Consider the following 126816-nt stretch of genomic DNA (forward strand, 5'->3'; position numbering starts at 1 on the left):
ATTCCTTTAAAAATTAGGAACAATACTACCATATGACCCAGCAATCCCATTCCTAGGCATATACCCTGAGGAAACTAAAGCTGAAAAAGACACATGTATCCCAATGTTCATTGCAGCATTGCAGACTCTGATGCTGGGAAAGATTGAAGGAGGAGAAGAGGCGACAGAGGATGAGATGGTTGGATGGCGTCGCCAACTCGATGGGCATGAGTTTGATCAAGTTCTGGGAGCTGATGATCGATAAGGAAGCCTGGTATGCTGCAATCCATGGGGTCACAAAGAGTTGGGCACAACTGAGCAACTGAACTAAACTGAACTGGATAATAGCCACAAGTCTGCTTACCATCATTACAATACTGTTGACTCCCAATTTTACCCACCCTACAAGCCATTTTCCTTCTGGTAGACCTTAAACTGTTCTTATTTATGTTTGTTTTTGATGGTTTGTTCAGATTTCACATATGAATGAAATCATACAGTATTTTTCTTTTTTGGTCTAAAGCAATTCAGTTAGAATAACACCTTCAAGATTCATCCTTGTTACAAATGGAAGGATTTTATACTTCTTTATGGCTCAGTAGAATTCTACTAGCATATGTAACCCACATTCTTTATTTTTTATCTATGCATCATTAAAAACCTAGATCATTTCATATCTTGGCTTTTGTAAATAATGCTGCAATGACATATATCTTTTCAGGTAAGTGTTTTACTTGTCCTTTGGATAACACCCAGTAGTGAAATAGATGGGTCATGTGATTGTCCTGTTCTTATTTTAGTTTTTTGAGGAAATTTCAGTTTTCTGGAATAGATGCACTATTTATAGACCAATCAGCAGTGTATTAGGGTTCACTTTTCTCCATGTACTCTCCAATATTAGTTCATTCTTACCTTTTTGATAATAGTCTTTATAACAAATAACTGTGAAGTGATAAGTTATTGCGGTTTTGATTTGCATTTCTCTTATTGAACCTCTTTTCACAGGCCTGTTGGACTTCTGTATATCTTTGGAAAACTGTCCGTTCAGATTCTCGACTTATTCTTTAACCAAGTTCTTTCATTCTTGTTGTTGTGAGTTGTATCAGTTCACTTGAATTCAGTCATTCAGTCCTATCGACTCTTTGCGATCCCATGGACTGTAACACACCAGGCCTCCAAGTCCATTGCCAACTCTCTGAGTATACTCAAATTCATGTCCATTGAGTCAATGATGTCATCCAACCATCTCATCTTCTATTGTCTTCTTCTTCTCCAGCCTTCAATCTTTCAGGCATCAGGGTCTTTTCAAATAAGTCAGCTCTTCACATCAGGTGGCCAAAGTATTGGAGTTTTAGCTTCAGCATCAGTCCTTCCAAAGAATATTCAGGACTGATCTCCTTTAGGATGGATGGGTTAGATCTCCTTGCTGCCCAAGGGACTCTCAAGAATCTTCTCCAACACCGCAATTCAAAAGCATCAATTCTTTGGCACTCAGCTTTCTTTATGGTCCAAATTTCACATACATACATGACTACTGGAAAAAAATAGCTTTGACTAGATGGACCTTTGTTGGCAAAGTAACATCTTTGCCTTTTAATATTCTGTCTATGTTGGTCATAACTTTTATTCCAAGGAGCAAGCATCTGCAGTGATTTTGGAGCCCCCAAAAATAAAGTCTCTCACTGTTTCCACTTTTTCCCCGTCTATTTTCCATGAAGTGATGGGACCAGATGCCATGAACTTAGTTTTCTGAATGTTGAGTTTTAAGCCAACTTTTTCCCTCTCCTCTTTCACTTTCACAGTTCACGTACTGCTGAAGCCTGGCTTGGAGAATTTTGAGCATTATTAGCGTGTGTTGCTACTGCTGCTAAGTCACTTCAGTTGTGTCCAACTCTGTGTGACCCCATAGACGCAGCCCACTAGGCTCCCCCATCCCTGGGATTCTCCATGCAAGAACAATGGTGTGGGTTGCCATTTCCTTCTCCAATGCATGAAAGTGAAAAGTTAAAGGGAAGTCGCTCAGTCACATCTGACTCTTTGCGACCCCATGGACAGCAGCCCACCAGTCTCCTCCATCCATGGGATTTTCCAGGCAAGGGTACTGGAGTGGGGTGCCATTGCCTTCTATTAGCATGTGAGATGAGTGCAATTGTGAGATAGTTGAGCATTCTTTGCAATTGTCTTTCTTTGGGGTTGGAATGAAAACTGACCTTTTCCAGTCCTGTGGCCACTAATGACTTTTCCAAATTTGCTGGCATATTGAGTGTAGCACTTTCACAGCATCATCTTCCAGGATTTGAATTAGCTCAACTGGAATTCCCTCACCTCCACTAGGTTTGTTCATAGTGATGTTTTCTAAGGCCCACTTGACTTCACATTCTAGGATGTCTGCCTCTAGGTGAGTGATTACACCATTGTGATTTTCTTGGTCATGAAGATCTTTTTGTACAGTTCTTCTGTGTATTCTTGCCACCTCTTTTTAATATCTTCTGCTTCTGTTAGGTCCATAACATTTCTGTCCTTTATCGAGCCCATCTTTGCATGAAATGTTCCCTTTTATCTCTAATTTTCTACAAGAGATCTCTAGTCTTTCCCATTCTATTGTTTTCCTCTATTTCTTTGCATTGATCGCTGAGGAGGGCTTTCTTATTTCTCCTTTCTATTCTTTGGAACTCTGCATTCAAATGAGTATATCTTTCCTTTTCTCCTTTGATTTTCCCTTTTCTTTTCACAGCTATTTGTAAGGCCATTTTGCTTTTTTGCATTTCTTTTTCTTGGAGATGGTCTGGATTCCTGTTTCTGGTACAACGTCATGAACCACCGTCCATAGTTCATCAGGCACTCTGTCTATCAGATCTAGTCCCTTAAATCTATTTCTTACTTCCACTGTATAGTCATAAGGGATTTGATTTAGGTCATACCTGAATGGCCCGGTGGTTTTCCTCACTTTCTTCAAGTCTTATTTTGACAATAAGGACTTTGTGATCTGAGTCACAGTGACCTCCCAGTCTTGTTTTTGCTAACTGTATAGAGCTTCTCCATCTTTGGCTGCAAAGAATATAATCAATCTGATTTCAGTGTTGACCATCTGGTAATGTCCATGTGTAGAGTCTTCTCTTGTGTTGTTGAAAGACGGTGTTTGCTATGACCAGGTGGTTTTAGAAAACGCAGAGGAAACAGAGATCAAATTGCCAACAACTCCTGGATCATTAAAAAAGCAAGAGAGTTCCAGGAAAAAAAAAAAAAAAGAAACATCTATTTCTGTTTTATTGACTATGCCAAAGCCTTTGACTGTGTGGAAAAATAAACTGTGGGAAACTCTGAAAGAGATGGTAATACTAGACCACCTGACCTGCCTCTTGAGAAACATTTATTCAGGTCATGAAGCAACAGTTAGAACTGGACTTGGAACAACAGACTGGTTCTAAATAGTTAAAGGAGTATGTCAAGGCTGTATATTGTCACCCTGCTTGTTTAACTTATACGCGAATACATCATGAGAAACGCTGGGCTGGATGAAGCACAAGCTGGAATCAAGTTTGTTGGGAGAATATCAATAACTTCAGATATGCAAGTGACACCACCCTTATGACAGAAAGTGAAGAAGTAACAGCCTTTTGATGAAAGTAAAAGAGGAGAGTGAAAAAGTTACCTTGAAACTCAACATCCAGACAACTAAGATCATGGCATCCAGTCGCCTCACTTCATGACAAACAGGTGGGGAAACAGTGTCAGACTTTATTTTGGGGGGCTCCCAAATCACTGCAGATGGTGACTGCAGCCATGAAATTAAAAGAAGCTTACTCCTTGGAAGGAAAGTTATGACCAAACTTGACAGCATATTCAAAAGCAGAGACATTACTGTGTCAACAAAGGTCCATCTAGTCAAGGCTATGTTTTTTCCAGTAGTCATGATGGATGTGAAAGCTGGACTATAAAGAAAGATGAGTGCAGAAGAATTGATGCTTTTGAACTGTGGTGTTGGAGAAGACGCTTGAGAGTCCCTTGGACTGCAAGAAGATCCAACCAGTCCATCCTAAAGGAGATCGGTCCTGGGTGTTCATTGGTAGGACTGATGTTGAAGCTGAAACTCCAATACTTTGGCCACCTGATGCAAAGACCTGACTCATTTGAAAAGAACCTGAGTCTAGGAAAGAATGAGGGCAGGAGGAAAATGGGATGACAGAAGAAGAGACAGTTGGATGGCATCACCTGCTCAATGGACATGGCTTTGGGAGGACTCTGGGATGCACAGGGAGGCCTGGTGTGCTGCATTTCATGGAGTCGCAAAGATTTGGACACGACTGAGTGACTGAACTGAACTGAACTTTCATCAAGAGGCTCTTTAGTTCTTCTTTACTTTCTGCCATTAGGGTAATGTCATCTGCATATCTGAGGTTATTGATATTTCTCTCAGCAATCTTGATTCCAGCTTGTGCTTCCTCCGGCTCAGCATTTCTCATGATGTACTCTGCCCCCTGTCCAAGGTAAGGAACAGCAGCTATGCTTTGCTGGAGCAGCCGTGAAGAATACCCCACACCCAAGGTAAGAGAAACCCAAGTAAGATGTTAGGTGTTGCAAGAGGGTATCAGAGGGCAGACACACTGAAACCATACTCACAGAAAACTAGTTAATCTAATCACACTAGGACCACAGCCTTGTCTAACTCAATGAACCCAAGCCACGCCTGCGGGGCAACCCAAGACAGGCAGGTCATGGTGGAGAGGTCTGACAGAATGTGGTCCACTGGAGAAGGGAATGCCAAACCACTTCAGTATTCTTGCCTTGAGAACCCCATGAACAGTATGAAAAGGCATAATGATAGGATACTGAAAGAGGAACTCCCCAGGTCAGTAGGTGCCCAATATGCTACTGGAGATTAGTGGAGAAATAACTCCAGAAAGAATGAAGGGATGGAGCCAAAGCAAAAACAATACCCAGTTGTGGATGTGACTGGTGATAGAAACAAGGTCCAATGCTGTAAAGAGCAATATTGCATAGGAACCTGGAATTTCAGGTCCATGAATCAAGGCAAATTGGAAGTGATCAAACAAGAGATGGCAAGAGTGAATGTTGACATTCTAGGAATCAGCGAACTAAAATGGACTGGATGGGTGAATTTAACTCAGATGACCATTATACCTACTACTGCAGGCAAGACTTCCTAGATGAAATGGAGTAGCCATCGTGGTCAACAAAAGAATCTGAAATGCAGTACTTGGATGCAGTCTCAAAAATGACAAAATGATCTCTGTTTGTCTCCAAGGCAAACCATTCAATATCACAGGCATCCAAGTCTATGCCCCAACCGGTATCGCTAAGGAGCTGAAGTTGAATGGTTTTATGAAGACCTACAGGACCTTCCAGAACTAAAACCCAAAAAAGATGTCCTTTTCACGATAGGGGACTGGAATGCAAAAGTAGGAAGTCAAGAAACACCTGGAATGATAAGCAAAATTGGCCTTGGAATGCAGAATGAAGCAGGGCAAAGACTAATAGAGTTTTGCCAAGAAAATGCACTGGGCGTAGCAAACACCCTCTTCTAACAACGCAAGAGAAGACTCTACACATGGACATCACCAGATGGTCAACACCGGAATCAGATTGATTATATTCTTTGCAGCCAAAGATGGAGAACCTCTATACAGTCAACAAAAATAAGACCAGGAGCCGACAGTGGCTCAGAACATGAACTCCTTAATGCCAAATTCAGACTCAAATTGAAGAAAGTAGGGAAAACCACTAGACCATTCAGGTATGACCTAAATCAAATCCCTTATGATTATACAGTGGAAGTGAGAAATAGATTTAAGGGCCTAGATCTGATAGATAGAGTGCCTGATGATCTATGGAACGAGGTTCTTGACATTGTACAGGAGACAGGGATCAAGATCATCCCCATGGAAAAGACATGCAAAAGAGCAAAATGGCTCTGTGGGGAGGCCTTACAAATAGCTGTGAAAAGAAGAGAGGGGAAAAGCAAAGGAGAAAAGGAAAGATATAAGCATCTGAATGCAGAGTTCCAGAGATTAGCAAGAAGAGATAAGAAAGCTTCTTCAGCTATCAATGCAAAGAAATAGAGGAAAAGAAGAGAATGGGAAAGACTAGATACCAAGGGAACATTTCATGCAAAGATGGGCTCAATAAAGGACAGAAATGATCTGGACCTAACAGAAGCAGAAGATATTAAGAAGAGGAGGCAAGAATACATGGAAGAACTGTACAAAAAAGATCTTCATGACCTAGATAATCATGATGGTGTGATCACTAACCTAGAGCCAGACATCCTGGAATGTGAAGTCAAGTGGGCCTTGGAAAGCATCACTACCAACAAAGCTAGTGGAGGTGATGGAATTCCAGTTGAGCTCTTTGAAATCCTGAAAGATGATGCTGTGAAAGTGATGCACTCAATATGCCAGCAAATTTGGAAAAGTCATTAGTGGCCACAGGACTGGAAAAGGTCCGTTTTCATTCCAATACCAAAGAAAGGCAATGCAAAAGAATGCTCAAACTACTGCACAATATTGCATTCATCTCACATGCTAGTAAAGTAATGCTCAAAATTTTTTTGAGCTTCAGCAATATGTGAACCGTGAACTTCCAGATGCTCAAACTGGTTTTAGAAGAGGCAGAGGAATCAGAGATCAAATTGCGAACATCCACTGAATCATGGAAAAAGCAAGAGAGTTCCAGAAAAACATCTATTTCTGCTTTATTGACTATGCCAAAGCCTTTGACTGTGTGGATCACAAGAAACTGTAGAAAATTCTGAAAGAGATGGGAATACCAGACCACCTAACCTGCCTCTTGAGAAATCTGTATGCAGGTCAGGAAGCAACAGTTCGAAATGGACATGGAACAACAGACTGGTTCCAAATAGGAAAAGGAGTATGTCAAGGCTGTATACTGTCACCCTGCTTATTTAACTCATATGCAGAGAACATCATGAGAAACGCTGGACTAGAAGAAATACAAGCTGGAATCAAGATTGTCGGGAGAAATATCAATAACCTCAGATATGCAGATGACACCACGCTTATGGCAGAAAGTGAAGAGGAACTAAAAAGCCTCCTGATGAAAGTGAAAGTGGAGACCGAAAAAGTTGGCCTAAAGCTTAACATTCAGAAAACGAAGATCATGGCATCCGGTCCCATCACTTCATGGCAAATAGATGAGGAAACAGTGGAAACAGTGTCAGACTTTATTGTTTTGGGCTCCAAAATCACTGCAGATGGTGACTGCAGCCATGAAATTAATAGACGCTTACTCCTTGGAAGAAAAGTTATGACCAACCTAGATAGTATATTCAAAAGCAGAAACATTACTTTGCCGACTAACGTCCATCTAGTCAAGGCTATGGTTTTTCCTGTGATTATGTATGGATGTGAGAGTTGGCCTGTGAAGAAGGCTGAGCGCCGAAGAATTGATGCTTTTGAACAGTGGTGTTGGAGAAGACTCTTGAGAGTCCCTTGGACTGCAAGGAGATCCAACCAGTCCATTCTGAAGGAGATCAGCCCTGGGATTTCTTTGGAAGGACTGATGCTAAAGCTGAAACTCCAGTACTTTGGCCACCTCATGCGAAGAGTTGACTCATTGGAAAAGACTCTGATGGTGGGAGGGATTGGGGGCAGGAGGAGAAGGCGTCCACAGTAGATGAGATGGCTGGATGGCATCACTGACTCGATGGACATGAGTCTGGGTGGACTCCGGGAGTTGGTGATGGACAGGGAGGCCTGGCGTGCTGCGATTCATGGGGTCGCAAAGAGTCTGACCCGACTGAGTGACTGAATTGAACTGAACTGAGCTCTGCATATAAATTAAATAAGCAGAGTCACAATATACAGCCTTGAAATACTCCTCTCCCTATTTGAAACCAGTCTGTTGTTCCATATCCAGTTCTAACTGTTGCTTCCTGACCTGCATATAGATTTCTCAAGAGGCAGGTCAGGTGGTCTGATGTTCCCATTTCTTGAAGAATTTTCCACAGTTTGCTGTGACCCACATAGTCAAAAGCTTTGATGTAGTCAATAAAGCAGAAGTAGATGTTTTTGTTTGGTTAGTTTTCTGTGACTGTAGTTTTTATTCTATCTGCCTTCTGATAGATAAGGATAAAAGTCTTGTGGAAGATTCTGGTGGGTGGAACTGGCCCTGGGGGAATCTGGGTCTTGCTCTGATATACTGGGCCATGCTCAGTAAATCTTTAGTCCAATTTTCTGTTGATGGGTTGGGCTGTGTTCTCTCCCTGTAGTTTGGCCTGAGGTGAAACTATGGTAGGAGTAATGATGACCTCCTTCACAAAGGTTTATGCTAGCATGCTTGGGGCTGCCAGGACTCTTTTGTTCAGTGCCTCTGACCCAGGGGGAGGACGTTGTCAACCCATGTCTTTGCTGGAGACTCACAGGCACGCCTGACTCAGTCTCTTCTGGCTCACTGCTGCTTTCTCCTGAGTCCTGGTGCACACAACATTTTGTCTGTGCCTTCCAAAATTCTGTTTCCACAGTCCTGTGAAAGTGCTGCAGTCAAATCTACTGGTCTTCAAAGTCAAATATCTTGGGAGTTCTCAGTCCCTTTGCTGGATCTTCAGGTTGGGAAATCTGTTGTGGGCCCTAGAACTTTGTAACAGTGTGAAAACTACTTTTACATAATTTTTCTATAGCTTGTGGGTCATCTACTCAGTGGCTCTATGATGGGGTTAATGGCGACCTCCTCAAAGAGGATACATGCCACAGGCTGCCCCTCCCAGGTCTGCTGCAGCCAGAGCCCCTGTCCCCACAGCAGAACACTGCTGATCTGTGCCTCCACAGTAGACACCCATTTACACAAAGGCAGGTCTGGCTCAGTCTCTCGTGGCGTCTCTGGGACCTAGCATGCACAAGGTTTTGTTTGAGCCCTTTAAGCATCTCTGGTGGGTATGGGTTTGATTCTAAACATGATTTTGCCCCTCCTACAATCTTGTTAGGGCTTCTCCTTAGACCTTGGACATGGGTTATCTTTTTTTGGTGAGGTCAAACATTCTCCTCTCAATGGTTGTTCAGAAGTGAGTTACAATTTTGGAGTTCTCACAGGAGAAGATGAGCACACGTCCTTCTATTCACTATCTTGAGAATCCTCCTATATGGGACTCTGCACCCCTCCACACTAACTGATTCAGTCACATCTTTAAAGGATCCTCCCCAGTCTGTGAATCACCTGGAGTCTGGATTCTAGGTGAATCTCTTCTTGAAAGCAATGAGGTAGTGGAGGGTCCCAAGTGTCTTGTCATAGTCATGTGGTAGTAGTTCATGGTAGAATGCAGACCCTCTACACAGCAGCAGCCACCCTTGACACTGGTATTACAGAGGAAAAGAGACTTAGCACCAGCTTAAAAATGGTCTCCTAAAAGGAGTGCTGTGTAATAAGACTTAGTCTAAGATACATGCATGTGTGTGTGTGTTCAGTTCAGTTCAGTTCAGTTGCTCAGTCGTATCCGACTCTTTGCGACCCTATGAATTGCAGCACGCCAGGCCTCCCTGTCCATCACCATCTCCCGGAGTTCACTCAGACTCATGTCCATCGAGTCCGTGATGCCATCCAGTCATCTCATCTTGGTCGTCCCCTTCTCTTCCTGCTCCCAATCCCGCCCAGCATCAGAGTCTTTTCCAATGAGTCAACTCTTTGCATGAGGTGGCCAAAGTACTGGAGCTTCAGCTTTACCATCATTCCTTCCAAAGAAATCCCAGGGTTGATGTCCTCCAGAATGGACTGGTTGGATCTCCTTGCAGTCCAAGGGACTCTCAAGAGTCTTCTCCAACACCACAGTTCAAAAGCATCAATTCTTCGGTGCTCAGCCTTCTTCACAGTCCGACTCTCACATCCATACATGACCACAGGAAAAACCATAGCCTTGACTAGATGGACGTTAGTCGGCAAAGTAATGTTTCTGCTTTTGAATATACTATCTAGGTTGGTCATAACTTTTCTTCCAAAGAGTAAGCGTCTTTTAATTTCATGGCTGCAGTCACCACCTGCAGTTATTTTGGAGCCCCAAAAAATAAAGTCTGACACTGTTTCTACTGTTTCCCCATCTATTTGCCATGAAGTGATGGGAACAGATGCAATGATCTTCGTTTTCTGAATGCTGAGCTTTAAGCCAACTTTTTCACTCTCCATTTTCACTTTCATCAAGAGGCTTTTAGTTCCTCTTCACTTTCTGCCATAAGGGTGGTGTCATCTGTATATCTGAGGTTATTGATATTTCTCCGGCAATCTTGATTCCAACCTCTGTTTCTTCCAGTCCAGCGTTTCTCATGATGTACTCTGCATATAAGTTAAATAAGCAGGGTGACAGTATACAGCCTTGACATACTCCTTTTCCTATTTGGAACCAGTCTGTTGTTCCATGTCCAGTTTTAACTGTTGCTTCCTGACCTGCATACAGATTTCTCAAGAGGCAGGTTAGGTGGTCTGGTATTCCCATCTCTTTCAGAATTTTCCACAGTTTCTTGTGATCCACACAGTCAAAGGCTTTGGCATAGTCAATAAAGCAGAAATAGATATTTTTCTGGAACTGTTAATCACTCAGTTGTGTCCGACTCTTTGTGACCCCATGGACTGTAGCACACCAGCCTCCTCTGTCCATAGAGTTCTCCTGGTGCACATACTGAAGTGGGTTTTCATTCCCTTCTGCAGGGGATCTTCCCTACCCTGGGACTGAACCAGTGTCTCCTCCGTTTCAGGCAGATTATTTACCATCTGAGCCACTAGGGAAGCTCACAAGTATATCTGCATCTATAATCATTGTCCTATATATTCCATTTATGCTTTCACAAACATCTTTCCTTATAAGTGGTAGTTACTATGTTCTCAAAAAATGTAAAACTCTATGTAGGTTTTCATTGTAGAAACGATGAATAGGAAGGCTACAATCTCTGAAATTAAGGATAATACACTGAGAAGGCAATGGCACCCCACTCCAGTACTCTTGCCTGGAAAATACCATGGATGCAGGAGCCAGGTAGGCTGCAGTCCATGGGGTCGCTAAGAGTCACATACAACTGAGAGACTTCACTTTCACTTTCCACTTTCATGCATTGGAGAAGGAAATGGCAACCCACTCCAGTGTTCTTGCCTGGAGAATCCCAGGGACAGGGGCGCCTGGTGGGCTGCCGTCTATGGGGTCACACAGAGTCGGACACGACTGAAGTGACAGCAGCAGACTGAATGTAAGTATAGTGTAGAATAGAGAACGACAGCATATCACAAACATGGAGGGAGGTAAATTTTATTCTTTTGCTTTGACTGAGAACAGACCAGAGGTCAAAGCTGATATCTGAAATTTATAATTTCATCAGAGTGGTTAATGGATAGGCAAAGTTGACTTCAGATAGATCAGTTTTTCAAAAAGGCAAACAATTGTTTTAGGCTTTGGGAAACTAGATCACTGTTTTACACATATACTAGATACCAGGAAGCATAAGAATGTAAACAGTTCTTTTGTACTCACATTTTAGGTAGGAGATTTTTTTTTTTTTTTTTGCCATGCTGCATGGCAAGCAGGATCTTAGTTCCCTGACCAGGGATTGAACTTGTGTTCCCTGTAGTGGGAGCCTGGAGTCTTAAGCACTGGACCACCAAAGAATCCAAGTGGGATAATTGTTTTATTAATAAATTAAGAAAATCACATTCCAATAGGCTTCAGAGGATATGAAACCTTGGTTAAATGTAAAAAGATTTGTAGAAATTATCATGACAGGGAAGTGATGTCACCTAGCATTCAAAAGTGGGGTCATGAAATAAATCAGACCTGGTTTGAGTCTTGGCTTTTTCTCACTGGTTACATGATATTGGGAAAATAGTTTAAATGGAACTCTCTAAAATAAGGAAACTCTCTATTTCATAGTGATGATTTAAAAGTTAAATGAGATAATGCATATGCATTACTTATTACAGTTCTGGCACATATTGAGATATCAGTAGATAGTATTATACTTAGCAAAATAGAGAAACTGAGAGTGCCTAAGAGGAAATGTCATATTTAAACACTCAAAAGTGTGAAACAAATTAAATTTTGGTAGATAAAGAAGTGTGCAGGAAAATGAAGCTAGAGAGGAGTATATGGAGCCAGAAAATGAGTGACCTTTGGTTTTTAGAAAATGAAAACTTCAGTGTTAAAGACACTTATATGGGACAATTATTTGGAGGAGTACATCAAATAAAGTTTTTTCTTTAATCGCTGTTGTTAAATTGAATGCAAGGATGGCCAATTCAGGGATTCTAATAAGCAAGATGACTTAAGTGGACTTGGATGTGCCTGAACATGTCAGTATTTGGACATGCATTGTTTGAATTCACGTTTTACTTTGCTTTGAATTGTTAAAAACCCCACATGAGACAAATGTGGAGAGAAGAAAGGTAGAGAGAAGTGGCACATTCATTGGCTGAGTCTTTGTTTATATGGATGCAGGTAAGACAACAATGAGACTATCAATTTTGGCAACACAAAAATTAGAATGATTACAGAGATTAGCCTTGCTGCTATGAAAGAATAGTGTGCAAACTTGCAAAGTGTTTCATATCCTTTTTTAGCAGAAATCTTACAGGCTGAGTGGAATGGTATATTCAAACCACTTAAAGAAAAACTGCCAACCAAAAATAGTCTGCCTAGAAAAGTTATTAATATCATTCAGTAGTGAAGGAGAGGCCTCAGAAGCTCAAGATGGCAGACTAGAAGGACATGTGCTCACCACTTCTTATGAGAATATCAGAATCACATCTAACTCCTGAACAACCATTGAAAAAAATAAAAAAACAGAAGCTACCAAAAAATTACCCTACATCCAAAGTCAAAGAAGCCACAACAAGATGGTAGAAGAAGCACAATCATGATGAAATCAAATTCTATACCTGCTGGGTGGGTGACAAGCTGGAAAACAATTATACCACAGAAGTTCTCCCACTGAAATGAAAGTTCTGAGCACCCCCATCAGGATTCCCAGCCTGGGGGGTTGGCAACAGAAGGAGGAGCCTCCAGAGAATCTGGCTTTGAAGATCACCAAGGTTTGATCATAGATATTTCACAGGATTGGGGAAAACAGACACACCGTTCTTTGAGTTCATGCACTAGGTCCCTTGGATAAAAAGCAGTAACCTCATAAGAGACAGGGCAAGATTTACCTGGTATTATTGCTGTCTTCTGCAGAGTTAGGGGATGCCTGAGGCTCACTATGGTAGTAAGGAAACTGGCATCAGCAATTCTGGGGAGTACTCACTGGTGTCAGCCTTCCTGGTGGCTACAAATAGCCCCATCAAACAGCCTTTAGGCTCCACTGCTGAGAAGCCTCAGGCCAAATAACCAATGTGGCAGGAACACAGCTCTACTTCTCAGCAGACAATTGGTTTAAAGTCTTAATGAACAGACCAATCACAAGAAATAAAATTGAAAGTGAGATTTAACAACTCTCAACAAATAAAATCCAGGACTGATGGCTTCACAGGTGAATTCTATCAAACATTTACAGAGGCATTAATACCTATCCTTCTAAAATTATTCCAAAAAATTGCAAAGGGAGGACTACTCCCAAGCTCATTCTATGAGGCCACCATCACCCTGATACCAAACCCAGACAAAGATACCACACTCACACACATAAATTACAGGCCAATATTACTAATGAACAAAGATACAAAAATCCTCAAGAAAATACTAGCAATTCGAATTCAACTAAATATGAAAAATATCACACACCATGATCAAGTGGGATTTATTCTGGGGATACAAGGATTCTTTAGAATCCACAAGTCAATCAATATGGCACATCACATCAAGAAATTAAAGAACTGTATGATCATCTCAATAGATGTAGAAAAAGCTTGACAAAATTCAATACACATTTATGATAAAAAAAAATAAAAAACTCTCCAGAAGGTGGACATACAAGGAAGTACCTCAACACAATAAAGGCCACATATGACAAACTTAGAGCTAACACCAGATTCAGTGGTGAAAAGCATTTCCTCTAAGGTCAGGAATGAGACAAGGATGCCCATTTTCACCATTTGACCATTATTCAACATAGTTTTGGAAGTCCTAGTCACAGCAATCAAAGAAGAAAAAGAAATAAAAGGAATCCAAACTGGAAAGGAAGGAGTAAAATTGTTTGCCAATGACACAATACAATACATAGAAAATCCTATAGAAGTTACCAGAAAACTACTAAAGCTCATCAATGAATTTAGTAAGTGGCAGGAAACAAAATTAATACACAGAAAAGTGCTGCATTTCTATACATGAAAATGAAACATCAGAAAGAGAAATTAAAGAAACAATCCCATTTACCACTGCATCAAAAGAATAAAATACCTAGAAATAAACATACCTAAGGAGGCAAAATTCTCATACTCCAAAAACTGTAAGATGTTGATGAAAGAAACTGAAGACACTACAAACAGAAAAATATACCATATTCCTGGATTGGAAGAGTCAATATTGTGAAAATAACTGTACTACCCAAAGTAATCTACAGATTAGATGCAATCTCTATCAATGACCAATGACATATTTTCTTAGAACTAGAACAAAAGAATCTTAAATTGTGTATGGAGGCAGAAAGTCCTCAAATAGCCAAAGCAACTTTAAGAAAGAAAAATGGAGGTGGAAAAATCAGACTCCCTGACTTCAGACTGTACTACAAAGCTACCGTCATCAAAACACTATGGGACTGGCACAAAAACAGAAATATAGATCAACAAAACAAGAGAGAAAGTCCAGAAATGAACCCACCTACCTATGGTCAATTAATCTATGGTAAAAGAAGAAAGACTATACAATGGATAAAAGACAGTCTCTTCAGTAAATGGTGCTAAGAAAGCTTGACATCTACATGCATGTATGTGCATATATATATATATATATATATATATATATATATATATATATACACACACACACACACTCTTTAACAACACATACAAAAACAAACTCAAAATGTGTTAAAGACTGAAATGTAAGACCAGATACTCTAAAACTCTTGGAGAAAAACAGAAGGCAGAACACTCTCTGACATAAATTGCAGCAATATCTTTTTGATCTATCTCCCAGAGTAATGAAAATAAACAAATGGTATCTAATTGAATTCGATCTTTTGAATAGCAAAAGTATCTATAAACAAAACAGAAAGACAACCCACAGAATGGGAGAAAATATTTGCAAATGATAAAACTGACAAGGGATTAGTCTCCAAAATTTACAAACAGTTCATGTCTCAGTGACAAAAAGGTAACCAACCTAGTTAAAAAGTGGGCAGAAGACCTAAAAAGACATTTCCCCAAAGAAGACATATAGACAGACAATAAACACATGAAAATATACTCAATGTCACTAATTATTAGAAAAGTGCAAATCAAAACTACAGTGAGGTATCACCCCACACTGATCAGAATGGACATAATCAAAAAAATATAAAAACAGTAAATTCTGGAGAGGGTGTGGAGAAAAGGGAACTCTCTCACCCTTGGTGAGAATGTACATTGATACAGCCACTATGGAGAACAGCATGGATGTTCCTTAAAAGGCTAAACACAGAACTACCATATGACCCAGGAATCTCACTCCTGGGCATATATTCAGAGAAAACCATAATTCAAAAAGATAGATGCACCTCAGTGTTCATTGCAGCACTATTTACAATAGCTAGGACATGGAAGCAACATAAATGTCCACTGACAGATGAATGGATCCAGAAATTTTGGTGCATATATACAATGGAATGTTACTCAGCCATAAAAATAATGGAAAAAATGTCATTTGAAGAAACATGGATGGATCTGGAGATTATCATACTAAGTGAAGTAAGTCAGTCAGAGAGAGATAAATATCATATGATACCACATATGTGGAATCTAAAACAATGATACAAATGAACTTATCTACAAACCAGAAACAGATTCATAGCTTTAAAGAATGAACTTATGGTTACCAGAGTAGAAGTCGGGGAGGGATAGACTGGGAGTTTGGAATTGACATGTATACATTGCTCTATTTAATAGAAATAACCAACAAGGAACTACTGTAAAAAATAATAAATTTTTTTTAAAACACACTGAAAAATGAAGTAGAAACAAAGACATTTCAGACAAACAAAAGCTAAATAAATTTATCAACACTAAAGGTCCATCTAGTCAAGGCTATGGTTTTTCCAGCGGTCATCTATGGATGTGAGAGTTGGACTGTGAAGAAAGCTGAGCACCGAAGAATTGATGCTTTTGAACTGTGGTGTTGGGGAAGACTCTTGAGAGTCCCTTGGACTGCAAGGAGATCCAACCAGTCCATTTGGAAGGAGATCAGCCCTGGGAATTCCTTGAAGGGAATGATGCTGACGCTGAAACTCCAGTACTTTGTCCACCTGATGCGAAGAGTTGACTCATTGGAAAAGACTCTGATGCTGGGAGGGATCAGGGGCAGGAGGAGAAGGGGACGGCAGAGGATGAGATGGCTGGATGGCATCACTGACTCGATGGACATTAGTCTGAGTGAACTCCGGGAGTTGGTGATGGACAGGGAGGCCTGGCATGCTGCGATTCATGTGGTCGCAAAGAGTTGGACAAGACTGAGTGACTGAACTGAACTGAACTGAGACCTGCCTTACAAGAAAGATTGAAAGAAGTTCTTCAAGTTGTTAAAGGATGCTAATTAGTAACATGAAAACATAAAACACACTAGAAAAAGTAAATATATAGTCAAAAGCAGAATACTCAAATACTGTAATATGGTGGTGTTTTAATTGTAATATGGTGTCTCATAGTATAAATGTTAAAAGACAGAGTAATAAAAATAACTATAGCTACTATTAACATAATCTATTAACAAATATACAACATTAAAAGAAGTAAATAGATGAATGAATAAGGAAGATGTGGTATATGTGTATATAAATATACATATATAATGATTGAATATTAACCATAAAAATGAATAAAGTCTACCATTTGCAGAAACATAAAAGGAACTATAGGCATTATGCTAGGTGAAATAAATCAGACATAGGAAGATAAACAAAAGTCTCACTTATAGATGAAATCTAAAAAATTTAAACTCATAGAAACAGAGAAGTGGTTGGTGATTGTCAGGGGTTGAGGTGGTGGGAGAAATAGGAAAATATTGACCAAAGGGTACAAACTTCCACACATAAAATGAATGAGTTCTAGTAAAATGAAAGAGTTCTAGGGTTCTAAAACAAAACATTGTGATAACAGTTAAAATAATGAAAGTTGTTAAGGAAGTAGAGCTTAAATATTCTCATCACAAGAAAATAATAAACAATTATGTGACATGATAGAGGCATTATTTAAGGATATGGTGATAATTGTTTTGCAACATATACATATATAAAATTAACATATTGTACACCATCAGTTCAGCTCAGTTCAGTCACTCAATCGTGTCTGACTCTCTGTGACCCCATGGACCACAGCACGCCAGGCCTCCCTGTCCATCACCAACTCTTGGAGTTTACCCAAACTCATGTCCATTGAGTCGGTGATGCCATCCAACTATCTCATCCTGTATTGTCCCCTTCTCCTGCCCTCAATCCTTCCCAGCATCAGGGTCTATTCAATTGATTCAGTTCTTTGCATCAGGTGGCCAAATTATTGGAGTTTCAGCATCAACATCAGTCCTTCCAATGAACACTTAGGACTGATCTCTTTTAGGATGGACTGGTTGAATCTCCTTGCAGTCCAAGGGACCCTCAAGAGTCTTCTCTAGCACCACAGTTCAAAAGCATCAATTCTTTGGTGCTCAGCTTTCTTTATAGTCCAAATCTCACATCCATCCATGACTACTGGAAAAATCATAGCTTTGACTAGATGGACCTTTGTTGGCAAAGTGATATCTCTGCTTTTTAATATGCTGTCTAGGTTGGTTATAGCTTTCCTTTCAATGAGCAAAAGTGTCTTTTAATTTCATGGCTGCAGTCACCATCTGCAGTGATTTTGGAGTCAAAAAATAAAGTTTGTCACTGTTTCCACTGTTTCCCCATCTATTTTCCATGAAGTGATGGGACCATATGCCATGATTTTAGTTTTCCGAATTTTGAGTTTTAAGCCAACTTCTTCACTCTACTCTTTCACTTTCATCAAGAGGCTCTTTAGTTCTTCATTTTTTGCCATAAGAGTGGTGTCATCTGCATATCTGAGATTATTGATATTTCTCTGGCAATTCTGATTCCAGCTTGCGCTTCATCCAGCCCAGCATTCTGCATGATGTACTCTGCATATAAGTTAAATCAGCAGGTGACAATATATAGCTTTGACGTACTCCTTTCCCGGTTTGGAACCAATCTGCTTTTCCATGTCTGGTTCTAACTCTTGTTCCTTGACCTGCATATAGGCTTTTCATGAGATAGGTAAGGTGGCATGGTATTCCTATCTCTTTAAAAAATTTCCAGTTTATTGTGATCCACAGAGTCAAAGGTTTCAGCATAGTCAATGAAGCAGAAGTAGATATTTTTTTCTGAAATATCCTTGCTCTGGTGGCTCAGGTGGTTAAGCATCTGTCTACAATGTGGGGGACCAGGGTTCAATCCCTGGGTCAGGAAGGTCCCTGGAGAAGGAAATGGCAATCCACTCCAGTACTCTTGCCTGGAAAATCCGATGGACAGAGGAGCCTGGTAGGCTACAGTCCATGAGGTGGGGTTGCAAAGAGTCGGACACGACTGAGCGATCTTCTTTTCTATGATCTCTGGTTCCTCTGCCTCTTCTAAATCCAGCTTGTACATCTGGAAGTTCTTGGTTAATGTACCATTGAAGCCATGAAGGATTTTGAGCATAATTTTGCTATCGTGTGAAATGAGTAAATTATATGGTAGTTTGAACACTTTATGGCATTGCCTTTATATGGGATTGGAATGTAAGCAACTTTTTCAGTCCTGTGACCACTGCTAAGTTTTCCGAATTGTTGGCATATTGAGTGCAACACTTTAACAGCAATATCTCTTAGCTATTTTAAATAGCTCAGCTAGAATTTCATCACCTCTACTAGCTTTGCTTGTCATAATGCTTCCTAAGGCCCAATTGACTTCTCCCTCCACAAAATCTGGCTCTAGGATATCCAGGTCATTAAGATCTTTTTTTTTTTTTTTTTTTTTTTTTTTTTTACAGCTCTGTGTGTTGTAGCCCCTTCTTCTTAATCTCTTCTGCTTCTGTTAGCTCCTTTTGTTAGGTCAAGTTGATAATAACTTGGTGAAAAAATCAATCAACTTGATCAACTCAGACTCACACAATAACAGGTTTTGTCCTGGCCCTTCAGCATAAAGAGTAAAGAGGTTTTTGTTTTTGTTTAATATTTATTTATTTGGCTGTGACAAGTCTTAATTGTGGCATGCAAGATCTTTGTTAACTCTTAGTTGAAGCATGGTAGATCTAGTTCCCTGACCAGGGATTGAACCCAGGTATCCTGCATTGCGAGCATGGGAGCATGGAGCCTTAGCCACTAGGCCACCAGGGATGTACCATGGTAAAGAGTTTTTATTTACTATACTGAACATAGTTTCCCCTTCCATTTTCTTCTCTGAAACTACAGATGTTACATATATGCCTCTGTCCCAGGGTCTAATATGGAATTTCAAGGACTTTCATGTTATTTCTTGGTGCAATTACTCTTCTCTTTGCTCTGACACATTTTAGGATATTTCTGGTATCTGCTAGATATAGGGCATTGACCTGGTGGGGACTCTTCACTCAGGAATTTGAGTTATCTTATGTAATAGTACTTGAGATGATAGGAGGCCAAACAGGTTTTCCAGGCCTTTTTTCCCAGTATTAAGAGTTCTCTCATTTCCCCTGTAGCTCATTTCCCAATCAGCTCATCTCACTATAACAGTCAAGTCTTGCACATTCTAGAAAAATGTTGATCCTCTAGAAGGGTTGAGAGCTTACTAAATTATGTTGTATCTCTCTGTTGGCCACTAAGAGTCAGGGGAATGGCACGTTTTTCCTTCCCATTTCTTTGGCTCATCTTTTAAAATTACAACTGTATGATACGGATTTAAGAACATAGTTGTGACTTATTTTTATCTGGAGAAATAATTTGTACATTTTCTGTTGCCAAAACTAAGCTTCTGTTCACCAGTATTGAATAGAAATGCAGAGACAGAGTTTTGGGTGAAATAGAAGAGATAGCTTTTATTGTTTTATCAGCAAAGGGGGCCACAGTGGGCTAAAGTGTGACTATAAGAACATAACCACACTATAAGAACAGTCTTAAAGTGTGCAAGGAGTAGGGCATGATGAGCTTGTAGACAATTCTCTGATAGGTTGGCATCAAGATGAAGTTTCAAGCATCATCAACATTCTGATTTCAATCAGTTTAGGGTCTGTGTTCTTACCGTCAGCAACTTCTATGTGGTGGGAGTCTGCTTTCTGTAAAAAACAACTTAGGAATGTGTGTCAGGCCTTTATATTGTTGAAGGAACTGTGAGTTTGATGATTCTGCTGTGTGGTGGATTTATAACCTGAATTGCTACCAATTTTCCAGCCCAACAGCTAGCTTTTTTGTTTGTTTGTTTCTACATCTTCACATTTCTTGATCTCATCAAACTCTTGAGTCAGCCTTGCTTCAAAAGGCAAGGAGATGGACTTCCCAGGTGGTGCAATGGATAAGAATCCAGCTGCCAATGCAGGGGATGCAGGTTCAACCCCTGATCCAGGAAGAGTCCACGTGCCATGGAGCAACTAATTCCATGTACCACAACTGGTGAAGCCCACATGTATAGAGCCTGTGCATCTCAACAAGGGAAAACACTGCAATGAGAAGCCCATGCACCACAACTAGAAAGCAGCACCCACTTGCTGCAACTACAGAAAACCTGAGCACATCAACGAAGACCTATCATAGCCAAAAATAAATAAATAAATAAAACTTTGAAAAGAAGAAAAAGGCAAGGACATTGGAGCTTGTATATAATTTCATTTCTGCTAGAGAAACAATCAAGGAATTTCCAGTAGCAGGAAAAGAAAATGTCTGATTCATGGTCAGTCCTCTCATGTGCCCTCTGCCTCCTGGTCCCTGGATTGGGACCCTCTGGTGCCCCTAAATTCCCTCTCTACCCTTTACATTTAGACAATGCAAAATGTCCACAGAAGCAGAACTGAAGTCTGTAACAGAAAAGCATGAAAGCCTGCTGGCTCTTTGGTGTTCATGCCAAATCCTCCTTGATCTCCCCTGATTTACTCCTGCATATCTATTTATTTATTTATTTCTAAATCTAGACTTCAACTTTCTCCTCCACCAACCTAGCTTGAATTAATCCAATCTGCTTTATTTACCCTTCAGAGGACCCCAAATCATTGACTAAGTGCACCAGATCTTTGGGATCCTTTTTCATCTCATGTCCTGATTCTTCTCACAGATCAGATAGTGGGCTCCCACAATACTATCTGCTGATTTATTTCACTTATTTAACATATCAGGATTATTTTCCAAATTACTTCTATTGTATGACATGGGGGAAATGTAGAAAGAGTATTTATTAAGTCTTCAATCCTTCTAGAAGCTCACTGCTCTTCCAGAATTTGAAGGATTCATATGAATCCATATCATCATATGTAGTGACGATATGGGCCCAGTAATCACTTACGATTCTGTGAATAATTCTGAAATGCAAGTGTAATCATGAAATTAAATCACGAAAGTAGTGGATACTTATCATCAGTTCAGTTCAGTCGCTCAGTCGTGTCCGACTCTTTGCGACTCATGAATCACAGCACACCAGGCCTCCCTGTCCATCACCAACTCCCAGAGTTCACTCAGACTCACGTCCATTGAGTCCGTGATGCCATCCAGCCATTCCATCCTCTGTTGTCTCCTTCTCTTCCCCCGCCCCATCCCTCCCAACATCAGAGTCTTTTCCAATGAGTCAACTCTTCGCATGAGGTGTCCAAAGTACTGGAGTTTCAGCTTTAGCATCATTCCTTCCAAAGAAATCTCAGGGCTGATCTCCTTCAGAATGGACTGGTTGGATCTCCTTGCAGTCCAAGGGACTCTCAAGAGTATTCTCCAACACCACAGTTCAAAAGTATCAATCCTTGTCATAGGCAAGAGGATAACTAGGGCAAAATTCATTTCCGAATACTTCAGGAAGAAATTATATGTAAATCATGATTTTATGCTTTTAGTATGTCAACTATTAATAACTATGTAAATATATCACATACTACTGAAACTATAGGCAACATTACAGTTGATTTTTCTCCATCCAGGAAGTGCAATCAAGTATTGGTAGTGATAGATGCTTCTAACCAAGATCTGCCACTGCCGCTGTGTGAACAGGAAAGAAGTGGCTGGTGACTTTCCTTTCCCACTTGAGATAAGAGCCTTGACTAAGGGGCTTTAGTATCTACTGACCCACATTTTGGCTTGCCAATTGCCGCAGTGGTAAAAGAATCCACCTGTCAATTCAGGAGAGACTCAAGGGACGTCTGTTTTGATTTCTGGGTCAGGAAGATCCCCTGGAGTAGGAAACGGCAACTCACTCCAGGATTCTTGCCTGGGAAATCCCATGGACAGGGGAGCTTGGTGGGCTAAGGTCTGTGGGGTCGCAAAGAGTTGGACACAACTGAGCGACTAAGGAGGCACGCATGACCCATGTTTAAATCTGCTGGATATGAAAGTTCTAATGTTGTAACACTTTTCAGACATTTGTAAAATAGATTAACAAACAAACATTAATTTCTCTCTAATGTTTGATTATGACTAAGATGTTTACCAAAAGAAAACTGTTTGGTTTCTCTAAGGAAACAGAAAGCTAAGAACATTGATGGGAGTAGTCTCAGTTCTGCTTCACAATTTTTGTCTCTGCATATATCCCACATATTGTTTCATAACTGCTTTGTGTCTGGGTATATCCCACATAAGTGCTTTTCTTCCATATTTCCTTAGTATTTCTGAATATCATAAAATCTTGCACTTCAGCTTCTGAGAGCTTTCATGATTTATCTTCTTACTTAAACAAAACTAATACCGAGAGCTGCATTTCTGAAGAATTCAAGATTTGGGCCAGTGTAGAAGAATTTTCAGTGAGGTGAGTTCTGTCAGAATTTTAGCAGAAAAGATCTGGGTTCCTTGTACAGTAATTAAAATATGCCAAAATCTCAAATGATAATGATTTTGTCAAACTTTCTTTGTAATTCTTTCAATTTCTAATATAAATATTATATGTGTATGTGTACCTATATAGTGAAAGAGAGAGAGATCTACTACATAATACTATGTATAATATGAATGGGGGGTGGTCCTAAGATGACAGAGGAATAAGACAGGAAGACCACTTTCTCCCCCACAAATTCATCAAAAGAACATTTGAACGCTCAGTAAATTCCACAAAACAACTTCTGAATGCTGGCAGACGACATCAGGCACCCAGAAAAGCAGCCCATTGTCTTCAAAAGCAGGTAGGAAAAAATATAAAAGATAAAAAGAGAGACAAAAGAGGTAGGGATGGAGCTCCATCCCGGGAAGAGAGTCTTTAAAGAGAGAGGTTTCCAAACACCAGGAAACACTCTCAGTGACAAGTCTGGTGAGGCTTGGAACCAAACTGGGAGGAAAAATAAATAAATTAAACTCCACAGATTATGTGCCCAAAGGTAACTCCCCCATCAGAGAAGTGGCACAGGTGCCTGCATCTGCCACTAGCAAGTGGGGGCTGGGCAGGGAGGCACAGGCTGCATTGCTTAGAGTAAGGACCAGGCCTGAATGCCCTGAGGGCAATCTGAGGAACTAACTTGGGATAGCAAACCAGGCTGTGGGATAGCTACCATGTGCAAAGCCTTAACCTAAGATACCACCAGGCTCGCTCACAGAACAAAGGACTGAGTAGAGCTAGCTGGCTGCAGGATGACCCATCCCCCTCTGATGACAGGCTAGTGAGGGGAGCCAGAGCCAAAAAGGGGCAATCACGGCCCCAGAGAGGCATTATCTACCAAACTGCAAGCAGGTTTCATCGCTAACCAAGACTTCTTGGGATTCTGGACAGTCAACATCCACCTGAGAAGGTGCGCCAGTTGTACACCCAGAAACCCGAGTGAGAGGGAAGGGGGAGGCAATAAGTTGCAGCTACCCCGCTTGCCAAACACCTGGTCACCTGAGCTGCTTGGACCTGGGAAGGCACAAAACTCAGGCCCAACCAAGTCTGTGCCTCTGGGGACTACCCGAGTACCTGAACCTAAGCGGCATAGACCTGGGAGGTGCTCGCACCCCAGGGCTGGCCTTGGACGGTTCCCAGCAGAGCAACCTAGAGCCTAAGCAGTGTAGACAGGGAAAGCATACACGCTGTGAGTAGGGGCAAACCCAGTGTGGCTGGGACACTGTGAGCACACACCAGTGTTATTTGTTTGCGGCATCCCTCCCTCCCCACAGCACAACTAAACAAGTGAGCTTAAAAAAGTGTCCACCACCACCCCCTTGCATGAGGGCAGAAGTTAGACACTGAAGAGACCAGCAAACAGAAGAAGCTAAAACAGAGGGAACCTCCTTGGAAGTGACAGGTGCAGTAGATTAAAACACTGCAGTTAGTACCGACTACATAAGAATAGGCCTATATCTTGCGAAATATAAGCTGGATCAAGGAACTCTCCAAAAATGAACTGACCCCACACTGCCCAAAACAACACCAGAGAAAGTCCTAGATATATTTTTACTATTTTTACTATCATTCTTTATTTATTTTAAGTCCTCTATTACTCCTTTAATTTTCATTTTTATAACCTACTATCACTTTGCAAAAAAAAAAAGAGAGAGAGAGAGAGAGAGAGAGCCTATTTTTTTAAAGCAAACTTCATATATATATGTTTTATAATTTTGCGACTTTTTTTCTTTAATATTGAATTTGTGAAAATCCAACCTCTACTCTAAATTTTTAATCTTTGCTTTTTTGTATTTGTTATCAAATTTGTACCTTTAAGAACTCAATATTTAGTACCCATTTTTACTTGGGAGTGAGATTACTGGTTTGACTGATCTCGCCCCCTTTGGACTCTCCTTTTACTCCACCAGGTCGCCTCTATCTCTTCCCTCCCCCTTCTCTTCTCTACCCAGCTCTGTGAATCTCTTTGTGTGTTCCAGACAGTGGAGAACACTTAGGGAACTGATTACTGGCTGGATCTGTCTCTCTCCTATTGATTCCCCCTGTTATCCTCTTGGCCACCTCTGTCTCCTTCCTCCCTCTTCTCTTCTCTGTACAACTGTGAACATCTCTGAGCATCCCAGACTGTGGAGTTCACATAAAGAAGTGATTAATGGCTAGCTTTCTCTCTCCTCTTTTGATTCCACCTCATCTCATCCTGGTCACCTCCATCTCCCTCCTCCCTCTTCTCTTCTTCATGTAACTTTGTGAACCTCTCTGGGTGTCCCTCACTGTGGAGAAACTTTCATCTTTAACTTATATATTTTATCAATGGTGCTGTATAGATGGAGAATACTTGAGGCTACTATAAAAATAAGACTGAAAACCAGAAGCCGGAGGCTTAAGTCCAAATTGGGAGAACACCAGAGAACTCCTGACTCCAGGGAACATTAATTGACAGGAGCTTATCAAATGCCTCCTTCAGTTCAGTTCAGTCACTCAGTTGTGTCCGATTCTTTGCGACCCCATGAATCGCAGCATGCCAGGCCTCCCTGTTCATCACCATCTCCCGGAGTTCACTCAGACTCACGTCCATCGAGTCTGTGATGCCATCTAGCCATCTCATCCTCGGTCGTCCCCTTCTCCTCCTGCCCCAAATCCGTCCCAGCATCAGAGTCTTTTCCAATGAGTCAACACTTCGCATCAGGTGGACATAGTACTGGAGTCTAAGCTTCAGAATCATTCCTTCCAAAGAAATCCCAGGGCCGATCTCCTTCAGAATGGACTGGTTGGATCTCCTTGCGGTCCAAGGGACTCTCAAGAGTCTTCTCCAACACCACAGTTCAAAAGCATCAATTCTTCAGTGCTGAGCCTTCTTCACAGTCTAACTCTCACATCCATACATGATCACAGGAAAAACCATAGTCTTGACTAGACAGACGTTAGTCAGCAAAGTAATGTCTCTGCTTTTGAATATACTATCTAAGTTGTTCATAACTTTTCTTCCAAGGAGTAAGCATCTTTTAATTTCATGGCTGCAGTCACCATCTGCAGTGATTTTGGAGCCCCAAAAAATAAAGTCTGACACTGTTTCCACTGTTTCACCATCTATTTGCCATGAAGTGATGGGACCAGATGCCATGATCTTAGTTTTCTGAATGTTGAGCTTTAAGCCAACTTCTTCACTCTCCTGTTTCACTTTCATCAAGAGGCTTTTAGTTCCTCTTCACTTTCTGCCATAAGGGTGGTGTCATCTGCATATCTGAGGTTATTGATATTTCTCTGGCAATCTTGATTCCAGCTTGTGTTTCTTCCAGTCCAGCGTTTCTCATGATGTACTCTGCATAGAAGTTAAATAAGCAGGGAGGCAATATATAGCCTTGACATACTCCTTTTCCTATTTGGAACCAGTCTGTTGTTCCATGTCCAGTTCTAACTGCTGCTTCCTGACCAGCATACAGGTTTCTCAAGAGGCAGGTCAGGTGGTCTGGTATTCCCATCTCTTTCAGAATTTTCCAAGGTTTATTGTGATACATACAGTCAAAGGCTTTGGCATAGCCAATAAAGCAGAAATAGATGTTTTCTGGAACTCTCTTGTTTTTCCATGATCAAGCGGATGTTGGCAATTTGATCTCTGGTTCCTCTGCCTTTTCTAGAACCAGCTTGAACATCAGGAAGTTCACAGTTCATGTACTGCTGAAGCCTGGCTTGGAGAATTTTGAGCATACTTTACTAGCATGTGGGATGAGTGCAATGTGCGGTAGTTTGAGCATTCTTTTGCATTGCCTTTCTTTGGAATTGGGATGAAAATGCCACCTTACCTACACTGAAACCAAGCACCACTCAAGAGCCAACAAGTTCCAGAGCAGGACATACCAGGCAAATTCTCCAGCAACACAGAAACATAGCCCTGAGCTTCAACATACAGGTTGCACAAAGTCACTCCAACCCACTGACATCTCATAACTCATTGCTGGACACTATATTGCACTCCAGAGAGAAGAAATCCAGGTCCACCCACCAGAACAACAACACAAGCTTCCCTAACCAGGAAACCTTGATGAGCCACCTGTACAACCCCACCCGAGGAAACTCCACATTAAAGAGAATTCCACAAACTGCCAGAATACAGAAAGGCCACCCCAAACAGAGCAATATAAACAAGATGAAGAGACAGAGGAATACCCAGCAGGTAAAGGAACAGGATAAATACCCAACAAACCAAACAAAAGAGGAAGAGATATAGAATCTACCCGGTAAAGAATTCTGAATAATGATAGTGAAAATTATCCAAAATCTTGAAAACAAAATGGAATCACAGATAAATAGCCTGGAGACAAGGATTGAGAAGACGCTTGAAAAGTTTAACAAAGACCTAGAAGAAATGAAAAAGAGTCAATATATAATGAATAATGCATTAAATGATATCAAAAACACTGGAGGGAACAAATAGTAGAATAATGAAGGCAGAATATAGGATTAGTGAGGTAGAAGATAGAATGGTGGAAATAAATGAATCAGAGAGGAAACAAGAAAAACGAATTAAAAGAAATGAGGACAATCTCCGAGACCCCTGGGACAATGTTAGATGCCCCAACATTCAAATCATAGGAGTCCCAGAAGAAGAAGACAAAAAGAAAGACCATGAGAAAATACTTGGGGAGATAATAGTTGAAAACTTCCCTAAAATGGGGAAGGAAATAATCACCCAAGTCCAAGAAAACCAGAGAGTCCCAAATAGGATAAACATAAGGCAAAACCCCCCAAGACACATATTAATCAAATTTTAAAAGATCAAACACACAGAACAAATATTAAAAGCAGCAAGGGAAAAACAACAAGTAACTCACAAGGGGATTCCATAAGGATAATAGCTGATCTTCCAATAGAAACTCTTCAAGACAGGAGGGAGTGGCAAGACATACTTAAAGTGATGAAAGAAAATAACCTACAGCCCAGATGACTGTACCCAGCAAAGGTCTCATTCAAATATGAAGGAGAAATCAAAGCTTTACAGACAAGCAAAAGCTGAGAGAATTCAGCACCACCTAACCAGCTCTCCAACAAATGCTAAAGGATACTCTCTAGACAGGAAACTCAAAAAGGGTGTATAAACTCGAACCCAAAACAATAAAGTAAGTGGCAATGGGATCATACTTATCAATAATCACCTTAAATGTAAATGGGTTGAATGCCCCAACCAAAAGACAAAGACTGGCTGAATGGATACAAAAACAAGACCCCTATATATGTTGTCTACAAGAGACCCACCTCAAAACAGGGGACACAGACTGAAAGTGAAGGGCTGGAAAAAGATATTCCACACTAATAGAGACCAAAAGAAAGCAGGAGTAGCAATACTCATATCAGATAAAATAGACTTTAAAACAAAGGCTGTGAGAAGACACAAAGAAGGCCACTACATAATGATCAAAGGATCAATCCAAGAAGAAGACATAACAATTATAAATATATATATGCACCCAACATAGGAGGACTGCAATATGTAAGACAAATGCTAACAAGTATGAAAGGGGAAATTAACAATAATACAATAATAGTGGGAGACTTTAACCCACTCATACCTATGGATAGATCAAGTAAACAGAAAATTAACAAGGAAACACAAATTTTAAATGATACAATAGACCAGTTAGACAAAATTGATATCTATAAGACATTTCACCCCAAAACAATGAATTTTACCTTTTTCTCAAGGCACACGGAACCTTCTCCAAGATAGATCACATCCTGGGTGACAAATCTAGCCTTGGTAAATTCAAAAAAATTGAAATAATTTCAAGCATCTTTTCTGACCACAATGCAGTAAGATTATATCTCAATTACAGGAGAAGAACTATTAAAAATTGCAACATATGGAGGCTGAAAAACACACTGCTGAATAACCATCAAATCACAGAAGAAATAAAAAAGAAATTAAAATATGCATAGAAATGAATGAAAATGAAAATATAACAACCCAAAACCTATGGGATACTGTAATAGCAGTGCTAAGGGGAAAGTTCCTAGCAATACAGGCGTACATCAAGAAACAAGAAAAAAGTCAAATAAATAACCTAATTCTACAACTAAAGCAACTAGAAAAGGAAGAAATGAAGAATCCCAGGGTTAGCAGAAGGAAAGAAATCTTTAAAATTAGGGCAAAAATAAATGCAAAAGAAACAAAAGAGACCATAGCAAAAATCAACAAAACGAAAAGCTGGTTCTTTGAAAGGATAAATAAAATTGACAAAACATTAGCCACACTCATCAAGAAACAAAGGGAGAAAAATCAAATCAATAAAATTAGAAATGAAGTTGGAGAGATCATAACAGACAACGCAGAAATGCAAAGGATCATAAAAGACTACTATCAGCAATTATATGCCAAAAGAATGGACAACTTGGAAGAAATGGACAAATTCTTAGAAAAGTACAACTTTCCAAAACTGAACCAGGTCGAAATAGAAAATCTTAACAGTCCCATCACAAGCACGGAAATTGTAACTGTAATCAGATCTTCCAGCAAACAAAAGCCCAGGTCCAGATGGCTTCACAGCTGAATTTTACCAAAAATTTAGAGAAGCGCTAACATCTATCCTACTCAAACTCTTTCAGAAAATTGCAGAGGAAGGGAAACTTCTAAACTCATCCTATGAGGCCACCATCACCCTAATACCAAAATCTGACAGTTCAGTTCAGTTGCTCACTCGTGTCCGACTCTTTGCGACCCCATGAGTCACAGCACACCAGGTCTCCCTGTCCATCACCAACTCCTGGAGTTCACTCAGACTCATGTCCATTGAGTCCATGATGCCATCCAGATATCTCATCCTATGTTGTCCCCTTCTCCTCCTGCCCCCAAACCCTCCCAACATCAGAGTGTTTTCCAATGAGCCAACTCTTCGCGTCAGGTGGACATAGTACTGGAGTCTAAGCTTCAGCATCATTCCTTCCAAAGAAATCCCAGGGCCGATCTCCTTCAGAATGGACTGGTTGAATCTCCTTGCAGTCCAAGGGACTCTCAAGATTCTTCTCCAACACCACAGTTCAAAAGCATCAATTCTTCAGTGCTGAGCCTTCTTCACAGTCTAACTCTCACATCCATACATGACCACAGGAAAAACCATAGCCTTGACTAGATGGACTTTAGTCAGCAAAGTAATGACTCTGCTTTTGAATATACTATCTAGGTTGTTCATAACTTTTCTTCCAAGGAGTAAGCGTCTTTTAATTTCATGGCTGCAGTCACCATTTGCAGTGATTTTGGACCTCAAAAAAATGAAGTCTGACACAGTTTCCACTGTTTCCCCATCTATTTCCCATGAAGTGATGGGACCAGATGCCATGATCTTCATTTTCTGAATGTTGAGCTTTAAGCCAACTTTTTCACTCTCCTGTTTCACTTTCATCAAGAGGCTTTTAGTTCCTCTTCACTTTCTGCCAGAAGGGTGGTGTCATCTGCATGTCTGAGGTTATTGATATTTCTCCCAGCAATCTTGATTCCAGTTTGTGTTTCTTCCAGTCCAGCATTTCTCATTATGTACTCTGCATAGAAGTTAAATAAGCAGAGTGAAAACATACAGCCTTGACATACTCCTTTTCCTATTTGGAACCAGCCAGTCTGTTTTTCCATGCCACAAAGAAAGAAAACTACAGGCCAATATCACTGATGAACACACATGCAAACATCCTCAACAAAATTCTGGCAATCAGAATCCAACAATACACTTAAAAGATCGTACACCATGACCAAGTGGGCTTTATCCCAGGGATGCAAGGATTCTTCAGTATCCACAAATCAATCAATGTAATACAGCACATTAACAAATTGAAAAATAAAAGCCATATGACTATCTCAGTAGATGCAGAGAAAGCTTTTGACAAAATTCAACATCCATTTATGATAAAAACTCTCCAGAAAGAAGGAATAGAAGGAACATACCTCAGCTTAATAAAAGCTCTATGTGACAAACCCACAGCAAACATTATCTTCAATGGTGAAAAATGGAAAGCATTTCCCCTAAAGTCAGGAACAAGACAAGGGTACCCACTTTCACCACTACTATTCAACATAATTTTGGAAGTTTTGACCACAGCAATCAGAGCAGAAAAAGAAATAAAAGGAATAGAAATTGGAAAACAAGAAGCAAAACTCTCATTGTTTGCAAATGACATGATCCTCTACAGAGAAAACCCTAAAGACTCCACGAGAAAATTTCTAAAGCTAATCAGTGAATATAGTAAAACTGCAGGATATAAAATCAACACACAGAAATCCCTTGCATTCCTATACACTAATAATGAGAAAATAAAAAGAGAAATTAAGGAAACAATTCCATTCACCATGGCAACGAATAGAATAAAATACTTAGGAATATATCTACCAAAAGAAACAAAAGACCTATATATGTAAAATTATAAAACACTGGTGAAAGAAATCAAAGAGGACACTAATAGATGGAGAAATATACCATGTGCATGGATAAGAAGAATCAATATAGTGAAAATGAGTATACTACCCAAAGCAATCTACAGATTCAATGCAATCCCTATCAAGATACCAACAGTATTTTTCACAGAGCTAGAACAAATAATTTCACATTTGTATCAGTTCAGTTCAGTTCAGTCGCTCAGTCATGTCCGACTCTTTATGACCCCATGAATCGCAGCACGCCAGGCCTCCCTGTCCATCACCATCTCCTGGAGTTCACTCAGACTCATGTCCATCGAGTCCGTGATGCCATCCTGCCATCTCATCCTTGGTGGTCCCTTTCTCCTCCTGCCCCCAATCCCTCCCAGCATCAGAGTCTTTTCCAATGAGCCAACTCTTCGCATCAGGTGGACAAAGTACTGGAGTTTCAACTTTAGCATCATTCCTTCCAAAGAAATCCCAGGGCTGATCTCCTTCAGAATAGACTGCTTGGATCTCCTTGCAGTCCAAGGGACTCTCAAGAGTCTTCTCCAACACCACAGTTCAAAAGCATCAATTCTTCGGCGCTGAGCCTTCTTCACAACCCAACTCTTACATCCATACATGACCACAGGAAAAACCATAGCCTTGACTAGACAGACCTTAGTTGGCAAAGTACTGTCTCTGCTTTTGAATATACTATCTAAATTGGTCATAACTTTTCTTGCAAGGAGTAAGCGTCTTTTAATTTCATGGCTGCAGTCACCATCTGTAGTGATTTTGGAGCCCCCCAAAATAAAGTCTGACACTGTTTCCACTGTTTCCCCTGTTTCCCCATCTGTTACCCATGAAATGATTGGACTAGATGCCATGATCTTTATTCTCTGAATGTTGAACTTTAAGCCAACTTTTCGCTCTCCTCTTTCACTTTCATCAAGAGGCTTTTAGCTCCTCTTCACTTTCGGCCATAAGGGTGGGGTCATCTGCATATCTGAGGTTATTGACATTTCTCACAGCAATCTTGATTCCAGCTTGTGTTTCTTCCAGTCCAGCGTTTTTCATGAGGTACTCTGCATAGAAGTTAAACAAGCAGGGTGACAATATATAGCCTTGACGTACTCCTTTTCCTATTTGGAACCAGTCTGTTGTTCCATGTCCAGTTCTAACTGTTGCTTCTTGACCTGCATACAGGTTTCTCAAGAGGCAGGTTAGGTGGTCTGGTATTCCCATCTCTTTCAGAATTTTCCACAGTTTATTGTGATCCATATAGTCAAAGGCTTTGGCATAGTCAATAAAGCAGAAAATAATGTTTTTCTGGAACTCTCTTGCTTTTTCCATGATCCAGCGGATGTGGCAATTTAATCTCTGGTTCCTCTGCCTTTCCTAAAACCAGCCTGAACATCAGGAAGTTCACGGTTCACGTATTGCTGTAGCCTAGCTTGGAGAATTTTGAGCATTGCTTTACTAGCATGTGAGATGAGTGCAGTTGTGTGGTAGTTTGAGCATTCTTTGGCATTGCCTTTCTTTGGGATTGAAATGAAACCTGACCTTTACCAGTCCTGTGGCCACTGCTGAGTTTTCCAAATTTGCTGACATATTGAGTGCAGCACTTTCACAGCAACATCTTTTAGGATCTGAAATGGCTCAACTGGAATTCCATCACCTCCCCTAGCTTTCTAGTGATGCTTTCTAAGGCCCACTTGACTTCACATTCCAAGATGTCTGGCTCTAGATTAGTGATAACATCATCATGATTATCTGGGTCGTGAAGATCTTTTTTTTACAGTTCTTCTGTGTATCTTACCACCTCTTCTTAATATCTTCTGCTTCTATTAGGTCCAGACCATTTCTGTCCTTTATCAAGCCCATCTTTGCATGAAATGTTCCTTTGGTATCTCTAATTTTCTTAAAGAGATCTCTAGTCTTTCCCATTCTGTTCTTTTCCTCTATTTCTTTGCATTGATTGCTGAAGAAGGCTTTCTTATCTCTTCTTGCTATTCTTTGGAACTCTGCATTCAGATGCTTATATCTTTCATTTTTTCCTTTGTTTTTCGCCTCTCTTCTTTTCACAGCTATTTGTAAGGCCTTCTCAGACAGCCATTTTTCTTTTTGCATTTCTTTTCCATGGGGATGGTCTTGATCCTTGTCTCCTGTACAATGTCACAATCCTCATTTCATAGTTCATCAGGCACTGTATCTATCAGCTCTAGGCCCTTAAATCTATGTCTCACTTCCACTGTATAATCATAAGGGATTTGATTTAGGTCATACCTGAATGGTCTAGTGGTTTTCCCTACTTTCTTCAATTTGAGTCTGAATTTGGTAATAAGGAGTTCATGATCTGAGCCACTAAGCACAGGCGGCTGCGAGCTGGTGCACTAAGCATGGCCGAGAGGATCTACCCCACAATTTGTATGGAAATACAAAAACCTTCGGATAGCCAAAGCAATTTTGAGAAAGAAGAATGAAACTGGAGGAATCAATCTGCCTGACTTTGGGCTCTACTACAAAGCCACAGTCATTAAGACAGTATGGTACAGCACAAAGACAGAAATATTGATCTGTGGAAAAAAATAGAAAGCCCAGAGATAAATCCATTTGGAGCACGGGCGGCTGTGACTGGTGTACTAAGCACAGCCGAGAGGAGTTACCCCACGTCCGAGGTCAGGGGCAGTGGCCAAGAGTGCCAGCCTGCGATGGCACAGGAATGGCCAAGAGGAGCTACCCAGCATCCAAGGTCAGGGGCAGCAGCCGGGAGTAGCAACCGCATGCCCAAGGAGTGGTCGCTGCACTGGAACAGGAGGGCCTAGAGGAGCCATCCCAAGTTGAAAGTCAGGAAGGGTGGTGGTGAGGAGATACCCTTTGTAGAAGGTAAGGAGCAGCAGCTGTGCTTTGCTGGAGCAGCAGTGAAGAAATACCCCATGCCCAAGATAAGAGAAACCCAAGTAAGATGGTAGGTCTTGCAAGAGGGCATCAAAGGGCAGACACACTGTAACCATACTCACAGGAAACTAGTCAATCTAATCACATTAGGACCACAGCCTTGTCTAACTCAATGAAACTAAGCCATGCCCATGGGGCAACCCAAGATGGGCAGGTCATGGTGGAGAGTCTGACAGAATGTGGTCCACTGGAGAAGGGAATGGCAAACCACTTCAGCATTCTTGCCTTGAGAACCCCATGAACAGTATGGAAAGGCAAAATGATAGGATACAGAAAGAGGAACTCCCCAGGTCAGTAGGTGCCCAACATGCTACAGGAGATCAGTGGAGAAATTACTCCAGAAAGAATGAAGGGATGGAGCTGTGGATGTGACTGGTGACAGAAATAAGGTCCGATGCTGTAATGAGGAATATTGCATAGGAACCTGAAATGTCAGGTCCATGAATCAAAGCAAATTGGAAGTGGTCAAACGAGATGGCAAGAGTGAACGTCAACTTTCTAGGAAACAGCAAATTAAAATGGACTGGAATGGGTGAATTTAACTCAGATGACCATTATATCTACTACTGTGGGCAGGAATCCCTCAGAAGAAATGGAATAGCCATCATGGTCAACAAAAGAGTCTGAAGTGCAGTACTTGGATGCAATATCAAAAACAACGAAATGATCTCTGTTTCCAAGGCAAACTATTCAATATCACAGTAATCCAAGTCTATGCTCCAACCAGTAATGCTGAAGAAGCTGAAGTTGAATGGTTCTATGAAGACCTACAAGACCTTTTAGAACTAACACCCAAAAAAGATGCCTTTTTCATTATAGGGGACTGGACTGCAAAAGTAGGAAGTCAAGAAACATGTGGAATAATAGGCAAATTTGGCCTTGGAATGTGGAATGAAGTAGGGCAAAGACTAGAAGAGTTTTGCTAAGAAAATGCACTGGTCATAGCAAACACCTTCTTCCAACGATACAAGAGAAGACTCTACACATGGACATCACCAGATGGTCAACACCGAAATCAGATTGATTACATTCTTTGCAGTCAAAGATGGAGATGCTCTATACAGTCAACAAAAACAAGACAAGGAGCTGACTGTGGCTCAGATCATGAATTCCATATTACCAAATTCAGACTGAAATTGAAAAAAGTGGGGAAAACTGCTAGATCATTCAGGTATGACCTAAATCAAATCCCTTATAATTATACAGTGGAAGTGAGAAATAGATTTAAGGGCCTAGAGCTGATAGATAGAGTGCCTGATGAACTATGGAATGAGGTTCATGACATTGCACAGGAGACAGGGATCAAGACCATCCCTATGGAAGAGAAATGCAAAAACTCAAAATAACTATCTGGGGAGGCCTTACAAATAGCTGTGAAAAGAAGAGAGGCGAAAAACAAAGGAGAAAATGAAAGATATAAGCATTTGAATGCAGAGTTCCAGAGAATTGCAAGAAGAGATAAGAAAGCCTTCCCCAGTGATCAATGCAAAGAAACAGAGGAAAAGAACAGAATGGGAAAGACTAGAGATCTCTTCAAGAAATTAGAGATACCAAGGGAATATTTCATGCAAAGATGGGCTCAATAAAGGACAGAAATGGTATGGACCTAACAGAAGCAGAAGATATTAAGAAGAGGTGGCAAGAATACACAGAAGAACTGTACAAAAAAGATCTTCATGACTCGGATAATCACAATGGTGTGATCACTAATCTAGAGCCAGACATCTTGGAATGTGAAGTCAAGTGGGCCTTAGAAAGCATCACTATGAACAAAGCCAGTGGAGGTGATGGAATTCAAGTTGAGCTATTTCAAATCCTGAAAGGTGTTGCTGTGAAAGTGCTGCACTCAATATGTCAGCAAATTTGGAAAATTCAGCAGTGGCCAAAGGACTGGAAAAGGTCAGGTTTCATTCCAATCCCAAAGAAAGGCAATGCCAAAGAATGCTCAAGCTACCACACAACTGCATTCATCTCACATGCTAGTAAAGTAATGCTCACAATTCTCCAAGCCAGGCTTCAGCAATACATGAGCCGTGGACTTCCTGATGTTCAGGCTGGTTTTAGAGAAGGAAGAGGAACCAGAGATCAAACTGTCAACATCTGCTGGATCATGGAAAAAGCAAGAAAGTTCCAGAAAAACATCTATTTCTGCTTTATTGACTATGCCAAAGCCTTTGACTGTGTGGATCACAATAAACCTTGGAAAATTCTGAAAGAGATGGGAATATCAGACCACCTGACCTGCCTCTTGAGAAATCTGTATGCAGGGCAGTAAGCAACAGTTAGAACTGGGAATGGAACAACAGACTGGTTTCAAATAAGAAAAAGAGTACGTCAAGGCTGTATATTTATTGTCACCCTGCTTATTTAACTTGTATGCAGAGTACATCATGAGAAACGCTGGACTGGAAGAAACACAAGCTGGAATCAAGATTGCCAGAGAAATATCAATAACCTCAGATATGCAGATGACACCACCCTTATGGCAGAGAGTGAAGAGGAGCTAAAAAGCCTCTTGATGAAAGTGAAAGTGGAGAGTGAAAAAGTTGGCTTAAAGCTCAAAATTCAGAAAATGAAGATCATTGCATCTGGTCCCATCACTTCATGGGAAATAGATGGGTAAACAGAGGAAACAGTGTCAGACTTTATTTTTTTGGGCTCCAAAATCACTACAGATGGTGACTGCAGCCATGAAATTAAAAGATGCTTACTCCTTGGAAGAAAAGTTATGACCAACCTAAATAGCATATTCAAAAGCAGAGACAGTACTTTGCCGACTATGGTCCGTCTAGTCAAGGCTATGGTTTTTCCTGTGGTCATGTATGAATGTGAGAGTTGGACTATGAAGATGGCTGAGGGCCAAAGAATTGATACTTTTGAACTATGGTGTTGGAGAAGACTCTTGAAAGTCCCTTGGACTACAAGAAGATCTAACCAATCCTTTCTGAAGATCAGCCCTGGGATTTCTTTGGAAGGAATGATGCTGAAGCTGAAACTCCAGTACTTCGGCCACCTCATGAGAAGAGTTGACCCACTGGAAAAGACTCTGATGCTGGGAGGGATTGGGGGCAGGAGAAGAAGGGGATGACAGAGGATGAGATGGCTGGATGGCATCACTGACTTAATGGATGTGAGTCTGATTGAATTCCGGGCGATGGTGATGGACAGGGAGGCCTGGCGTGCTGCAATTCATGAGATCTCAAAGAGTCAGATACGACTGAGCAACTGAACTGAACTGATGGACACCTTATCTTTGACAAAGGAGGGAAGAATATACAATGGAGAAAAGACAATCTCTTTAACAAGTGGTGCTAGGAACGCTGGTCAAACACTTGTAAAAGAATGAAACTAGAACACTTTTCTAACACCATACACAAAAATAAACTAGAAATGGGTTAAAGATCTAAATCTAAGACCTAAACTATAAAACTATAAAACTCCTAGTTTTAGGCAAAACACTCTCTGACATAAATCACAGCAGGATCCTTTATGACCCAACTCCCAGAATATTGGAAATAAAAGCAAAATAAACAAATGGGACCTCTTAAAATTAGAAGCTTCTACACAACAAAGGAAACTATAAGCAAGGTGAAAAAACAGCTTTTAGAATGGGAGAAAATAACAGCAAATGAAGCAACTGACAAACAACTAATCTCAAAAATATACAAGCAACTCTTGCAGCTCAATTCCAGAAAAATAAATGACCCAATCAAAAAATGGGCCAAAGAACTAAATAGACATTTCTCCAAAGAAGACATACAGATGGCTAACAAATACATGAAAAGATATTCAACATCACTCATTATCAGAGAAATGCAAATCAAAACCACAATGAGGTACCTTTTCATGCAAGTCAGAATGGCTGCTATCCAAAAGTCTACAAGCAATAAATGCTGGAGAGGGTGTGGAAAAAAAGGGAACCCTCTTACACTGTTGGTGGGAATGCAAACTAGTACAGCCACTATGGAGAACAGTGTGGAGATTCCTTAAAACCTGGAAAGAGAACTGCCTTATGATGCAGTAATCCCAGTGCTGGGCATACACACTGAGGAAACCAGAATTGAAAGGGACACGTGTACCCCAATGTTTATCGCAGCACTGTTTATAATAGCCAGTACATGGAAGCAATCAAGATGTCCATCAGCAGATGAATGGATAAGAAAGCTGTGGTACATATACACAATGGAGTATTACTCAGCCATTAAAAAGAATACATTTGAACCCGTTCTAATGAGGTGGATGAAATTGGAGCCTATTATACAGAGTGAATTAAGCCAGAAAGAAAAACACCAATACAGTATACTAACACATATATATGGAATTTAGAAAGATGGTAATGATAACCCTGTATTCGAGACAGCAAAAGAGACACAGATGTATAAAACAGTCTTTTGGACTCTGTGGGAGAGGGAGAGGGTGGGACGATTTGGGGGAATGGCACTGAATCATGTAGCATATCATATAAGAAATGAATTGCCAGTCTAGGTTCGATGCAGGATACTGGATGCTTGGGGCTGGTGCACTGGGATGACCCGGAGGGATGGTACGGGGAGTGAGGAGGGAAGGGTTTCAGGGTGGGGAACATGCGTATGCCCATGGCGGATTCATGTTGATGTGTGGCAGAACCAATACAATATTGTAAAGTAAAAAAAAAAAAAAAAAGTAAAATAAATAAATAAGACCAGTGCTCTTCCTATTACGACACAGAGGTGATTGGAGTAGTATGTGTTTGTGTGAATCAACCATCTCTTTTTTAACGCAATTATCCGTGACAGTTCTTATCTCCCAGCCATCTGTTTTGGGAATGGGTTGGAACTCCTTTGATTTTTCAAAGATATCGAATTGCATATAAATAGAACCTACTACAATGTGATGAAAATATGTTCTGGTTCTTTTAATACTGAAAACAATTAACAGAAATTAAACTGCTTTCAGAAAATAAAAAACACAGTCAAAGAAGCTACAGAAACTTACAGGAATAAGGTGTCTCAGGAGCAGGGTCAGTCTCTGTACTCTTCAGTAAACAGCACATACACAGCCATGGGCTGTCCTCCACCTCCCCAGACTTCATCATCAACTCCATCCTCTACTCACCTACCTGAGAGACACATTTCCTGTTTCTCTTTTCTGAGTTTTTTTTCACATCGGTAACAGGTGCATTTCACAGTGAATATTGTTAGTTTTACATAACTATTGTTATTGATCTACTTGCTTTGGCAAGGGCGTTTCCTTTGTTCTGATGAATAGATCACATTGATGAGAAGCCATACCCTGCAAAAGTCCACAGTCATCTATAGGTGATCATCATGTGTAATATCCCAGGTCAGACCATTCTAAGAATTTCTGGTCTGTAGAGGTAGATAGCTTGACTCCATCTTTCATGAACATATGACAGCACCCCACTATGCCTACCGCTTTGCCAATTACAGATTGGGCAGCTTTTCCATTCTGAAAGTATTCTGCTGTAACTCAGTAATATCAGATCTCTGTGGAGAAAGGAGGTTAGAAGTGAGCAAACCTGTCCTCTGTTTTTCTGTTAACATCCAAGACACAGAAATACTGTGAATATACCAAAGGGGACATGATTCTAATCAGATATCCTTTATTTGAGCCAATTTAGAATAGGGAATTCTGAGTCACTACATGTCATGCTCACTACTTGTGACAGACTTTATTTCTTGGAAAGAGGTAATATTTAGAATCTTCAAAATGACCCCAGGTACTCTAGTGATACATGAATTTTGTTGTTTTTTTTTTTTTATGTTTGTAGCTTCTGGTAGGCACCGTTCTCTATTTTCAATGCTATCTTAGTTCTTTTTCATTCTTTTTATTTTGGTTAGTCATTTATGTGAGAGAAGCACATATTTGGATTTATTATTATATTTTAATCTATGTCTCAAATCTTTCATGACAATATTTGCTTCCTCCACAGCTCTGTTGCTCTCGCTGAGGATCATGCTTTAATTCAGCAAGAAGCTATTCTGAATAGCTTAAAATTGGACATTCTAGCTTTCATTCCTGTTGTCTGCCACCTTACACATGTGCTACCTAAGTTTTACCAGTTCATGTCCATTTCCTTTCTGTTAAGCACTTCCTCTCTATCCTGACTCCAGCTTTAAATATCTATGAAGGTTGTGCGATCCAGGGTTGCAACTGAGGTTTCAATCAGAGAAAGTGACTTTATATACCTGCTCAAACTTGTAAGTTTATTTTTCTGTTTTTGTTCAACACAGAACCAGAAAACACAGGTCCAGCGTAAGATAACTACCAGGAGAGATGTTCTTCAAAAGGGTCCAAAGACAGTGATGGCACTAAAAGCAGCAGAGCCATTTGAATATGAGTCTCCAGAAGAGGAGAAAAGCACAATATTTCATGCCACTGTGGTTACTGCACGTCAGTTTTTCCAACTGAAGGTTTTTAACAACCTTAAAAAGAAATTCACAAAGCAGAAAGTCATTATCAAATCTGATTACCGTGAATACAAAGAAATCCTGGAGATAAACAAAGCATCATCTGTGTCTGAAGTTGGTCTTGATCAAAAGTTTGAAGTTCCAAACAGCATCATCAAAATAGCAAATGAAATTTCCAAGATCAGATAGTCTTCTCAAACAAGCATCGGGAATATTTGTGTATGGATTGTTTGTGTTACATCAGGTAATTTCTTAAAATTGCTTTTAATTTTCTCCATCAGTGCCTGAAATTGGATGTCTTGCCAAGCTATTCTTCATGACGGAATATAGGAACTCAGTTCTCGGTTCTGTCTCTTAACTAGAGATAGATGGTCAAGTCTACCACCCAACAAGAAATGAGATTGGGTGACCTATTAGCATTCTTCTACCTAAGATAGCTGCAAGCAAGTCCTTGAAAAGATTCACCAAGAAACCTTGTCATTTCTCCAGTTATGATTACTTAGTCTCAGACACCATGAACAAGGACAGTGCAGGGTTTAAATCAATATGCACATTCTAATAATTTAATCTCTGAATTCTACCATAAATTCATCACTTTCTTTTTTACTTTGAAGAACAGATTGCCTTACTCAGATTAAATTCTGGTTGTGACCTACATCCAGAGCAGTAAACAGATTGGCTTGTACTCTCCTGAATGCACATACATTCAACAGTTAGGCAAATGTATAACAATTCAATGCTGTCTCTTCTACCTTATTCATTTATTTAACCAGTAATTCAGGAACAGCTAATTTAAAAATATTGTATTGCATGATATTTGGAAAATCTGGTAATCTAATGATTTTATTTAAGAAAAAAAAAGGCAGAGAACATTTTACTGACATGTCAATTTCCAAATTTGGAGTACTAGATAGCATGATACCTTAAATCCCCCTAAAGCTTACAAATGTCTATGAACTCACCTTATATTTTATATAATTGACTGTTCATAAATCTGTATATGTATCTTCTCAGGTAGCCCCATAATTTATCTCCATCACTTTTTTACTCTATCTTTAAGAGATCATGCTTATAAATGCAATTATAGAATTGATGAGTAATAGCTTACATCAGAGAGAAGGCAATGGCAACCTACTCCGGTACTCTTGCCTGGAAAATCCCATGGATGGCAGAGCTTGGTAGGCTGCAGTCCATGGGGTCGCTAAGAGCTGGACATGACTGAGAGAATTCACTTTCACTTTTCACTTTCATGCATTGGAGAAGGAAATGACAACCCACTTCAGTGTTCTTGCCTGGAGAAGCCCAGGGACAGGGAAGCCTGGTGGGCTGCCGTCTATGGGGTTGCACAGAGTTGGACACGACTGAAGTGATGCAGCAGCAGCAACACCTTACATCAGTGAGACACACGGAGTGTGAACTGTGGGGCCTACATCAATGGGAATAAGATATTGGCAAAAGCAGATTTTCTCTATTGAATAAATGGAGAAGAGAAAAAACTAGTGAATTGTCAGAAACTTCCCTGTTTCTGATAGGTTTTTATAACCTATTAAATGAAAAGTTATAATCAGCATCCATTCATTTCTGCCTGTGTATGTGTGTTAGCCATTCAGTCGTTTCTAACTGTTTTCAACCCCATGGACTGTAGCCTGCCAAGCCCCTCTGTCTATGGAATCCTCTAGGCAGGAATACTGGAGTGGGTTGCCATTTCTTTCTTCATCATTTCCTCTGCCTAAGAGGAGCCAAAATGTACATCAGGGATTTCTGATCCCCATGATTCCATTTGTTTTAAGTAAATAAAACTGCCCTTGAGGAAGAAGCAGTAGAAAATAGGAAGAAAACTCACCGTTATAGAATTGCTACATAGAAAACATCTAGAACATGAAAGCCTAAAATAAAAAAATCATGATAATAAAAGGAAAGTTCTCAGAAAAGACCTTGCCAAAACCATGGGTATATCTGTGCCTGTAATTGCTTTTTTATATCTTGTTTTCACTGTGTCACAAGGATCTTTCTCATACATGTGGAGGTTACTATATTTTCAGACCTGAATGTTAAATTTTTGTTTCAGAAAAAAGTAAATAGGAAGAACACAATCTATGAAATACAGGCTAGTATAGGAAAGATAAATGTTGTGGGAAATGGAAAATGGTACAATATCAATTGTAAGGAAGGAGATAAACTCTTCTGCTTTCAACTGAGAACAATTGACCAGAAGCTGAAACTCACAAGTGGTAAATTTCTTTTTTAAAGGTCTTCATTTTCCAAAAGTACTGGATATGTTCTGTTTATTGCAGAAGTGAGCTGCTTGATTTGTGTACTGTGAGTCATACAGGATGGGGCACACAAAGCCTCATAAACATTGGGGTCTACCCTCTGAATGTGATTTTCAGAGGGCAAGGCCCTAACCAAAGCCAGCCTAAGGTGAAGCAAATTGGTTCCACAGCTCATGTTTAGATGTATAAGCCCTATGTCCTGGGGCAAGGTTTATTCGGTCCACACATAGAGTCATTTTCTGCAACTATATCACCCAGAAGAGGAACACTTGTGTAATTGGTTTCTCCAGAGAACACAGCGTTGATGATTGATGGTAAAGTATCTGCCTGCAATGTGGGAGACCTGAGTTCAATCCCTGGATTGGGAAAATCCCCTGAAGAAGGGAACGGCTACCCACTCCAGTATTCTGGCCTGGAGAATTCCAGGGGAAGAGGAGTTTAGCAGTCTATAGTCCATGGGGTTGCAAAGAATTGGACATGACTGAGTGAACTTCACTTTCACTAATATTTGCAAGAAGATTCCCTAACTAGTGTAGAATATCTAGTTCCACTTTGATTGGTAAGTACTCTCATTATTAGTTTTCCAACCATATCTAATTATTCTCACATTTTAAATGTGTGGATTCCAGATGCCACATAGAAAAATGTAATGAGAAAACAATAATGAATAGTGAATTAAATCTATTATAAGTTTCAGCAATATCACCTAAAAAACTGAATATTGAACTTCTCTGGTGGTCCAGTGATTAAGAATCTGCCTACCAATACAGGGGACAAGGGTTTGATCCCTAGCCCGGAACCACTCCACATGTCACGGGGCAACAAACCCCTTTTGCCATAACTACTGGAGCCTATGCATTGCAACTACTAAGCCCACAAGCTGCTGCTACTGAAGTCTGTGTGCCCTAGGATCTGAGCACCACAAAAAAAGAAGCCACCGCAGTGAAAAGCCTGCACACTGTAACCAGAGAATAGCTCCCACTGGCTGCTACTAGAGAAAACCTACATGCAGCAACAAAGACCCAGTGCAGCCAGAAATAAATGAATATTGAAAAATGATTATTTAAAATATCACTATCAACTTCTGTTTCTGGTGATTTCAGAGTAGCCTATCACCATAATCAAAAATGTTGTTGTTCAGTCATTAAGTCATGCCAGACTCTTTGCAACCCCATGGAGTGTAGACCCCAGGCTCCCCTTTCCATGTGATTTTCTGGGCAAGAATATGGGCATGGGTTGCCATTTCTTTCTCCAGGAATTTACCTGACCCAGGGATCAAATGCTCCTGCATTGGCAGGAGGATTCTTTACCACTGAGCCACTGGGAAGCCTATCAGCAACAATATTATTCAATAAAATAACATGAAGTGAGACTTTTCAGGCATTGAATAACAGATAGCACAAGGAAAAGATCCTTGAGAGAAGGAAAACTCAAAGCATAAACTTTTTAATTGCACAAGATCTCTGCCTTGGAGGATTTCCTGATAGCAGGCCAGTGAGCAGTTGTCAAAGTGGAGCATGACAATCACACCAGGCCAAAGGGTCAATGTTAGTTTTCATGGTACCTAAGTATCTGGAGAGAAGGAAGTTATACCGAGGGCTCATTGACTGAGTCATGGATTTCCCATAAAGAGGGTGAGATAAAATGAAGCCCACCACAGAGAAGCACCTAGGGGTTTAAGAACAGAACAGAAGTACAGGAAAGCAAATAGTATAGGCCACATTGAATGTTACCAAAATAGAGATACATATTTAGCATCTGGGCATCAAACTAACAAAAGGGAGAGGTTGTTAATTAGGAGTAAACTTTACACAATAGACTAATAACTACTCTAGAACCATCTTGAAAAAGATTAAAATCAAGTCTCAACTTACTTTAGGAAAAAGATAATCTGAGTTGTTTTTTTCCAGTTTTGCTGAGGTACAATTGACATATACCATTGTCTTATATGTCTGTTATGTATAACAGGATGATTTGATACCATGGTATTTTCAAAAATGATCACTACAATAAGATCAGTTGCTATTTTAATCATATCATATAATTACATTTTTTGGTGATAATATTTAACATACATGCTCTTACAAACTTTCAAGCATATAATACAGTTTTGTTAACTGTAGTCACCATGCAGTACATCAGATCTCCAGAACTTATTCCTCCAATACATGGAAAGTTGTATTCTTTAACCAACAGTTCTCCACTTTCCCTGAACCTCTATCTCTGGCAACTACCAGTCTACCCTGCGTTTCTCTGGGTTTGGTTATTTTAGATTCCACTTTCAAGTGAAATCATACAGTGTTTGTCTTTCTCTGATTTATCTCACCAAGTGTAATCCCCTCAAAGTCCATCCACCTTTTCACAAATGGCAGGTTTTTCTGCTTTCTTATTTCATGAGTGAGTAATCTTTCTGTGTGTGTGTGTGTGTGTGTGTGTGTGTGTGTGTGTGTGTACATGCCCATACATGGATGGGCAATTGCATTGCTTCAACCTCTTTGGCTACAGGGAATAATAATACAATGAAAATGAGAGTGCAAATATATTTTTGAGACCGTGATTTCACTTCCTTCATATATACACCCAGAAGTAGGATTGCTGGATCATACTGTAGTTTTGCTTTTTTAAAAAAATTTATTTATTTTTTATTAACGTATAATTGCTTTATATAATTTTGTTGTTTTCTGTCAAACCTCAACATGAATCAGCAATAGGTATACATATATCCCCTCCCTTTAGAACCTCCCTCCCATCTCCCTCTCCATACCACTCCTCTAGATTGATACAGAGTCCCTGCTTGAGTTTCCTGAGCCATACAGCAAATTCCCATTTGCTATCTATTTTACATATAGTAATGTAAGTTTCCATGTTAGTCTTTCCATGCATCAAACCTTCTCTTCCCCATGTCCATAAGTCTGTTTCTCCATCGTTGCCTTGTAAATAAATTCCTCAGTACCATTTTTCTAGATTCCATATATATGTGTTAGAATACAATATTTATCTTACTGACTTACTTCACTCTGTATAACAGGTTCTAACTTCATCCACCTCGTTAGAACTGACTCAAATGTGTTCCTTTTAATGGCTGAGTAATACTCCATTGTGTATATGTACCACAAATTCTTTATCCATTCATCTGTCGATGGAAATCTAGGTTTTTCATATTCTAGCTATTATAAACAGTGCTGCAATGAAAAATGGGATGCATGTGTCTTTTTCAATTTTGGATTCTTCAGGGTATATCCATAGGAGTCGGAGTACAAGGTTATATGGTGGATATATTCCTAGTTTTTTAAAGGAATCTCCATCTTCCATAGTGGCTCTATCAATTTACATTCGCACCAACAGGTGCATGACCATACGCTTCTCTCCACACTGTCTCCAGTATTCATTGTTTGTAGACATTTGGATGATGGCCATTCTGACTGGTTTGAGGTGATATCTCATTGTAGTTTTGATTTGCATCTCTCTAATAATGAGCACACAGTAATCCAAGTCTATGCCCCAACCAATAACGCTGAAGAAGGTGAAGTTAAACGGTTCTATGAAGACCTACGAGACCTTTTAGAACTAACACCCAAAAAAGATATTTTGTCATTATAGGGGAGTGGAATGAAAAAGTAGGAAGTCAAGAAACACCTGGGGTAACAGGCAAATTTGGCCTTGGAATATGGAATGAAGCAGGACAAAGGCTAATAGAGTTTTGCCAAGAGAACGGACTGGTCATAGCAAACACCCTCTTCCAACAACAAAAGAGAAGACTCTACACATGGACATCATCAGATGGTCAACAATGAAATCAGATTGATTATATTCTTTGCAGCCAAAGATGGAGAAGCTCTATACAGTCAGCAAAAACAAGACCAGGAGCTGACTGTGGCTCAGATAATGAACTCCTTATTGCCAAATTCAGACTTAAATTGAAGAAAGTAGGGAAAACCACTAGACCATTCAGGTATGACCTAAATCAAATTATGTATGATAATACACAGGAAGTGAGAAACAAATTTAAGGGACTAGATCTGATAGATAGAGTGCCTGACGAACTATGGATGGAGATTTGTGACATTGTACAGGAGACAGGGATCAAGATAATCTCCATAGAAAAGAAATGCAAAAAACCAAAATGGCCGTCTGGGGAGGTCTTACAAATAGCTGTGAGAAGAAGAGAGTGAAAAGCAAAGGAGAAAAGGAAAGATATAAGCATCTGAATGCAGAGTTCCAAAGGATAGCAAAGAGAGATAAGAAAGCCTTCCTCATGATCAATGCAAAGAAATAAAGGAAAACAAAAGAACGGGAAAAGCTAGAGATCTCTTCAAGAAAATTAGAGATACCAAGGGAATATTTCATGCAAAGATGGGCTCAATAAAGGATAGAAATGATATGGACCTAACAGAAGCAGAAGATATTAAGAAGAGGTGACAAGAATACGCAGAAGAACTGTACAAAAAATATCTTCATGACCCAGATAATCACGATGGTGTGATCACTCACACTCACCTAGAGCCAGACATCCTGGAATGTGAAGTCTAATGGGCCTTAGAAAGCATCATTACAAACAAAGCTAGTGGAGGTGATGGAATTCCAGTTGAGCTCTTTCAAATCCTGAAAGATGATGCTGTGAAAGTGCTGCACTCAATATGCCAGCCAATTTGGAAAACTCAGCAGTGGCCACAGAACTGGAAAAGTCAGTTTTCATTCCAATCCCAAAGAAAAGGAATGCAAAGAAGGCTCAAACTACCACACAATTGCACTCATCTCACATGCTAGTAAAATAATGCTCGAAATTCTCCAAGCTAGGCTTCAGCAATACATGAATTGTGAACTTCCAGATGTTCAAACTGGATTTAGAAAAGGCAGAGGAACCAGAGATCAAATTGCCAACATCCACTGGATCATGGAAAAGCAAGAGAGTTCCAGAAAAACATCTACTTCTGCTTTATTGACTATGCCAAAGCCTTTGACTGTGTGGATCACAAGAAACTGTGGAAAATTCTGAAAGAGATGGGAACACCAGACCACCTGACCTGCCTCTTGAGAAACCTATATGCAGGTCACGAAGCATCAGTTAGGACTGGACATGGAACAGCAGACTGGTTCCAAATAGGAAAAGGAGTACATCAAGGCTGTATATTGTCACCCTGCTTATTTAACTTCTATGCAGAGTACATCATGAGAAATGCTGGGCTGGAAGAAACACAAGCTGGACTCAAGATTGCCAGGAGAAATATCAAGAACCTCAAATATGCAAATGACACCACCCTTATGGCAGAAAGTGAAGAGGAACTAAAAGGCCTCTTGATGAAAGTGAAACAGGAGAGTAAAAAAGTTGGCTTAAAGCTCAACCTTCAGAAAACGAAGACATGGCTCTGGTCCCATCACTTCATGGGAAATAGATGGGGAAACAGTAGAAAGGGTATCAGACTTTATTTTTGGCAGCTCCAAAATCACTGCAGATGGTGATTGCAGCCATGAAATTAAAAGATGCTTACTCCTTGGAAGAAAAGTTATGACCAACTTAGATAGTATATTCAAATGCAGAGACACTACTTTGCCAACAAAGGTTCGTCTAGTCAAGGTTATGGTTTTTCCTGTGGTCATGTATAGATGTGAGAGTTGAACTGTGAAGAAAACTGAGTGCTGAAGAATTGATGCTTTTGCACTGTGGTGTTGGAGAAGACTCTTGAGAGTCCCTTGGACTGCAAGGAGATCCAACCAATCCATTCTAAAGGAAATCAGTCCTGGGTGTTCGTTGGAAGGCCTGATGCCATAGCTGAAACTCCAATACTTTGGCCACCTCATGTGAAGAGTTGACTCATTGGAAAAGACTCTCATGCTGGGAGGGATTGAGGGCTGGAGGAGAAGGGGACGACCGAGGTTGAGATGGCTGGATGGCATCACTGACTCGATGGCCATGAGTTTGGGTAAACTCCGGGAGTTGGTGATGGACAGGGAGACTTGGCATGCTGCAATTCACAGGGTTGCAGAGTCGGACATGACTGAGGAACTGAACTTAAGTGAAATGAGAAGGGTATGAAGCAGTATTGGCCAATACATTCCTGTATCCTTGCCTGGAGAGCCCCCCTCCTTGACAGAGAAGTCTGGCAGGCCACAGGCTACAGGGTCGCAAAGAGTCGTACACGACTGAAGCAACTATGTGCGCATATACACAAGATGTTTTTTGCCTGCAGCAGTTCTGCCCCAGTGAGAGTTGTGCATGAATGTGACACAGCTTCTTGGATTGTGGGGACTCTGGCAGTGCAAGTGTGGAGCGACACGGTCTGCCTCCACCACAGGAGTTATGGCCCTATCAGAGTCTTTTTTTGAGCCTCTTGCACCTGGCCATCAGAAGGCCTCTTTGGCCAGTCTTTCTCCATAGCTCTGCCCATTCAGGTACTTAGAGGGCTCCCTTGCCTGGGGTCTCTCTCTGTTGTTTGGTGCATCAGGCACATAGAAGGGGGCCCCCCTGTTTGGAGTCCCACTCTGTAGATAGTCACATCAGTCACTTAAAGGAACACCCTGGGTGGGGTCCTACTCTGTAGTTCAGTGCTTCAGGTGTTTGGTGGGCCAGGCTCTCTACTGTTCACTTGCTGATGGCGGACGTGGGGAGAGAGGCTATGGTGATGGCCACACCCCTTATGCGTGACTCAGCAGTATCACCTTTCTTCCATGGCTGCCTGGCTTTCCTCCACCAGCATTTCTCACCATGATCTCCTCCCTCACATCCCCTCAATCCATCTCTCCCCAGTTAACAGCAGCCCTCACCCTGGAATTGCTCCACAATCCTCAAACTCCAGCTCCCAGCCCCTGCACCTTCCACAGGACCAGCATTCCTGTCCAGGGTAGGTATGGTTGCAGCAAGGACTATCTGATTCTCATTCCATTTAGGCTGTCACAAACCAGCTCTTTCGCTCTCAGCCTTAAATGTTTCTCCTCTGACTCAGACAATTGCCCTGATGATGGGATCAGACCCCTGCTTCAGTTCCCCCACCCACTGAGGGCAAGTCCAGTCCTAATAACACTCGTGTTTTTCCCTCTAGTTCCTTCATCCTACCGAGTTTTGCATGGCTCTATATATTCTTTTCCAGTGGTCAGGTTCTCCTGTCCACTCTCAGTTGGTGTTCTGCGTGCACTTTTGTGTCTGAAGGTGTATTTCTGATGTATCCATGGAGAGAGATGTACTCCACATCTGCCTACTCCTCCACCATCTTGTTCTCTCCTGTTTAAATTTTTTTAGAAACTCCCATACTGTTTTTCAAAGTGGACAATTTAAATTTAAATTCCTACCAATGGTCTACTTTTCCCCTAATCCTCCTAGCACTTATCACTTGTATTTTTTTAATTAACTTTTACTGATGTTAAAGACATTGATTCCTTTAGCTCTTTTGTTTCTCAAGATTGTTTCAGCTACTTGGGGTCGTTTTTGTTTCCATATGAATTTTGAAACTTTTTGTTCTAGTTCTGTGAGAAACATCAATATTTTGACAGTAATTGCATTGAATCTGTAGATTGCTTTGGGTAGTATGGTCACGTTAACAATATGGATTCTTCCAATCTAAGAACACAGTGTATCTTTCCATCTGTGTCATCTTTAACTTCTTTCACCAGTGTCTTATTGTTATCAGAGTACAGGTCATTTGCCTCTTTAGGTAGGTTTATTCCTATTTGATGCAATGATGAATGAGATGGTTTCTTTAATTTCTTGTTCTGATATTTTGTTGTTAGTGTAGAGAAATGAAACAGATTTTATATGTTGACTTTGTATTCTGCAACTTTACCAAAATCATTAATGAACTCTAGTAGTTTTCTGGTAGCATCTTTCAGATTTTCTATGTATTTTATCATATCATCTGTAAATAGGAACAGTTTCATTTCTGCTTTTCTGATTTGGATTCCTTTCATTTTCTGTTATGTACATTTTTCAAAATTTATTTTTAATTAAAGGATAATTGCTTTACAATATTGTATTGGTTTCTGCCATACATCAACATAAGTCAGCTCTACATATATATAGGCCCCTCCCTCTTGAATCTCCATCCTATCCCCCATCCCATTCCACGTCTCTATGTTGTCACAGAGTGCTGGTTGAGCTCTTTGCATCATACAGCAAATTCCCACTGGCTCTTTATTTTATTTATTGTAAGGTACATTTCAATGCTACTCTCTCAATTTATCCCACCCTCTCCTTTCTCTGCTGTTTCCACAAGTTTGTTCTCTATGTCTGCATCTTTGCTGCTGCTGCATCACATCAGTCGTGTCTGAGTCTGTGCGACCCCATAGACGACAGCCCACCAGGCTCCCCAGTCCCTGGGATTCTCCAGGCAAGAACAATGGAGTGGGTTAACATTTCCTTCTTCAATGCATTAAAGTGAAAAGTGAAAGTGAAGTTGCTTAGTCGTGTCCGACTCTTCACAACCCCATGGACTGCAGCCTACCAGGCTTCTCCGTCCTTGGGATTTTCCAGGCAAGAGTACTGGAGTGAGTTCTCATTGTCTTCTCCGATGTCTGTATCTCTATTGCTGGACAAATAAGTTCATCAGTACCATATTTCTAGATTCCATATATGTGCATTCAGTTCAGCTCAGTTGCTCAGTCATGTCCAACTTTTTATGACCCCATGAATCACAGCACACCAGGCCTCCCTGTCCATCACCAACTCCCGGAGTTCATTCAAACTCACGTCCATCGAGTTGGTGATACCATCCAGCCATCTCATCCTCTGTCGTCCCCTTTTTCTCCTGCCTCCAATCCCTCCTGGCATCAGAGTCTTTTCCAATGAGTTAAGTCTTCACATCAGGTGGCCAAAGTATTGGAGTTTCAGCTTTAGTATCAGTCCTTCCGAAGAACACCCAGGATTGATCTCCTTTAGAATGGATTGGTTGGATCTCCTTACAGTCTAAGGGACTCTCAAGAGTCTTCTCCAACACCACAGTTCAAAAGCATCATTTCTTTGGCGCTCAGCTTTCTTTACAGTCCAACTCTCACATCCATACATGACCACTGGAAAAACGATAGCCTTGACTAGACAGATCTTTGTTGGCAAAGTAATATCTCTGCTTTTCAATATGCTATCTAGGTTGGTCATAACTTTCTTTCCAAGGAGTAAGCATCTTTTAATTTCATGGCTGCAGTCACCATCTGCAGTGATTTGGGAGCCCCTCAAAAAAATAGTCTGACAGTTTCCACTGTTTCCCCATCTACTTCCCATGACGTGATGGAACCAGATGCCATGATCTTAGTTTTCTGAAAGTTGAGCTTTAAACCAACTTCAATAAAATATACAATATTTTTTTTTCTCTATCTGACTTTACTCTGTATAACAGGCACCTCACTAGAACTAACTCAAATTTGTTCCTTTTTATGGCTGGGTACTATTTTATTTATCTTTTTCTTCCCTGATTGTGTTGGCATGGACTTCCAAACTATGTTGAATAAAAGTGGTGAAGGTGGACATCTTTATATGATTTCTAATCTTAGAGGAAATGCCTTCAGCTTTTCACCATTGAGCATGATGTTAGGTGTGAATTTGTCATATATGATCTTTATTATGCTATGTTCCTTCTATGTCCACCTTCTGGAGAGGTCTTTTTTCTTAATCATAAATAGATACTGAATTTTTCAAAAGCTTTTTCTGCATCTATTGAGATGACCATATGGTTTTCATTCCTCCATGTGTTAATGAAGTATATCACATTGATTGATTTGCAAATATTGAAAAATTCTTACACCTTGGGGATAAATCTCACTTCATCATGGTTTATTATTCTTTAAATATATTGTTAGATTCAGTTTTATATTATTTTGTTGAGAATTTTTACATATATATTCATCACTGATATTGACCTATAATTTTCTTTTTTATGATATCTTTGTCTGGTTTTGATCTCAAGGTGATGCTGGCCTCACAGAATGAATTCAGAAGTGTTCTTTCATCTGCAATTTTTTGGAGTAGCTTCAGAAAGATAAGTGTTAACTCTTCTCTAAATGTTTGGTAGAATTCACCTGTGAAGCCATCTAGTTCTAGGCTTTTGTTTGTTGGGAATTTTTTAAAAACTGATTCAATTTCTTACTGGTAATTGGTCTGTTCATATTACACTACAGAGCTACAGTAATCAAAACGTGGAACTGGCACAAAAACAGACACATCAATCTGCAATAAATGGTGCTGAGAAAACTGGAAAGCTACATGTAAAGGAATAAAATTAGAACATTCTTTAACATCATATACAAAAATAAATTCAAAATGTAATAAAGATCTAAGCATAATATCAGACATTATACAATGCATAGACAAAAATATAGGCAGAACTCTTTTTGACATAAATCACAGGAACGTTTTTGTGGGTCTCTCTCCTAAAGTAAAGGAAATAGAAACAAAAATAAAACAAATGGAACCTAATTAAACTTAAAGTCTTTTGCACAGCAAAGGAAGCCATCAATGAAATGAAAAGATAGCCTACTGAATGGGAGAAAATATTGTCAAGTGATTTGAACAGTAAAGGATTAGTATCCCAAGTATATAAATAGCTCATACAATTCAACATCAAAAAAACAAACAACCCAATTTAAAAATGGGCAGAATAACTAAAGAGACATTTTTCCAAAGAGGAAACGCAGCTAGCCAGTCAACAGACACATGAGAACATGCTCAATATCACTATTCATCAGGGAAATGCAAATCAAAACCACAATGAAATATCACCTGACACCTGTCAGAATGACTATCATCAAAAAGAACACAAATAATAAATATTGGAAAGGATGTGGAGGAAGGGGAATCTTATATTATTGTTGGGAATGTGAACTGGTATAACCACTGTGGGAAAAGAATGGAGGTTACTGAAAAACAAACAAACAAACAAACAAAAAAATAGAACTACCATCAGTTCAGTTCGGTCACTCAGTATTGTCTGAATTCTTGCGACCCCATGAATCGCAGCACGCCAGGCCTCCCTGTCCATCACCAACTCCGGGAGTTCACTCAGACCTACGTCCATCGAGTCCATGATGCCATCCAGCCATCTCATCCTCTGTCATCCCCTTCTCCTCCTGCCCCCAATCCCTCCCAGCATCAGAGTCTTTTCCAATGAGTCAACTCTTCACATGAGGTGGCCAAAGTATTGGAGTTTCCGCTTTAGCATCATTCCTTCCAAAGAAATCCCAAGGCTGATCTCCTTCAGAATGGATTGATTGGATCTCCTTGCAGTCCAAGGGACTCTCAAGAGTCTTCTCCAACACCACAGTTCAAAAGCATCAATTCTTCGGCACTCAGCCTTCTTCACAGTCCGACTCTCACATCCATACATGACTACAGGAAAAACCGTAGCCTTGACTAGATGGACCTTAGTCGGCAAAGTAATGTCTCTGCTTTTAAATATGCAAACTAGGTTGGTCATAACTTTTCTTCCAAGGAGTAAACGTCATTTAATTTCATGGCTGCAGTCACCATCTGCAGTGATTTTGGAGCCCAAAAAAAAATAAAGTCTGACACTGTTTCCACTGTTTCCCCATCTATTTCCCATGAAGTGATAGGACTGGATGCCATGATCCTCATTTTCTGAATGTTGGCCCATCAATTCCAATCCTGGTTATATATCTGAAAAAAACAAAAACAATAACATTAAAAAGTATATATATCACAATGTTCATATCAGTATTATTAAATTCCCAAGCTATGGAGGCAACCTAAGTGTCCATCAACAGGTGAATGGATAAAGAAGATGCAGTACATGTATTTAATATAAAAGAAAATACTACTCAACCATAAAAAGAATGAAATTTTGTCATTTGCAGCTTTTCTTCCCATGGTCTTACAAAATCTCCTCCTGCCACTGCCCCTCTGAGAACAAGGAAGGAGGAAGAAGTGGAGAGCTGACTCACCTTTTTGCTGCTGCTGCTACTGCTAAGTCGCTTCAGTCGTGTCCGACTCTGTGCGACCCCATAGACGGCAGCCCACCAGGCGCCCCTGTCCCTGGGATTCTCCAGGCAAGAACACTGGAGTGGGTTGCCATTTCCTTCTCCAATGCATGAAAGGGAAAAGTGAAAGTGAAGTCACTCAGTCATGTCCAACTCTTCATGACCCCATGGACTGCAGCCTACCAGGCTCCTCTGTCCATGGGATTTTCCAGGCAAGAGTACTGGAGTGGGGTGCCATTGCCTTTTCCTGAGCCTAATTGAAGGAACTTTTCTTTCTACTTAACCACATTTAAGTTCACTCTATAAAGAAGATTTAATTTTGGAACTTCTTTCACTATGAATTTGTTATAAAAGACTAAAAGAAGGTATGCCTGCTATCATTCTTCATTTTAACTAAAATATTCACAGAAGGAAATTGTGCAGTTTCCTGACTGCACAAAAGCTACAAACATTGACGGATGGAATTTCAAAATCACCTTATAGCTTCAAAACCTCTCTCCCTGAGAAGAAAGCAAATGAGGGAGGAAACTATATCATGGCTCAACAAGACATAGCCAGCACTAGTAAGTTTTTTAAATGATCCAAACTTGTACCATTTTTCATTGTAATCCTTCCCTTTTTTTTCTCAATCTTTTACAAGATTACAGCATTCTGCGTTTTAGTCTCCAGAGATTTTTACTAATTCATGTTTTTCCTCTTATAAGACAAACAGACTTAAATGACCAAGGATGCCCCTGAGCCTTTTGGAACACAAAGTTACCTACCTTTAGTTAGATACACATGCTGGTCTACAATAGAAGCAGTTGATCCTGCAGGACAAACTCTACGGTCTTTGTCACACTCACATGAATGCATCCATGTATGATGGACTCCTGGAGCACTAACAAAGGCTAATAGAGGCACACCTTGCTTTACTGCACTTTATTGTGCTTCATAGGTACTCTGTTGAGCTGTGGATGGTTTACTGGTAGTAGACTGAATGGAAGAGAAAAAGGGAGGATATTATTGCATCCCGATGCTGACATCGTTCTTAGAGAAACGATGCTATTTATGCTGTATAACACACACATACACAAAGACAGACATGCGCCACTATATAAAAGCTGTCATAATTTTTGCTGTTATCTAGAGTTAAAAACAGGATCTTAAAAATTGTTATACCTACAGTCAATTAGTCTTCAACATAGGAGGAAAAAATATACAATGGAGAAAAGATAGTCTCTTCAATAGGTGGTGTTGGGAAAGCTGAACAGCTGTGTGTAAATCAATAAAGTTAGAACACACCTTCATACCATGCACATAAATAAACTCAAACTGGCTTAAAGACTTATATATGACATAACAACATAAAACTCCTAGAAGAGAATATAAGCAAAACATTCTCTAACATAAATTTTATCAATGTTTTCTTAGTCAGCCACTCAAGGTAATATAAATGAAGACAAAAATAAATTAGATTGATCAAGGAAACCAAAAGAAAACCAAAAAGACAAGCTACAGACTGGGGGAAAATATTTGCAAATGATGTGACTTATGAGAGCTTAATTTTCAAAATATACAAACAGTACATATAATCCAATAACTAAGAAACAAACAACCCAATTGAAACATGGGCAGAAGAGCTAAATAACACTTTCCCAAAGAAGACATACAGATGGTCAATAGGCACATGAAAGGATGTTAGCCATCACTAATTATTAGACAAGTGCAGAGCATCACCTCACACCAGTTAGAATAGCCATCATTAAAAGGTCTAAAATAGATGTTGGAGAGATTATGGAGGAAAGGGAATAGCCTTACACTGTTGGTAAGAATGTACATTGGTGCTGCCACTGTGGAAAACAGTATGGAAGTCCCTCAAAAAATTTAGACTAGAACTGCCATAGGATCATGCAATCCCACTCCTAGGCCTATATCCAGAGAAAACTCTAATTTGAAAATATACATGCACCCTAATGTTCATTGCATCATATTTATAATAGCCAATGTATGCGACCTGATTGTATATCAACATATGAATCAGTAAAGAAGATGAGGCACACACATACAATGGAATACTATTCAGTTATAAAAAATGAAATAAAATCATCTGCATTAGCATGGATGAACCTAGAGATTATCATACTAAGTGAAGTAAGTCAGAAAGAGAAAGACAATATAATATGTCATTTATATGTGAAATCTAAAATATGACACAAATGTATTAATGTAAATAGAGAGTTTCATTAAGAGATGTAGAAAATAAACTATGGCTCTCAGGGGAGAAGGCAGGGAGGGATGAATTGTCTATGTCAAACCAGGATCGACATAGACACACTGTTATATATGAAATAATAACAAAGACCTACTATACAGCCTGGGGAACTCTCCTCAGTATTCTGTAATGACCTATATTGGAAAAGAATTTTACAAAAAGTGGATATATGTATTGGGTTGTTCAAAAACTTTCTTGGATTTTTCTGTAAGATGTTACAGAAAAACTCCAAACTATTTTTTGGCCAGATATGTATAACTAATTCACTTTAATGCATACCTGAGACTAAGACAACATTTAGTGTTAGCAACTCAGTCATGTCTGACTCTCTGTGACCCCCTGGACTGTAGCCCACCAGGCTCCTTTGTCCATGGAATTCTCCAAGCAAGACTATTGGAATGGATAGCCATTCCCTTTCTCAGAGGATCTTTCTGACCCAGGGGTTGAACCCGGGTCTCCTGCATTGAAGGCATAATCTTTACTGTCTGCGCCAACAGTTAGAGTAAATAAACTATACTCCAATAAAAAATATTTTTAAGAGAGATTAAGAAAATGACATTCATAGAGGCTTCAAAGGGATGTGAAAGTTGTGCTAAAGAATACAAGATTTGTAAAAATGAACAGTGTAGAGATCATTTCTCAAGTGATCAAGAGCAAGCGCTTTGGGATAAGAAAGACCACCAATCACTAGTCACATGACTTTGGGGAATTAACTAGACTTGTCTAAAATGGAGAAATCAAAAGCTAAGTAAAATAATACATATGCATTTCTTATTACACTCCTAGTAGATCCTCAGAAATCATAATCAGTATATAGTATTGTTCTTAACAATGTAGATAAATTGGATAGGTGAAAGAAATGTCACATAACTTACTCAAAAATGGCATGAAATGACAGGTAATTCTGTACAATGGAAACTTCGGTATATGTGAAAGGGCATGAGAAAATTAGGCTAGAGACATAAAAAGGGATATGGCAGTGTGTGTGTGTGCTCAGTCGTGTCTGACTTTTTGTGACCCCATGAATTGTAGCCCACCCACCCAGCTCCTCTGTCCATGGGATTTTCCCAAAAATAATATTGGAGTGGGTTCCCATTTGCTCCTCCAGAGGATCTTCCAGACCCAGGGATTGAACTCGTATCTCCTGCATTGGCAGGCAAATTCTTTATCACTAAGCTACCTGAAAAGCCCTTGACAATAAGTTCAGTTCAGTTGAATTCAGCCACTCAGTCGTGTCTGACTGTTTGCACCCCATGAACCACAGCATGCCAGGCCTCCCTGTCCATCACCAACTCCCAGAGTCCACTCAAACCCATGTCCATTGAGTCAGTGATGCCATCCAACAATTTCATCCTCTGACGTCCCCTTCTCCTCCTGCCCTCAATCTTTCCCATCATCAGGGTCTTTTCAAATGAGTCAGCTCTTTGCATGAGGTGGCCAAAGTACTGGAGTTTCAGCTTCAACATCAGTCCTTCCAATGAACAACACCCAGGCCTGATCTCCTTTAGAATGGACTGGTTGGATCTCCTTCAGTTCAGTTCAGTTCAGTTCAGTCGCTCAGTCATGTTCTTTGCGACCCCATGAATCGCAGCACACCAGGCCTCCCTGTCCATCACCAACTCTCAGAGTTCACTCAGACTCATGTCCATCGAGTCCGTGATGCCATCCAGCCATCTCATCCTCTATCGCCCCCTTTTCCTCCTGCTCCCAATCATTCCCAGCATCAGAGTCTTTTCCAATGAGTCAACTCTTCGCATCAGGTGGACAAAGTACTGGAGTTTCCGCTTTAGCATCATTCCTTCCAAAGAAATCCCAGGGCTGATCTCTTTCAGAATGGATTGGTTGTATCTCCTTGCAGTCCAAGGGACTCTCAAGAGTCTTCTCCAACATCACAGTTCAAAAGCATCAATTCTTCGGCACTCAGCCTTCTTCACAGTCCAACTCTCACAACCATAAATGACCGCAAGAAAATCCATAGCCTTGACTAGATGGACCTTAGTCGGCAAAGTAATGTCTCTGCTTTTGAATATGCTATCTAGGTTGGTCATAACTTTTCTTTTTTAATTTCATGGCTGCAGTCACCATCTGCAGTGATTTTGGAGCCCAAAAAAATAAAGTCTTCTACTGTTTCCCCATCTATTTCCCATGAAGAGATGGGACCAGATGCCATGATCTTAGTTTTCTGAATGTTGAGCTTTAAGTCAACTCTTTGCTCTCTTCTTTCACTTTCATCAAGAGGCTTTTTAGTTCCTCTTCACTCTCTGCCATAAGGGTGGTGTCATCTGCATATCTGAGGTTATTGATATTTCTCCCAGCAATCTTGATTCCAGCTTGTGTTTCTTCCAGTCCAGCGTCTCTCATGATGTACTCTGCATAGAAGTTAAATAAGCAGGGTGACAATATACAGCCTTGATGTACTCCTTTTCCTATTTGAAACCAGTCTGTTGTTCCATGTCCAGTTCTAACTGTTGCTTCCTGACCTGCATGCAGATTTCTCAAGAGGCAGGTCAAGTGGTCTGGTATTCCCAACTCTTTCAGAATTTTCCACAGTTGACTGTGATCCACACAGTCAAAGGCTTTGCCTTATGTAAAAAAGAGAGAAATTGAATCTTCTTTGTTAAAAAAAAAAAAAGAAAGAAAAAGAAAAGAAAAGGGAAATAATTGAGAGGTTTTATGTAGAAGAATTGGAGAAGGTAATGGCAACCCGCTCCAGTGTTCTTGCCTAGAGAATCCCATGGACAGAGGAGCCTGGAGGGCTGCGGTCTACAAGGTCACAAAGAGTCAGACATGCCTGAAGTGACTTAGCACAGTGTAGCATGTAGAAGAATGCCTAATTATTGTTACACTTTAGTAGTAAAATATTTTGGCAATGATCTTGAGGGACTCTTTACAGAGAGAGAGAGATCATGTTTGGAGACAGGAAGATAAATTGTAAGGATTAGTCTGTGCTGGAGCCCACTCTTTCCACAACTATGAAGAACTGACCGTGAAAAATTCAGGAATTTTGTGCTGCTGGCTAAACAATGAGTATGATGAAAGCAACCTCAGTAGTAGTAGTATTTACACCACTGAAATTGGAAAATGCTTTTAATTCAAAGAGTTAGTCTATGAGCACACTCTCAGGAAGCAATTTCAAAAGTCCAGATAAGAATGGGAAAATAAGGAGACTTGAAGTATTTAAAAAAAAAAAAAAAAAAGCTTCTTTCAAAGTAGAACCTCACATGTTTGTGAGTGTAGGTGGTGAGAGAGGTGAGAAGTTCAAATATTATTCTAGATTGCTACCATAGGCAATTGGATAAATTATGTTATTTACTAAGACTGAGAATGCAAGAGAATACCATGTTTCAAGAATAAAAATGTGTGAACCAAAGTAGAAGATAATACAGGTAAAATGAGAAAATTTTAAAAGAGAATCCAAGAACAGTGTGGAGATTCCTTAAAAATTGCAAATAGAACTACCTTATGACCCAGCAATCCCACTTCTGGGCATACACACCGAGGAAACCAGAATTGAAAGAGACACATGTACCCCAATGTTCATCGCAGCACTGTTTATAATAGCCAGGACATGGAAACAACCTAGATGTCCATCAGCAGATGAATGGATAAGAAAGCTGTGGTACATATACACAATGGAGTATTACTCAGCCGTTAAAAAGAATTCATTTGAATCAGTTCTGATGAGATGGATGAAACTGGAGCCGATTATACAGAGTGAAGTAAGCCAGAAAGAAAAACACCAATACAGTATACTAACGCATATATATGGAATTTAGGAAGATGGCAATGACGACCCTGTATGCAAGACAGGGAAAGAGACACAGATGTGTATAACGGACTTTTGGACACAGAGGGAGAGGGAGAGGGTGGGATGATTTGGGAGAATGACATTCTAACATGTATACTATCATGTGAATTGAATCGCCAGTCTATGTCTGACGCAGGATGCAGCATGCTTGGGGCTGGTGCATGGGGATGACCCAGAAAGATGTTATGGGGAGGGAGGTGGGAGGGGGGTTCATGTTTGGGAATGCATGTAAGAATTAAAGATTTTAAAATTTAAAAATAAAAAACTTAAAAAAAAAAAAAAAGAGAATCCAAGGAAATCCAGAAATGATATATAATAAGAATTAAAAAAAAATGTTTATTGAGGAGGAGGCATAACAACAGCGTTCTAACTAAGCACAAATGAAAACATGGGGGGAAGGTGTCCCTGAATCTAGAATAACTACATCTTAGAGCAAAAGGTACCCGTCTTAATCCTTGCACACATGATAAAAATATGGTAGTATCTACATGGCATGAATGGCATCTCAGATTATACACTTAGGAACACACTCATGCACACATAAACACAAAGATCTTCCATTAGATTGTTGATTACACTAATCGAAGCAGAAATTTCAATGCAAATAATTCAAGTAGAAATACTGTCATAATGCACACAGATTTGTACATAAACATTAGTCGACCCACTTCTTAGACTCCTTAATTCAAGAATTCCTGCATTCTATCTCAAAGTCACAGCATTTGCACCCAGTGTGTCCTTACCCTAGGGCTCCTTCTCTCTCCTTTCTTGCTCCATTTAGGATCTCTCTGCAATGCCATGCAGTAGTCAAACCAGCACTTTCGCCTTCCTGTGGCTCTCCTTATTTACTCTCTGGGATGTTGTTGTTGTTTTTCAGTTGCTAAGTCATGTCAAATTTTTGTGACCTCGTGAATGGCAGCACATTAGTCTCCTCTGTCCTTCACTCTCTCTCAGAGTTTGCTCAAATTCATCTCCATTGAGTTGGTGATGCTATCTAATGATCTCATCTTCTGCTCTCCCCTTCTCCTTTTGCCTCAGTCTTTCCCACCATCAGGGTTTTCTCCAAAGGGTCAGCTGTTCACATCAGATGACCAAAATATTGGAGCTTCAGCTTTAGTAACAGTCCTTCCAATGAATATTCAGGGTTGATTTCCTTTAGGACTGACTGGTTTGATATCCTTGCAGTCCAAGTGATTCTCAAGATTATTCTCCAGCACCACAATTTAAAAGCATCAGTTCTTCAGTTCTCAGCCTCCTTTATGGTCCAAATCTCCCATCCATGCATGACTTTTAGAAAAACCATAGCTTTTATTGTATGAAACTTTGTTGGCAAATTGATGTCTCTGCTTTTTAATATGCTGTCTAGGTTTGTCATAGCTTTCCTTCCAAGAAGCATGGGTATGCGTGGTCACTAAGTCACGTCTAACTCTTTGTGACCCCATGGACTGTAACCTACCAGGCTCTTCTGTCCATGGAATTTTTCAGGAAAAATCACTAGAGTGAGTTGCCGTTTCCTCCTCCAGAGGATCTTCCCAACCCTTAGATCAAACCCGTGTCTCCTGTGTCTTCTGCATTGGCAGGCAGATTCTTTTCCACTGAACTATCAGGACTTGCCAGGTGACTTCTTCTCAAACAGCAAGTGTCTTCTAATTTCATGGCTGCAATCACTATCTGCAGTGATTTTGGAGCCCAAGAAAATAAAAACTGTTACCGTTTTCATATTTTCCCCTTTTATTTGCTATGAAGTGATGGGGCTGGATACCATGGTCTTAGTTTTTTTAGTGTTGAGTCTTAAGCCAGCTTTTTCATTTTCCTCTTTTACCTTCATCAAGAGGCTCTTTAGTTTCTCTTCATTTTCTGCATTAGAGTGGTTTTGCTGTTGTTCAGTCACTCAGTTGTGTCCAACTCTTTGCAACCCCACCAACTGAAGCAAATGAGACTTCCCTGTCCTTCACTATCTCCTGGAGTTTGCGTGAACTCATGACCATTGACTCAATCATGCCATCCAACTATCTTTTCCAGCATCAGGGTCTTTTTAAATGTCAGCTCTTTGCATCAGGTGGTCAAAGAATTGGAGTTTCAACTTCAGCATCAGTCCTTCCAATGAATTTCAGGACTGATTTCCTTTAGGATTGACTCCTTACTGTTTGATCTCCTTGCTATCCAAGGGACTCTCAAGAGTCTTCTTCAAATCCACAGTTTGAAAGCATCAGTTCTTTGGCACTCAGCCTTCTTTATGGTCTAACTCTCACATTCATATATGACTACTGGAAAAACCATAGCTTTGGCTATATAGATGCATGTTGGCAAAGTGATGTCTCTGCTTTTTAATATGCTGTCTAGGTTTGTCATAGCTTTTCTTCCAAGGAGCAAGTGTCTTTTAATTTCATGGCTGCAGTCTCTCCACAGTGATTTTGTAGCCCAAGAAAATAAAGTCTCACCATTTCCATTGTTTTCCCATCTATTTACCATGAAATGATGGGACCAGATGCCATGATCTTCATTTTTTGAATGTTGAATTTAAGCCAACTTTTTCACTCTCATCTTTCATCTTCATCAATAGGCTCTTTAGTTCCTCTTCATTTTGTGCCATTAGGATGATGTCATCTGCATATCTGAAGTTATTGATATTTCTCTTGGCAATCTTGAGATCAGCATGAGCCTCATCCAGCCTGGCATTTCACATAATGTACTCTACATATAAATTAAATAAATGGAGTGACAATATACAGCCATAATGGACTCCTTTCACAATTTTGAACCAGGTCCAAGTGGCTATGGTCTAATCAGAGAAAACTCAGGCCATTGGCTCTCTGCTATGACAATGACATATATGTACACCATAAGTCAACTCTACTTTTCCATGCATAAAGTCTTATGATTGACATTTCTAAGGTCCCATCTGCCTAAACTTCTGACACTGTAATTCCTACTCTCATAAGATCATTCCATTGCTCCAAATCCTCCTTGGAGCAAGGGAATCCCAAGGAGGTTAATCTGCCTCCCAGGTCTCATATGCCTACCTAAACATACCATGCAATTCTATCTTCTGTAGGTCCCTGGGTTAAACAAAGTTTTAATGTTTTCAGAGAGAAGTTTGCAATTGTGGTGCTGTGGGAGGGAAGGGGGTCCAAGCTGGAGAAGTCTTGGGAATATCACGACATAGGCTATTATTCTGTAGAAAATTGGCATAGTGGGAATATTGTAATATGTGTATGTGTGTAAGAAAGAGAGAGAGACAGATAGACAGAAAGTAGGAGAGAAATGTTTTGGTTCCTTTGATGATGAAAACCATTTGCCAGGAAACAAATAGAGGTTCAGAAAACAGAATACACCACCACTAAAGCTGTTGACTTCAAGACAAACTTTGAAGCAGAGTCAGCTTCCAGAACTTCTGACATCCAGCATGTACCCAACTGAAGACTGCCCCCAGACTCCTCAGAAGCTGCCACCAACCTCATCCAGCAGGTCCTCAACCAAAGTACCAGATTCCTGGTTTCAGCATTTCCCCCTCCCTACAATACAATGACAGAGGTCAATAGAACCATAAAAGAACTTCTCACTAATCCTCTGCAATATACAATCCTTTATTAATAAGATCATGCATGTTGTTACTGGATGTGTATTTAAAGATCCTACTGACTTTCAAATTCCTGCTATTATTATGCTGCCCTTTGCATGAGGATTACCTATGACCTAGTGTGCACCTATATTATTCCTCTTCAGCAGTAGGTATAATTAGTAACTTGTTTGTTTAATGTTATTGTGTTTCCTTCAATACCTTGTGAAAGAGTGAGCTTAGGGTGCAATAAAGTGGAGAAATACAGAAACAAACAAAGCACTATCACCAATTCTTTCTCTTTTTTATTACGGAAATAACATTATTGTTAAATTTTAGGAAATGCAGATACATAGACAAAAATAGTTCATTTTAACTGTCTGAAATTTCCCCTCTATCAAATGCTGTATTTTGTTAAATAGTCTTTCTGATTTGAAATTTTGTTTTGTGTACTCCAAAAAATATCAATTTGGCTCAAGTTGACTTCTATAATTTATGTTTTTTCTTTTACCTGCTATGTTTGCCAGTGTTATTTGATACAGGAAATACAGATATAAATTATTATTTTAACATTAAAGAGTGGTTGCATGATTGTTTTATAAGTTAAAAAATAATCTTTATTATTTAACCTCAGGCTGTTTCAGTACTCCCTTTACACACAATGAATAGGTGTTTATCAGGTCTCCTTTCATAATACTGCCTATAGAACATTATTTTTTCTTAAGTCCTGTGTACATCTTCTCAAGGTGCTGCTGTGGTTACTTGTAAGAGATTTGCTGTTACTGATTTACCTGTCCTTGGACTGAACATCTGGCTATAGGGAGAAATGGCCACAGTGATGATAAGCTTAACACAGTTGAGCCCCATGACCCACAGGTCATGGCCTGTACAGTGATACAGGTCAGACCACAAGGAGCACTGCTAGTCTCTAGAGGCAGCTCGCCTGTCTCCATGAACTGGTCCTTACCACTCCCATGGCCCACCGTTTCCTTCTTACTTTCTCTTACAGATCAGTGGCCTCCCTTCCAACTCATACTGAAATGGAGCAGCCATTGGGCAGACAGGAGGCCCTAGAAAAGCCCCCTGACACCTGACTTCTCCTTTGGCACTCTTCTCCTCAGGGTCCTGCCATTATTCTATCAGGAGTGTTTAGAGAAGGAAAAACACTTTCCCCTCTGTCCTTCTGAGCTCTTAGCTGAGATCCCTGTTTTAAAACAAAGAGTAACAGGGAAAAAACAAGCAGAAGTTTACTATTAATAACAGTTGTTCCTAATCTACACATAGAACATACCCAGGAAAAATAAGTAACTCCCTGAGATGGCCTAAGCCACCAGGTTAAATACCATCTTTAGTGAAAGACAGAAAAAAGAAAAGTGTGGGAAGGCCAGTTATGGGGAAGTTACCAGGAACAATAAGGGAAATGTTGGTTATGCAGGTTGACATCAGTTTTTCCTCTGGTGATAATATTCTCTTGAGATTTAGAGTCCTCCTTCTCTTTCTTCTTCCCTCATTTAAGGGGCAAACACTGTTAAAATGGAGATTTAATTTATAAATACAAATTCCCCTTACAAAATGTCATCTTCCTCTCTGGTTTTAAATCTTCCTCCATGTGTACTGTTTTTCAGAATAATCAGCTTATGGTCATCTTGTTACAGGGAAACATATTTTAGGGTGGCTAATTCTGCTAGTTCAGTTCAGTTCAGTTCAGCTGCTCAGTCGTGTCCAACTCTTTGCGACCCTATGAATCGCAGCACGCCAGGCCTCCCTGTTCATCACCATCTCCCGGAGTTCATTCAGACTCATGTCCATCGAGTCCGTGATGCCATCCGGCCATCTCATCCTTGGTCGTCCCCTTCTCCTCCTGCCCCCAATCCCTCCCAGCAGCAGAGTTTTTTCCAATGAATCAACTCTTCTCATGAGGTGGCCAAAGTGCTGGAGTTTCAGCTTTAGCATCATTCCTTCCAAAGAAATCCCAGGGCTGATCTCCTTCAGAATGGACTGGTTGGATCTCCTTGCAGTCCAAGGGACTCTCAAGAGTCTTCCCCCCAACACCACAGTTCAAAAGCATCTATTCTTCGGCACTCAGCTTTCTTCACAGTCCAACTCTCACATCCATACATGACCACAGGAAAAACCATAGCCTTGACTAGCCAGACCTTAGTCCTTTATTCAGATCATTTCCAAATTCCATAAATTCATGAAATTCTTTCAATACTGTCTTACTTTTTAATTACAACACATTCCTGAAAAGGGGCTTACTAATTTGGAACTTTAAACTGCCTTGTCTCCTGAGATGAAATCAACTGTTTCTGTTAGGAGTCATTCTTTACTCTCAGTGTTGTCAAGGGTGATTTACTTCCACCTTTACTTGTGTCTTATTTTGCACATGGAAATGAGTTGATGGATGATTTAAGATTACTTTTTTACCTTTTTCATCCTCATCTCTACTAGAAACCACTCCACAACAGCATTGCTACTGCCCATCGCCTCCCTTCTCTACATAGTTCTTCCTGCCAGAAATACATTTTCATTTGAGTTAGCACTTTTTTAAAGAAAGATATCCTCCCTACAAGATTCATAAAACAGAGAAAAAGAAGAAAAATAACTGTTTAAATCTTCTCCATCTATTCCATTAGATTATCTATACTGTGTCAATGATTTTCATCTAGTTTTTTTCTTTTGCCCCCAACTCTTCTCAATTATATTCTTTATTGAGGCTCAAAATTAAGCCATAGATGATTCTCATTAGGGAGTGTACCTACATTCCTTTTCTTAATTGTGCCTGTTTTTGGTGTGTAATTCTAAGTAGAAACCAAGATAAAGAAGCTAAAGAAGCTTCCAGAGAGGAGGGCTTCCACAGGGGTCCCAAAGAAGTAATAGCGCTGAAGGCAATGGAACGATTTACATATTATGTTAGAGAAGGCAAGAGGAAGGTATTTCATGCCACAGTGGCTACTGAGAGCCAGTTCTTCCAAGTGAAGGTTTATCATGTGGCCCTGAAGAAGTTCATCACAAATAAAACCATTGCCATATTCAGATTATTTTGGCTGCCGTGGGTTCTTGGAGGTGTTCAATGCCTCATCCATGTCTGATGTTAACCCTGACTGAAAGGTGGAGGTCTCTAAAAGCCTCATTAAAAAAGCAAAGGAAACTCCTAAAATCAGTCATCTTTACTTGCAAGCTCTAGGACTATTTGGGAATAGGGTATTTTTAGTGCATAAGATAAGCCCACATTATTGTTTCGCAGTATTTCTTCTGAAATCCCAGAATATAAAAGTTATGTAAGTTTATGTAACTTCATAAACACAGGAACTCAAAGCCCCCTGACCAAGGATAGTTGGTATAGTCTTCCCACTTCAGAATATAAGACAGATGATCTCTTACCTTCTTCCCAAGGTAACAGCATGCAAGTTCTTTAAAAAGTGATTCACCAAAAGACATGGCCTTTTATCAGCTGTGCTAATTCATTCACAGCCACCCTGTGCAGAGTTTATATATATATATCTATTAACATATTATTAACATGTTAACATAGATATATAGATAAAGAAAGAAAACTCCTCATGATCGTGTTTTTTGAGTTCTGCCTCACCTGTTTCAGTAACAGCTTAACTTATTTGAGATTAAAGAATTGCTCTTCCAAGCTTGGATTCCAGCTGTGAAAACCAAGATAAGAAATCAATAGACTACTTTGCCCTAGAATCAGCTCTTATCAACAATTAGCTAAGATTCTGATCACTTAAACTCTAAAGTCTCTCACCTTTTCACATTCTTTCATCAAAAATTGTTCAGCAACAAATTCTGGCATTAACTTCAAAGAGAAATATGGGTATTAAAAAGACTAGAAAAATTAGTTGTTTCATTGCTTAAGGAATTAATATGGACAATAAAATGCAAATTTTGGTAAAAGTCTTAGAATCAGGGTAGGTATTTCAGTGTCAACACATCATAGAAATACTAAACTCAGCTGACCTAACTTTTGTATGAAGTATGTTTCATATTTCGTTATGCATGTATTCTAGTGTGATCCTACTTACCCACTGTTGTTTTCTGTACACTCTAAGTAACTGCATACAAGTGTATTTGTAGAATTAATGAATAAAGTAAGTGACATAGGACCTACAACAATGAAATCAGGTGATCTAGATTCAAAATTTGGGCAGATTAGTGAAGAAGGAATTAATAGAAAAGATAGAGCAAATGTTGAAATAGCAATCCACTTAAGGAAGGCTTGAAACAATCTTTTGAGACCCACAATAAGACATGAATAGCCTTTCTACTTGGTTCTAGGGGAGACCCAGAGAAACCTGTTAAGCTTGTCAGACCACACAACTTCCAATTTCCTTAGGAAATCTCAGCTATTCTGAAATGGAAGCAGAAAAAATTAGGAAAGTAATCCCTTTTTCTAGAAGAACCCAGCACAGAAACACCTAAAGGAAGGAAAGATACATAGGAGTTTTAATGGGAGGATAAACTGAACAAGATATCTAACACTATTTGGTACCTGTAATTCTGGACCTCCTGCTCATAGCAACTCGCATGAGGCAAAAGTTTCCACTAATACCCTATATTTTCAAAGCTGCGGAAATTTATGATCCAGTTATCAGAAGATGGGTGCTAATTTTCTTTTGAAGAAATTGGTATGTAATAAAAGCATATATTGTGAAATACAAGATAATACAAGAGTGATGGAAGCCCTCATTTATGGATGGTGACTGACCAGTATCAACTGTGAGGAAAATGATAGGCTTGCACTCGTCTGCTTTGAATTGGCATCAGTTAGGGATAAGAGCAGAGAAGGCAATGGCAACCCATTCCAGTACTCTTGCCTGGAAAATCCCATGGACAGAGGAGCCTGGTAGGCTGCAGTCCATGGGGTCATGAAGAATCGGACACGACTGAGCGACTTCCCTTTCACTTTTCACTTTCATGCATTGAAGCAGGAAATGGCAAGCCACTCCAGTGTTCTTGCCTGGAGAATCCCAGGGAGGGTGGAGCCTGGTGGGCTGCTGTCTATGGGATCTCACAGAGTCGGACACAACTGAAGTGACTTAGCAGCAGCAGCAGCAGGGATAAAAGGCAGCTGAGATCCATAAGTCATAGTTTCATCAAGGTAAGATCATCTGGTGGGTTATCATTGCTCCAAAGTAGAAGTCTTTAAAAAAACTAGACTACTGCTATTACACAGAAAACACAACAGGTGGAATAACTAATCCTTGCCACTTAGTGGGTGTAAATAATCATTCATTTTTAAAAGAATATTTTTAAATTTAATTTTTTATATTGAAATATTGTTAATTTTGGGCTTCCCTGGTAGCTCAGTTGCTAAAGAATTCACCTGCAATGCAGGAGACCCTGGTTTGATTCCTTGGTCAGGGAAGATCCCATGGAGAAGAGAGATAGGCTATCCACTCTAGTATTCTTGGGCATCTCTGGTGATTCACATGGTAAAGAATCTACCTGCAGTGCAGAAAACCTGTGTTCTATCCTGGGGTTGGGAAGATCCCCTGGAGGAGGGCATGGCAACCCACTCCAGTATTCTCACCTGGAAGATCCTCATGAACAGAGGAGCCTGGCAGGCTACAGCATATGGGGTCACAAAAGTGTCGGACACGACTGAGTAACTAAGCATAGCACAGCAGAGTTAATTTTGGAGGAGGAAATGGCAACCCACTCCAGTAATTTTGCCAAGAAAATCCCATGGACAGAGAAGCCTGGTGGACTACAGTCCGTAGGGTCACAAAGGATTGAACATGACTGAGCACAGCACATCATTAATTTACAATGTTGTCTCAGTTTTAAGTGCACAACAAAGGGATTCAGTTACACAGACACAGACATACACACACACATACATACACATATTATTTTTTGACTAATTTCCATTATAGTCTATTATAAGATATTGTGTGTATCTTATATACACAATATATACCTATGCTATACAGTAGGTCCTTGTTGTTTACTTATTTCATATGTTATAATGTGTTATATTAATCCCAAACTCCTAATTTATTTCCCTTCTCCCCACTTCTATCCACTTTGGTAGCCATAAGTTTGTTTTCTATGTCTATCAGTCTAACTCTGTTTTATCAATAAGTTCATTTGTATCATTTTTCTAGATTCCACATGTAAGTACTATCATATGATATTTCTTTCTCTGTCTGATTATTTTGCTTTGTATAATAATCTCTAGGTCCATCCATGTTGCTGCAATAGCATTGTTTTATAACTTTTATGGCTGAGCACTGTTCCCTTGTATATATATACCAGGTCTTCTTTTCCCATTCAACTGTCAAAGGGCATAATCTACTTGGACACCATAGCAGTTGTAAATAGTGCTGCTGTGAACAGAGTGGTGCATGTATTTTTCAAATTAGAGTTTTCTCCAGATCTTACATATTGTAGGACCGTAAGAATTAAAGATTTTAAAATTTAAAAAATAAAAAACTAAAAACAAAAAAATAAAATAAAATAATAAAAATAAATAAATAAATAAAAATATGTTTAGTTATCAAAGGAAACTCCATACTGCTCTCCATTATGACTATGATTTACAATCTCAGCCATAGTGTAGAAGGTTGTTTTTTTTTTTTTTTCCATACCCTCTCCAGCATTTATTACTTGTAGACTTTTTCAGTTCAGTTCAGTTCAGTCGCTCAGTCATGTCCAACTCCTTATGACACCATGAACATCAGCACACAAGGCCTCCCTGTCCATCACCGACTTACGGAGTCCACCCAAACACATGTCCATTGAGTTGGTGATGCCATCCAACCATCTCATCCTTTGTCGTCCCCTGCTCCTCTTGCCCTCAATCTTTCCCAGAATCTGGGTCTTTTCAAACGAGTCAGCTCTTCGCATCAGGTGGCCAAAGTATTGTAGTTGCAGCTCTAACATTGGTTCTTCCAATGAACACCCAGGCCTGATCACCTTTAGGATGGATGAATTGGATCTCCTTGCAGTCCAAGGGACTCTCAAGAGTCTTCTCCAATATCACACTTCAAAAGCATCAAGTCTTCTGCACTCAGCTTTCTTTATAGTCATCCATACATGACTACTGGAAAAACCATAGCCTTGACTAGACGGACCTTGGTTGACAAAATAATGTCTCTGCTTTTCAATATGCTATCTAGGTTGGTCATAACTTTTCTTCCAAGGAGTAAGCGTCTTTTATTTCATGATTGCAATCACCATCTGCACTGATTTTGAAGCCCCCAAAATAAACTCAGCCACTGTTTCCACTGTTTCCACTGTTTCCCCATCTAAATAGATGAAGTGATGGGACCAGATGCTATGATCTTACTTTTCTGAATGTACAGCTTTAGACCAACATTTTCACTCTCCTCTTTCACTTTCATCAAGAGGCTCTTTAGTTCTTCTTCATTTTCTGTCATATGGGTGGTGTCATCTGCATATCTGTGGTTATTGATATTTCTCCCAGCAATCTTGATTCCAGCTTGTGCTTCCTCCAGCCCAGCGTTTCTCATGATGTACTCTGCATAGAAGTTAAATAAGCAGGGTGACAATATATAGCCTTGACGCACTCCTTTTCCTAATTACAACCAATCTGTTGTTCCATGTCCAGTCCTAACTGATGCTTCGTGACCTGCATATAGGTTTCTCAAGAGGCAGGTCAGGTGGTCTGGTATTCCCATCTCTTTCAGAATTTTCCACAGTTTATTGTGATCCACACAGTCAAAGGCTTTGGCATAGTCAATAAAGTAGAAATAGATGTTTTTCTGGAACTCTCTTGCTTTTCAATGATCCAGTGGATGTTGGTAATTTGACCTCTGGTTCCTCTGCCTTTTCTAAAACCAACTTGAACATCAGGAAGTTCACGGTTCATGTATTGCTGAAGCCTGGCTTGGAGAATTTTGAGCATTACTTTACTAGCGTGTGAGATGAATACAATTGTGCAGTAGTTTGAGCATTCTTTGGCATTGCCTTCCTTTGGGATTGGAATGAACACTGACCTTTTCCAGTCCTGTGGCTACTGCTGAGTTTTCCAAATTTGCTGGCATATTGAGTGCAGCACTCTCATAGCATCATCTTTTAGGATTTGAAATAGCTCAAGTGGAATTCCATCACCTCCACTAGCTTTGTTCATAGTGATGCTTCCTAAGGCCCACTTGACTTCACATTCCAGGATGTCTGGCTCTAGATGAGTGTGAGTGATCATACCATCATGATTATCTGGTTCATGAAGATCTTTTTTGCACAGTTCTGTGTATTCTTGCCACCTCTTCTTAATATCTTCTGCTTCTGTTATGTCCATACCATTTCTGTCCTTTATCGAGCCCATCTTTGCATGAAATGTTCCCTTGGTATCTCTAATTTTCTTGAAGAGATCTCTAGTCTTTCCCATTCTGTTGTTTTCCTTAATTTCTTTGCATTGATCACTGAGGAAGTCTTTCTTATCTTTCCTTGCTATTCTTTGGAACTCTGCATTCAGATGCTTATATGTTTCCTTTTCTCCTTTGCTTTACACTTTTCTTTTCATGGCTATTTGTAAGGCCTCCCCAGACAGCCATTTTGCTGTTTTGCATTTCATTTTCTTGGGAATCTTCTTGATTCCTGTCTCCTGTACAATTTCATGAACCTCCGCCCATACTTCATCAGGCACTCTATCAGATCTAGTCCCTTAAATCTATTTCTCACTTCCACTGTATAGTCATAAGGGATTTGATTTAGGTCATACCTGAATGGTCTAGTGGTTTTCTGCACTTTCTTCAATTTAAGTCTGAATTTGGCAGTAAGGACTTCATGACCTGAGCCACAGTCAGCTCCTGGTCTTGTTTTTGCTGACTGTATAGAACTTCTCCATCTTTGGCTGCAAAGAATATGATCAATCTTATTTTGGTGTTGACCATCTGGTGATGTTCATGTTTAGAGTCTTCTCGTGTTGTTGAAAGACATGTGAACAGTATATAGACTTTTTAATGGTTTCCATCTGACTAGCATGAGGTGACACTTCATTTTAGTTTTGATTTGTGTTTCTCCAGTAATCATATCCATTGTCCATCTTTTCATGGGTCTATTTGCCCTCTATACGTCTTTTTTGAAGAAATGTCTGTTTAGGTCCTCTGCCCATTTTTTGATTTAATTGTTTGTTTTGATATTAAGCTGTGTGAGTTATATATTTTGGAAATCAACCCTTTGTTGGTAGCATCATTTACAATTATTTTCTCCAGTTTAGTAGGTTGTCTTTTCACTTTTTTTTTTTTTTTTTTTTTTTAGTTTGCTGTGCAAAAGCTTTTAAGTTTAATTAGGTCACATTTAGTTATTTTTGTTTTCATTTACATTACTCTAGGAAACTGGTTTTTAAAAATATTGTTGCAATTTATGCCAAGAGTGTTCTGCCTCTGCTTTCCTCTAAAAGTTTTAGGGCACACAGTGTTACATTTTAGGTCCTTAATCCATTCTGAGTTTATTTTTGTATATGGTATTAGAAAATGACTTAATTTCATTCTTTTAGATGTAAGGTGTCCAGTTTCCCAATACCACTCATTGATGGAACTGTCTTTCTCCATTATACATTCCTGCTTCCTTGGTTATAGGTTAACTGACCACAAATCCTCGAGCTTACGTAGCAGTACATACTGTTTTGATTACTATAGTTTTGAAGTAGCCTGAAGTCAGAGATCATGATTCCTCCAGCTCCATTCTTACTTTTCAAGATTATTTTAACTATTTGGGATCTTTTGTGTTTCCATATAAATTTGAAAATTTTGCTTTCAGTTCTGTAAAAAATGTCATTGGGAATTTGATAGGGATTGCATTAAATCTATTTATGGCCTTGAGTGGTAAAGTCATCTTAACAATATTGATTCTTCCAATCCAATAACAAGTTATATATATATATATATATACATATATATATATATATATATTTACTTTACTTTACAATACTGTATTGGTTTTGCCATACATCAACATGAATCTGCCACAGGTTTACATGAGTTCCCAATCCTGAAACCCCCTCCCACCTCCCTCCCCATACCATCTCTCTGAGTCATCCCAGTGCACCAGCCCCAAGCATCATATATCCTGCATCGAACCTAGACTGGCAATTCATTTCTTACATGATATTATACATTTGAATCAGTTCTAATGAGGTGGATGAAACTGGAGCCAATTATATAGAGTGAAGTTATATGTTTTGATCTGTTTGTGTTGTCTTTGATTTCATTCATCAGTGTCTTATAGCTTTCATAAAGGATATTTCTAATCATACTGAAGAAAGAAATTTCAGAGAAGCTATTATAGGATATGAAATCAAAGCTTAATGTTATAGAATTGTTTGACTCTTCAGACCAGGTAGATTACTCAGTAAATCTGGGCTTCAAGATTTGTTTCAAATATTTGCTCTCTGATTTGCTAGGTGACTAATAATTTAAATGGTAATCCATCATCTATAGAATGGAAGGAATACCTTTTACCCAGAGGAAAGTTAGCAGAACTCATTTCAGACTTAAATGACCAAGAATGCCCCTGAGCCTTTTGGAACACAAAGTTACCTGCCTTTAGTGAGATACTCATGCTGGTCTACAACAGAAGTGGTTGATCCTGCAGGACAAACCCCACGGTCTTTGTCACACTCACATGCATGCATCCATGTATGATGGACTCCTGGAGCACTAACAAAGGCTAATAGAGGCACACCTTGCTTTACTGCACTTTATTGCGCTTCACAGGTACTCTGTTGTTTTTACAAATTAGAGGTTTGTAGCAATCCTGTGTAGAACAAGTCTATTGGCACAATTTTCCCAAAACATTTGTGACTTTGAGTCTTCTTTTCATATCTGGTAATTCTCATAATACTTCAAGCTTTTTTGTTATTGTTATATTTGTCATGGTGATCTGTGATCAGTGAGTCTGATGTTACCACTGAAATCATTTTGGGGTGCTATGAACTACACAACTTCCTAAGTTGGATAATTTCTTTGATAAATGGACGTTCTGACTGCTCCACTGATGGATCATTCCCCTATCTCTCTTCCTCTCTTTCAGTTCAGTTCAGTTCAGTCACTCAGTCGTGTCCAACTCTTTGCGACCCCATGAATTGCAGCACGCCAGGCCTCCCTGTCCATCACCAACTCCTGGAGTTCACTCAGACTCATGGCCATTGAGTCCATGATGCCATCCAGCCATCCCATCCTCGGTCATCCCCTTCTCCTACTACCCCCAATCTCTCCCAGCATCAGAGTCTTTTCCAATGAGTCAACTCTTCGCATGAGGTGGCCAAAGTACTGGAGTTTCAGCTTTAGCATCAGTCCTTCCAAAGAAATCCCAGGATTGATCTCCTTCAGAATGGACTAGTTGGATCTCCTTGCACTTCAAGGGACTCTCAAGAGTCTTCTCCAACACCACACTTCAAAAGCATCAATTCTTCGGTGCTCAGCCTTCTTCACAGTCCAACTCTCACATCCATACATGACCACAGGAAAGACCATAGCCTTGACTAGACGGACCTTAGTCGGCAAAGTTATGTCTCTGCTTTTGAATATGCTAGGTTGGTCATAACTTTTCTTCCAAGGAGTAAGCATCTATTAATTTCATGGCTGCAGTCACCATCTGCGGTGATTTTGGAGCCCAAAAAAATAAAGTCTGACACTGTTTCCACTGTTTCCCCATCTATTTCCCATGAAGTGATGGGACCGGATGCCATGATCTTCGTTTTCTGCATGTTGAGCTTTAAGCCAACTTTTTCACTCTCCTCTTTCACTTCCATCAAGAGGTTTCTTAGCTCCTCTTCACTTTCTGCCATAAGGGTGGTGTCATTTGCATATCTGAGGTGATTGATATTTCTCCCAGCAATCTTGATTCCAGCTTGTGTTTCTTCCAGTCCAGCATTTCTCATGATGTACTCTGCATATACGTTAAATAAGCAGGGTGATAATATACAGCCTTGACGTACTCATTTCCTATTTGGAACCAGTCTGTTGTTCCATGTCCAGTTCTAACTGTTGCTTGAAACAAAGGAATATTGAAATTAGGCCAGTTAGTAACCCTGCAGAAGCCACTAAATATTCAAGTGAAAGGAAGAGTCACATATCTCTTCAGTTCAGTTCAGTTTAGTAGCTCAGTTGTGTCTTACTCTTTGCAACCCCATGAACCACAGCACACCAGGCCTCCCTGTCCATCACCAACTCCCAGAGTCCACCAAAACCTTTGTCCATTGTGTCGCTGATGCCATCCAACTATCTCATCCTCTGACGTCCCCTTCTCCTCCGGCCCCCAATCTTTCCCATCATCAGGGTCTTTTCAAATGAGCTAGCTCTTCGCATCAGGTGGCCAAAGTATTGGAGTTCCAGTTTCAACATTAGTCTTACCAATGAACACCCAGGACTGATCTTTAGAATGGACTGGTTGGATCTCCTTGCAGTCCAAAAGACTCTCAAGAGTCTTCTCCAACACCACAGTTCAAAAGCATCAACTCTTCGGCACTCAGCTTTTTTTATAGTCCAACTCTCACAATCATACATGACCACTGGAAAAACCATAGCCTTGGCTAGACAAACCTTTGTTGGCAAAGTAATGTCTCTGCTTTTGAATATGCTATCTAGGTTGTTCATTACTCTCCTTCCAAGGAGCAAGCATCTTTTAATTTCATGACTGCAATCACCATCTGCAGTTATTTTGGAGCTCAGAAAAATATCTCTTACATTATATCAAATACAAGAAATGGTTAAGCTTAGTAAGGAAGGAAGAAAAGAGGTCAAAAACTAGGCCTCTTGTACTAAATAGACAAGTTGTGAATGCTCAGAATAAATTTTTAAAGGAAATTAAAAATTTTATCTCAGTGAACACAGGAATGATAAGAAAGAAAAACAGTCTTACTGTTGATATGGAAAAAGCTTTAGTAGTCTCAATAAAAGGTTAAACCAGCCACAATATTCCCAGGATAAGGCCCTAACACTCTTCAGTTCTATGAAGGCTGAGAGACAGATGAGGTTTAGCAGTTTTTAGCATTAATGTATTTTTTGATTAAAGTATATATGTTAATACTCTTTCCACAATAGGCTACAGGATAGTGAAAACATTTTTTTTTTAATGTACTGAGAAAGCAAAAAATTAGGTGTCACTTTTTTGCAATATTTGTTTTATCACAGTGATTTGGAACTGAACCCATACTATCTCTGAGGTGCGCCTGTACTGGAATGCAAACAGATCAGATACAAAGGGTGGCATATCCAAGCACTCAGAAATGCACATGCTCTTTTGTCTTGCCAGTTCTCAGGCTCTCAATGAGACATCCCAATCCTTCCTTCACAGCATGGCACCAGGAACACCTTTTGCCCCTTCCTTCCACCTTTCCTCCCAGTAAGAACTTTTCCTTCAACTCTTAACCTTGAGTATAATTGCTTCTTCCTCTCTCTTGTTCTCCAACAACTCCTACCTGCCCACATGCACTCATGCTGGATATGAATGCCTATCTCATTTGAGGGTCCTAACTAAGAATTGGAGGTGGTGACTCAAAAGAGGAATTCACTAAAGAAGCTAGGTGAGAGTGGGAGAAGAGCCTTCTAGACTGAAAGAGAAAAGGGGATGTGGCCTATAGCAACCTGACACAGTGTGAATGAAGGAAGAGATGTATAATCAGGGTCATCTCATTGTTGATCTCTGTCTCTTTCTTCTTCAAGGTCACCAAGTACAAGGAAAGGAAGGAACAACCATTCAATCTTGATTCATATATGGAAACTTAATTAGAGGTCTTCTTCTATATGGAAGCTCTTCTTCTATTTTCATGTCCATGTTCAGATAAGACCTGGATATCATTAATATTGATATTTATTGTGATAAATTTAAGTACAGAAATATATATACACATACATATGTTTGAGATACAGCAATATATATACACTAGCTATTAATTCTTAGGAATGGGGTGTTAAGGGTGCTTTTCAATTTCTTTTTTAATATACTTTTCTGTATCATCTCACTACTATATTTTAAATCTATAACTTTTATAATTTGGAAAAATTAAGCATCATTTGCTTTCCCTTAAATGTGTGCCTCCCTAGGAGTTTAATTCATAGGTTTGTTACCTAAAAATAAATAGTTTGTGGTTTTCAAATCATATAGGGACACCTAACCCCCAAGCAATATTTGGATTTATATTTTGGGTATGAACTTTCCAGGACATAATTGTGGTCAAGAATGAACACATTGATGCTTCAACAGAACTGGTGCTTTATAAAGCTAACACAAGTTGAGGCTTTCCAAAGTAGATGGTAGTGTTCATACTCACTTCCAGTTTATCTCATGATGGAACAGGACAGAGTCTGGAGCCCATATCCAGATTTCCATCTATTTTGACTGAGTCAAAATAAACCAAACATTCGGACTGAGTCACTGTCTAATTTCATGGTGAAGGAAGAGCATTTGTTAGGTGAACTTGTGTAAGCAAAGTTTCAGTGGAATGTTTAATTCCTTTAAGATTCCAAGTTTTATATAATGTATGCTATTGATATCAAATGAGTCTTATTTAGCCCAATGTACTCATCTTTTCTGTGGAGTTGTTTAAAGGAGATAAAATTGTCTTTTATCAAAAAAAAAAAAAAAGATAAAGAAAAACAATGAATAGGTTGAACAAGCTGTGCTTCACTCAAAGAAACTCAGGAGGGTGGCAGACAGGCTGAAATCTGGTTTTTGCTTCAATTGCCAACCCCTGTTCTACAGTGGAGTTGCTTTAGCCCAAAACAATGCCATCTTTTCAGAACTGGTTTCCTGGAGGGACATAATTTGTGTACAAACTAAGGCAGCTTCTGGTGATTTTCGTGAAGTCACTAGTATATGTTCGAAGTAATTCTAACCATTTCTGATGTGAAATAACTGGTTCCACTTATTTATTTGGATACCAACAGCTCAGTAGTTCTCTGGCTAAACTTCTGGTGCTCACACTTGTGGTCCTATGAGGAAACTGCTCCAGGCAAAGACTTGCATTAGGCAAACTCTGTAGAATAACACTGAGGAATAATTAACTTACCTTAGAAAGTAATGGCAGAAAGTAATATCTAACACTGAAATTTGCAATGTATTTTTTATTAAAATATGGTTGATATACAATCTTGTAACATCATAATGTACTATTTCTGCTGTACAGCAAAGTGTTTCAGTTATACAAAAAAAAATATGTACTTTCTCATATTCTTTTCCATTTTGGTTTATTATAGGATACTGAATATAGTTGCCTTACAGTGTATTTCTTGTTCACATAATTGGTACTTTGTGTTCGCATTTATTCTGTGTCACTTAATCTTATACTATGGACTTTTCTGGTGACTCAGATGGTAAGGAGTCTGCCTGCAGACTGGATAGGGAAGATCCCGTGAAGAAGGAAAAGGCTGACCATGCCAGTATTCTTGCCTGGATAATTCGATGGATAGAGGAAACTGGTGGGATACAGTCCGTGGGGTTGCAAAGAGTCAGACACAAGTGAGCAACTCACATTTTCACTTTCACTGTCATCATAATAAGAATTTCTTCCATGCTACTTCATTGTCAATGCTTCTTCCAATCCACGCTTCTGGAAGTCATTGATGTAGTTTCTTTTTTTTTTTTAATTTAAATTTATAAACTTTTCACTTTTCCAGCATTTTCTAGGAAACTTAAATGTGTATGACATTTTGTCTAATTTCTGTCACTTAGTATAGTGCATTTAGGATTCATACAGTTGTGTATCACTTTATCCTTTTTTATTGCTGTGTAGAATTCAATGTGTGGACCCATCAAAGTTTGCTTATCCATCCCTCAAGTGAGGAACAATTGGATTTTTTACACTTTTAGTTAACTGTTCAGTTGCCTAGGAGATTGATTTTATTTTAGGCTTAATTTGCTGGGCTCAATGAATATATATTTGCATATAGTAGGCTAAATTGAAAGCTCAAAACTAGGGTAAAGACCATGGCCTTCTTAACCAAGGTTAATTTTAGTTTGAATTTTTCAGGAAGATAGATTTTTCCTATCAGTTCCTCTTCACTAAACCCAAGACAGTGGAGTTTAGCCTTAAGCTCCTGGAGGCAGAATCAGCAGGTCCCCTCTCTGGAGCTCTTGGTGTCAGCCTATACTGAAAGCAGTCACACAAGGCTAGTTCCCTGAGGTTCAGAGTCAGAATATGTTATTATTTCTCACTTCTAATAAATTTCCTTATACTAACTCTGTCTTCTATTTTCATTTTTTAACCACAGTTCTGTAATCTTGCCCTACATATTGGCCTTCTGAGTCAATTAATCTAGTTTATCACTCAACTATAGTAATTCTGTATTTATAACAAGTCAGTTGGAATAAAGATCATGTGTATAAATATGAAAATAACCTAGGAAGCAAACATTTTTTGCATATGAAATCATCTCTTTTTCAGAAACTACAGTGACAAAGGGAAGCTGAAGCAGGATTGTGACAGCATCTTGAAAATAAAAACACTTTTAATGATTTCAGTTTTAGAACATCCACTCTATACCTTTTTAGGTTGGGAGGGGTTAATTTGTTTTAGTTTTTTCTGTATGAAATTATTTTGAAAAGGATAATTTCTAAAGTCTCTCCAAGATTATAGTGGAGAACTTTCTGCTAATCAATATAAAATTATATATAATTACCTTCTGGACAACAAACAACTCATTCACAATTGTTCCAATGGGCTGAATTTGATGCCCATGATCTTTGGGGTTTCACCAGCTTTTCTGATAACGTGCTTTGGTACACTGACTGGTTGGTCACCAATATATTTGCCTTAAGTGTGGAATAAACCACTCCAAATTTAGTGTCTTAGAATAACAAACATTTATTGTCTCTTATAATTCTGTAGATTGCCTGAACAGTTCCTCCAAACTTGACTGATTCAGTAAAGCTGAATGATTAAATGATGTCTTTTACACATGTCTGGAACCTCAGTGTAGGTGCTGGGAAAACTATAATAAATGGGGTCTTATCCCTTGTGGTGTTTCCTCATCTAAGGGCTAAGCAAGGTTTGTGCACATGAAGGCAGAAGGTTCCCAGAAATGAGAAGACAATGCTAAAGCAGCTTTCATCATGTTTTCTAATGCCCCATTGGCTAATGCAAGTCACATGCCTACATTCAGGTATTTCCTTGATCACTTTTTGATATTTTATGTGTATATATATAAAACAAAATACTGGTATCCAGAATATATATAATTCTCATACACACATGTTTAAAAAGCAGACATATCACCAGATAAGTAGGCAAAAATAAAAAAGAATTGCCATTTGCTAAATAAGATATACAAATGGCATATAACCATATGAACATAAGCATAAATCATATGAACATAAACAGTGCTCAGCTTCAACAGTTGCCAGGGAAATATATATTAAATACTCTTATAAAAATGGTGAATAGTTTTTAAGTAAATAAGATTTTTTTTTAATGTGAACTATGAATTCTCAAACTGCTACAGCACTTCAGAAAATAGTCAATCTATTTTCTGTTGGGCTGCTTGCTAAACTTCAATATATACTAATCTTATTATACAATAACTATTCACAGGTGTACAGGCAAGAAAAGATTCACACACACAGTATTTTATATATATACTTATATAACTATGCATGTTTGCATATATATGAATGAAGACATGTACATAATACTCATAATATTTAAAATGGGCATAAATGATTATAGCAACATTATTCATAATGGCCTCAAACAAAAACCAACAGTAGACTCGTGTATATATATATGTGTGTGTGTGTGTGTGTGTGTGTGTGTGTACAAACCTATATATATAATTTTGTACATACATATATATCCGTGTACATATGTATATGTACAATGCAGGAGACCCGGGTTTGATCCCTGGGTCAGGAAGATCCCCTGGAGAAGGAAATGGCAACCCACTCCAGTATTCTTGCCTGGAGAATCCCATGAGCGGAGAAGCGTGGTAGGCTACAGTCCATGGGGTCTTTGGGGGACCATGGGGTCGCAAAGAGTAAGACACGACTGAATGACTTCACTTTCTTTCTTTCACTTTCTTCATGTATATGTATATGTGGTTTCCCTGTTGGCTCAGCAATAAAGAATCTGCCTGCAATGCAGGAGACGCAGAAGGCAGGAGTTCAATCCCTCAGTCAGAAAGAACCCCTGGAGGAGGAAGTGATAACCTACTCCAGTATTCTTGCTGGGAAAATCCCATGGAGAGAGGAGCTTGGGAGCTATGGTCCATAGGGTTGCAAAGAACTGGACCCAATTGAAGCAACTGAATAAAAATATATATTACACAAAACATGAAATGTTATAGAGCATTAAAGTGAGTAAACTACTGCTACAAACTACATCACTGATTAAATTTTGCTAACAATATTTTTTAGAAGGACAAAATAATTTGCACTGTAAAAGTCCTTTTATATTCAAAATCAGGCAAAACTAATATCTGGGATTAGAATTCAAGATAATGGCTATTTTTAAGTGTAAGTCTTAGAGGGAGCACAAAAAGGATTTCAGTGGTGCTAGTAAAATTTACTGCCTAAGATGGTATGTTATCTTCCAGTTATTTTTTGATAATCTGTTGAGCTGTATTCTTACAATCTGTGTATCTTCTGTGTTTATGATACACTACAGTGTGTGTGTGTGGTCAGTCACTTCAATCCTGTCTGACTCTCTGCAACCTTATGGACTGTAACCCACCAGGCTCCTGTCCGTGGCATTCTCCAGGCAAGAATACTGGAGTGGCTTGCTGTGTCCTCGTCTAGGGGATATTCCAGACCCAGGGATCAAACCCAGGTCTCCTACATTGTAGGCAGATTCGACCACAGGCGAAGCCCATGCTACAGTAAAATGTAGTAAATAAATACACAGACCTATTAATAAATGTATATGTATATATTTACATACATAAGGTATATATATACTTATGTATATTTCACCTGGAAACTTGTATTATTAAAACTAGAGCATCCTCCCTGAATGTCTATTCACTAACCTTTCTTTTCCAATCTATCACCAAATCGTAACACTTCTCAAATCTGTCTCAATTCAGTATATTTTCCTCTATTCCATTTTATAACCAAATCAAAGTTACTATTATCTCTTCCAGACCTCTGATAATAGTTATTCTCCCCAAGGTAAACTGGCTACTCATTTTTCCCAAAAATTTCCAGAAGGATCACTTTAAAATGAAATCTAGTAATACTCTATAGCTGAAAACATTTTCACCGATCACTTCTCATTTTTCTGGAAACAAAGAATTCTAATCATGTTCTACAAGGCCTTACAAGGTCTTCTCTCAAGGGGCATCATACCACGTCTTGGGAGATTTTCTGAAATGCAGCCTCACTAGTTGTCTTTCATACCCTTAAGCAAGTCAAACTCCTGCCGCAGGCCTTCTTCACACTGTGTTCCCTCTGACTGAAGATACGTTTCATCCCTGCTCATTTTCATAGTTTAGCCCAAAGTCACTTCTCAAGAGAATCCTCAGTTGACTGGCTCCCACTCTAATCCCTGGCTATTGTTAGATTTTCTTGACACATGCTCTCCAAAGACTGTCTTCCATTCATTTGGAACTCTTACCTCAGGTTATTAATTTATTAATTTGTGATCAAGGGAAAGAAACTTCTCTCGTTAGAATGTAAGCGCTGTAAAACTTGGATTTGTTTTTAACCCCCCGTTTCATCACCAGAACCTAAAAGAGTTCCTTTACCTATTACAAACTCAAGGGAAACTTCCTGAATGGATAAGTGGATGGATGGGCGCATGACAACCTGGCCCCTCAGGAACACCACCGCAGTGCGGCTGGGTCATCTGGCCTGGGTGCCCCAGGTCCAGGGCCAAGTTTTATTTCATCGTGAAAAGCTAACTTCCAGTCTTGATTTTTAAAATACCATGTTTCAACATGTTCTTTTCTAATGATTTGGGGGTAAAGGGTATGGAACAGCATTCTTTGTTTTTGTATTATAGTTCAGTTAACTTACAAATTTTGTTACTTTTGAGCATGAAGCAAAGTGGTTTTATTATATATATATATATATAAAATAAATATATTTTATTAATATATTTTATTAATATATTTTTATAAATATTTTTACAAGTATAAATATAAATAAATATATTATATATTATATATATTATAATATAAAATATATATTATATATATATATATATATATTGGAGAGAGAGCAAATTAGCCAAGATGATGTGGTCAAGCTCCTTCACCCCACAGTCTCTCACTCTTGCTTGCTCCACATTTTGTAAATAATGTTTTTGTAACAGCTGAGATCACTTATAGAATGGCACATGTGCAAAAGTATTCTCTTGGTTATGAGCTGCTTTGTGTGGTATGCCTCTAAGAGCTTCATCACGAAAGCCCTGGCTACTATGACACTTGGACTACACTGGTGTGGCATCATGGTTATGTTATACGAGGTATGTCATGGTTAATTATTGCTACACTATGGTTATGCTCTGACTGCTGTGTCAGCCAGGAGAGAGGCTGTGTTACAGCTGCTATGCCACCCAGGAAAGAATCAATGTGTCTGTGTTCTTACGGCTCCTTGAGTCTTCTTTCAGCCTTTTAGCTTGTGCCTTGCCTATCCTCGGTTCAACAAACAGTGTGAACAGCAAGACAATTGACATCACAAACAGGATCAGTGATATATATTAATATATATATATATATACATATACATACATACACATATATGATTTTTTTAAGATTCATTTCCATTATAGGTTATTACAAGATAATGAGTATAAATCCCTGGGTTCCAGATCTCCTCTACTTCACATGAGAGGTTGTGAGAAAAACATTATACAGTAATAAGTGTGCAGACATGCCTGGTTACACAGAAAGAACCAGCAACAAAAGATGAAAGATGAAACCTACAGAAAACAAAACAAAAACTGGTTTCCTACAAGAATACTTAGGGTTGGTATGGAGCACAAATTTGCTTCATACAAAGTATGCCTAAGAATAATCTAGGATGGAATTTAAAATAAAACAGGAACTTAATTGACTTCTTATATGGGTCATAGAGCTACAAGTAATTCTGTACTGGTAATTTCTCTCACTGAAATTACCATTTCATTTCATATTGGATCATTTTTACCTAGTCAGGATAATAAAATTCTAGGATCATTGCAACAGCAAAAGGAAGAAAGATTGTAGTGTGGGAAATTTGGTGCTGTCCTGACGGAGAGGAATGAATTCTTCCGTTGAGAGAAAAACTAAAAGATATTCCTAACTATTTTCAGCCAATGTTCACCAACACTCACACTCAGAAAGTCACAGGGCTTTGGCTTACTTGGAGCTATAACGTGTAATCACTGCCACCTTGAGGCCATCTCTACAATCTACATCTCCTAACTTCACAGAGTGAAGGAAAATGCAAGACACAATCAGTTCCTCCGTAAAGTGCCTTAGAAACTAGATAACAACTTACATCAGGGCAGAACCATGTGCTTACACCATAGTTTATAGTCATCATTTACTTTTTTCCCCCTCGATACATATTTTCTAACTGAGCTTTCTAAGCCTGGAATGAAAGTGAAGTCTCTCAGTCATGTCCGACTCTTTGCGACCCCATGGACTGTAGCCTACCAGGCTCCTCAGTCCATGGAATTTTCCAGGCAAGAGTACTGGAGTGGGTTGCCATTTCCTTTTCCAGGGTATCTTCCCAACCCAGGGATTGAAACCCGGTCTCAGGCAGTACAGGCAGACGCTTTACCGTCTGAGCCATCAGGGAAGCAAGTGTAGATGAAAGCCAGAAAAGCATCTCTGTGGTCAATTCATATTTCTCATAGGATGATTTCAAAAAGAAGAAAGATTGAGAAGGTTTGTTAAAATCTAAGAATTTTATGGTTTTATATTTATTTATTTATTTATTTATTTATTTATTTATTTTTGGTGGGGGGCTCCAAAATCACTGCAGATGGTGATTGCAGCCATGAAATTAAAAGAAGCTTACTCCTTGGAAGAAAAGTTGTGATCAACCTAGATAGCATATTTAAAAGCAGAGACATTATTTTGCCAACAAAGGTCTGTCTAGTCAAGGCTATGGTTTTTCCAGTAGTCATATATGGATGTGAGAGTTGGACTGTGAAGAAAGCTGTTGGAGAAGACTCTTGAGAGTCCCTTGGACTGCAAGGAGATTCAACCAGTCCATTCTAAAGGAGATCAGCCCTGGATGTTCTTTAGAAGGAATGATGCTAAAGCTGAAACTCCAATATTTTGGCCACCTCATGCGAAGAGTTGACTCATTGGAAAAGACTCTGATGCTGGGAGGGATTGGGGGCAGGAGGAGAAGGGGACGACAGAGGATGAGATGGCTGGATGGCATCACCGACTCGATGGATGTGAGTTTGAGTGAACTCTGAGAGTTGGTGATGGACAGGGAGGCCTGGTGTGCTGCGATTCATCTGGTTGAAAAGAGTCGGACACGACTGAGTGACTGAACTGAACTGAAAATTTTTTATGTAAAAAACATAATTGAAGTAAGTGACTTAGAAATATTTATCCCAAAAGAAAACAATCCAGCTTTCTATAGTACCATTATTGGAGCTAATCCAGGTTATAAGAAAGAAGTAAAACATGATATATTATAGGGAAACTTAAAATAATCCTGTCCATAGTTCTTCAGGCACTCGGTCTATCTGATCCAGTCCCTTCAATCTATTTGTCACTTTCACTATAGAATCATAAGGGATTTGATTTAGGTCATACCCGAATGATCTAGTGGTTTTCCCCACTTTCTTCAATTTAAGTCTAAGTTTAGCAATAAGAAGTTCATGAACTGAGCCATAGTCCGCTCCCAGTCTTGTTTCTGCTGACTGTATAGAGCTTCTCTATCTTTGGCTGCAAAGAATATAATCAATCTGATTTCAGTATTGACCATCTGGTGATGTCCATGTGTAGAGTCTTCTCTTGTGTTGTTGGAAGAGGGTGTTTGCTATGACCAGTGCGTTCCCTTGGCAAACTCTGTTAGCTTTTGCCCTGCTTCATTCTGTACTCCAAGATTAAATTTGTCTGTTACTCCAGGCATTTCTTCACTTCCTACTTTTGCATTCCAGTCCCCTAAAATGAAAAGGATATGTTTTTTGAGTGTTAGTTCTAGAAGGTCTTGTAGGTCTTTATAGAACCGATCAATTTCAGCTTCTTCAGTATTACTGGTTGATTACTGAGATATTGAATGGTCTGCCTTGGACATGAACAGAGATCATTCTGTTGTTTTTGAGATTGTATCCAAGTACTGCATTTCGGACACTTTTGTTGACAATGGTGGCTACTCCATTTCTTGTAAGGGATTTTTGCCCACAGTAGTAGATATAATGTTCATATGAGTTAAATTCACCTGTTCCAGTCCATTTTAGTTCACTGATTCCTAAAATGTCAATGTTCACTTTTGCCATCACCTGTTTGACCTCTTCTGATTTGCCTTAATTCATGGACCTAACATTCCAGGTTCCCATGCAATATTGCTCTTTACAGCATTGAACTTTACTTCCATCACCAGTCACATCCACAACTTGGTATTGTTTTTGCTTTGGCTCCATCTCTTCCTTCTTTCTGGAGTTATTTCTCCACTAATCTCCAGTAGCATATTGGGCACCTATTAACATGGGGAGTTTATCTTTCAGTGTCCTATCTTTTTGCCTTTTCATATTGTTTATGGGGATGGACATGAGTCTGGGTGAACTCTGGGAGTTGGTGATGGACAGGGAGGCCTGGAGTGTTGCAATTCATGGGGTCGCAAAGAGTCGGACCTGACTGAGCGACTAAACTGAACTGAACTGAACTAGGCAAGAATACTGAAGTGGTTTGCCATTCCCTTCTCCAGTGGACCACGCTTTGTCAGAACTCTCCATCATGACCCATCCATCTTGGATGGCCCTACACAGCATGGCTCATAGTTTCATTGAGTTAGATAAGGCTGTGATCCATGTGATCAGATTGGTTAGTTTTCTGTGATTGTGGTTTTCAGTCTGTCTGCCCTCTGATGGAGAAGGATAAGAGGCTTATGGAAGCTTCCTGATGGGAGAGACTGAGGGGGAAACTGGGTCTTATTCTGATGGGCAAGGCCATGCTCAGTACATCTTTAATCCAATTTTCTGTTGAAGGATGAGGCTATGTTCCATCCTTGTTATTTGACCTGAAGCCAAACTATGGTGGAGGTAGTGAAGATAATGGCAACCTCCTTCAAAAGGTCCCATGCACACACTGCTACATTCAGTGCTCCCAACCCTGCAGCAGGCCACCACCAACCCATGCCTCCACCAGAGACTCCTGGACACTCACGGACAAGTCTGGGTCAGTCTCTTGTGGGGTCACGGCTCCTTTCTCCTGGGTCCTGGTGCACACAAGGTTCTGTGTGTGCCCTCTAAGAATCTGTTTCCCCAGTCCTGTGTAAGTTCTGGTGGCTCTATGGTGAGTTAATGGCAACCTCCTCCAAGAGGGCTTATGCCATACCCAGGTCTACTGCACCCAGAGCCCCTGTCCCTGCAGCAGTCCACTGCTGACCCATACCTCCTCAGGAGACACCCAAACACAGTTCTGTCTCAGTCTCTGTGAGGTATCTGGGTCCTGGTGTGCAGAAGATATGTTTGAGCCCTCTAAGAGTCTCTGGCTAGTAAGGGGTTTGATTCTAAACACAATTTCACCGCCTACCATCTTTCTAGGCTTCTCCTTTTCCCTTGGACATGGGATACCTCCTCACAGTCACTCCAGCACTGCACAACTGCTGCTCCAGTGCTCCAAACAGATTCAAGGGATTAGCTCTGATAGACAAAGTGCCTGAAGAACTATGGCTGAAGGTTGGTAACATTGTATGGGATGCAGTGATTAAGACCATCTCTAAGAAAAAGAAAAGCAAAAAGGCAAAATGGTTGTCTGAGGAGGCCTTACAAATAGCTATGAGAATAAGAGAAGTGAAAGGCAAAGGAGAAAAAGAAAGATATATCCATTTGAATACAGAGTTCCAAAGAATAGCAAGGAGAGATAAGAAAGCCTTCCTCGGGAATCAACGCAAAGAACTAGAGGAAAACAATAGAATGGGAAAGACTAGAGATCTCTTCAAGAAAATTAGAGATACCAAGAGGATATTTCATACAAAGATGGGCACAATAAAGGACAGAAATGGTATGGACCTCACAGAAGCAGAAGATATTAAAAGAGGTGGTGAAAATACACAGAAGAACTACACAAAAAAGATCTTCACAATTCAGATACATAATCATGATGGTGTGATCACCAGCCTAGAGCCAGACATCCTAGAATGTGAAGTCAAGGACCCTAGGAAGCATCACTACATCCCCAAGAAAAAGAAAAAGCTTGTGGAGGTGATGGAATTCCAGCTGAGCCTTTTCAAATCCTAAAACATGATGCTGTGAAAGTGTTTCACTCAATATGACAGCAAATTTGGAAAACTCAGCAGTGGCCACAGGACTGGAAAAAGTCAGTTTTCTTTCCAATCCCAAAGAAAGGCAATGCCAAAGAATGCTCAAACTACTGCACAGTTGTACTCATCTCATACACTAGCAAAGTAATGGTCAAAATTCTCCAAGCCAGGTTTCAGCAATAGGTGAAATGTGAACTACCAGATGTTCAAGCTGGTTTTAGAAATGGCAAAGGAACCAGAGATCAAATTGCCAACATCGGCTGGATCATGGAAAAAGCAAGAGAGTTCCAGAAAAACATCTATTTCTGCTTTATTGACTATGCCAAAGCCTTTGACTGTGTGGATCACAAAACACTGGAAAATTCTGAAAGATATGGGAATATCAGACCACCTGACCTGCCTCTTGAGAAATCTGTATGCAGGTCAGGAAGCAACAGTTAGAACTGGACATGGAACAATAGACTGGTTCCAAATAGGAAAAGGAGTGTGCCAAGGCTGTATATTGCCACCCTGCTTATTTAACTTCTATGCAGAGTACATCATGAGAAATGTTGGGCTGAAAGAAGCACAAGCTGGAATCAAGATTGCCAGGAGAAATATCAGTAACCTCAGATATGCAGATGACACCGCCGTTATGGCAGAAAGTGAAGAGGAACTAAAAGCCTCTTGATGAAAGTGAAAGAGGAGAGTGAAAAAGTTGGCTTGAAGCTCAACATTCAGAAACCTAAGATCATGGCATCCGGTCCCATCACTTCATAGGAAATAGATGGGGAAACAGTGGAAATAGTGTCAGACTTTATTTTTTGGGTCTCCAAAATCACTGCAGATGGCGATTGCAGCCATGAAATTAAAAGACGCTTACTCCTTGGAAGGAACGTTATGACTAACCTAGATAGTATATTCAAAAGCAGAAACATTATTTTGCCAACAAAGGTCTGTCTAGTCAAGGCTATGGTTTTTCCAGTCGTCATGCATGGATGTGAAATTTGGACTGTGAAGAAGGCTGAGCGCTGAAGAATTGATGCTTTTGAACTGTGGTGTTGGAGAAGACTCTTGAGAGTCCCCTGGATTGCAAGGAGATCCAACCAGTCCATTTTGAAGGAGATCAGTCCTGGGATTTCTTTGGAAGGAATGATGCTAAAGCTGAAACTCCAATATTTTGGCCACCTCATGCGAAGAGTTGACTCATTGGAAAAGACTCTGATGCTGGGAGGGATTGGGGGCAGGAGGAGAAGGGGACGACAGAGGATGAGATGGCTGGATGGCATCACCAATTCGATGGATGTGAGTTTGAGCGAACTCTTGGAGTTGGTGATGGACAGGGAGGCCTGGCATGCTGCAATTCATGGGGTTGCAAAAAGTCAGACACGACTGAGCGACTGAACTGAACTAAGGAAATATCCATGGGAGAAGATTAGCATAAGAGATATGCATGGGGGATGCCTATAGGACTTTAGGGCCAAGATAACTGAGAAACCAGTTGGTGGTCCCTGAGTCTGGAATAACTGCATCTTAGTACAAAAGGTACCTGTCTTTATTAAAATACACATTTTTGCACACTTATAAAGATGTGATTGGACCAACATGGCATCACTCTCTCAGTTGCATAAACACAGAAACATACACACCCACAAAGATCCTCCATTGGATAGTTGGTTATACTAATCAAAGCTAAAGTTTCAATGTGAATAATTCAAGTAGAAATACTGACATAGTCAAGCACACAGACAGGTACATGCACATTAGTTGCTCCACTTCTCAGATCCCTTAATTCAAGAATCCCTTCATTCTATCTCGAAGTCACAGCATTTGCACCCAGAACATCCTTATTCTAGGGCTCCACCTCTCTCTTTGCTGCTCCAATTAGGACCTCCTTGCAATGCCATGCTGTGGTTGAAGCAACCATTTCCTCTCTTCTGTGGTTTTCCCTTATCTCCTTTCTGGGATAACTGCCCTGTCCAAATATGTCCATACTGGATATGACTATCTCTTTTTGGTGTCTAAAGAAAAGTGAGGAGATATAAAAAAAAAAAAAGAGAGAGAGAGAGAGAGAGAGAGAAAGAGAGAGAGAGAGAGATTAAAGAGAATATTAAAGGAGATAGGTAAGAGAGAACAAACTGCCTTTGAGAGAACCAGAGGAAAGGTGTGCTCTATGGGGAGGAGAAACTGTGTGGGTGAGGAAACTGTGGCTTTCTTATCTCTCTTTCAGGATAATCAAGAGTAGAAAAGAAAGAAAGGAGAAATAAATTTCAATTTAAGTCTGGAAGCTGAAGTAAAGAACCTCCTATCAAAAAAATTACATGATATGCACAATGATTTTATAAAAGTTGAGACTCGGGTAAATAAGAGATGTAGGAGAAATATCCCAGCATATGAAGAGTTTTATATTTGAGTCATGGATTGAGTTGCTTTCTTTTTTAACTTTTGTTCTTTATACTCTTCTGTATTTTTTTAAATGCTCTTTTGTATTTTATGAAAACACTACATTCTATAGCATCTTATTTTAAAAGAGATGAATAAAACAGAAATATATAGACTAGAAAGTAAAATGTGTCTTCTGCTGCACCCCATCCAGCAATAAATATGTGAAGGGTTCGAAAGAAAAAAAAATTATTTTGCACACAAAATATACATAATATAAAAAAGTGTATTTCTTTTATTAAAGAATATCATGTTTCCAAAGTGTCGAATATCTCCTCCTTAATCAAGATCCTCTCTGCTATCTAGACTAATGATTTAGGGTACAGGTTGACAAACTTTTTCTTATAGAGTTAAATAGTTAAAATCTTTTGGCTCAGCAGTTAGAGGGACTCTGTTGCCACATGGTTACACCTTAAAGCAGACGTAGACAATACATAAATGAGTGAGCTATAGGTGTTCCAATAAAACTTTCTTTGCAAAAGGCATATATTTTCTAAACACAGTGTTTTAATTTCTCCCACAACCTATAAGTTGGCTATATCTTAGTTATGACATCAATCTGGTAGGGATTTTTCCTGAGAATTTTGAATGACCCTGTGAATTAATACTTCAGATGATAAAGTCATTCAAGCCTATCCAGACATTTTCCCCAGAATCAGGATTCTTGTACATTCTACTAGTCAGCTTTCTATGTGATAGCACAAATCATCCATGGTTTGCCACTGCCCAAGAGTGAGAAAAAATGCACATTTTTTAGCATTCTTTTGCATCATCTATTAAAATGCCAACTGCACAATGAGAATTACAAAACATTGTTCTGAATTGTGTTTATTGATAACAATACTGTGCGTTGTACACTGAACTCTCAATTGAGAACTTTATTTTGCGTGAACTGATCTCAAGAAAAGGGGGAGGAAAATGTTCTGAATTATGATGATTTCTCCCATGTCCTCTAATCTCTGATCTCTGGAATGGGCTTTCCTGACTTCCCTGAATTCCTTTTTTATCCATTATCTTAACACCAGCTCCATGCATCATACAGCAGCTTACAACAAGTGAAATAAAACAGTGAACACTCACAGATATTTCTGGACATCACTCTAGATCTTCCTTGCTTTTTCCTGACTTATCCCTACTTTAGAAAGGTTATTCATATGGTTTCAAACCCAGACTTCAATATCCCCTCATGACTTTAGTTTGGATGAAACTGATAGATTTTATTTTCTTTAGAATACCGTGGGTCATCTATGAACGTTGACTGTCTTTTAAGAACCATTTATAGTCATGATCTGATTATACTTGCAGGTCATCTGGTGAGTAACTACTATAATTTCTGCTGGCTGGTGTCATTTACTTGATGTCTCAGGGCTTATGGTACTCTGGAAGGCATCTACTGTCCTTCACAGAAGTAACACCCAAAGGTTTATTGGGACTTCTCATTCCAGAGGTTGAGTATTCGTCCAGAATGTTTAAGGCTTTAATGTTGTCATGATATGAACACACTGCCCACCTCTGTTTATCCATGACTAATGCAGAAACCATGATGAGTAATTGTGAATATAATCAATGAGGTTAAATAGATAGAGTCAACAGGGCAATTAGTGCCTTATTTCTTTCTAGCATCTGAGGAAGAATCCACATATTAGTAATGATCTTCTTCTTCTGTCAACCTCCAGGTGTGTCAATAATTAACTGGGTGGGTGTTTAGGTCCTATTTAAACCAATAGCTAATTTATAGAAAAATCACCCTCTTCCAGAAAAGAAAGTGAAGTTCCTCAGTCGGGTCTGACACTCTGCAACCCCATGGACTGTAGCCTGCTAGGTTCCTCCATCCATGGGATTTTTCCAGGCAAGAGTACTGGAATGGGTTGCCATTTCCTTCTCCAGAGGATCTTCCTGACCGAGGGATCGAATCCAGGTTTCCCGCATTGTGGGCAGATGTTTTGCCATCTAATCTAACAGGGAAACCAGAAGTTTCAGTCAAAAAAAAACAGTAGAGATAGATGGCTCTTCCAGCTTCTCTTCTTGCCACTGTTACTCTGAAAACAGGAAATAAAGGATAAGTAGCCAGGAGACTCACCTTACCTCTCTTGTATTTGAGAGACATTCAAATGAATATAGATTTTTAATGACCCTCATGTAAGTCTGCTGGATAAGAAAGTTCTGATGTTAAAACTTTTCATCTACTGATATTTATAATAAAAATCTTTGACTGTAACCTTGACATAATTTTTTCATTTTGATTAAGATATTTATAGAAAATAAACTGTCTATTTTCTCTAAGGAAATCAAAATCTAAGAACATTGGTATGAGGAATCTCAAAGTTGTTTCATAACTTCTTTCTCTCTGGGAAAGAACAGTATGAGGTAACCAGCACTGAATCGCATTTTTGGAAAACTAGCCTATGTCCTTTTTCCTTGTTATTTTTCAAAATTCTTCTTTTTCCTCTCCCCTTCAGGAGATTACAAAATCCTGCAAATTAGTCTCTGAGAGCTTTATCAATTATCATCCTACTTAAACAAAATGAGTAATGATTCCTGCATTTCTAAGGAAAACCTCAAGATCCGGACTACTGTTGAAAATATTTCCACTGAGGTAAGACCAGTAGGGATTTCTGTAGAGAACTGTGGGTACCAGGTTGGTAATCTCAAGACAACAAGGGGAGTTTTAGTCATGAAGAATTTGGGGGAAAAAGTGTGGTATCAAGTACATTCAGGAAAGTGAAAACAGAAGTAGCTTGATTCTAATCTTTTGCCTAGGCAAATAATAGACATTTTATTCCACTGCGCCTGAAGCCTGAACAAAGGGACATGCATTTCGGCAATAGAAGATATTAAAACGTATTACCCAGGCAACTATCAGTGTGAGTTATATTCAGAAACAGAGTTTGGTTTCCTTCACTGGAAGATGAACAGGAAACTTGGGAGGAGGCCTGGATAAAAGTCCTATAGGGGCATGATAAAAAATTCAGAGAATAATATTCAATTTAAAAAATGCAACTGGATATAAAACTGTACTGTATGGCATTATTCTAATTTTAGAAAACATACACTCACAGAGCAGAGCAATTTTCAATCCCACAAACACAGATATGCAAAACATGGCTTTTTTACCCCCCCTTAAGACAGTTGACAGAATTTTTTTTTTTTTTTGGCTCCAAAATCACTACAGATAGTGATTGCAGCCATGAAATTAAAAGATGCTTACTCCTTGAAAGAAAAGTTATGACCAAACTAGGCAGCTTATTGAAAAGCAGAGACATTACTTTGCCAACAAAGGTGTGTCTAGTCACAGCTATGGTTTTTGCAGTAGTCATGTATGGATGTGAAAGTTGGACTATAAAGAAAGCTAAGCGCTGAAGAATTGATGCATTTGAACTGTTGTGTTGGAGAAGACTCTTGAGAGTCCCTTGGACTGCAAGGAGATCCAACCAGTCCATCCTAAAGGAAATCAGTCCTGAATATTCGTTGGAAGGACTGATGCTGAAGCTGAAGCTCCAATACTTTGGCCACCTGATGTGAAGAACTGATTCCTTGGAAGAGACCCTGATGCTGGGAAAGATTGAAGGCAGGAGGAGAAAGGGATGACAGAGGGTGAGATGGCTGGATGGCGTCACCAACTGTATGGACGTGAGTTTGAGTGAGCTCTGGGAGTTGGTGAGGGACAGGGAAGCCTGCCATGCCTCAGTCCATGGGGTGACAGAATCAGACAAGACTGAGCAACTGAACTGAACTGAACAGAAGCCAATTTTAGACAAATAGCTTTCAGAATAAAAAGACAAAAACAAAAGAAGGAATAAGGGAAAATACACAGAAGAAAACTTTCCTGAGCTAAAATCTTCACCATCATCATCATCCTCGTCATCATCACTGCATTTCCTCATCCCTATGCTTAATGTTTTTACCATCATTCATTGTTGTTGTCCAATCACTAAGTCGTGTCCAAATTTTTTCAACCCCAGGGACTGCAGCACACCAGGCTTCCCTGTCTCTCGCTATCTCCCGAAGTTTGCCCAAGTTCATGTCCATTGAGTTGGTGACGCCATCCAACCATCTCATTCTCTGTCACCCACTTCTCCTTTGCCTTCAATTTTTCGCAGCATCAGGGTCTTTCCAAATGTTAACCCTTTGCATCAGGTGGCCAAAGTATTGGAACTTCAGCTTCTGCGTCAGTCCTTCCAATGAATATTCAGGACTGATTTCCTTTAGAATTGACCTGTTTGATCTTTTTACTGCCCAAGGGGTTCTCAAGAGTCTTCTTGAGCACCACCATTCAAAAGGATCAATTCTTCAGCACTCAGCCTTCTTTATGGTCCAACTCTTGCATCTGTACATGACTAGTGGAAAGACCATAGCTTTGACTAGATGGACGTTTGTTGACAAATTGGTGCCTCTGCTTTTTAATACACCATCTAAGTCTGTCATAGCTCTCTTTCCAAGAAGCAAGTGTGTTCTAATTTCATGGCTGCAGTCACCATCCACAGTGATTTTGGAGCCCAAGAAGAGAAAGATCGTCACTGCATCCACTTTTTTCCCTTCTATTTGCCATGAAGTGATGAGACCAGATGCCATGATCTTTGGTTTTTTTGTTTTGTTTTGTTTTGTTTTAATATTGAGTTTTAAGCCAGCTTTTTCACTCTTCTCTTTTACCCTCATCAAGAGGCTGTTAGTTCTTCTTCGCTTTCTGCCATTAGAGTGGTATCAGCTGCATATCTGACATTGCTTCTCCTGGAAGTCTTGATTTCAGTTTATAACTCATTCAGCCCTACATCTCACAGGATGTACTCTGCATAGAAGTTAAATAACAGAGTGATAATATACAGCCTTGTCATACTCTTTCCTAATTTCAAACCAGTCAGTTGTTCCATGTAAGGTTCTAAGTATTGCTTCTTGACCTGCATACAGGTTTCTCAGGAGCCAGGTAAGATGGTCTGGTATTTTCATCTGGTTAAGAATTGTCCACAATTTGTTGTGACCCACACAGTCAAAGGCTTTCATGTAACCAATGAAGTAGAAGATATTTTCTGAAATTCCTTTGCTTTCTCTATGATCCAGGAAATGTTGGCAATTTGATTTCTGGTTCCTCTGTCTTTTCTAAAACTAGCTTATACAAGTTCCTCTTCTTTTTCTAAACCCAGCTTGTACATCTAGACCTACCCATCTTGGGTGACCTGGCACACCATGGCTCATAGCTTCACTGAGTTGCGCAAGCCCCTCTCACCATGACTAGGCAATGATCCATGAAGAGGTTTGCCATCATAGTTCACATACTTTTGTTTTGTGTATCCCCTAATAACTTACTGCAGGTATAGCTGATTTTACTACTTTTGTTTTTTAACATTCCCAGTAGCTTTATAATGGATGACATATGGCTTGTATATGACAAATGTGACATCATATATGCACATACATATACAATACAGCAACATACAACTACCTACTAATTCCTAAGAATGGGATATTATGGTGCTTTTCATTTTCTTTTTTGTACTTATCTGTCTATTTCAAAGCCAATTTTGCATCTATAACTTTTATAATTTGGAAAAATAATAGACATCATGTTTTTTCCTAAAGGCATGCCTCCTTAGAAGTCTAATTCATTGGTTTGTTGTTTAAAAACAAATAGTCTGGCCTGAAAACCAGAGAGGGACACTAAGTCCCAAAGCACCATCTGGATTTATACTTTTAGTAGGGTCTTTACAGGATATAACTCAGATCAAGTATGAACAGACTGACTAAGATGTGCTCTCATCAGAGAAACCCAAAAGGTTTCTACACACCAAATGCAATCCAGTCTGTGCTTCAATTGCCAACCCCTGTCCTAGACTGGATTGCTTTAGTCCAAAACAAGGATATTTTATTTATTTATTTAAAACTTTTAATTTTGTGTTGGCATATAGGCAACTAACAATGTTGTGATAGTTTCAGGTGAAGAGCGAAGGGAACTCAGCCATACACATACATGTTTCCATTCTTCCCCAAACTCCCCCCTAACCTCCCCATTCAGGCTACATAACACTGTGTTACATAACATTGACCAGAGTTCCATGTACTATACAGTAGGTCCTTGCTTGTATCTATTTTAAATATAGCGTGTGTACATTTTAGAATTGGACTCATGGAAGGGCCATAATTAGGTAGTTCAGGAACCACATAAGACAGCTTCTGATGTTTTACATGAAGTCAGTACTATATGTTGGAAGTAACTCTAGCCCTGTCTGATGTGAAATAACTGTTTCCACTTACTTATTCAGGTACAATAGGTCAGTAGCTTTCCAGCTATGCTTTCTGGTCCTCAGTGTATGAATCCTACGAAGAAGCTGCTCCAGGCAGAGATTTACATTAGGCAAACACTGAATGATTTACTTTGAAATACAGTGACAGAAAGTGGATTTCTAACACTAAAACTTATAATGCACTTTTAACTTTTATTTTATTGAAGTACAGTTGGTTTACAATCTGTTAGTTTCTGCTACACAGTAAACTGATTCAGCTGTATATTTTAATGTTCTATTTTTGTATTATTTTCCGTGATGGTTTGTTGAAGAAGTGAAGAAGAAGTGAAGTTGCTCAGTTGTGTCCAACTCCATGATGATTATAGGACATTAAATGTATCTTCCTTACAGTGTATTTATTGATCACATACTTGATACCTGATATTTTGCAATTATTTTGTATCACTTAATTTTAAACTAGCTCTAGAAGGTTGATACTGTTTTTCTTTCATAAGAAAAGTGTGGAACAGAAGATAAAATCATATTTCTAATGATTAGAAAAGTTCCTTCATAACAAGAATTTCCTCCATGTTACTTTATTGTCAGTGCCTCCTTCAATCCAAGGTCCTGGCAACCACTAACATAGTTTTGTTTTGTTTTTTTAATAAGAAAACTTTTATAAACTTTACTCATTTCCATAATTTCCTAAAATGGAAATTAATATATATATGTAGCATTTTGAATCCAGTTGCTTTCATTTAACATAGTGAGTTTAGGATTCATCTATAAGTTGTGTGTATTGGTTTATTCCTTTTTATTGCTGTGTAGAATTCAGTGTGTGGACCCACTAATATTTGTTTATCCATCCCCCAAGAGAGAAACAATTGGATTGTTGATGCTTTTGCATAGTTACAAATAAAACTGCTGCAAATATTCACATCCAAATTTTTGTGTGGCAACCTGTGATATCATTTCAATGAGTGAAACCCTTGGAGTGAGATTGTTGGTCATATGGCAAATGTATTTCAAATATATAAGAAATTGCCAATCAGTTTTCTAAAGTGAGTGTAGCAATTTTCATTCCTTAGAGCAATCTGAGAATTTCAGTTGCTCTGTATCCTCCTCAGAGTTTAGGATTGTAGGTGCATGTTAATTTTAAAAAACAGTCTAACTCTTTTACAAAGAAGTGTGCCATTTAACATTCTAACATCGTATGAGAATTCTAATTCCTCCTCATCCTCACTAACCATTGATATGGTCAGTCTTTTTAAATTTTTGTCATTCTAATTGGAGCATAGTGGTATCTCACTGTAGTTTTAATTTGCATTCCCTTATTGGACTTCCCTGGTGGCTCAGATGGTAAAGCATCTGTCTACAACGTGAGAGACCTGGGTTCGATCCCTGGGTTGGGAAGATTCCCTGGAGAAGGAAATGGCAACCCACTCCAGTACTCTTGCTTTGAAAATCTCATGGTCGGAGGAGCTTGGGGTAGGCTACTATTCATGGGGTCGCAAAGAGTCGGGCACGACTGAGTGACTTTACTTTCACTTTCAAAGATAAGTCAGGTTGAGTATTGTTTTATGTGAATATTTACTGCCTGTGTATCCTTTTTTTTTTTTTTTTTTTGCTTTTCTTAAAAACTCAGCTGTTTTTTTCTCATAATACTGAGTTCTGAAAATTCTTTATAAATTCTGGGTACAGAATCTTTACTAGCTATGTGTCTAGCAAATATTATGTCTCAATCTATGACTTGCATTTTCATGTTTTAAAGGTATTGAGAAATGAAGTATTTCCTGCCATATCAGTAAACAAGGTTGTAAGTCATCAGTGATTCCAGCCCTCCAGGTTTATCCTGATTCAATTTTCCTGGACTATTCAGGATGCAAAAATGGCCAAATTGACTCTGAGAGATATCCTCGATATATCATGTCCTAAAGATACAGCTGGGCTGTGTCTACTTGTAAATATGTCTTTCAGAAGAATTTGTCTAGCTTTGAGGAAACCATCTATTTTAGGCTTACAGTGTTACCAATGAACTGTTTGTAGGGCTGTATGGGTACCACAGCATGTGTCTCAACCTTATGAAGCCCATGTCCTCTTAATTGTGTGCCTAGGGAGTGTATTTTCTAACAAGGAGGCTCCTAAGTTCTCTGAGCTGTAGGTGTACTACATATCAGGATCTTCCACATTCTGTACAATAACACCTGTCCATTTTGCTGAAAACAAACACAAAACATTACCCCTTTGGAGAGTTGACTTTCATTCATGAAGTCCTCACCTTAATGAAACTGCTGCTGCTGCTGCTGCTGCTAAGTCACTTTAGTTGTGTCTGACTCAGTGCAACCCAACAGACAGCAGCCCACCAAGCTCCTCCATCTCTGGGATTCTCCAGGCAAGAACACTGGAGTGGGTTGTCATTTCCTTCTGCAATGCATGAAAGTGAAAAGTGAAAGTGAAGTCACTCAGTTGTGTCTGACTCTTAGCGACCCCATGGACTGCAGCCTACCAGGCTCCTCTGTCCATGGGATTTTCCAGGCAAGCGTACTGGAGTGGAGTATGCCATTGCCTTCTCTGTTAATGAAACTATGAACTCTAGATTTCAGGTATAGTTTTTCTCCAGACTTTGATAACTCTAAGAATGTAAGTTGAAGTTTATTCCGTTCCTTGCACTGAATTTTCTTCTTTTTTCAAGCATCAATACTTCTATCGTTCCTGTGCTGTCATTTAGGTCACATAATATATGATCCTTCTGTTCTGCTCTGTGCGAAGATAAAATCAACACGAAACTTTTGGTAATCTGATTAAGGAATGCAACATCAATCAGACATCAGAAGTCAGCAACAGCCTCCAGAAAGAGATATAAGGCCAAAAAAATAATAATAACAGGCTTGAAACAGGCAGATATATAGTTAATAGATGTTCAGTTCAGTTCAGTTCACTTGTTCAGTCATGTCCAACTCTTTTCGATCCCATGAATCACAGCACACCATGCCTCCCTGTCCATTACCAACTCCCAGAATTTACCCAAACTCATGTTCATCGAGTCAGTGATGCCATCCACACATCTCATCCTCTGTTGTCCCCTTATCCTTCAACCCCTAATCCCTCCCGGCATCAGGGTCTTTTCCAGTGAGTCAACTCTTCACATGAGGTAGCCAAAGTATTGGAGTTTCAGCTTCAGCATCAGTCCTTCCAATGAATACCCAGGACTGATCTCCTTTAGGATGGACTGTTTGGATCTCTTTGTAGCCCAAGGGACTCTCAAGAATCTTCTCCAACACCACAGTTCAAAAGCATCAATTCTTCAGTGCTCAGCTTTCTTCACAGTCCAACTCTCATATCCATACATGACCACTGGAAAAACCATAGCCTCGACTAGACGGACCTTAGTCGGCAAAGTAACGTCTCTGCTTTTGAATATGCTATCTAGGTTGGTCATAACTTTCCTTCCAAGGAGTAAGCGTCTTTTAATTTCATAGCTGCAATCACCATCTGCAGTGATTTTGGAGTCAAAAAATAAATAAATAAAGTCTCACACTGTTTCCACTGTTTCCCCATCTATTTCCCATGAAGTGATGGGACCAGATGCCATGATCTTAGTTTTCTGAATGTTGAGCTTTAAGCCAACTTTTTCACTCTCCTTTTTCACTTAGTTCCTTAGGCTGTTTAGTTCCTCTTCACTTTCTGCCCTAAAGGTGGTGTCATCTGCGTATCTGAGGTTATTGATATTTCTCCCGGCAATCTTGATTTCAATTTGTGCTTCTTCCAGTCCAGTGTTTCTCATGGTGTACTCTGCATAGAAGTTCAATAAGAGAATTTTGAGCATTACTTTACTAGCGTGTGAGATGAATGCAATCGTGTGGTAGTCTGAACATTCTTTGGCATTGCCTTTCTTTGGGATTGAAATGAAAAACCTTTCCAGTCCTGTGGCCACTGCTGAGTTTTCCAAATTTGCTGGCATATTGAGTGCAACACTTTCACAGCATCATCTTTCAGGATTTGAAATAGCTCCACTGGAATTCCATCACCTCCCCTAGCTTTGTTCATAGTGATGCTTTCCAAGACCCATTTGACTTCACATTCCAGGATGTCTGGCTCTAGGTGAGTGATCACACCATCGTGATTATCTGGGTTGTGAAGATATTTTTTGTACAGTTCTTCTGTGTATTCTTGCCACCTCTTCTTAATATCTTCTACTTCTGTTAGGTCCATACCATTTCTGTCCTTTATTGAGCCCATCTTTGCCTGAAATGTTCCCTTGGTATCTCTAATTTTCTTGAAGAGATCTCTAGTCTTTTCCATTCTGTTGTTTTCCTCTATTTCTTTGCATTGATCACTGAGGAAGGCTTTCTTATCTCTCCTTGCTATTCTTTGGAACTCTGCATTCAGATGCTTATATCTTTCCTTTTCTCCTTTGCTTTTCACTTCTGTTCTTTTCACAGCTATTTGTAAGGCCTCTTCAGATAGCCATTGTGCTTTTTTGCATTTCTTTTCCATGGGAATGATCTTAATCCCTGTCTCCTGTACTATGTCAAGGACCTCCATCCATAATTCATCAGACACTCTATCAGATCTAGTCCCTTAAATCTGTTTCTCACTTCCACTGTATAATCATAAGGAGTTTGATTTAGGTCATACTTGAATGGTCTAGTGGTTTTCCCTACTTTGTTCAATTTAAGTCTGAATTTGGCAATAAGGAGTTCATGATCTGAGCCACAGTCAGCTCCCGGTCCCAGACATCTTTTTTGGGTGTTAATTCTAAAAGGTCTTGTAGGTCTTCATAGAACCATTCAACTCCAGCTTCTTCAATGTTATAGGTTGGGGCATAGGCTTGGATTATTGTGATACTGAATGATTTGCCTTGGAAATGAACAGAGATCATTCTGTCATTTTTGGGATTTTATCCAAGTACTGCATTTTGGACTCTTTTGTAGACCATGATGGCTACTCCATTTCTTCTAAGGGATTCCTGCCCACAGTAGTAGATATAATGGTCATCTGAGTTAAATTCACCCATTCCAGTCCATTTTAGTTCACTGATTCCTAGAATGTCGACGTTCACTCTTGCCATCTCCTGTTTGACCCCTTCCAATTTGCCTTGATTCATGGACCTAACATTCCAGGTTACTATGCAATATTGCTCTTTACAGCATTGGACCTTGCTTCTATCACCAGTCACATCCACAGCTGGGTACTGCTTTTTCTTTGGCTCCATCCCTTCATTCTTTCTGGAGTTATTTCTCCACTGATCTCCAGTAGCATATTGGGGACCTACTGACCTGGGGAGTTCCTCTTTCAGTGTCCTATCTTTTTACCATTTCATACTTTTCATGGGTTCTCAAGGCAAGAATACTGAAGTGGTCTGCCATTCCCTTCTCCAGTGGACTACATTCTGTCAGACCTCTCCACCATGACCCCTCCGTCTTGGGTGGCCCCACATGCCATGGCTTAGTTTCATTGAGTTAAACAAGGCTGTGGTCCATATGATCAGATTTGCTAGTTTTCTGTGATTATGGTTTCAGTGTGTCTGCCCTCTGATGCTCTCTCGAAACACCTACAGTCTTACTTGGGTTTCTCTTACCTTGGACGTGGAGTATCTCTTCACGGCTGCTCCAGCAAAGCATAAATTCAGATAGATAGAGAAGACAGTTTTTACTTAAATCCTATTGCCTCTTTTATGCATCTTTCCAGTGCCAAACTCCCCTCCCTTAGGAGGGTAGGTTGGCCCTGTGAAACAGTAATTAGTAGGGCCAGTAGTCAGAATAGACAAGGGAAATATATCCCAGTGTTGGAGGACAGCCACATAAAGGAACAAATCTAGGAGAGACGTAAGCAAATGAGACAAAATCATAAAGAGTCTAAATAAGTGTTAGGAGTGATGGGAAGCAGAATAAGTCACCCCCAAATATTCAACTTTGACCTGTGGATTTTGAACTGAAGGCTACTGAGGCTCAGCAGACTCACAAAAAATTTCCTACCTCTCCTTAAAGTACCAAAATAATATTTAGGTAGGGGACCTAACATAGGAAGAAGATAGTAAGAACAGATGGCAAGAATACACAGAAGAACTGTACAAAAAAGATATTCGCGACCCAGATAATCACAAGGGAATGATGACTCACCTAGAGCCAGACATCCTGGAATGTGAAGTCAAGTGGGCCTTAGAAAGCATCACTACGAACAAAGCTAGGGGAGATGATGGCATTCCAGTTGAGCTGTTTCAAATCCTGAAAGATGATGCTGTGAAAGTGTTGCACTCAATATGCCAGCAAATTTGGAAAACTCATCAGTGGTCACAGGACTGGAAAAGGTGAGTTTTCATTCCAATCCCAAAGAAAGGCAATGCTGAAGAATACTCAAACTACCACACAATTATACTCATCTCACATGCTAGTAAAGTAATGCTCAAAATTCTTCAAGCCAGGCTTCAGCAATACGTGAACCATTAACTTCCAGATGGTCAAACTAGTTTTAGGAAAGGCAGAGGAACCAGAAATCAAATTGCCAACATCCGCTGGATCATGGGAAAGGCAAGAGAGTTCCAGAAAAACATCTATTTCTGCTTTATTGACTATGTCTAAGCCTTGGACTGTGTGGATCATAATAAACTGTGGAAAATTCTGAAAGAGATGGGAATACAGACCACCTGACCTGCCTCTCGAGAAACCTATATGCAGGTCAGGAAGCAACAGTTAGAACTGGACATGGAACAACAGACTGGTTCCAAATAGGAAAAGGAGTATGTCAAGGCTGTATATTGTCACCATGCTTATTTAACTTCTATGCAGAGTACATCATGAGAAACGCTGTACTGGAAGAAACACAAGCTGGAATCAAGATGTCGGGAGAAATATCAATAACCTCAGATATGCAGATGACACCACCCTTATGGCAGAAAGTGAAGAGGAACTAAAAGGCCTCTTGATGAAAGTGAAAGAGGAGAGTGGAAAAAGTTGGCTTAAAGCTCAACATGCAGAAAACAAAGATCATGGCATCCAGTCCCATCACTTCATGGGAAATAGATGGGGAAACAGTTGAAACAATGTTAGACTTTATTTTGGGGGGCTCCAAAATCACTGCAGATGGTGACTGCAGCCATGAAATTAAAAGACGTTTGCTCCTTGGAAGAAAAGTTATGACCAACCTAGATAGCATATTCAAAAGCAGAGACATTACTTTGCCAACAAAGGTCCGTCTAGTCGAGGCTATGGTTTTTCCAGTAGTCGTGTATGGATGTGAGAGTTGGACTGTGAAGAATGCTGAGCGCCAAAGAACTGATGCTTTTGAACTGTGGTGTTGGAGAAGACTCTTGAGAGTCCCTTGGACTGTGAGGAGATCCAACCAGTCCATTCTGAAGATCAGCCTGGGATTTCTTTGGAAGGAATGATGCTAAAACTGAAACTCCAGTACTTTGGCCACCTCATGTGAAGAGTTGGCTCATTGGAAAAGACTCTGATGCTGGGAGGGATTGGGGGCAGGAGGAGAAGGGGACGACAAAGGATGAGATGGCTGTATGGCATCACTGATTCGATGGACGTGCATCTGAGTGAAGTGCGGGAGTTGGTGATGGACAGGGAGGCCTGGTGTGCTGTGATTCATGGGGTCGCAAAGAGTCAGACACGACTGAGCGACTGAACTGAACTGAACTGAACTGAACTGAAATGAGGGGACCTATACCAGAAAGTGGGCTATTACCAGATATAAACATTTGTATCAGAAAGGTTTATCATTTTAAATTTATTTATTTTAATTGGAGGATAATTACAATATTGTGATGGTTTCTGTCATACATCAACATGAATAGGTCACAGGTATATCTGTGTCTCCTTCCTCTTGGACTGCCCCACCCCCCGCCCAACTGCCTCCCCACCCCATCCTTCCAGGTTGTCACAGAGCCCAGGCTTTTAGTTCCCTGTGCCATACATCAAACTCTTGCTTGTTATCTATTTTACATATGGTAATTTTTATGTTTCAATGCTATTGTGTCAAATCATCCCACCCTCTCCAGAATGGTTTATCTTTATCTACATGGCAAGTCAAACATCTGTTTCCTAAACATCTGTTCTTGTCTTCTTCTTCCTATGAATTGTTTTCCTCCACTTTGAGGCCCCGGGTCCCTACCCGCTTCTCCTTAGTTCAGGATGGTCTATAAACTTCAATTGCCTAGCTGTCTTTGAGTCCCATGTTTTTCAGGAGGCTCCCATATATACGGAATTACTTTTTTTTTTTTTCTCTTGTTAACCTTTTTTATGTCAAGTGAATTATTAGAGCAACCAAAAAATCTAGAAAGAAAGAAGAGAAAATTTATCTTCCCTTACAGGAATAAAGGACAAGAAATCATTCACAGTCAAGTCCAAGTAAAAAGTGAGCAGAGCGCTGATCAATTACCTAGAAGATTGATAAGATTTTAAGTTTAATTTAATGAGTTCAATAAATTCATAGGTGTATGGTTGGCCAAATCGAAAGCTCAAAACAAGGATATAGACCATGGCCTTCTTATCCAAGATTAATTTTAGCTTGACTTTTTCAGAAGGACAGATTCTCACTATCAGTTCCTCTTCACTAAACTCAAAACAGTAATGCTTAGCCTTAAGCTCCTGGAAGCAGAGTAAGCAGGTTCTCTCTCTGGGGCTTTTGGTGTTAGTCTCAACCAGAAGCAGTCACATAAGGCTAGTTCCCTGAGGCTGAGAGTCAAAATATATTATTATTTCTCACTTCTAATAAGTCTCCTCATACTAACTCTGTCATCTGTTTTCTTCTTCTATTCATATTCCTTAATCTAGCCTTACTTTCAAATCAACTTTTCACCAACTGTAGTAATTCTGTATTTATAGCAATATTCATTTAGAATACATACCATACATATAAATATGAAATTACCTAGAAGGCAAACATTGTATGAAGAACTATTTATGGAGAACTTTGGGGAGCTTCCCAGGTGGTGCTAGTCATAAAGAACCCACCTGCCAAGGCAGGAGACATAAGAGGTGAGGGTTTGATCCCTGGGTCAGGAAGATCCCCTGGAGGAGGGCATGGCAACCCACCCCAGTATTCTTGCCTGGAGAATCCCATGGACAGAGGATCCTGGTGGGCTACAGTCCATGGGGTCACAAAGAGTCAGACACAAATGCAGCGAATTAGCCCTCAGGAAAGTGCTTTCTCAGAAGCTACAAAAAGAAAAGAAATTCAAAACAGGATTACATCTTTTTGAAAATAAAAACACTTCTAATGTATTTCAGTTTTAGTACATTCACTCTACAGCTCTTTTAGTTTTGGAGGTTCATTTGTTTACTTTTTCTGTTTAAAACACAATGGAGTATTACTCAGCCATTAAAAAGAATACATTTGAATCAGTTCTAGTGAGATGGATGAAACTGGAGCCGATTATACAGAGTGAAGTAAGCCAGAAAGAAAAACACCAATACAGTATACTGACACATATATACGGAATTTAGAAAGATGGTAATGATGACCCTGTATGCGAGACAGCAAAAGAGACACAGATGTATAGAACGGACTTTTGGACTCTGAGGGAGAGGGAGAGGGTGGGATGATTTGGGAGAATGGCATTGAAACATGTATACTATCATGTAAGAAACGAAGTGCCAGTCTATGTTCAATACAGGATGCAGGATGCTTGGGGCTGGTGCACGGGGATGATCCAGAGAGATGATATGGGGTGGGAAGAGGGAGGGGGATTCAGGATTGGGAGCTTGTTTACACCCGTGGTGGATTCATGTCAATGTATGGCAAAACCAATACAGTATTGTAAAGTAAAATAAAGTAAAAATTTTTAAAAAAATAAAAAGAAATAAAAAAAACAAAAGCAAAAATATTTTAAATGAATAATTTCTAAAATCTCTCCAAGCTCATAGCTGAGAATAAGTTATTCTTACTAAACAATTTTAGATTACATATAGAAAACTACTTAGTCTACAAACAGCCCATTCACAAGTTGTTCTCTGGGGCTGAAATTGAAGTTTATTGACCTTTCGGGTATTACCATCTTTTCTGATAATATGCTTTGAGACACTGATCTGGTCAAATTCAGTGTCACACACCAGGGAAATTCAGCATCATTTCCAGGAAACAACTGTGCCAATAATATTTTGATATCATAATTATTTTGCTTGGAGTGAATTTATCCTTGAGCTTCTTATTGAAAACTTTTACAAGAAAGAATTCACTCTCAGTAGACACTGCAGCATGACACATTTCCTGCTTCCCTTTCTTGGGCCTTCATTGCTTCCAGTACTGTGACTGCCACAGGGCCCTTCTGAAACACTCTTGCCTGATGAATTCTTGATGCACCACCATCTATTTCTGCTAAGGCTGAAGGCAACAGAAGAAAGATATTAGATTGAGTGAAAAAGATACAATCAAGGAGACTTTTCTTCAGTCTTTATGATAAACCTCAGAAAGCTAGCCAAAGATAGGTGGAGTCAAAGAAAGAGACATAGAGGAGTTAGAGATTTGAGATCTAGACTGACAAGAGCCTCTTTAGGGAAGATTTCGTGTCCTGTGTTCAGAAGAGATAGTATAATCCCCTTTGCAGGCCGACTCCCTGATCGGCATCCTTGTTTTTCTACTATATTTAAAGAGCACATCAGACCTCTGAGACATTACAAATTAAGGCAAAACAGTGACTCTCATCCTATCTCCTTCTTCTGACTCCATTAGAGCACAAGATGTTCTCAATCCTCCACCAAATATTGTCCTGAATATTCATTTTATTCTTGTAGATACACAAAAGGCAAAGGAGAAAAGTAAAGATATACCCATCAGAATGCAGAGTTCCAAAGAATATCAAGGAGAGGTAAAAAGCCTTCCTAAGTAATCAATCAAAGAAATATAAGAAACAATAGAATAGGAATGACTACAGATCTCTTCAAGAAAAATAGAGATACCAAGGGAATATTTCATTTGAAGATGGGCAAAATAAAGGACAGAAATGGTATGGACCTAACAGAAGCAGAAAATATTAAGAAGAGGTGGCAGGAATACACAGAAGAACTATATCAAAAAGATTTTTTGACCCAGATAATCACGATGGTGTGATCACTCCTCTAGAGCCAGACATCCTGGAGTGCAAATTCAAGTGGGCCTTAGGAAGCATCACTATGAGCAAAGCTAATGGAGGTGATGGAATTCCAGCTGAGCCATTTCAAATCCTAAAATATGATGCTGTTAAAGAGCTGCACTCAAATGCCAGCAAATTTGGAAAACTCAGCGTGGCAACAGGACTGGGAAAGGTCAGTTTTCATTCCAATCCCAAAGAAAGTCAATGCCAAAGAATGTTCAGATTACCACATGATTGCACTCGTCTCACACACTAGCAAAGTAATGCTCAAAATTCTCCAAGCTAGGCTTCAACAGTACATGAACCAAGAACTTCCAGATGTTCAAGCTGGATTTTAAAAAGGCAGAGGAACCAGAGATCAAATTGCCAAAATCCATTGGATCATCAAAAAAGCAAGAGAGTTCCAGAAAAACATCTTCTATCATCAAAAAAGCAAGAGGGTTCCAGAAAAATATCTTCTTCTGCTTCATTAACTATGCCAAAGACTTTGACTCTGTGGATCACAACAAACTGTGAAAAATTCTTAAAGAGACAGAAATACCAGACCACCTTCTGCCTTCTGAGAAATCTGTATGCAGGTCAAGAAGCAACAGTTAGAACCGGACATGGAACAATGGACTGGTTTCAAATTGGGACAGGAATACATCAAGGCTGTATATTGTCACCTTGCTTATTTAACTTGTATGAATTTCCATTTAACTTATATACAGCATTTCCATCATGTGAATTGCTGGACTGAATCAAGCACAAGCTAGAATCAAGTTGGTGTTAGAAAAGTCTCTTGAGATTCCCTGGGACAACAAAGGAAATCAGTCCTGGGTGTTCATTGGAAGGACTGATGTTGAAGCTGAAACTCCAATACTTTGGCCACCTGATGCGAAGAACTGACTCATTGGAAAAGACCCTGATGCTGGGAAAGATTGAAGGTGAGAGGAGAAGGGGATGACAGAGGATGAGATAGTTGGATGGCATCACTGACTCAATGGACATGAGTTTGAGCAAGCTCTGGAAGTTGGTGGTGGACAGGCAAGCCTGGCATGCTGCAGTCCATGGGGTCACAAAAAGTCAGACACAACTGAGCAATTGTACTAAACTGAATGGTAGTTAAGTGAGGGAGCTCAATTATCTGCATGACCTTCCCAATTTTTTAGCAACACTCCTCTGCTTGATAAAATGAGAGATTAAGCTAAATGTGAGCAAAGGGAATGACCTAAGCCACAGATTCTATGAGTGAGTTATAGGGAGAATTAAAAAGAAGAATCAATTGTATGTTTATAAATTTGCCCTTAGAAATAACAAGCTACCCACTAAGGTTTATAGAAAAGCATTACATCTTGCTATTTATAATTACAAAAATTGCAATAATTTCTTCTTGTTGTTTAGTTGCTCAGTCGTGTCTGACTCTTTGCGACCCCATGGACTGCAGCACACCAGGCTTCCCTGTCCTTCATTATCTCCTGCAGTTCTGTTGCACTGCTGAGTTTTCCAAATTTGCTGCCATACTGAGTGCAGCACTTTAATAGCATCTTATTTTAGGACTTGAAATGGCTCAGCTGGAATTCCATCACCTCTACTAGCTTTGTTCATAGTGATGTCTCCTAAGGCCCACTTGACTTCACACTTCAGGACGTCTGGCACTAGGTGAGTGATCACACCATCGTGGTTACCTGGATCATTAAGACCATTTTTTTTTTTTCTTTACAGTTCTTCTGTATATTCTTGCCACTCTTCTTAATACCTTCTGCTTCTGCTACGTCCATACTGTTTCTGTTCTGTATTTTGCCCATCTTTGAGTGAAATGTTCCCTTGGTATCTCTAATTTTCTTGAAGAGATCTCTAGTCTTTCCTATTCTATTGTTTTCCTCTATTTCTTTGCATTAATCACTGAGGAAGGCTTTCTTATCCTCCTTGCTATTCTTTGGAACTCTGCATTCAGATGGATAGAGATTTAATTAAGTAAAATGTGTTATAGTCAAACAATAGAGAACTATATAAATATTAAAACTGCCTTAGAGGAATAGTGAGGTCAACTGTTACAATTGATTCAAAAAAGGTAAAGGCCCCAAAAAGAATATACCATGTTTTTCTTACTGGGGAAACAAGTCACACATACAAACACATTAGATAGTTACCAATATCAACTAGGTTTTCTCTAGGTGATAAGAGTAATACTAATTTTTTGTTGTTGTTCTTCTCCAAATTACCTGAGATAAGATATGAGGAGGTGGGTTGTTTTAGAAGCAATGCTCCTTTTGAAAAGGGATTTGCTGTCTAGAGTCAAAGGAAAATAGAAAAAAAATGACGCATGCAAGGAAAACTGTAGGCACTTCTGAATGGGATCTCTACTAGGACCTGGAGTGCAGGACATGTCTACTCACTAGAGGACACTGATGGACAGCAACACAGACTATTTGAACCAACCAATTCAGGAAAATGTCGGATTCACTCAGTCAGTTCAGTTACTCAGTTGGTCCAAATCTTTGCAACCCCATGGACTGCAGCATGTCAGGCTTCCCTGTCCATCACCAATTCTCGGAGCTTACTCAAACTCATATTCATCAAGTCAGTGTTGCTATCCAACCATCTCATTCTCTGTCATCCCCTTCTCCTCCTGCCCTCAATCTTTCCCAGCATCAGGGTCTTTTCCAATGAGTCAGTTCTTCACATCAGGTGGCCAGTTAGATTCACTCAAGTCTACTCAAAGATTTTTCTTTGATACCTCTATGTGTAGTTTCATTACTGATGACTGGAAGGTACCACTTGCATATGAATCTTATCTCCTTGTAAACTGAGAGAAATACTGTACTATTGAGCCACCTGAGAAGCCTGCTCCTTTATAGAAAAGATAATCAGTCCAGAAGCCAAGACCTTCTCCAGTCATCACTCTTGCCTGAGGAGGGCTATATCATCTTAGCACAGGTGCCTAAAGATCTTCCTTTCTGCACCTAAATCATGACAACTCTGAAAGGCACTCCCAGCTTCTGAGCTCCCTGTGGAGTGGCTGGGGTCTTTGTCATGATGCAATGGAACTGAAATTCTTGCTCTTTTCCTACATCATTCCTTCATAAGTACTAATCCTGAGAGCACTCTCACAGGTATTGCCTGAAAACCACTATCTCAGTTTTCTTCTTATAGAATCTGCCCTGTAACAATGTATTAAGATGCCCAGAGCCTGGCAGAGATTAAGAGCTCAACAGATGTTTAATCCAATGAATCTGAAGCAATTTCTCTTTTTGTTACCCAGATGTACCATTCATATTGTAGCCTTGCTCTCTTTACTTGCATGTTGTGTGATAGAGAACAAAGGACTCCATGTGGGACATGACAAGGACAGGGACTGGAGGATGCTCTGACAAGGACTGAGGCTCCTCCACTTGCCCATCACACCTAATGTGAGGAGAGACTTCTGGGAACTGCAGAAGCATCAGGCATCACTTCAGCTTGACTTCTCTCTTTCACAAGATTTGTTCCTTTTATCTGTTTGTATTTCTTATCAACTAGTTAAAAGTAAACAAACACATATTAACCCCAAAAGATTGAACATAGACATCTGAGGAAAATGTAAATATTATTTCCCTTCAGGAATAAAGTAAAATTGTCTTGAGTCAAAACCTGCCCTGGGATTATACACACACACACACACACACACACACACACACACACACACAGAGAGAGAGAGAGAGAGAGAGAGAGAGAGAGAGAGAGATCCTACAACTGCATCAGTATATTGTAGCAGTAAGTAAATCCTTCAGATATAGAGGTATAGGAATATAATGACACATGAATACACTCTGCCTCTGACAATGATGGGCTTACTTATTAGGAACAAATCCTGTCACAGAAAATAAATACAAAAATTAGAAAATTTTACTTAGAAGAATAGGACTCAAAAGCATGAGAAAACATCAAGAAAAAAAAAAATGATGAACCGAGAACCTAAAGAGTCATAATCAAGAACAAGGAAGGCAATACAAGCAAAACCACCTACGACGAGATTAGGGAATTAGATATGGGGAGGGAGGTGGGAGGCAGTTTCAGGATGGGGAACATGTGTATACCCATGGCGGATTCATGTTGATTATGGCAAAACCAATACAATATTGTAAAGTAAAAAAATAAATAAATAAAATGACTAGGAAAAAATAAATTAAAAAAATAACTAAGATTGTCACGCTGAAGAAAGGAAATGATGCACATAATACTGATGAAAATGTCAATAGATCATTTCAACAAAGAATCACCATCTATAAAAGATGGTAATGTATGTTATAAAGATGTATGTACATGCAGCCAATGTATCTTATAAAGACGAAAATACAATATCTGCTTTTAACAACATGTTGGAAAGATTGAAGAGAAGACTGAATACAGCAAATGACAAGATTATCTAGAAAACTGGTCAATGGAAATCACAAAAACACAATCGAACGAAGAAAAAAATAGAATGAAAAAACAGAAGAGAGCATAAAGAAATATGTAGAAAGTGTTCAACATGTCCTGTTTGTGGAATTCCAAGGCGGAAGAGAACAGAGCAGAGGAAATTTGAGGAGATGGTGGCTGAGAGTTTGCCAACAGCTTAAAGGGAATCAACACATAGATTTCAGAAGCTTAGTAAACCATCAGCAGAAAATATACAAAGAAAGCATAAACTTAGTACATCACAGACAAACTAATGGAAAACAAAACAAAGAGAAAAATCTTAAAAGATCTAAGAACAACAACAACAACAACAACAAAAAAAACGCTGCATTGAAAGGAAATGTAATAAGCCCAATAGCTGACGTTTCATTAGAAATTATGTTCTAGAAGGTATTATAAGGACATCTTTGAAGTACTGAAAGAATAAGAAAGCAATATAAAGTATTTTCAAAAATGGAAGTCAGATATAAATGTTTATCTACAAGAATACATTAATTAGAAACCTACTGTAGGATATAACAAAGGGAATTATTCAGACTATAAGAAAGAAACATCACACAGAAGCAAAAAATTAATGAAATAATGAAGAACACTTAAAAAGTCAAATACATGTGTAAATATGAAGAGTACTGGCAGTTTAATATCACAACAGTGATGAGGAGAATGACACTGATGATGATATTGATGACATTTTATGTGATTATAACATGTAGAGGTAAAATATATAATAATAATAATAATAGCAGTCATTGGAAGGACTGATATTGAAGCTGAAGCCCTGATACTTTGGCCACCTGATGCAAAGAACTGACTCATTGGAAAAGACCCTGATGCTGGGAAAGATTGAAGGCAGGAGGAGAAGGGGGCGACAGACAATGAGATGGTTAGATGGCATCCCCAGCTCGATGGGCATGAGTTTGAGCAAGCTCTGGGTGTTGGTGATGGACAATAGAGGCCTGGCACTCTGCAGTCATGGAATTGCAGTCAAGACATGATTTAGCAACTGAACTGAATTGAATAATACCACAAAAGGCTGGAAGTGTATCAGTTAATTTTTGCTGTACAATAAACCACTCCATACTTAGCTTAGAAAAACAAACATTTATTATCTCTTATAATACTGTAGATTGTCCAAACAATTTCTGCAATCGTGATTGGCTCAGAGAAGTTTGATGATCATATGACATTTCACACTCGTATGGGACCTCAACTGAGAGACTGAGAAGACTATGATAACCGGGGCCTCAGCCCTTGTGGTGTCTCATCACCTAAAGGGTAAGCAAGGTTTGTTCACATGAAGACAGAAGGGTTCCCAGGAATAAGACAAGACAAGCTCCAGTGTACAAGTGGTTTTCACTCCTTTCATGTTTCCTAATGCCCCATTGGCTAAAGCAAATCGCATGCCTACATACAGTTTCAGAGGTTAAGAAACAATTTCCACCACCTGATGAGCATCTGCATGGTTGCAATGCAGGGTGTTATAGTTGTGTTTACAACATACCATGGCATCAATTCATCCAGTTCCCCAAAAGGGACTATTAAGAGTGTGAAAAGCAAGCCACAAAGTGAGAAAACAGATGGATTTCCATGTACTGACTGAGATAATAGTGTATCCAAGGGGTTCACTTTTTAATATTTTATGTGTGTGTGTGTATATATATATATATATAAAATAAAGTACTGGTGTCCAGAATATAAATTACTCTCATACACACGTATTTAAAAGGTAGACACACCACAAGATAAGTAGGCAAATAATGAATTGTCACTTGCCAAATAAGATATACAAATGGCTAGTAACCATATAAATATAAATTGTGCTCAACCTCAAAATTTGTCAGAGAAATTCATATTAAAATACTCTTAAAAATGACAAATATTTTATAATAAGATTTTTAAAAAACTGTGATCTAAGTAAAAATTTCAAACTGCTACATCACTTTGGAAAATAGTTGGGCACTGTTTGCTAAAATTCAATATATACTAAACTTATTTCCATTAATTCCATTCATAGGTATACAGTCAAGTGAAAGATTTACACACATATACAGTATTTTATATATATATATATATATACGTCTATGATTGCATATGTTGTGCTGTGCTTATTCTCTCAGCTGAGTCCAACTCTTTACAGCCCCAAGGATTGTAGCCCTCCAGGCTCCTCTGTCCATGGAGATCTCCAGGCAAGAATACTGGAGTGGGTTGCCATGTCCTCCTCCAGAGGATCTTCCCAACCCAGGGACTGGACCAGGTCTCCCACATGACAGTCAGATTTGTTACCATCCAGGGAAGCCCAAGAATACTGGAGTAGGAAGCCTATCCCTTCTCCAGGAGATCGTCCCAACCCAGGAATCGAATTGGGGTTTCCTGTATTGCAGATAAATTCTTTACCAGCTGAGATAACAGGGAAGCCCATATGTTTACATACGTATAAATGAAAAGACACGTATATAATGTTTATAATATTTGTAATGAACGTGTGATTATAGCAGCAGTATTCATAATGTCCCCAAATAACAATCAGCAGTAGACTCTCTCATATATTATATGTATAAAACTAAAACATGAAATTTTGTACAGAAATTAAAATGAACAAACAACTGCTACAAGCTACTAACGTCATTTGAAAAAAGACACAAAATAGATTAAACTGTAAAATTATTTTTATATTGAAAAACAGGTACAATTAGTCTCTGCTGTTAGAATTCAAGATAATGGCAATCTTTAAGTGTGTCTTGGAGCAAAAAAGGGACTTCAGAGGTGCAGGATGGGGAACACTTGTACACCCATGATGGATTCATGTTGATGTATGGCAAAACCAATGCAATATTGTAAAGTAAAAAAAGTAAATTAAATAAGTTAAAATAAATAAATAAATAAGACAGTATATCATGTTACATTTACTTTTTTGATAATTTGTTGAATTGTAGTCTTAAATCTGTGTACCTTCTTTATTTTTATATACTACAATAAAATTAATATAATATATATACACATATATATACCTATATATATTTAATATATAAGTATATATATATGTATTTGTTACCATCTGTATATATATATATATATATATATATACACATATATATATACATATATATGCATATTTCACTTGGTAACTTATTTGGATAAAACTAAAATATACTCCCTGACAAAGCCTAGTCACCAACATTTCATTTCTAATTATCAACAAGTCTTAATACTTCTCAAATCTCCTTCAATTCAGTATATCTTCCTACACTTCCAAATCAAAGTTACTAGTATCTCTTCCAGGCTTATGGCAATAGTTGTTCTCCCCAAAGTCAAATTGGTTACTCATTTTTTGCCAAACAATATCTAGAAGGATAAGTTTAAAATGAGCTCTATTAACACTCTATGGTTCAAAACCTTTTGTTCAATCACTTCTGATTTTTCTGGAAACAAAGTATTCTAATCATGTTCTACAGGCCTTACAAGGCATCATACCACCCTTTGGAGATTCTCTGTGCCACAGCCACCCCCACTGTCTTTCAAACCCTTAAGAAAGTCAAACTCCTGCCACAGGTGTTTTTCACACTGTGTTTCCTCTGACTGAAGACACATTCTGTTCCTGTTCATTTTCAGAGTTTAGCACAAAAGTCATATCTCAAGAGAAGCCACAGCTCCCACTCTAACCCCTGGCTGTTGTTAGGCTTCCTTGACACATGCTCTCCAAAGACTATCTTCCTTTCAGCTGGAAGTTTTACCTCAGATTATTAATTCATTAATTTGTGGTCAAGAAAAAGATGTACCTCTCTCTTTAGCATAAAATCTCTGTAGAACTTGGATTTGTTTTTAACTCCCTGTTTTATCACCAGAACCTAAAACAGTTCCTATTACTTATTAGGAACTCAAGAGATATTTACTGAATAGATAAGGGGATGGGTGGGTGGATGACAACCTGGCCCTCAAGAACGCCACCACAGTGCAGCTGTACCATCTGGCTTGGATGCCCCGGTCAAAGGTCAAATTATATTTCATCATGAAAAGTCAACTTCCAGTCTTGATTTCTAAAATATCATTTCTTAAGATGTTCTTTTTCAATTATTTGGGGAAGAGAGGAAGGAAAGAACAGGCATTCTTTGTTTTTGTTTTTATTATTGAAGTATATTTAATTTACAATATTCTGTTACTTTCAAGTGTACAGCAAATTGATTCAGATATATATATGTACTTCAGATTCTTTTCCATGGTAGGTTATTACAAGATATCGAGTATAGTTCCATCTACTCTGTTCTACTTCAAATGAGGAGGGGTTGTGAGAAGAACATTACACAGTAGTAAATGTGCAGACATTTCTGGTTACACAGAAAGAACCTTCAACAAAAGATGGAAGATAAAACCTATAAGGAAACAAAACAAAAACTGGTTTCCCACCAGAATAGCTAGGGGTGGCATGGAGCACAAACAAATTTGCTACATACAAAATATACCTAAGAATAATCTAGAATGGAATTTAAAATAAAACAGGAACCTAATTGACTTCTTACAAGGAGCTCAGAGCTACCAGCCATTCTGTACTGGTAATTTTTCTGAAATTTTATTCCTTATTTGATCATTTTTACCTAGTCAGGATAATAAAATTCTAGTATCATTACAATAGCAAATGGAAAAAAGATTGCAGTAGGGGAAATTTGGTGCTATCCTGGACAGAGAGGAATAAATTATTCAGTTGACAGAAAAAATAAAAGACATTCCTAAATATTTTCAGCCTATGTTCACCAACACCTTTAGATTCCTGGCTCACACAAAAAAATCACAGGGCTTTGGGTTACTTGGAGCAATTACATGTAATCACTGCCACCTTGAGGCCATCTCTAAAACCTACGTCTTCTAACTTCAGAGAGCAGAGAAAACTACACTGCAAGACATAATCAGTCCCTATCATTGTAGCGTCATGTACTTATGCCATCATTTATATTCATCATTTACATTTATCTCTTCAATGTGTGTTCTCTAACTGGGCTTTCTAAGCCTGGAATAGCATAGATGAAAGCCAAGAAAAAATCATGTGGTCAACTCAGATATCTCATAAGATGATTTGAAAAAGAAGAAATGTTGAGAAGTTTTATTTACAAAATATATTCAAGTTAAGTAACTTAGATATTTTTATCCCCAAAGAAAATAATCCAGCTTTCTGAGAAGTAAACTATGATAAAATATAGGGACATTTAAAGCAATTCCATTTGTATAAATTGTAAAGTAAGTCGTAGCAAAATCAGTTATGAAATTTATTTGAATGCATTTCTGCTAATAGTAATTTTTAACTATAAAAATGTTTTCACTGGAGAATACAATAATAAATTACACCATGGTTGTATTTTTATTCTGGATATATCAATACATTCTGAAACTACAACATCATACAAGCCCTAAGTCACTATCATAACACTAGGAAGCAATAACTTGCCATATTTCGATCCCCTGGAGGAGCTATATCTCTGTTCCCAAAGTGATCCTATTCTTTACCATACTAGTTGGTGATCCTAAGACTAGAGTGAAGGGCTTACATTTGTTTTTGGCTTTATAAACCTGAAAAGCGGTCTTCCTTTGTCATGGCCAGTAAGTCAGTAAGCAATTTCTCCACCAACTTTCTATCACTTGCATGTAAATAATCCCTGTCTTTTTTCTTTCTGACACTCATGAGGTGTAGCTTAAACATTCTAAGAAAGCAAGAACATTAATTTGTGTGCATAAGAGCTTCTTCCCATGGGCCCAAAATTCATAAGGTCCAATTTGAAACTCAAAGAAAAGGAAATTCTGGATCCAAACACCATTACTCCAATACTTTAAATTTCCCTCAACTCAATAAGTCAATATATATCAAGGAAAAAAAAATACGTGAAAAAAAAGTGAAATTTAAATTCCAATTCACTCTGCCCTTTGGCTGAGTAAATCTTAGAAAATAATATATTTTAATAATGGAAGAATCTCTAAATTAGATATTTAGGGTGGGGAGATCAGTGTTTTTCAAGAGCAAAGCATCTAATCTCCTAGTTTAGAGTAAAATAATATCTGAGAAAATCTTGAGAGTAAAAAGAGGAAATCCTGAAATAAAGCAGAGTAAAGGAATCTTATTCTAGGATGCATCATCAGAGAAGCTCACCTGGAGAATGATCTTTCTCAGATGAAATGATCAAATACAGAATGAAAATATCAGATATTAAAGCTGAGAAGTGGGAAAATATGTGTTGTCCACTATTGTGAGGTTCAGAGAACAATAGTTACGATGATCAGTAATGGCATCAATGCATAGACTTTCCCTGTGCTGTGCTAAGCAGATGAGTTTAATGGTGCCATTTCCAGTTGTGTACAGAAGTTAGCTATATCAACCTGGATGTTTTCAAAGAGGTTTGCTGTCCTTTCCCGCTCCAACACTGGGTCTCTTTATTCCACTTAAAACAGGGAGATTATTGTTAAGTCACAGATGCATTTTCTGATGCCAGAATTGTCCGGGATTGATGATATTAGTTTGGGAAAAAGAAAAGGTAAAAGAAGATAAATTTGAGGTGCAGTTTGCAATGGGAGAGAAGAAAGACACAATGGAAGAAACCTTCAAGTTGGAGAAAAAAGAATTCCAACTTATAATTTAATTGAATTTCCAATTTTATGCAAGGGTTCCAGCTTGCTTTCATGTGTAACCATTGCAACCCTAGCCCAGCTCAGATATAACTTTCATCCTAGATTTTCACATAACTGCTTGCCACTGCATTTTTTTTTCTGAATTCTTTATCTAACTTCTTTCCTACCCACCATAATATTCTACTCCTGACTTTAAGTTAAAATTTGTTTTCCAGAAATACCTCCTTGCTGTCTCCTGGCAATTCATTCAGTTTACCATCTTCTGGACCCTAGCTAGTTTCCACACTTTATCTCCTATAAACATGAGTGCTGTTGAAGCACTGCATGGCACAAGGAGTGACCAAGTAGAACAAATCCTGCTGTAAATGGCCAGTGTAGTCATACAAGAAAATTATTGCTGCATTGACCTTATCTTCCAGCATTGCACCCTCATTTGACTGCAGCCACACTGGACTCCTCACAGTTCCTCAAGCTTCCAGGAGCATTCCTATTTTAAAGACATTTATAATTGTTGGGAGTTTTTCCCACCCAAGAGATCTTTTTGTAGGTTTACTTGCTTTGTAATTATCACTTTCTATTCAGTTCAGTTCAGTCATTCATTCGTGTTCAACTCTTTGCGACCCTATGAATCGCAGCACATCAGGCCTCCCTGTCCATCACCAACTCCCAGAGTTCACACAAACTCATGTCCATCGAGTTGGTGATGGCATCAGGCCATCTCATCCTCTGTCATCCCCTTCTCCTCCTGCCCCAAATCCCTCCCAATATCACAGTATTTTCCAATGAGTCAACTCTTCGCATGAGGTGGCCAGAGTATTGGAGTTTCAGCTTCAGCATCAGTCCTTCCAATGAACACCCAGGACTGATCTCCTTGAGAAGGCACTGGCTGGATCCAAGGGACTCTCAAGAGTCTTCTCCAAAACCACAGTTCTAAAGCATCAATTCTTCAGTGCTCAGCTTTCTTCACAGTCCAACTCTCACATCCATACATGACCATTGGAAAAACCATAGCCTTGACTAGATGGACCTTTGTTGGCAAAGCAATGTCTCTGCTTTTGAATATGCTATCTAGGTTGGTCATAAGGTTTCTTCCAAGGAGTAAGCATCTTTTAATCTCATGGCTGCAATCACCATCTGCAGTGATTTTGAAGCCCAAAAAAATAAAGTCTGACACTGTTTCCACACTTTCCCCAATTATTTCCCATGAAGTGATGGGACCAGATGCCATGATCTTAGTTTTCTGAATGTTGAGCTTTAAGCCAACTTTTTCACTCTCCTCTTTCATGTTCATCAAGAGGCTTTTTAGTTCCTCTTCACTTTCTGCCATAAGGGTGGTGTCATCTGTATATCTGAGATTATTGATATTTCTCCCGGCAATCTTGATTCCAGCTTGTGCTACTTCCAGCCCAGCGTTTCTCATGATGTACTCTGCTGCTGCTGCGGCGGCTGCTGCTGCTAAGTCGCTTCAGTTGTGTCCAACTCTGTGCGACCCCATAGACGGCAGCCCACCAGGCTCGCCGTCCCTGGGATTCTCCAGGCAAGAACACTAAAGTGGGTTGTCATTTCCTTCTCCCATGCATGAAAGTGAAAAGTGAAAGTGAAGTCACTGAGTCGTGTCCAACTCTCAGCGACCCCATGAACTGCAGCCTACCAGGCTCCTCCGTCCATGGGATTTTCCAAGCAAGAGTACTGGAGTGGGGTGACATTGCCTTCTCTGTATGATGTACTCGACATATAGTTAAATAAGCAGGATGACAATATACAGCCTTGACGTACTCGTTTTTCCTATTTGGAACCAATCTGTTGTTCCATGTCCAGTTCTAACTGTTGCTTCCTGACCCACATACAGATTTCTCAAGAGGCAGGTCAGATGGTTTGTTATGCCCATCTCTTGAAGAATTTTCCACAGTTTATTGTGATCCACACAGTCAAAGTATTTGGCATAGTCAATAAAGCAGAAATAGATGTTTTTCTGGAACTCTCTTGCTTTTTCCATGATCCATCGGATGATGGCAATTTGAACTCTGGTTCCTCTGCCTTTTCTAAAACCAGCTTGAACATCTGGAAGTTCACAGTTCACGTATTGCTGAAGCCTGGCCTGGAGAATTTTGAGCATTAATTTACTGGCATGTGAAATGAGTGCAACTGTGCGGTAGTTTGAGCATTCTTTGGCATTGCCTTTCTTTGGGATTGGAATGAAAACTGACCTTTTCCAGTCCTGTGGCCACTGCTGAGTTTTCCAAATCTGCTGGCATATTGAGTGCAGCACTTTCACAGCATCATCTTTCAGGATTTGAAGGAGCTCAACTGGAATTCCATCACCTCCACTAGCTTTGTTCGTAGTGATGCTTTCTAAGGCCCACTTGACTTCACATTCCAAGATGTCTGGCTCTAGATTAGTGATCACATCATCATGATTATCTGGGTCGTGAAGATCTTTTTTGTATAGTTCTTCTGTGTATTCTTGCCACCTCTTCTTAATATGTACTGCTTCTGTTAGGTCCATACCATTTCTGTCCTTTATCAAGCTCAATTTTCATGAAAATTTCCCTTGGTATCTCTAATTTTCTTGAAGAGATCTCTAGTCTTTCCCATTCTGTTGTTTGCCTCCATTTCTTTGCATTGATCGTTGAAAAAGGCTTTCTTATCACTCCTTGCTATTCTTTGGAACTCTGCATTCAGATGCTTATATCTTTCCTTTTCTCCTTGGTTTTTCACTTCTCTTCTTTTCACAGCTATTTGTAAAGCCTCCCCAGACAGCCATTTTGCTTTTTTGCATTTCTCTTCCATGGGGATGGTCTTGATCCTTGTCTCCTGTACAATGTCAAGAACCTCATTCCATAGTTCATCAGGCACTCTATCTATCAGATCTAGGCCCTTAAATCTATTTCTCACTTCCACTGTATATAAGGGATTTGATTTAAGTCATACCCGAATGGTCTAGCGGTTTTGCCTACTTTCTTCAATTTGAGTCTGAATTTGGTAATAAGGAGATCATGATCTGAGCCACAGTCAGCTCCTGGTCTTGTTTTTGTTGACTGTATAGAGCTTCTCCATCTTTGGCTGCCAAGAATATAATCAATCTGATTTCGGTGTTGACCATCTGGTGATGTCCATGTGTAGAGTCTTCTCTTGTGTTGTTGGAAGAGGGGGTTTGCTATGACCAGTGCATTTTCTTGGCAAAACTCTACTAGTCTTTGCCCTGCTTCATTCCACATTCCAAGGCCAAATTTTCCTATTACTCCAGGTGTTTCTTGACTTCCTACTTTTGCATTCCAGTGCCCTATAATGAAAAGGACATCTTTTTTAGGTGTTAGTTCTACCATTAAACTTCAGTTTCTTCAGCATTACTGGTTGGGGCATAGACCTGGATTCCTGTGATATTGAATGGTTTGCCTTGGAGACGGACAGAGATCATTCTGTCGTTTTTGAGATTGCATCCAAGTACTGCATTTCAGACTCTTTTGTTGACCATGAAGGCTATTCCATTTCTTCTGAGGGATTCCTGCCTGGAGTAGTAGATATAATGGTCATCTGAGTTAAACTCACCCATTCCAGTCCATTTTAGTTCGCTGATTCCTAGAATGTCGACGTTCACTCTTGCCATCTCTTGTTTGACCACTTTCAATTTGCCCTGATTCTTGGACCTGACATTCCAGGTTCCTATGCAATATTGCTCTTTACAGCATCGGACCTTGCTTCTATCACCAGTCACATCCACAGCTGGGTATTGTTTTTGCTTTGGCTCCATCCCTTCATTCTTTCTGGAGTTATTTCTCCACTGATCTCCAGTAGCATATTGGGCACCCAATGACCTGGGGAGTTCCTCTTTTGGTATCCTATCATTATGCCTTTTCATACTGTTCATGGGGTTCTCAAGGCAAGAATACTGAAGTGGTTTGTCATTCCCTTCTGCAGTGGACCACATTCTGTCAGACCTCTCCACCATGACCCGCCTGTCTTGGGTTGCCCAGCAGGCATGGCTTGGTTTCATTGAGTTAGACAAGGCTGTGGTCCTAGTGTGATTAGATTGACTAGTTTTCTGTGAGTATGGTTTAAGTGTGTCTGCCCTCTGATGCCCTCTTGCAACACCTACCATCTTACTTGGGTTTCTCTTACCTTGGGCGTGGGGTATCTCTTCACAGCTGCTCCAGCAAGGCAAAAAGTGGCCATTTAACTGAGAGAATGTACGTACCACAGTTCAGGCCAAGCACACAGCATCATCTTAGGAGCCTCCATTTTAGAAGATACACACCCTAGACACACAATTAAGAGGACATGGCCTTCATAAGGCATAGACACACACTGTGATACCCACACAGCTCCACAAACCGTTCATTGGTAACACTGCAAGTCTAATGCAAACAATTGCCCAAAGTCACTTAAATTATTCTGAAAAATGTATCTTAAAATAGACATAGTCCAGGTACACCTTAAGAACACATTTGTCAGAGGCACTTCAGCCATCCTTACACATAGTCCAGGGAAACTGAGTCAGGGTAAACCCTTACTCCTGACCATTCATCTCTCCCTCATACCAGTACATCCTGCTGCCACTACCTGCTCTTCATCCCATGTCTCAGCACTGTTTGTCCTAGCTGCTATCTCCCTTTTTAAGAGTGGGGTGGGAACTTGAGATATTGGTATATGTGCCCTTGGTAAGTAGGAGTGTGTATCTCCAGCTAGATAGTAACTTCAGGAGAATTATCCAAGAGTGAATAGTGTACTGAGAGGAAGTGAAAGAAAGTGAAAGTGAAAGTTGCTCAGTTGTGTCCAACTCTGCTGCCCCATGGACTGTAGCCTGCCAGGTTCCTCTGTCCATGGAATTCTCCAGGCAAGAATACTGGAGTGGGTAGCCGTTCCCTTCTCCAGGGGATCTTCCCAACCCGGGGATCAAACCCAGGTCTCCCACATTGCAGGCGAATTCTTTACCATTTGAGCCACCAGGGAAGCCCACTGGGAGGAAAGGAAGAAGATAATTTTATGTGAAGAAAAGAAAAATGCACTTTAAGAGGACAGAGTCACTGAAAGCAGAGGAGGAATAACTGATCAGCTTCACCTCAGACCACATGTATTTTGTCTCCATCCAAGTTATTAAGGTCAAAAAATTGAAGTGAAAAGGATCAATTCAGATCAACTGGTCTAAGCAGCATTTAACTGAAGAATATCTGAAATGTACAACCTCTTCAACCAGATGGTGAGTTACTGGAGAGCAGCAGCACTCAGGCTCCTTCCTAACTCCAGATGAGTCAGGATAGGATAATTCCTGGATAAATCATTCCAAAATTTCAACATGTTATCACAATAAAAGTGTATTTCTCGTTTATTGAAGCCTATAGCCAGGTTTAGTTTGGGGTGATGATAGGGTTCTGCTCTATGTAAATATTCAGGAATATTATAGATGTTCAATATCTATTGAATGAAAAAATAATTAATGGGAAATATGTACTATTTGTAGCTATACAAGTTAACGTACACTATAAAGAACCAAATTCACAAGAAAAATATCTAAGGTTTAGAGCATGAAATAATTGTCAGTCTCACTGATAATATGAAAAATGAAGCTAATCTAAAATTTATTTTCTCATGTTTAACTGTTCTACAAGATAACTGAGGTTCAAAAAGAAGGATTGGAAAAATTTTTTCAGTAAAACATCCAATAGTACATATTGGGTTGGCCAAACAGTTATTTGGGGATTTTCTGTAGGGTAATACAGAAAAACCTGAACAAACTTCACGGCCAACCCAATGTTTTAATCTATATGAGCCCTATAGTCTCTATTACAGATGCTTGCTTTGCATTGGCTACAAAAGCAGCCATAGACAGTCCATAGATGAATGAGCAGGTTTGTGTAATAAAACTGCATGGTAGTCACTGAAACTTGAATTTTATATAATTTTCCTGTGTCACATTCGTCTTTTGATTTCCCCCCAAGTATTAAAAGATCTTCATAAGAAAAATTTTGATAATTTAAACTTCATCAAAATAAACATGTCTCTTGAAAAAATACCTTAAAAGCATGAAAGACAAGCCGTAGATTGAGATGTTAATATTTGCTAGCCACATAGCTACTAAGGAT

The 126816-nt window shown here is 39.4% G+C and overlaps 2 protein-coding genes across 2 annotated transcripts; one reads left to right on the top strand and one right to left on the bottom strand.

The window, feature by feature from the left end:
• Positions 1 to 37552: 37552 nt before the first annotated feature.
• On the top strand, positions 37553 to 43086 carry MNDA (myeloid cell nuclear differentiation antigen). Its single transcript, XM_042243387.1, is given in 6 exon segments — positions 37553 to 37558; positions 39364 to 39575; positions 40361 to 40469; positions 40662 to 41021; positions 41023 to 41082; positions 42907 to 43086. Coding segments are annotated over 6 exon segments (927 nt in total).
• Positions 43087 to 64403: 21317 nt separating this feature from the next.
• On the bottom strand, positions 64404 to 118135 carry AIM2 (absent in melanoma 2). Its single transcript, XM_042243394.1, is given in 7 exon segments — positions 64404 to 64601; positions 68406 to 68456; positions 101223 to 101320; positions 101323 to 101428; positions 108573 to 108701; positions 108703 to 108868; positions 118092 to 118135. Coding segments are annotated over 7 exon segments (792 nt in total).
• Between the last annotated feature and the right edge of the window lie 8681 nt (positions 118136 to 126816).

Source organism: Ovis aries, chromosome 1 (assembly GCF_016772045.2).
Source record: "Ovis aries strain OAR_USU_Benz2616 breed Rambouillet chromosome 1, ARS-UI_Ramb_v3.0, whole genome shotgun sequence".
Lineage (NCBI taxonomy): Eukaryota > Metazoa > Chordata > Mammalia > Artiodactyla > Bovidae > Ovis > Ovis aries.